Source organism: Phascolarctos cinereus, unplaced genomic scaffold (genome assembly GCF_003287225.1).
Source record: "Phascolarctos cinereus isolate Bilbo 61053 unplaced genomic scaffold, phaCin_HiC Scaffold_9;HRSCAF=440, whole genome shotgun sequence".
NCBI lineage: Eukaryota > Metazoa > Chordata > Mammalia > Diprotodontia > Phascolarctidae > Phascolarctos > Phascolarctos cinereus.
Window position 1 is genome coordinate 225,195,833 of NW_027556402.1, and position 144,179 is coordinate 225,340,011.

Sequence of the window (144,179 nt, forward strand, 5' to 3'; positions counted from 1 at the left end):
TCCTGGCAAAAGGCCCTGGCTTGTGATTGATACTATGCTGACTTTGCTTTTTCTCTGGTATTTCCCTCCCCATGATTCCTGTGGGTGAACTTCTTGGTTGCACCATGCCTAGGACTAGAGGTGCTTTAACCAAGACCCTAGTTTAATAGTCAATAAGAGTCAACAAGAGTTTCTGGGCTTGGCCATGACAATGTACCAGGAAAGAGCTAGAGTCAGTGAGGAGGAGAAAGCATGGTGCCCAAGACTTGGTGGTATTCAATGCTGGGAATTTCTACCACAGTGCTTCTCTGAGAAATCTAAAAGGGGATGCGTGGATGTCAGAGTGTAACCTTCTTGAGGGCAAAAACTATTTGTTTTTGTACCCCCAGCGATTAGCACACAGTGTCTGGCACATAGTAAGTGTTTAATAACTGCTTGTTATTTGATTGGATTTCAGTCCATCTCTGGCTTCATCAGTCATTCTAAATCTGATTACATCACTCTTCTCAAAAATATACAGTGGCTCCCCATGCAAAAGGTATTGTGGTATCACAGAGAGAGTGTCACATATAGAGCCAGGATTGGCTTGAGTTTTTTCTTTGACTCTTAGTGGTTGTGAGACCTTGGGCAAGTCACTTAAACTCTCTCTAAGCAACAGTTTCCTTATCTGTATAATAGAGATAATAATAGCTATAATATCTGCCTCACAAAAGTGTCGTGAGGCCCAAGCGATAATGTAAAAATGTTTATGTAAACAGTTTTAAGTTTACATTTAAATCTTTAAAATGCTATATAAATATCTGTATCTATACATACATATATCTATATCCATCTATCTATATAGCAATGAATACTGTGAAGTACATCTAATCTTCCACTATTCAAAGTTATAATTATGTCAAATATGGTCATTTGCTTCAGCCCAATGGAAACATGGAGTGTGGATTCAAATGATGTGACTCCTTGCATTTATTATGCTTACTAATTGAGGCCTGACTATTTTTCTCTATTCATTTTCCTAAATCTCATCTCTGATCTTATTCTTATCTATTTATCTATCTACAGGTGAGAAGACTGGGGCCCATACGGGTGAAGTTAAGGACTTACCCATGATCTCATGGTTATATGAGTCAGAAGTACAACCTGAACCCAGCAATATTTCCATTGTGCCATACCTCTCTTTTCCAAAAGAGCTGACCCCTGATGGCTCCCGTTCCAGATACTCTAGGAAATAGCAAGCTTTTAGAAGCATCAGAATCAGAGCCAGGATTAAGGGGTAAGCAAGATGGACGGTGGCTTAGAGTGCCCAGTGAGAGTCCCTTATGGGCTGTGCCCTAGATACAAGGCTAACCCTGCATCTCTAGATCTAGCTCTGATCTAATTTTAACATTGGTTATCTTTTGTTTTTACATTACATTCATTTCCTAATATATCTCTCCCTGATCCCCTACCAGCAAGCTATCCCTTATAAGAAAGAATAAAGAGTAAACGTGGGGGAAGAAATAGTTTAGTAAAACAAACCAGTGCAACAACTGAGTTTAATGGATATGCAATGTTCCCCACCCATAGTCCTCCACCTCTGGAAAGAAAGGAGGGAGGTGCCTTTTTTTAATTCGATCCATTTTTTAAAATAAGGTTTTTTCTAAGCAGACATTTTTAACCTCAGAAAATCCTGCTCTTCTTCCTAGGAATGTATTTTGTGGTCAGTCAAGTTTCATGTGACAGTAAAGGTTCTAAACCTTTAATGAGCAGTGTCATCCCAAGATGTGGGTTGCAAACCTTGCCTAGGGCACTCTGGTTTTAGCTGTTACATATGCCTTTAGTTGCATCAGAATGGAAAACCTTCCTTCAGAACTCTTCCTCCCACTGAGGAGAGTTGACACCATGGCGCTCCTCCCTATTGGAATCTTACAAAAATGAGACACCTTGAAAACACAAAGGGCTGAGAGGGATCATGGTGGGTTGTAGAGATGCAGAAGAGGCTGAAAAATGAATCCTGTATCCAATTTTGCATTATTCAAAATTATAATTATGTAAAATATGGTCATTTGCTTCAGCCCAATGGAAATACAGAGTGTTGATTCAAATGCTGTGACCACCTGTATTTGTTATTCACACTAATTAAGACCTGACTATTTTTCTTTAGCCATCTTCCTACATCCCATTTCTGATCTTATTCTTTTTCTCCTTAAAGCCAGCTTCAGTACAAAGACTGGATAGAGAGTCAGGAAGACCTGGCCTTGAATCCTGCCTCACATAGAGGAGAAGAAAAATTTAATTAGGAGTCAAATGAACTGGATTTGAACCTTGGCTCTGCTGTTTGTCAGCCATGGCACAATGGATGGCTCCTGTCACCACTCTGGGCCTCAGTTTCTCCACGTGTGAAGTAAAGGGATAGCAGAAACTCTTCACCTTTTTATTGTTATGGCAGTCTAGTCATGCCTATGGACTTCTTCTCAGAGTTAATGTGTTTAAATACATAAAATAAATTACCTAGGATTATAAAGAAAACCGATCTTATTGCAATAAAGATTTATAATTTTGCGTCTCCAAGTTCATGGAATTCCTGAAATCTAGCCATGGCTCCCTTAGGGGTCTATGGACCCCAGGTTAAGATCTCCGGGACTACATGTTCTCTAAAGTGCCTTCCAAGTCTAAATTCTTTGAAGCTCAGAGGAGAGAGTGCTTAGCACAGTGTCTGACCCATATGGTGGGCATTTAGTAAGTGTTAATTGGTTCTAGAGCATTCTCTTGCCCTCAAAGATTCTGGAATCCTTTCCAGTTTCAGAGGGCTGCCAAGAATGAGGTATCAGAATTAACCCTTGGAAGGAGCAGACTTTTCAGACTCATGGCCACAAAGTACATCGGTTTGAGTTTCCTTTCTCATTGGGAAATAAATAGAAGATCTGTTAGATGCTACATCCTGAATGTAAACACCTATGTACACATGGATGGAGGACTAATCTTATCAATCTCCTCATTTTCAGAAACCAGTCTCTGGGTTTGGAAAGAGGCTTATGGAGAGGGTAAGAAAAGCTAGTTTCTATTTTGAGACTCTAGGTACTTTCTGGGTTGAAAATTTCAGACCTCAGCTGGACTTTAATAGCTACTCCAGGGCATTAATTCAGGAAGCCTATTTAATTTGTGACCAATATAGTTCCATTTCATAGGTAGAAGAACATGGTTGGCAAGTATAGGGACATGGAATAATCTTCCCCTTATTAATTTGCTGCATATTGCATCCTATTTTTCTAGCCCATTTCAGCTGTGTTACAATTGATTACGCTATCTGTGCCCTGAATTTACGAAAGCTGTGCAGGAACTTTGGAAAGAAAAAATAATAATTTAGCTTCACATTTCTATAGTGCTTTTCAGTTCAGACAAAGCCCTCTCTTCTCAGCCTTGCCTATCTGATGGTGCAGGTATTATTTTCCCTATTTTAGAGATTAGGTGAAGTGACTGTTATGGTTCCAAGTGTTAGATCTGAGAGTTAAACTCCAGTCTTCTGATGCTGGGGTCAGGGACTCTTTCCACTATAGCCCTCATTGGATGAACAGAGTGGAGGACGTAGAGTCACGAAGACCCAAGTTCAAATGTGTTTGCTTTAGATGCATTAGCTATGGGACTCTGGGAAGGGGCTGTCCTTCTCCCAGATTGCCCTCTCAGCTTCATTTTTCTCATCTATAAAATGAAGATAATAGCACCTATCACATGGTGTTGTCATGGGGATCAAATGGGAGACGATACCTATCAAGCACTATAGAAGTATCAGCAATTATTATTATTTTTATGTTCCCTACCCCACAACAAAAACCCATCAAGCTTCCTTACTCCTATTGAACATCTCTCAATTCTTTTATTCACCCAGGTTCACAATCTTGGAGATATCCAGTGGAGTATATAGGCAGCTAGGTGGTACAATCAATAGAGTCAGGAAGTCAGAAAGACCTGATTTCAAATCTAGCCTTAGTCACTAACTGTGTGATCTTGGGCACATAACTTTACCTCTCTTTGCCTCAGTTTTCTCCCCTGCAAAATGAAGATCACAATAGCATCTGCCTTGCAGGGTTGTCGTGAGTATCAGATGACGTATATCGGTGTTATATAAATGTATTATTATATGGTAAGCTGCTTTGCATGATTGAAGATGTATAGCCTTTATCAAAATGCTTACTGTCTCAGGGAGGGGAGGTGAGGGGGAAGGAAGAAAATTTGGAACTCACAATTTTAAAAAAATTGAATGTTAAAAATTATCTTTACATGTAATTGGGGGAAAATTAAATATTTTAAAAATGCATTATTGTTATTATTATTACTAGCGGTAGTGGTAGTGGTGGTGGTGGTGGTAGTAGTAGTAGCAGTAGTAGTACTACTACTAGTAGTAGCAGCAGTAGCAGCAGCAGCAGCAGCAGCAGCAGCAGCAGCAGCAGTAGTAGTAGTAGTAGTAGTAGCAGTAGTAGTAGTAGTAGTAGTAGTAGTAGTAGTAGTAGTAGTAGTAGTAGAATACAATGGAAAGACAGAGTAGATTTGGCATCAGACTTGGGTTCAAATCCCAGCTCTGCCTGTCATTTACCCTCTTTGGGCCTCAGTTTTGTCATCTGTAAAATGAGGGGGTTGGCAGTGATGACTTTGAAGGTCTCTCCTTGTTCTAGGTCCATGATTCATGATTCTTTCCTCTCCTTCATCTCCAGATCCAAACAGGTGATAAGACTTGTCACCTCTTATACCTATTTCTTTCCCTTCATCACAGTCTCTGCATAGGTCATCCTTGCCTTGGTTTCCACCTGGACTATTGCAATAGCTTTTTTTTTTTTCTTTTTGGCGAGGCAATCAGGGTTAAGTGAACTGCCTAGGGTCACACAGTTAGTGTCAAGTGTCTGAGGCCAAATTTGAACTCAGGTCCTCCTGACTCCAAGGCCAGTGCTCTATCCACTGCACCACCTAGCTGCCCTACCCATGCAATGGCTTTCTAAATGGTGTCTTAGCTTTCAGTCTTTCCCCTGAGTTCAGACCTTCACACAGCTGCAGTACCAATGCTTCAACAAACACATCTCTGATGATGTTACTCTCCCACTCAGAAATCGTCAGCGGCTCCCTGTTGCTTCCAGAATAAAATGCGCCATCCTCTTCCTCCTGTCACCAGCAGCTCTCCACAGTCTAGCTCCTGACTATCTTTGCAGTCTTGGGTCTTATGGATCCCCCTTCACACATTCTCTGTTTTGGTCAAACTGGTCTCCTGGCTACTTCCCACCCCTGTCCCTGAAGCCTTGAGGCTGGGATGGTCTCCTTCCTCAGTGCAAAATCTCTAGCTTCCTTCAAGGTACAGCTGAGGTGCCCCCTCCTAGGTTAGGCTTTTCCTGACTAACTGCACACTCCCCCCCTTTCCCCGCCATGTCCCCATCATTAATGTTCTCTCTCTTTTGAAGTTACTGTAAGATATTTTGTGTTTATTTACCTGTGGGCATGTTGTTGTCCATACTTCCCCTCCTTTAGAGGCAGCTAGGTGGTGCAGCGGATGGCTCACTGGGCCTGGAGTCAAATCTAGGCTCCCAATACTTACCACCTGTTTGACTCTGGGCAAGTCACTTGAGCACTGTTTGCCTCAATTTCTTCAACTGTAAAATGGGGATGATAATAATAGGATCTACCTCCCAAGATTGTTTCAAGGATGAAATGAGATGATATTTGTAAAGCACTTAGCTCAGTTGCTGGTGCTTAATAAATGCGTGTTCCCTTCTTGCCTCCCTCATTCCCAGTGCAAAGCAGAAGCCCAGAGAAAGCCAGGACTCTTTGGTTTGGGTCTTTGCACCCCTGGCCCCTAACACAGTGCCTGGCACCTAACGAAGGCTGGTTACTGCATTGAATCCCATGTTGCCTTTGCCATAATGAAAAGCCAGGACTCACTATGCTACTTTTAGGGATAACCTCTTACATCTTAGTTCAGTCGACTAAAACGAACCATAATTGGGGGGCAGGTAGGGGGAGAGAGAAGTGCTGTTCTTAGATGGAAAACTAAATATTTTTATCAACAAGTCAACAAGCATTTATTAAGCAGTCACTGTGCTCCAGGCTCTCTGTTAAGTGCTGGGGATACAAAGAAAGGCAAAAACCTGGTCCCTGTTCATACTGGAGGAAATAATACACAAACCAATGCACATACAAGATAGAGACAGGGGAAATGGAGGTAAGGCATGAACATTAAGGGAGACAGAGAAGGGCTTCTTGGAGAAGGCAGGATTGGAGGTAAGATTTAAGGCCAGAATGTGAGAATGGAGAGTATTCCAGGCATGGGGGCTGGTCAATGGAAAGCCGTGAAATTGGGGTGGAGGGTTGTGTTGGCAAACAGAGGATTTTCTATCTGATTATGGGGGTAATAGGGAGCCACCCCAGCTTACTGAATCAGGAGGTAGCATGTTCAGACCTGTGTTTTAATCGTTTTCTTGGTGTGCTTAAGGCTTTGCCTGGACTGAATTCTGAACAAAAGATCTTGGCTTGGTGAGGTGGTGACTGAGCCATAATCTAAATTCTCAGTTCCAAAGTTTTAAGTGCTAGTGACTTTCTACTTACTGGAACATAGCACGGATTGATTTATTTATTCAAGAGCATCTCCTTGTACTAGCTAGAGGAGAGCTTGGAACTACAGTCATGGAAAAATGGATTTGCTTATTACTCAAGGAGTCATGGGTCATTGGCCTTGGAGGAGACCTAATCTAGTCCAATCTCTTCATTTTATCTTTTCCAATCTCTCCATTGTACATATACGGAAACTGAGGCCTTGGGAGGTTAAAATACAGAGCTAGTAAGGAGCCCAATGAAGACTCCAGCCCAAATTTCTAGAAGCCTAGTCATAGCAATGCGTAGACCATGTGCTAGGTGTGCAAAGGCGCTCTGGGGAAACGTTCTTATACGTCCTTTCCCTATGGGAATACTCTCCCAAAATGTGGCAGGTATGTCCCTGCTCTAAGCATGCCTGGTTTCCCAATGGTCCAATGATCTCCCATTCTCCTGCACTGCTGCCTGGTGATGCTGTCCATAAATAAATCCTTTTTGGTACCCACTGGAGCCATTTTTTGTAGTATAGTGATTTTTTTTCCTGCTCTGTAAGAGTCCCTACTCTGAGGCTTATTTTAATTCAACTTTGGCTGTTCATTGAAAAGTATAGCTTGACTAAATAGACTTGAACTTGAGTAGGAATGCTTGACGTGGAATTTTAAAAAATGACCCCTTGAGATACACCAATATGGAAATCAGATTAAAGTCTCCCATGGATTCTGCAACTCAACAGTGAGTTTCCACTCAGTGGTTTCTTAGGAATCCATCAAAGTGTGACAGGTATCAAAACCAGTGCTGAACAAATCTCTTTGTGCCTTTTTTTAATTGGAGAAAATACATCTCAAGCTCAGCATTTTAACGGGAACTCTTGGGCTGTTATAGGCTTAAGGCATGCCCTATAATTATCTGAACAAGCGTTTGTAGTGGGGAGGAGGGGTGATCCAAATAGAAAGGGGCTTATTTTACAAAAAAAAAAACCCTTCCAATTTTAGCCAATGTGAAAAGATTAGCAGCTCACCATTAATGGGTCTATTGAACTGCAAAGCTTCTAGCTTTTGTGAGACTTATCCCTCTCTAATAAGAAGAGTAACCTTTCCAATTCCACTGTCACCATACAATACAGCACAGAAGGCATTGGTGGCCTCAGACAACCATCAGGTTGGACGTTCTTACCTGGCATTTTACTCTCTCCCTTTCTCTCTGGAGTCTCTAGGATTTGGGGGCCTTCCTGAACTCCCACATGACTTCAGGCTTCTTTTTAAACTTAGAAAGGCAATATGCCATGTTAAATGCCAGTGTTCTCACCCTCCTCATCTCTGCCTCTTGGAATCCTGGGCTTCCTTCAAGATTCAGCTTGGACTTCACCTTCTGCAGGAGGCCTTTCCCAGTTCCACCAGCTGCCTGCCCCTCCCCCTCCCAGACTACCTTTTACCAATTTTTGTACATTTTGTCTGCCCCATTATAACATAAGTTCCTAGAAAATACAGACTTTTATTTTTTTTAAATTCTAAGCATTTAGCACTGTGGCTCATATGCAGTAGGAGCTTAATAAATGCTTGTTGTGTGTTCAATTCTATAAATAGAACTGACTTCCTTTACTACAACCCCTGGCTGCTATCTTAAATTCCCACCTAGTAATTTTTAAAAATGAGAGCTGTCACCAAGGACAAGAGATGAAGATAGTCACTAGTGTGCTTTTCCCAAACTTGAAAAATTAGGAGAGGCTTGCTGAACTGTATATAAGCCAATGATTCATTAACACAACTGCTGAACATTTCCTGATCTTGGCATTTCATTTGGAGAATTTACAAAACCAATTGCCTACTCACCATCCATATAACTTAAGTTTCCCTGAGTGCTGCCCAAAGGCTTTTTTTTTAAAGGCAAATTTTCTTTAAAAAACAAAACAAAACAAAAAATGGCTGAACTGACTTTGTCTATCCTTCCTTTGGGATTTGGTCGAATGGATGAAAAAATTTTTCAGCTTGAGTCTGGCTAAAAGAATATTGTCTCTAGTTGTCATAACCGACCCTCTCCTCTGGTCTACTAATTATTAACAATTAGTTTTGACACATCACTAGCTCCCACTGAATTGGTGGGGAAAAGGACCTGCAACTGATGATTCAGCAGAAGGAGAAATGTTACTGCATTTGAGCAGGTCCAGGAGACCTGGGTGCTAGCACTGTCTTTTAAAGTAACCAGCTTTGTGGGGCAAATCACTAAAAGTCTCTAGGCCTCAGAGTGCTCATCTGAAAAATAAGAGGGTTGGGCTATATATATATTCTAAGATCCTTCCAGTGCTAAGAGTCAGTGTAAATAATAATGTTTCATATGTACATAGCTCTTCAGAATATAGCATAAAGATGCTTTTTCCTCCAATAATCCTATGAAGTAGGTAGTGCTGATAAGGTTCTACTCATTGTATAGATGAAGGAATTACAGGTAGGGGAGGGAGATTAAAGTAGCTTGCTCAAGGTCATAGGGATTGTAAGTGTTGGAGCAGAGGCCCAGACCCCCTTCCTGGTTCTAACTCTAAGCCCAGTGCCTTTTCTTATTAAAGTAGTAGCATTAGCATTAGTAGAGTTAAAAATGGAAGACTTTTCCCCCTACCAGGCATGCATTTCAAAGAATAGAAACAAACCCTCTAACTCCAGGGTTTACTGGAGCATAGAAACCACTAGTGGACACACTCACTCATACAGGAAGGGTACAAGGCGGCATATGCATCTACCTCATTGCGACCCTCTGGCTTCATGTTTTTCTCTGGCTTAGGGAAATAAAGCTTTATGTACAAAGATTCTGAGGAAGTCAACTTTATCTTGTCATTGCTGACCCTTAGATGGGCTGAAGATATTAGAAGCTATGAGGTTTTATATTGAACAGTCAAAAGAAGATAGAGTCTTTTGAAAATGCACCAGTGTAAGGCAGGCATCCTCCAAATACTTTGGAAAAAACCAATCATGAGTAAATGAGGGAAGGCTAAACACAGGAGTCGGTAGACTCATTTGGAGAGAAGGGGTCTTGATGCATATTTATGAGTCACTTTAGCCATCTTTAGCTACATTTGCTCCTTCCTCGCTCTGGGATTGGGGGAAAGGGCCCAGCCTAACCCACCTGCATTACCAGGCATACATGGCTCTAAACTCAACCTTGTACCTTTGGAATATTTGCTTCAGGTTCTCTATCCAAACTAAATTATTGGTCCAAGTGTCTCTCTCTAGTTATACACTTCATTGAATCAGTCTACCTACTTCTAAAACGACAGGTTAAAAACCAACCTGACTTTAGTAGACTACTCTGAAATGGACAATAGCCATAGGGACCATATATTATCATGACAAAACCCACCAGATTCAAACAGAGGTCTAGGCACTGTTAGATTGATGGCAGAACTCAGAAATAATGCAGAAATTGATCATGAAAGGTGGCCCCACATTGAATTAAGTGTCTACTTGAAAACACTTTTCTCTCTCTGACTTCATCTTCTGAAGAAAACTTCCTTGGATACCTCCCAAGCATTCTCAGTCTCAACAAATTTGGACATCACGTTTCATTCTTTCTCCTTACTTCATTCTTTCAAAATACTTGTCTTCCTCTGCTATGAGAAATAATCAACCTTGGCAAAAGTTTAGTAAAGATGTGATTCACAGCCTGGGCTAATATTATGATCCACTACTTGGAGACTTTTCTCTTCGTTTATAATACTTGGTAAATTTCTCATGTGGATTAGAACCTAATGATTAATCTCTCTACTCTTCCATCTACATAACAACACAATCTCAATGTTTGTTTTGACTTTCTCTATCCTTATTTATAAGATGATACAAGAGGGAACCATGTGTCTCTATTTGAAGTAGAAATGATACATTCAACAGATATCATTCACCGTATTCTAGGAAGAGATGGTTGGTATTCTAATGGGAAGCCCAAAGAGCAGGAACAAATTACTTTTTTTTTTAATGGCCCTTTCTCTAATTTAAAACACTTCCATTTATTTCTCTGAGATTTAGTGATAACTGTAAACACTCACTAATTGCCCAGAGGCTTGGCAGTACTCACAGGGGTCCATCTTTTTAGAAATACTAGCAGTCTGTTAGATCATGGCTACTCCAGACTTGGAGGCTTGTGCCATAGAACACAAATTAAATCACCATAATGGATATAAATAAATAAAGTCAATGGCACCACTTCCAAATGAAGGGCTCATGACCTGGTTCTAAATATTGAATTTGCGTCTCCATCTTTTAGCTATAGATTCTCCAAATACGCTGCAATTTACTCTCATTACCTTCAAGTAAACCGACTTCGATTTTAACAGTTACTTTCTAATTGAATCAAGCCAGCCATGTTTGATTCATGGGTCCCGTTGTTGCTAGGATACATGGTTTAGAATTAGATGAAAAGTCCTCACTCCAAAGGGGAAACTTTCAAAGCATCAGTGGAAAATGACACTTGGTCTTCCACTCTTGATGACAGGCTTGATCTGAGGTCCTTACTGCAACCCTAAAGCTGAATGACTTTCTCCACTGCCCTCCCCTTGAAACAAAGCAGCTTTTTCTGGGAGGGATATTTTACCACTGAAACAAGTCAGATTGGTCTTAAAGCAATGGATACACCTCTTTATGTAAAATGTTTTCATGTTTGCTTTACAGTGAAGAGAAAAAAACCCAGAACCCCCAGATTTTATGTATTTTGAAAATATATTTAAAAACATTAAAAATTTCTATATTTAAACATATATTATATGTTAATTAGTACACTTAAATAGAACTTGTATTTACAATAGGATTCTGATGCTTTTAAGTTTTAATGCCAATTTTTTTCAATAACAGAATTATATAAATAGACTAAAAATACAATAAATATTTATGTTTTACATGGTGAATAATATCTCTTTACCATAGAGAGAACAAGGCCACAGACATTTACTTACATTTTCAATGAGTATCACCATAACAAAGCTTTAGGCCCACTGCCTGCCATGCATGAAACACTTCTGCCACAAAGACCACGCAAGACTTCAAAAAACAAAAGCAAAAACAAAATGAAGAACACAGAGAGATCTTTTGGGTTTTTTTTTTCCCTTTTAAAACAAAAGTCTTTAACCAATTAAGACCACCAAGCCTGTGAGTAGGATGCTTTAGCTTGGGGATGGTGAGAGCCAGTGTGAAGAAGGGTGGAATTTCTCCTGGTACTTTTCAGACAGGGTCAGTATCAACATGTTGAGAAATCCCAGGGGACTCTGCTGCCAAATATAAAGTGTGTTCTTTTGTTCTCCCCAAGAGGAATTAGGAGGGAATTTCATGTACATCAGAAAGTCTGGATGCTCACTACCGTGTTAGGAGACCATGACAATGATGTATTAAAAGGAAACCCAAGAAACAAACCTATAATAAATGGGGTCTTGCAGAGACTTTGGAAGACCGTTAACTTTCTTCTTTGAGGGCAGGTGTTTAGAAATATTATTCTTTATGACAGGTTATATTGAGATGAATGAGAAAATGTATGTATGTATGAAAGGATGGATGGGTGAATAGGTAAACAGATAGATGAAAGAAAGGAAGGATGGATGGATGGATGGATGAATGGATGGATAGATGGACAGACATTTTCTTTGCAGGTATTCTTTCCATCTTTGAATTTGGACCTTAATTCCCAGTGTCAGGGTGCAGCTCCCTTCTTGTCTGTTTCTCACCACTACTAAAACAGAATAACACTTAGGGTTTTCTTGCACGCAAGGATATAATTTACACTATTATCCTCCTCCAGGTCAGAGAATAGGATCTAGGGTCAGAAGACAGAAGTAGATCCTAGCATTAAGTTTTGTAGGATTTGGTTATTTAAAGGGCTAATGAAACACCAGCCCAAGTTCCCCGTTCCTGTATTGGCTGTTGTATTAACTCACGTTGAGTTAAGTAGGCTGAGTAGGCAGTGCTGATCTAGGGAATCCTCACTATGAACAGGAAAGTAGTAGGAGCTGAGGAAGAGGAGCAGCATTAGTAGAGTAGAGCTCTGAGAACCTATTTGAACCACTAGGAAGTATCAAAGTGTCCAAGTAACGTCAAAGTCTCTTTGGCTTCCTTTTTGAGGAGGCAGTGTTGTACAATGGGAAAAGCACTGAACTTGGGGTCAGAGGAGCTAGATGTGAGGTCCTAGCTCTGCAATTTATTATCTGTATAACCTTGGGCAAGACGGTTTACCTTCTGAACCTCTGGTTCTTCATCTAAAGAATGGAGAAGGGGTGAGGTTGAATAATAACATGTGTACTCCTCACAGAGCTGTTTTAAGAATCAGATGAGTAGTGCAGTGAATTCGGTAAACCCGAATCTGCTACAGAAATTGAGAGCCAAGCCCTTGGGCATTGTCATTATTTGGGTCCCTGATAGTTCTGCCTGAGTCTTCATTGAGAAATCACGTTGGAGGGTTTTGATAAATATGGACTAGGGGTTTTGCTGAATGAACCTAATTATTAGAGGTGATCAACCTTTTCTAATAGCAAGACATTGTGTCTCTCTTTGCATCTAGTAAATGATAATGCTACAACCAGATCTCAGAGTGAATGCCAGGCTATCCAGGTTTTCCCAGAATAAAATTGATATTTGAGTGGTGGGGTGGGGGTGGGGAAGGAAGGGAGTGAAACTGCCTGAGCAAGGTCCTGTTGAGTGAGGACCTCTTAAGCATAGTTAGATAATGTAGGCACTTGAAGCGTGAGGTACAAACAGCTCTGCCCATTTTGTTCTAGAGGCATTCCTGGGGAGTTCTTCTGGTCCTGCTCTTTTCTGAATGTCTCAAATGCCTCATCTCCACCCTTGCCTAAATCCAAGTGACTGCTGCGGCGTGCAGTTTGGGAATTCTTTCCTTACCAGACATCAACAACCTACCTGTTGGATCTAGTCTCCATAGGGGAGATCATTCCCTTTATGGGGAACCTGTGATTTGACTGTCTCTGGGATTCATATATCTCAGGAAGTATACTCCTTCTTTGGACATCTTCTACTCCTACAACTGATCCTGTAAAAGTCTCACTGTGTCCCACACATATAAATCTTAGATTCCATTAATTAGTTGTTTTTGTTGGAAAAGTTGTGGTTCTCCTTGCTTTGTGTGATGGACTTGGTCTAACAAGACACTGTCATTTACTTACAGGTTTAATGCTTGCAGCAGAGTTTTCTTCCTTGGGAGGAAAAACCAAGAGGAAGTCCAAAAACTGGACAGGGGTGGTAGGAAGGTAACTAGGAAACCAGAAGTAAAAATGAATGTGCTATAAGCAAACAGGTCTTTTGGAATGAACCAGGCCCAGAAGGATTTCCCAGAGACCCTGAGATAAGGGGAAAATGAATATTCTTTTGCTGGGTTTTTTTCCAATAGGGGTGGTCTCTATAGCAAATACCTTTACAACATAATACGCAGGGTGGGGATTGCTCCTCTCCCCATTCCCTCCCCCAGTTCCCTCTGTGAGAACTTTAAAAAACAAAAGAAACCCAATCCCTTCCCCCCCCCAACCCAGCCACCCTCCCACCCCCCTCCCCAAAGCCAGGAAAGCTATGACAAACAGCACCTTGACATTGTTTTAATTCCAACGCTATCAGAAGTCAAAAGCATTAAAACAGAGAGGCTACTAACAGGACTGAAGATACTTTACTGTCTAAAATGGAAACGGAATGTTCGGGTTCAAATCTGTTGTGTGTGTGTGTGTGTGTGTGTGTGTGTGTGTGTGTGTGTGTGTGTGCTGTGTGTGTGTGTTTTTCTGAAAGAGGACAGTTTATTATCAATTCACAATGAAAGCAGCATGCAATTTATTTATTTTTTTTTCAACTTTTTTTTTTTAACGTTTTCAATTCTTGGCAACGGCAACAAACCACAATGTTATCAAGGAATGTAATGCAGACTTTTTTTTTCAGTTGTGCGCAAATGACTTTGTTTCCTTTCAGGTCATGGATATGTTCAATAAATAGATTGTAGAACCACTGTACTGTATAAACTTCATTTATACATGCAGTCCATAAAATTATTTTTTTTTCTTACTGAATAATTTACCCTGTTATGTATATATACAAATAGATAATTTTTTGTCTCAATATAATCTATACAACATAAATCCACTATCTTCCCCTTTTAATGGTCAGTGTACACACACAAGAAGTGTCTATTCTGATGAACCTCCAACCAACTCTCTTTTTATTATCCATGGTGAGCGCCCGCACGTAAGACTGGGTAGTTCGACACTGGGAGTTCCAATGCCTTTTGTCTATGCCTCTGCAGCCCTCTTTCGTATAACCCATGGGATTACACTTGGTCTCGTAGAAGTACTGCTTCAGTTGGCCTTTCGGGACCGGGACCTTTTCGAGGACGGTGACCGTCCCACCCGACATGTCCACCGCGGTCTTTTTATCCGCCGCCGTGACCCATTCGCTAATACTGTCACAGACGCTCAGCTCCCCCCGACGGGCGGGGTCGGAGTGGCGACGGACCCTCATGGACATGTTTGCCGCATCCAGGTAATTTTTGTATTCCTCAAGGAGGAAGAGCAGGGGGGGTTCCAAAGGCACTTGACTGCTAAGCATGACCCTAGACGTGTACAAGTCGGCGTCTTTATTCTCTTCCCTCGGCTGAACATGCTGGTCCTCATCCAGAAGCTCTTCTATCACATGCTCAAAAGTATCAGCCAAAGACGTCAGTCCCCTCGAAGCTGCCTTGGGAACATTCAGATTCTCCAGAGTTCCGTGGGGCCGCATACCTGGGTAGGCCAAGCTGCCTTGTCCTCGGACACTGGTTTCTTTCATGGGGGCAGCTTTCATGCAACCGAAGTATGAAATAACCATAGTAAGGAAAAGGATGGTCATCACTCTTCTCACCTGGTGGAACTGTGGGAAGGAGACAGAAGAGAAAAGGAAACGAGACGAGTTAAGGTTTTTGCTAGGACCCAACGCGGACGCGTGGCCCTCGGCTGGCTCAAGATTCAGTGATGCTCTGCAGGGTCAGGGTTTATTTACGTGTTGGCGACAAACGCCTAGCTGCTCACAGACACAAATTAATGTCAGTGGCCCATTATATTTAGTTTAATATAAAACAGAAACATGCAGTGTTTTCCCCAGGATTAGATCCTTGGCTGAAAGATAAACTCAAGATTAAATGGCTGCTAAGTAAGTAAAAAAATTGGGCAAATGATAGTTCCTCCTTTCCCACTCTCTTATCCAGGGAGTGCCACTTTGTAGGCTCAAAATTTAATGATACCTCCTGGTGTTCCCACTGTAATAGTGATGTCGGATAAGTTACTAAGCAACGATTGCAAGCATATTAGCAATGTTTTCCTGTCTCTTGCTTTAAAGTCAGTGACGTGCTGCTATCCTGGGGATATGAGATAGAAATAGCAGTGAGCCTCAGGGTCTTTCTGAGGACTCTTCTGGAGACAATTCAGGCAGGCACAACAGGCAATGGAGAGCTATGAGTTGGCTTCCCTGTTCCCAAACTTCCTCTCCCATGTGCCAGTTACCTTCAATTAGAGTCATTTAGCACTGGAAAACAAAACACAAGAAAACTTTTAAAGACCTCCTAGTCCATCCCCTTCATTTTAAGAGGTGAGAAAACTGGGATCCAAAGGTAAGTGACACAGCCAGGGTCACACAGCAGAACTGGGGCTAGAACCCACATCCCCCAACTCCTCGTCCAAGGCTCTTCAGAGGTAATACTAATTGGCATTTATGGGGTGCTCTCCATGCACGATCTCATTTGATCCTCACATCAGTCTCCTTGGGTAACCATTTTACAGAAGGAAACTGAGGCTTAGACAGCATAAGAGACCAGCCCAGGGTTTCACCCCCAATAGGTGTCAGAAGAGCGATTTGAAGCTAGGGTCTTCCCGACTCTTAAGTCCAGCACTCTGCTGTCTCTACCACCACATGCTTTTTCTCAAAGGGTTACCTTGGTCATGATTATGAATGTTGTGATGCTCCCTACCCTTGGATTCTGATGAGACCTCCCTTCCACAAACTGACATAACAATAGCAGTGTGTCTGTGTCAGAGTAAACCTGGAAGGACCAGGATTCAGGAGAAACGTGGTCATTTCGGACGGATGCGATGGTCACTGAATCACAGAATCTGTGAGTTAGGAGGGATGTTGCCTACTCCAGCTCCCTGCCTGATGTAGGAATCTTTTCTGTAAACAATGGGTGACCCAGGCTCTACTTGGCATCCTCTCGGGACCTGCTACCCATGGGAACTTGGGCCAGAAAGGGGGTTTCCTGTCTCTTGCTCTAAGCTACGGCCTCTCTGGGTCTTAGTTTTCTTGTCTGTAAAGTGAGGGGTTGGACTGGGGGACCCCTTCCAGCTCTGTGATCCTATTATGTCAAACTTAGTGCCTTCTGAGGCAGCTCATTCACATTGTGGTTAGCTAAAATGAGTAAGTTGTCCCCTAGACTAAGCTGAAATCTGCCTCTCTGAAGCTTCTAATCGTTGCTTCCACCGAGTCAAGAAGAATAAGTAAAGCTTGCTCCGTTGCAATATGAAAGCCCTTCTGATATTGGGACAAATGTCCATTACTAAGTCTTCTGAAGTTCTACATTTAGAGTTCAAGAATCTGAGTTCCACTCCCACCTCTCCTACTTACTGGCTGTGCTGTGTACTATGACCCTGCACCTTTACATTTCCTAGGTCTTAGTTCTCTCACTTGTAAAATGAGGGGGTAAAGAAAGAAACAAGCATTTAATTAAGCACCTACTCTGCTACGTGCTCGAACCTCGTAACAACCCTAGCTGTTCTTGTTAGGTTGCATCTGACTCTCTGTGACCCCATTTGGGGTTTTCTTGGCAAAGACACTGGAGTGGTTTGCCATTTCCTTCTCCAGCTCATTTTACAGATAAGGAAACTGAGGCAATTGGGGTTAAGTGACTTGCCTAAGGTCACACAGTTAAGTAAGTATCTGAAGTCACATTTGAACTCAGGTCCTCCTGACTCCAGGCCCAGCACTCTATCCACTGTGCCACCTCAGCACTGGTAGATAGGTGCTCTTATTATCATCCCCATTTTATAGTTTAGGAAACTGAGGTAAGTGACAATTAGCCAGGAACATATAACTAACAAATGTCTGAAGCCAGATTTGAACCCAGGTCTTCCTGACTACAGGCCCAGTGTCCTGTCCACTGTACCAGGTCTTAGACTATTTGACTCCTGAGATCCTTCCAACTTTTAGATCTAGATCCCTTCTAGATTTATGATTCTGAGATAATCTTCCTCAAGGCTGAATCTCCCAGGACCTTCTACCACTTTTCATGTGGTATGCCCTCCAAAAAGCCTCACCATTCTGGTCATACTCATTTTGGAGTGGGTCTAGCTTGTCAAGGTATCTCCTACAATGTAGGACCCAAAACTTGACTCAGTGCTTCACACAGAACTGGTATAAAAAGCAGAGGGCCTACCAACTGTCTTGCTCCAGACACCAGATGAATGTTAATACAGCTAGTTGCATTAGCTGCATAGGCAACCTTAATACACCATCGATGAACATTGAACCCGATACCCACAAAAAGTAGTCATTTTCATATATACTATTGAGCCGTGGTTCCCTCATCATCAACTACTTCCTAATACTTTGCACCAATAAAGACAAAACAAAACAAAACAAAAACCATCAACACCTTGGCAATTGGGCTTTTTTGGTTTGTAACTGATTTAATTAGGAAATCATAGGATCGTGGATTCAGAGCTCCACAGGAGCTCCAAGGTCATCTAGTCCATCCCTGACTGCCATTTTGTAGAGGGAGGGGACTTTGGAGTTTTGGTTTGTAACTGATTTAATTAGGAAATCATAGGATCGTGGATTCAGAGCTCCACAGGAGCTCCAAGGTCATCTAGTCCATCCCTGACTGCCATTTTATAGAGGGAGGGGACTTTGGAGTTTTGGTTTGTAACTGATTTAATTAGGAAATCATAGGATCGTGGATTCAGAGCTCCACAGGAGCTCCAAGGTCATCTAGTCCATCCCTGACTGCCATTTTGTAGAGGGAGGGGATTTTGGAACCTGTCCAGTCCAACTCTGCCCTTTTACAGATGAGGAAATTGAAGCCCAGAGGCTTGGAATGAATGACCTGTGCAATGCCTCCCACAGATGGTGAAAGGGGAAGGATTTGAACCTGTTTTCTCTGACTCCAAAGGCAGTACCACCCTGTGTGGATTTCTACATTTCAAACACAGCTTCTAAAAAGCAGCAACATTTTGCTCATTTCTGCACAGCCAGCTGAGGTTTATTTATATGCCTTTGAAGTTTTTGGGGAAGTCCCTTAGCAGCACACAACATTGCTTGTCCTTTCCCAGCTTGCCAGAGGGCTGCTCTAAGTACTCTGGGAAGCCAATTAGAGAAAAAAGAGTGAGTGAAGAGGAAATCATTCTGCAAGACGGATACCAGACAAGCATCCTGCAGGGGAGGACATCAGACTTGCTGACCTGAAACGCTGCGTCCATTAGTCATATTTAGAAGAGGCTTCCCCGGGTCCCGCCCTCTAACAGGATCATTCCTGCTTTTCACATCCACTGATAGATGACTTGAATAAAGATGCATCCCAAGCATTCATGGTAGCATAGGTCTGGAACTAAATGGGATCTTTAAGGCCACCTAGGGCAAGCTTCTCTTTCTTGCCGGTGAGAAAGCTAAGATTCCCACACAGGATGAGTGATTTGCCTAAGAATTATATAGCTTTATCAGAGATAATATCTGAACCCAGGTCTGCCACTTCCAGAGCCAGAAGAATCCTTTGAACTATGACCATGCTGCCTCCTTAGCGTCTCAAAAACGGATAGGAAATAGGATATAATATGAGGATAATTCATAGGACGCTGTCATTGGTAAAGACCTTGGACATCATTCTATCCAACCTCTTCATTGAACAGAAAGGGACGTAAGGCCTTATTTATTTAACTTCGTAGAGAAAATTAGTGGCAAAGCAGAGACTAGAACCCAGGTTTCCTGACTCTTAGTCACTTCTCACCCCAGTTATAATAATAACCTATTCACTGGTCTCCCCATTTCCACTCTCTTCACTTTCCAATGCGTATCCTCCACATAGCAGCCAAACTGATGTCCTTACAGCACCATTACTCCCAGCTCAAGAAACTCCAATGGCTTTTGCTCACCTTTAGGGTCAAAATCAAACTACTCTGTTTGGCACTGAATGCCCCATGCCAGAAGTTGGCAAACAATGGCCTGCCACTTAATTTTCTTATGGGCCATGAGCTAAAACCATTCTAAGCTCAGGTACCATATGAAAATAGGTGGTGGGCTGAATTTGGCCCATTAACTGTGGTTTGCTGATCCCTGGTACATAGTAAGCACTTGAATACTTGCTGATTTTCTAACTGATACAGCTGGTAATGGTGGGGCTTCAACCTCACCATTACTGTAATAATGACTCTAAGGCTCTAATAAAATCTTTACAAGCTTGTTGAATAGGACTCTCTTTCATGGATTCTGTTTCAGCAAAATCAGGCCTTTTTGGTTTTCTCTACATGCAAAATTCTGTCTCCTGTCTCCATGGACCTTTGCATGAGCTGTGATGTACTCCCTTCTCATCTCTGCCTTGAAGAATTCCCAAATTCTTCCAAGGTTGGGTTAGAGTGCCACCTCCTACAGAAAGCCTATCCTTCTCCTGGAAATTACTTTCTTTTGATTTTATATTTAATTTTCAGCATGTAAACTGTTTCCTTTCCTCACCTGTATCCCCTAAAAAATATAAGCTTCTTGTGGGCAGGGATTATTTCATTTTTTGACTTTGGCTTCACAGTGCCTGGCACACAGTCTGCAATTAAAGAATGTTTGCTGAATTGAACTGAATTGAATTAATGCAGTTCTCTTTCCATCAGATCTGCCATCCCATTCCTGAAAACTCATGGACTAACATGGTATACTACCTCTAGTCAGTAGGTGATGACAAAAAGTGGGGGAATCAGGCTAAGGGTTGCTCTTCCCACTTTTGTAAGTGATGATATTGTGTCTTCCACCATTAGGAAAACCTCCTTATCATTACTGAGCACACACCCATCTTCCAGCACATGTCGGTCTAACCTTGTACTGAGAATATGCTTGCACAGATTCCCTTGGTTTTCACAATGGCCCAGTCTTGCCATGTCCCTGGGAGGGGTGAACAGGTTTGGACGAAACAAGTAATCCCGTATTTTGAGGGTCAGCCTTTAGGAAGGTTCTGTTACAGCTTGGGAACAACAGATTTTTTTAATTTTTGGTCAAGGAGGATGGAGGAAAATAAGGTACATGATTTTTCTTCAGTTTTCTCAGCCTAAGGGGGCTAATTCACATTCAGATTGGTGTTGGGTATGAGAACATTTGGATGAAGCGATGGCTATGTTTCCCAGTTAGTTCCCATTGGAGAACCTCACATTGATTGGGAGTCCTTCTTTTGTTTGCTTTCCATTCATTCTATCTGACAATTTAGGTGTCTCCTTCTTTTATACCTCCCTCAAGGTATCAGTAAATACCCGATTAGGGATTTCTTCATCAGCTGCAATGGTTTAATCCAATCTGACATATGTCTCTCAAGTACCTTTTATTTCCTTGAAAGTCAGTTTGGACAGAGAGCCCAGCCTTCCAGTTGAAGCCCACCATTATAGTTGTATCTGTCAGCCAGTCCACAAGTATTACTAAGTGCTTACTTTGTGCCAAGCACTGAGCTTGCAAGGCATATAAAGAAAGGCAAACCCTCCCCCCCACAATCTGTATCCTCAAGAAGTGTAACAGGAGAGACTACATAGTAATAATTAGGTGCATATATAATATATTCAGAGGAGACAGAAGTAATCTAGGAGAAGCCATTAGCAGTTGGTGGGTTGGAAAGGGCCACCTGGAGAAGGGGGAATTTGAGCTGATCTTTGAAGGAAGCCAGGAAGCCTAAGAGGAAGAGGTGAGGGGGCAGAGCAATCTGGATTTTGAGAAAAACCAGTGCAAAGTCAAGGAGGTGGCAAAGGAAGTGTTTAATTTAAGAAACTGAATGTAGGCCAGTGCAGAGTGTATGGAAGGGGCCAGGTTGGAAGAGGACTAGAAAGGTAGGTAGGGGCCAGGTTATGAAAACTTTACATGCCAAATAAAGGACTTTTGATTTTGGATATTTGATGTTGGAGAAGACACCAGAGCTTATTGAGTGGGAAGGGGTGTGTGCATATGTGTGTGTGTGTGTGTGTGTGTGTGTGTGTCAGTGTCCCAGGCAACTATTTTAAAACTATAAGTTGCAAAACAATTGCTGATTTGCGTTGCAGGGAGTTTCTTCACTAAGAATTCTCCTCACTGATGACATCACAGGTCTGCACCAAAATACGGAGAGTCCTGAGCACAACAGCTCTCAGCCTTAGTCTGTTAACTTTACACTTTGTCAGATCTGAGGGTTCTCTTTGTGGGTACCTTTCACACCTTCTTATCCAGTGTGATTCTCTCCCATGTCTTTCCATAAACATTCCCTGGACAGCCTTCCTCTCAGTCTTTCAATATCCTGGGTCATACCAACATAGCAACCGGCCTATCCATGTAGAGTCTCTAGCTCTCAATAGATGATTGGCCTGAACCCTTTTCAAGTCGTACATATCTTTTACATGACTTCTCACACAATGTCATTGCAGGTAACATGCCACAGCCTGTGTCTGCTCACCACAAGTCTTTCCTTTGCCTGTCATTTTAATTCTTCTAGCTGCTCCGTGATTCATAACTGGAGAGTATAACCAGAGGGCAAAAAGTTGTATTAAAGAAATGATAGAGAACAGTTTGGGATCACCAAAATCACTGTCTACTTTTCCCCAATATATACCCCAATCTCTTCTTCCTGCTCAAATCTGGCCACACTTTATTGTCCATTTGTAGTGCCCCTGCACTGGTTAAAAAATACTAGATAAGTTGCCCATTCAGAGATGTCATAGTCTAGGCTAGGGGTTGGACAAATTGGGCCCATCTCTTATTTTTGTTTTTCAGCTTGTCTTGAGCTAAGAATGGTTTAACTTCTGGGCCATACAAAAACAGGCCCTGGGCCCAATCTGACCCATCAGCCATAACTGCCGATCCCTGGTCTAAGCAATATATGTTTCATCTACTTTGATTTTCTGGCATGGATCATTACAGCAGTCTTTTGCACATTTCTGTGGATTTCATGGAGGAGTTTTTAAAGCGTTCTGGGATGGGGACCAGACCCGTGATTTCACTAGTTTGTGGCTCGCCATCTTCCAAAGTAGGCCAACAGTTTCTCTGTATCTTTTAGTCCTTGCCTAGAACACTGAGGAATTAAGTGACCTGTCAGGATCAACTAGTATATATCAGAAGTAGGATTTGAATACAGGTCTTCCTGGTTCTGAAGATGACTGTCTATCCACAATGCCACACTTGCTCTCATTTTTCTGGGGCTGGATTTAAATATTGTGAACAGAAGCATTTGTGGAATTTTGCCATCCACCAGAAAGCCCTTCCTTTCATTTGGATTCTACCTTTTATATCTTCTATAACACTGGTGAGCATGTTAGCTTTCTTTCTGTTTTACACATTTCTTAAAGATAATACTCAAAGAAGCAATAAATAATATTATTTCCATGGTTATATTTGACATAGAGTCTTACATAATTTTAATGTATGTGTTGAAGATACTTTGAGGAAGAATCTTTGAGGCTCCATTTCATTGTGCCAAATCAAATGATTTTCAAAAATAAATAACACACATGGGGGCTTTTTCTCTTTACCTCTTAGTTGGACTATGGTTATAAAGATGTGGTCTGCTGTGGAAAATTGTCTGTGAAATCCTGACTCTTCTCAAGTTTTCATCAAAGACACTATCAAAGTGTACATAGATTCTTTTTCGAGTCCAGCTATAGAGATAAAAAAGCAGGCATCTGGGGCTTGTAGATGTTGATGCCTTGAAGCATATGCTAGTCAATTCTTTCTGGTAAATACATTTTGCAATCTTTTCCATTTTGGAGAATCTTTTCTTCAAAATAAATTGAACATTAGATTCCTGAGTATCTTTAAAATTCTGTTTGCCTCTGGCGTAGATTTTCTCCTTTGGCAATTGGCTTCAAATCCAGTTAGTTTTTTGCATGTTGCAGGGATGGGGAACCTGTGACCTCGAGGCCACATGTGGCCTTCTAGGTCCTCAAGTATGGCTCTTTGACTGAATCCAAACTTAACGGAACAAATCCTTTTATTAAGGATCTTATTAAGGAACCACTAATAGTGGGTCGAACTCTGTCCCTGGTGTCAAAAGACCCCAGTTCAGTTCCTTATTACCTATGCTAACTTATACAAGTCAACTAACCTCTTGGATCTCAGTGTCATCATCATCTATAAAAGAAGGGGGCTGTATTAGATGATCTCTGAAGTCCCTTCCATCTCTAAATACCATGACCCTATGGTTCCTGACATCTTCTTCTTAAGTACTAGGGCTATTTCCTCACATAATGAATCAGGTTCTGAGGTTTACCAGGAAGGTTTTAAGTGATGTAGAAATCTAGATTAAACATGGCATCCAAATGTAATTTGCATTTTGTGCTACTTTCTTCCCACCTCTCACCCCCAAATGTGGCTATTCTATAAGGCTTTCTGCTTTTCTCTTTTTGAACACTCTCTGCTAGAGACCTCATCCATTTTCATAATTTTGGCAATCTATTCTGTGTTGATAATTCCCAGTTTTACAGCTCCAGTCCTGGCCTGCCTCCCTCCCAAGTTCCAGTTCTGAATCTCTAATTGCCTACGAAACGTTTCTAACTGAATGGTTTGTAGTCACCTTAGACTCAACATGTCTAAAATTAAGCTTATCATATTTCCCCAGAACTGCTCCTCCTCTCAGTTCTCCCATCTTTGCCAATGGAACTACCCAGTAACTAGCTGAGAACCTCTGACTCATTTCTGTCCTGTATCTTTGAGTCACTTCCTCTCCTCTTTCCATCCTTCTGTTACTGACCTTGTTCAGGCCCTCCTTTAGTCTAGGCATCTAACAAATGCTCGTTGACTGACTGATGCTTGGTTCTTTCAAACCATTTAGTAAGCACTTAATACGGTATAAAACACTGAGCTAAAAGTTGGGATAAAAAAAAGTCCTTTGAGCCTCTTAAAAGGTATAGTTTTTTTAAATCTTAGTTTAGAAAAGGACCGAAAAAAAAAAAAAACAACAAAACTCCTGCAGACACACAACACTCCTAGGCCTTCATGAATCCACCTTCTGTATAGAAGCTGTCTTCATGACACAGAACAGTAACTGCTCACAGCAACCCAATGGGAGTCTCAGACAGTCACTGGGAATCATGCTTGCAGCCAAATGTGAAATTTCAAATCCTCTGACTTCCTTTTCCTTCCTTCCCTACTCTCTTCAATTAGTAAGCTGCCAGTTCCCAAGAAAGTATGACCAATTAACTAACAGCCTCCATGACTACAACCCTCATTTTCCCAAGTCCTACTGCAGGATTCTTTGGCCTTCTGGATGACCTATTTCACTGCATCAAAAGAGATGTAAAAGATAAAGGAGAAAAGCAGTATTGCTAAATATATTGTGAGTTAATGGTATTCATCTATATCCATATATTTATAATGCTTTTATGCACCTATAACTATCATTATATACATGTAAGCGCATAATTGACTATTGAATTCCTTTAAAGCTGAAGGTGGTGAAGTAGATAGAACCCTGGGCCTGGTGTCAGGAAGACTCATCTTCATGAGTTAGAATCCAGCCTCAGACACTCACTAGCTTTGTGACCCTGGGCAAGTCATTCAACCCTGTTTGCCTCAGTTTTCTCATCTGCAAAATGAGTTGGAGAAGGAAATGGCAAACCACTCCAATATCTTTGCCGAGAAGACCCCAAACGGGGTCATGAAGAGTTGGACGTGATTGAACAAGTGCCATCTCCTCCATGAAGCCCTCCTTATCCCTGTGGTTGGTAATTAATGATCTTCCCCTCCCTGCCACGTGGCACTTTGGTCTGCCACTCTCAAATGTACTTCCCCTGTAATGTCATGTGTTGTATAGTTCTGTGTTTATGTCCTACCTTCCTACTAGACTGTGAGTTCACTCCATTAGGGATTATTGGCTTATTTTAACTTATTATCCCTCTGATTCAGTAAGCACTTGTTAAGCACCTACTAGGTGTAAGGCTTATACTGTGTCAGGTGCTGGGGATGCAAAGACAGAGAACAAAAGTGTTCCTGCTCTCGGGAGCTGTGGTTTTACTGTAAGGCCTCACACACAAAGCTCTGAGCACAGTTGGAACCTTGGCTTAATACAGTCATTCAATGGATGAGAGGCAGTATGGATGGAAAGCTGGCCTGAGGCCAGGAAGACCTGGGTTCAAGTCCTGGCTGTGCGGCTCTGGCTAAATCACTTAACCTTTCAATGCCTTAGTCAACTCTCTAAGACTCTTCAGGAACAGAGAGGGTATCAACCTGCATTAGAGAGGAAGTTTCCTCCTCTGGGAGGTCCCTATATCAATGAAATTGCAGATGCAATCCAGAGAGTCACAGAATTTCAGGGAGGTGGATGAGAGCTGAGAAGTCATCTAATTTAACTTGATCATTAATTCTCCTTCATTCTGCTCTACAAATAAAGAGACAACATAACCACGACCATTATATCCTATGGAGGTTTCCATCCTTGGCCTATCCTACACTAAAATGAAAACCCAATGAAAGCTCCAAGAAGAGCTTAGCAGGAGACATCTGCACACCTCAGAGAACTCCTCAAGGTGTTGTCCTGAAGACCTCCACTTGCTAAGCAATCTACCAGATGTATGTGTCCAAGCTCTGGTGCCTTAGTAAGGCTCCCTTCCATTCACGCAGCACAGAATGGATTCCCACCGTTTTGTGGCCACCTGATTCTCCCAATCACCCTAGGAGGTTGTAAGGGTAGGGATTCTTTTCTTCAAGATGAGGAAAAGGCAAAGGTATGAAGGAATCTGCCACCTACATGAGCACGTGAGCTCATATGTGAAGGGACAATATGACTTTAAGAGGCAGTTTGGGATAGTGGGTAGGGTGCTGGACTCATGGTTGGGAAGACTTCTCTTTCACACTTAGGAATGGTGTGACTTTGGACATGACTTAACTGCTCCATGCCTCAATTTCTTCACATCTGAAATGGGGGTGATAACCCTAGTGTTACCTTTACAGGGTTGTCATGGGATTCAGGTTAAGTAATGCATGTCAAGTGTTATAAATATTAAACCATTAAATATAGTTAGTATCATCATCATCATCATCATTAACTAGTCAGAGGACTGGGTTCAAATCCTGCCATTTACTACTGTCTCTCTGGGCTAGTTTTCTCATCTATAAAGTGAAGGTTTTGGAATAGAGAAGCATTACGGTCCTTGGTATAACGAAAAGGCCATTACTTTAACGTTCAAGAATCTTACCTCTGATGCTTATTATCTGTATGACCTTGGGTAATAAGTCAGTTAAACTTGTTCAATCTCAGTTTCCTTATCTGTAAAGGAGGGCTCTGAGATCCTTAATCCATAAGTCACATGGGGTAGTGGTCAGGGAAGAGGCTCAAATTAACTTGTCTTCCAGGACTGAGACAGGGACTAGAACTGATTACATTAACACAGAGAACTAAATGAGAAAATTCTCTACCAATTCAGGTTGGCACGTTTTCTGGAGCGTGAAGTCTCAGTGAGTTGTCTTGAGCAGTGACTTAATTTGGTCAAGGTCAGATATCTCAACTTAAGATCTTCTTAGAGCTTTCTTTGGGTTTTCATTTTAGCTCTATGTAATATACATACATATATAATATTATGTGTTTATATTATATATACATACATATAGAAATATATATATATATACATACATATATGTGTGTATACACACACACACACACATATATATATATATATATATATATATATATATATATATATATATATGTATATGTATATACACACACACACATACATATATATGTATATATTTAGTGTGGGGTAGACCAAAGATGGAAACCTCCATAGAGCTAGTATAGCCAGGTAGGATTTGAACCCAGGTATTTTTGAATCATAGGCCTCCTCTCTATCTACTACTTCCAGTAATAAATGACTACAACAAACAAACAAGAAATTTGGAGAGCCCCCAAGTGATCCTATCTCTCAAATGAAGCACACCATGTAAAAGTACCATTTAATGCAAGAAAATTAGAGACTCTTACTCAAAATAGGTAGATAAATAGATAGATGGACAGATAGATATACACACATATATTTGCTATTTACAAAGCCAGGTCCCCAATTAGTGAGAATGATGAGTCCCTGAAATGGTAAGATTATTCGAATCTATCCTATATATTTCCATCAAGCTAGAACCAATTACTACATTTTACATAATTACAACTTTGGATTGTGAAAATTTGAATACATATAACCACTTCATGGGGATTTAGACCTAGCTGTACCGTCATTATAGTCAGGTATTATCCTGCAAGTAGGCTACCGGGGCCCCTTCCAGAGACCTAAGCTCCTATGGCCTAGGTTACAATTCTAGCTATGCCATTCACTGGTTGTATGACCTCAGCCAAGCAACGGCTTCTCTGGGAAGCAACTTATTCATCTGCAAAGAACAGGTGGAGGGGAGGGTTTGAACTGGATGACATCTTTGGTCCTTTTGACCTCTAAATTTATGATATGCTTCTCCCATTGTCCTAAAGCCCTTTATCTGGAATTCTCCTTTGCCCCTATCACAGTTTATCTTGTGTCTTGCTTACTTATACATGCCATAGTTGACTTATTCAACCATGAGCCCCTTGTGGGCAGCGCCAGCACTGAGCATTAATAAGTATTGGTTCAATGATATATTTAACCATGAGCAAGTCACCTAACCTGTCTCAGTCTCAATTTTCTTATCTATGAATTGGACTTGATGTCTTCTAAGGTCTCTTCTAGCTCTTGATCTGTGATCCTAAGAAAGAATAAACAAATGAAACAGAAGGGACTCAGCTGAAATAAATGATGATCATACTATCCCCAAAGCTTTATGAAGAAGCAAATATTAAAAACAACAATAAAGACCCTGGGTTGTTTTTTTTTTTTAAGGGCCAGGATTCCTTTTCCCCATTCCCAACCTCTTTTGCCATTTAAAAAAATATTTTCAAAACAAACAGATTCTTTAGGAAGTTGTGTGTGCTAGGGGTAACTTCCCCTGAGTGAAGAAGGAGGGACCACAAACTCTCATTCCAATTATAGCTGCAAGTGAACTTTGATTCCACCGTTCAGCACTTTTCTTTCAAAGATCTCTAAATGCTTAACAAATATTAAGTAATTAAGACTCACAGAACCCTGGAGAGGCAGGTAACTATAATTATCCCTGTTCCACACAGGAGGAAGGAGAGGCCTAGAGTTTTTAATCAACTTACCCCCCTGCCGAGGCTCCCCTGATAGCACAAGGTCAAAACCCCAAATTCCATGGCACAATCATCCTTTTAGCTACCATTTCCCTCTATATCTCTGTGCACTGGCCAACACTGGTCATTTCTGGTAAACACCTTGCAGCCTACGTGGCTTGGACAGCCAAGATTTTTCCTTTTCCTTTCCTTTTCCCTTTATTTATTTTTTAATCTTACATTCTACTTAAAGTACAAAGAAATTGAGGCATTTTTCATGCTGAATTGGATTCACATTAGGGAAAACAATGTAGTTAGTTGCCTTTAGACTTGTATGATCATTTCAATGCCCATTCAACCAGAACTAATGGCTCTGGTGACTAACAGCACCTCACAATGGGAAAGCCACATGGCTTTGAAGGGAGTGTTTTAAAAAGCTACTTTTTGAAAATAGTGCTGTTTGCAGATCCAGAATGGACATAGATGTGCTTCCTAAAAAGTACAGTGCTTTAACAAAGAAGACCATTAAAAATACTCATAATTCTACCAGGCATGTGTTGTTATTGCCATCCATTTGGGTGCAGGACCAAAGAAGGACCCTAGGAAGAGAAATTCAGCTTTGTGTGTTGAGTGGAAGTCTAGGCAATCTGAGGTACTGGAATCTGAGAGAAGAACCAGGCACTGTGTTAAGTGCTAGGGATGTAAATACAAGCAGAAGGAGGAGGAGGGGGAGGTGGAGGAGAAAGAGGAGACAGAGGAGGAAGAGGAGAAGGAGGAGGTGGGGGAGAAGAAAGAAGGAGAAGAAGACAACGATGACAGTCCCTGCTGTCAAGGAACTTTCATTCTAATGGAGAGACAAGATGTAAACAGATAAATTGCTTTTCTTACAATGGTCCTGTAAGAGAAGAAGTAGAAATATCACCATCCCTGTTTTAAAGATGAAGAAGCAGGCTCAGAGAAGATAAGGAATTTGCCCAGGATGCCACACATATTAAGTGGCAGGGCTAGGACTCAAATCCAGGTCTTCTGACTCTCACGCCCAACACTCTTTCCATGACATCAAACGTTAGGGTTCATTTAAATGTTCTTTCCCTACAATTTTCGAATTCTGTATTCCTTAAAGCTGATTGATTGGATCTTTAGTGGTTCAACTTCTGAATTGCATTTACACTAACCTGCTAAACCTGGCATATTGTCTAGTAGAGAAGAGGCTGATGCCAAGGCGACAGCTACATTATCTGATTTTTCCCAGGAAATTTCTCTTACTGAGATCAAGGAAGGAACAAGCAAATAGCTCAAGATAAACAGCCTCTTGCAATGAAAATTATAGAAGCATTAGGCATTGGTCTGAGTGTGACCATCTAGCATCTTTAGAGTTCATTTTGGGGAAAAACTCACTTTTTTCCTTCTACATTCCCCTTTCTGAGCTCCAAAGCTATCCATCCGCTTATAGGATATTAACCTGAATCTAAGGGATACAAACACAGGCATTCTCTTATCTTAGGACAGATATAATGTATGTATTTTTGAATTTACAGACACCAGATAGGGCTTTTTTTCCCTCTAATCAAAAGCTTCAAACTTCAGCAATTTTCTGGCTGAAGTAAATTATTCATTAAACTGTGACACTAATTGGCTGAGGGATACTGCACCTAAGCTCAGTTCATTACTGTAAAACCTGAGATAAAGGGAGTGGGGGAGGGGCAAGCAAAGTTCCCAGAGCTATAGCTACAGTCTGGAAAAATTCCCCTGGTCCAAGGGCTCAAGGCAACATGATGAGCTAAGAGAAGAAGGGAAGGTCTTTCATAGGGTGCAAAGTCCAAAGAGTATTAGAGTACTTTGAGCATGCACATTGCTGCTGAAGGAGGTAGGGCTCTACAGCTTAGCTTCTTGGTTCAATGTGGTTTATAGGAGATTTGTTTTAGGGGAACCTCTCCTCGATTTTATCATGGCAGTCAAGGAGACAATAGTATTCATTTTATACAAACCAGTTTACCACCAACTTAGCTAAATGTACATGTCCCGTAGCAGACCTGCACAAATGATTGTTTCATTAGACTAAAATGAAATACTTCTTCAATTTTGGATTTCCGTTCATTTATTTAACTCTCTGCCTAGTGCTGGAAGGCATTTAAACAAGTTGTTGAGATAACATATATAAAGCATTTTGTAAACTTTAAGGCATTATAGAAATGTCAATTATAACTTCTATTCTTCCCCTTTACATACTTTATTGTTAAAAGCAGCTGCTACTGCTATCATATCTCACATACAGCAGGTATTTAATAAATGTTTGTTGAATTGAATTAAAAACATAGGTAATAAAAACACAAGTAATAGTAGGGGTAGCTAAGTGGCTAGGGCACTGGGCCTGGAGTCAGGAAGATTCGAATTTAAATCCGGCCTCAGACATTTACTAGCTGAGTAACCCTGGGCAACTCACTTAACCCTGTTTGCCTCATTTCCTCCTCTGTAAAATGAACCAAAGAAGGAAATGGTAAAATACTTCAATATCTTTGCCAAGAAAACTCCAAATGGGCTAACAAAGAGTCAGATGCAACAACAAATAAATAATGGTAACCACTATAAATCAGTAATAATAACCATTTCATAAAGGTTTTCAAAGGGCCAAAATGTAAATGACCAGCTATAAATGGTGGGTTTACCTTCCCAGGTAAAGAAACATTACTTTATCTTTTTTTTTTTCCTGGACCAGACTTCATTGGTATAAGGGATTCCCTGATGAGAAAATATCCCCTTCCAAAAGTAACAAACGATCTGCAACTTAAGGTAGTTGAGAGTTTCCTGGGGCAGTGTGAGGTTAAGTGACTCTTCCAGGGTGACAAAGCCAGTCTGCCTAAGGGGTGGGGGGTGGAGCTTGGACCCAAGCCTGCCTCTCCATCCACTAAACCTCACTGCCTCCTTTGGTGTTTCTCTAGCACTTCTTCAGCCAAGTATCTCTAGTCTTTTCATGAGCTCATTATATCCTGAGATGGCAAAGCTGATAGACACAGGGGAAAGTGACTCACTTGCTCAGTGACCAATACAGTTCTAATGTCTGTCCCTCTCCTGAACCCAGTAGATGCATCTGCCCTTACTCATTTTAATAAAAAAAATTAAAAATAGAAACAACTTTTGGGAGCAGCATGGGCACATTTAAAAAATCAATTCATTCTACATTGTGGCAGATGGAATCCAACAAATCTGCCTTTCCAAGAGCATCTAAGATCGGGTTAATGGAACATCAAAGGACCCCCAAAGGATTAAAATGAATTATAGTTCCATGAAAAAAAGGAATAAAAATCTGCAGATGTGATGAAGGTGGTAACGGTTGGGAGGGTAGTGTTAATTTAATGCATGCATTGAGCACCCTATACATACTTGTGATGTTGAATAGGCAGAAAGGGCCAGGTAACAAACATTATTTGGCCAATGGTGCCAGAAACTCTTTCTTCATTGACTTCCTATCGCCTAGCAAGTAAAGTTAAAACTCATTTGCCCAGCATTCAAGGCCCTCTGCAATGTTACCTTCTGAGGTCTTATCTCTCATTACCTTCCATCATACACTCTGCTCCAGATAAGACGGGTTACTTCTTGCTCCCTGAAAACATCCAGATGTGACAGCTTCTTTGCCTTTGCTTAGACTGTTTCCTGTCCCTGAAATCTCCTATCTCCCTTTCCTTTGCCATTTGAATACCTTTGTGTCTTTGCATAAACTGCTTTAGTATTACAGACTGTCCCAGGTGGCTGGAGAGGGAGGACACTTGCTTTCTTTTCCTTTTCAAATCCTAAACTAGTCCTTTTTGAGTCTCCCGTGTGTTTGGCTCCCTGAATCATCTCTTCTTTTCTTAGGAGATTATCCTGGACACTTTTTGATAGGAATAGGAATAGAGATAGGGATAGGCACTGGACTTTAGTAGAGAGGACATCTCGATAAGGAACCTCCCTATATCAGTGCAGAGCAGCATCCTGTCTGAAGCTTCTAGTCTTAAAGGGTTGCACATTTTACATTTTAATATCCAATTCAAATGCTACTTTCTCCATGAAGTCTTTCCTGAGCCCCCATCAGTAATGTCCTCCCACTTCAGGCCAAATATAGCACTTGGTTTGATACTTCACTAATGAATCAATCAGTAAAAATGTATTAAGCATTTACTGCATGCCAGGCACTGTGCAAAACACTAGACATACAAAGAAAAGGGAAAGCAGTCTCTGCCCTCAAGGAATTTCCATTCCAGTGGAAGAAATAACATGTAAATTAATGGGCCCATGCAAGACATATGTGGAATAAATGGAAAGGCATCTCATATGGGAAGGCTCTAATAGCTGTCATATACTATTCTTTATTCTAGTCTTATTGGTTTCTTATCACCTTAATACACTCTTAAGATTCTTGGGTTTTTTGTTTGTTTATTTTGTTTTGGTTTTTTTTGCTTTTTGGTGAAGCAATCAGGGTTAAGTGACTTGTCCAAGGTCACACAGCTAAGTAAATGTCAAGTGTCTGATTCTGGATTTGAACTCAGGTCTTCCTGCACTCTTAAGATTCTTAAGGAAAGAGACTATACTTTAGTTTTGCATCTTTCTGAGGGCCTATCCTAGTTCTCTTCTTATAGTAAGTATGACATACGTTTTTTAGTTGTTGTTGCCAATTTGATTCTGTCTTCTTCATTAAAACAGATAAAGAGGAATTGGAAAACCCCAAGGAGATTGTGATACCATAGCTGGGGCCTACTGCCAGCACCAAATTGTTGCATTACACTTCTGTTGGCATAATGCAACATACAGCCACGTGTGCTCTTTTTCTACCTGCATTTGACCTTCTGGAAGGTACTCCTTTTCCTGGGCTATAGCATTCCTCTATCCCAGTCCAGAAAAGAGGGGATTATGGCAGTGTCAAGGAACCAAAAAAGCCTTCAGTAAGGTAGAGGTTTGCTGATGGAGATAGGGGAAGGTTCTGGGACACAGTGGAGTCTTGGCATTATGGAATTCTAAGGAGTCATTAAGTCATCCAGTAAGGGAAACAATATAATAATAGTAATAGTAATAATTGAATTTTTAAAGCATTCTACAATTTGCATACTTATGTATATAAATGTGTGTGTTATCTTCCCCCAAGAATGTCCTTTTCCTGAGGGCAGACATTATTTCATTTTTCATTTTGTATGCCCAGGGTCTGTCACACAACAGGCAGATAATAACTACTTGCTGAGTAATTGATTTACAAAGAGCTTTATTGACCTTATCTCATTTCAGCTTCATAACAAGCCTGTGAGGTAGGCCCTATGGGTATTTTTTTTAAAGGTCCTATTTTAAAATTAAAAAAAAAATAGAGGTGCAGAAGATTTAAGCAACTTGCCTTGGATCACACAGCTAACACCTTGTCTGAGAAAGGATAAGAACCCAGGGGTTTTTTTTTTTGCCCCCAGGTTCAGTAAACTATTAATTTTGATTCCTTGAAAGTATTATTGTTAAATCACAGGACAATAAATTCACAGATCTCCAGCTGGAATGAACTGCAGAGGCCATCTATTTTCCAACTTCTTCATTTTCAGATGAGGAAACTGAGACTTGGGGAGGTTTTTAACCAGAGGTGAGATTAAAATCCTGCCCTACCTCTATCTAGAATCAATGCTCTCCCCACTGAACCATATAGATGAGATTCAGAAGGCCTCAATCTACATCTCCTCCTCCTCATCCCAAGCAATATTACTCCTTCTTGCCCCACCCCGCCCTTCCCCATAGGCCAGCACCTGTACTATCCCTAGGTAGAATGGAAAATAAGACACACCCCTTTAATGGATCTATTTTGAAAGTCTTCCCGATCACCATCTTCAAAGAACCAGAACCCTCCAACAAACACGTTTTGAGCCTAAAAATGTAAGGCTGATTCACCCTTAAGGGGAAGGCACAGGGTACTCTATTAGGCAGCAATCTGCATAGCTGGGTTAGACCTAGGTTATAATGAGAATCCCCTTCAGGAAAGGAAGTTTGCCATTAGGTGGGGCTTGGGAGAGTGCCAAGCCAGCTACAAGTTAAAAAAAAAAAAGTTAAGATCAGAGCGTCATGTTTCGCTCCTCTCCAGAGCCGGCTTCTTTCTGTCAACAGCTTGTCCTGACATTGGTACTGGAGGTTTTTAGGAGGTTCTGATGAGGTGGGCAGTGCTGGCCCCATTGGGGGAGTGCATTCCCTATTCCACACCAGGATGTTAAACCATGCTCACCACAGAAACACCTTCTCTCAATGGATAACAGAGCCACTTGAAAAGGCATGGCCTTCCCAATTTTTCCAGAGGCTGGCCCCTCCAGGTTTCCATAGCCAATTTGCTCCTGCGGTTAATTAGTTATCTCTGACAATTTCCATTGTAGAAAATGTATCTGAACACAATTAGACCAACTAAGGCGCAGACTGGCATGTCTCAACTTTATTTGACCAGAAAATAGCTAAATGATGGAATGGATTTTCCCTCACATGCCTACCAAAGAATGCACAAGATTATAATTCCAAAAGATAGGACAGGAACATTGTCAAGGAAGCCAATAGGAGAGAGGGAGAGAGGGAGAGAGAGGGAGGAGGGAGGGAGAGAGAGAGAGGAGAGAAGAGAGAGAGAGAGAGAGAGAGAGAGAGAGAGAGAGAGAGAGAGAGAGAGAGAGAGTTGAAGGAGAATTGGAATAGGACTTTCATTTCTATGAAACAGACCATAGAGGAATTTCAGGGGGGAAAAATGAGTATGGAAGGGTATTAGCTCCCATCGCTCAACTTTACGAGACCATTTTCTGGGATCTGTTTGCTCAATTTTACTGAAACAAAAACACATGCATGCACCACGGCTGGCCAGGTCCTGATATACTATCTTATACAAGTGCGTGGGTAGATTCCAAAACATGTGTAGACATGCAAGCCTTGTTTGCAGAGACCTAATGTTCCCTGAGCTAACGAGGATTAACCTTGTGAACACATGGAGGAAGCTGGTGGTTCAACGCATCCATCAGTTGTCCTTGAGGTTATTTTTACATCCAATGCTATAATTTCTCTTAATTACTATAAAGCCCAGGGAAGCGCTCATTATTTGTAGCTTAATGCAGGAGTTTGAACAATTGAGTGATCTCCCCAGCCTTCCCCTCGCCTATAGTTTGCTTGAAGTTCTTCTGGGAAGCACAACTAAGTTTCCTGCCCTGTGGGTAATGAGCCATGGGGATCTTACTGACAAAACTGAGCTCCCACCCAGAACCACCTTGAGATGCAAGAAAAATGTTAACATCTCGGGTGATGGAAGGCAGCATATTAGATAACATCCATGTGGTTTCAGCCATTAGGATTTACCTGGGTAGAAAGACAGGGAAATAGGCTTGCAGGTCCCCAAACACAACCTTCCATTTCTTGACTCCGTGCCTTTGTATGGACTATTCTTCAAGCCTGAGCTACCTTCCCTTTGCCCCTCAGCTTCTCACAATCTAGAGCTTCCTTCAAAGTTCAGTTCAAGACCTCCTTCCCACAATGAAGCCTCTTCTGATCCCTCCAGGAACCATTGCCTCTCCCCACCCAAATTACTTTGTATTTACTATTTATGTATTCTTTACATACAAAGAGGCAGTGTGGGAGAGTGGATAGAGAGCTGCTCTTAAGAGTCTTTCTAGACCAGAGTTTAAATCCCTTAAACACATACTGGCTATGTGACCCTGGTCAAGTTATTTCACCACTCAGTGTCTCAGTCAACTCTCTAAACTTATTAATTGCAGAGTAAGTATTGATCTACATTATTATAGAGAATTTTCTCACAGGAAGGTACTTATACCAATGAAATCATAGGTCCAGTCCAAATATCAACATAGACATTAAAATGTATATGTATAGAGAGATAAGAAGAATGAAAGAAAAAAGAAAAAGAAAGGAAGTAAGATAGATGGGTAGATGGATAGATAGTAAGATCGATCAATAGATGATAAAAAGGTAAAGAAAGATAGATGATAGATGGCTGGATAGATGAGTAGATGAGTGGATGGCTGGATAGATAGATGATAGATGAGATAGATGAAGAAAGATAACAGGTGGATAGATGGATAAATGAGTGGGTGGGTGGGTGGATGGATGGATAGGTAGATGATAAAGAAAGATGATAGCTAGAAAGAAAGAAATGGAGAATGAGATAAAGGGAGGAAGAGAGAGTTTCTGAGAAAGGGAGGAAAGGAGAGACAAAGACAGGGAGGAAGGAAGAGAAAGATATGGAGAAGGAAGAAGAGGGAGAGAGAATTTACTTATATATGTACCTATTATTACCCCCAGTAAAATGGAAGCTCCTTAGCCTAAGGGGCTGCTTAATTTTTATCTTTTCATCTCCAATGCCAAACATATAGGAAGTACTTAATAAATACTTATTGAAAGATAGAAATCCCCAACCAGAGGCAGTCATGGACTCTAGATGCATCTGATAATAGCCAAGTGCCTTTTTAAAAAAATATCAATTCTTCTAGATGGTACACTATTCTCTTGACCAACAACTTTATTTTGCAGTAAGGGCCATTCTTGGTGCTGGGAAAGACTTGAGTTCAAATCCTGTCCATGACATACCACCTGAGCATGCTACTTCAGGTCTTAGTGTCTCAGGCAACTTTCTTGGCCTGAAAGTTAGAGAGTGAGCTGCTAATCTGAATTAGTGGAGGTCATTTTCCACACTGGGAGCTCTTGTCCCCAGATGAAATCACAGTTCTGGACAAAAACAAAAACAAGAAGCCTTCAAAGATACTTCGAATATGAGAGAAAGGAATAATAACCAGTTTCTCCCCTTTGTGGCTGTTACACTGTAAATTTGTTGCGGCGTCCCAACCAAGATACTTCTCCCTGGCCACCATACTCTTATACAGAGTTAGCTTCCCCCATTAGAATGGTCCTTGAGGGTGGGGACTGTCTTGCTTATGTATGTGTATCCCTAGTACTTAGCCATAATGACAGACAAATACAAGTGCTAAATGAACATTCTGCCCTCCTTCCCTTTCTTCCTTCCTCCCTCCCTCCCTTTCTTCCTTCCTCCCTCCCTCCCTTCCTTCCTTCTTTCCTTCCTCCTATTCCTTCCTTCTTTCCATTCCTCCTTCCTTCCTTCCTTCCTTCCTTCCTTCCTTCCTTCCTTCCTTCCTTCCTTCCTTCCTTCCTTCCTTCCTTCCTTCCTTCCTTCCTTCCTTCCTTCCTTCCTTCCTTCCTTCCATATGTTAGAACTTCAAGCTTCCTAGCTCATCTCTCACAGTCCATACCTACCCAAATATTTTGGGTGTGCACACACATTATTCTCACGTTACTTCACTGGAGATACACTCATCATTATGCCTTTATTATAGTCATGTCTTTAAAACTTTCCTTTGCACACAAGCTCAGCTGCCCTTGGCCAGGATAACTGGGTTCCTGGGCCACCCTCCCTGTGACCCATCTTATTGGTCTTTTTATAAAAACAGAAGTCTGCATGGCTGAGTTCTGACCACCAAAGAAATCAGGGACACCACTAATTGCTCCTTGGAGCCCCACATTTTATCCCAAGGAGCATTTCAGTTGATTCAAGAGTAAGTAGCCTGGCTTGGAAGAGTAGACTGGCAAACAAACCTTAGAAAGAATGCTAATGAGACAAAGCTTTCAAAAGCACAACAACAGTAAGGTGTAGACTTCAAGAAGCAGGATTTCCCCTTAACTGGATGCTTGACCATTCACCCACCTGGTCTTTTAGGACCACAGTATCATAGATCTGGAGCTCTAACAAACATGAGAGGCCATCGAGCCCACTCCCCGCATTTTATAGATGGGAGAAAGAGATCAAGGTCACATGGCTACTGAGCATATTACACCACGCTTCTCTAGGAAGACCATTCCCCAAAAGCCAAACTCAGTTGACATGGAAAAAAAATACCTTTGCTGAGATTTTGGTCATGTGCATCTGGTGAGGAGACATCCACACAAATGGGAAAACACTTTGCTGGCACCCATGGCTGGCCTTTCAGGGGAAGCAGGCTCCCAGGGCAGCAGCTGCTGGGGTGATCATGAGGAAGAAACTGGAAATGCCTGTTATGAAGGCCTTCACGGTTATTAACAAAAGAGAATGTCTATCTGTCAATGGTGTGTCATGTCAGGCACCCTCTGGCAGTCTGTCTTGCGTGCATGCTCAATTCAGGAAGGCTGTCCTGGACAAGGGAGGAGAAGGAGGAGGAGGAGGAGGAGGAGGAGTAGGAGGAGGAAGAGGAGGAGGAGGAAGGTGGGGGTATGATGATGATGATGAGGATGAGGAGGAGCAGCTCCTCAGGATATAAAAGCCCAGAGAGGAAAATAAAGGCAGGGAGGTTGGGTAACCCTCAGGCCTGACCCAGAAGGTCATGTTTTTCTTGGCAAGATGGAATTTTTCCTGAACAGGGCCCACTGGCTTTCACTTGGCAAGACTGAGATCCTGGGCTCGGCCTCCCAAAGTGGAATCACCAGAGTTATCTGAGGAACGCCCAAAATATGGTTTTGGACATGCCAAGATCCTATCATGGTCATAAATCCTCTGGTTGGCCCATGATAACCAACCTTACCATAATTACCCAGAAAACTTGTGGGCAGCTCACAAAGGAGAAGAAACATTAACTTGACAATGTCACCACTCAAAGCCTAAATTGCATAATGGGCTGATGAGTTTATCTTGTAAAGCAGAGCCCTAATTAAATAATTACAAATCATGGAAAGAACAAAAAGTCATAGACAGCAGAGCACAGCCCCAACAATCCAGGATGCAATTCCCAATTACGCTGTGATTTTTTTGTTAAATCCCTTAATCTCAGGCCCTGGGAACAATGTTAATTGCTCAAGAAGAATTTTGCAGACCCCCATACCCTAAGGATTTCCCTTCTGTTCAGATGAATGCTGGTCTCTCCTCAGCTCCAGGGCTGATGGTTCTGTGAATAATGGATGCATTTTCAACTTTCCATTTCAGGTAATTCTACAAGTGGCAACTCGGGTTCATTTCATACATGTCACCAGATCCAGGGAAAGGCCATGCATTATTTCCATCAGAACTAATGTCTGGACTGGCTTTTGGAATTGTCCCCATATTCCTAGTGCAAGACCCAAGAGCAGCCTAGAGTGAGCTGCCATCATTGGGGCATTACCCCAAGGGCACCATTGCACTGGCCCTGTCTATGTGTAGCCCCGACTGTTGCCTAAGCTTCTAGGAAATAATGAGACCCCTCGTTCCCCTTCCCCTCACTTCCCATCCTTGTGATTTGATACGAGAGAGATCAGTTTTTGTACTAAATTTGTTTGTGATGTGGAAAATCATAGGATATGCCACCTTTGAGACCACCTTACACCTCCCCCTCCTCATTTTACATACCTTATTTTGAAGCAACTAGACGGTGTAATGGATAGAGCACCAGACTTTAAGTCAGGAAAACCTGAATTCCAACGTATGGCCTCAGACACTTACTATGTGACCCTGGGTAAGTAAGTCATCTCACCTCTCTCCACCTCAGTTTTTTCATCTATAAAATGGGGATAATAATAGCATTGACTCCGGCAGGATTGTTGGGAAGATCAAAGGAGATAATATATTATGAGCCTTTGAAAATCTTAAAGTGCTACATAAATGCTCGATATTGTCATTATCTCACTGAAAAGATCTTGCATGATCTTTATCTCCTCTGACCCTCTGCAGTAAGGAAAGGCAGACTGTGTCACCAGTAGAGGTGGAAACCAAAGCCCAAAGAGATTACAGGACTCCCCATAGACTCACAGCTAGTTCATGGCAAAGGAAAACCTGAGTTTGAATCCTGCCTCAGATAAGGCCTAGCTGTGTAAATCTGGGTAAGTGGCTTAACCTCTCTGAGACTCAGTTATCTCATCTGTAAGATAGAGATAATAACAGTATCTACCTCACAAAGTCATGAGGGTCAAATGGAACTTTGTATATAGCGACAGATAGATAGCTGGATACACTGACACGTCCAGATCTAGACCTAGATAACAGATGTCCATATCTTTATCTGGATGTAGATATCGATATCTATCTATCTGACTGTGTTCCACTGTTTCAGTTGTGTCTGACTCTGTGACCCCTTTTTGGGGTTTTCTTGGCAGAGATACTGGAGTGGTTTGCCATTCACCAGCCCATTTTACAGATGGGTAAACTGAGGCAAATAGGGTGAAGTGACTTGTCCGGGGTCACACAGCTAGTGAGTATCTGAGGTCAAATTTGAATTCAGGAAGATGAGTCTTCCTGACTCCAGGCCCAGCACCTCTATGCGCTATGGTGCCCCCTCGCTGCCTATTTATATCTAGCTATATTTGTATACAAGTATGTATAGATAGATACATCTATCTATTTCTATATATGTGTTTTTATGTTTAGATAAAGATGTATATAGATAGACATAGACACACAATACATATGAGGATATATGTGTATATATAGGGGTGTATATATGTGTGTGTACATATATATAGAGAGAGACATGTGCATGTATGTGCACTTACACAGTACTTGGCACATATAGGTGCTTAACATTGATATGCACATATACATCATATATGTATACATGCATGTACATGTAGGCATAGGAATATATATATATGTATGTACATACACATGCTTATATATACGCGTATGCTTAGCACGGTACCTGGCACATAGTAGGTGCTTTATATTGATCTGCACATACATATCATATATGTATACACACATGTGTATATATAGACATAGGGACACATGTATATGTATGTATACACATGCCCATGCATATATGTGCACTTGGCAGGGTACCTGGCATGCAGTAGGGGCTTTATATTAATATGCACATGCATATTATAAATATATACACATATGTATATGTAGGCATAGGGATATATGTGTGTGTATATATATATGTGTGTACACACACACACATAGTATTTTGCAGCCCTTAAAGCACTATATAAATGCTAGTTATTTTTATTCCAGATGCAGAAACTGAAGCCTACAGAGGTGAAATTATTCGCCTAAGCCGCTCTGCTATTTAATAGCAGAGGCAGAATCTGAACTCAGGTCATCTGTACTGGCTCCACCATCCTGTAGGTGCCTCTTAAAAACAACCAGCCAGGGGGCAGCTAGGTGGCGCAGTGGATAGAGCACCCGCCCTGAAGCCAGGAGGACCTGAGTTCAAATGTGGCCTCAGACCAAACACTTGACACTTACTAGCTGTGTGACCCTGGGCAAGTCACTTAACCCCAATTGCCTAAAAAACAACAAAAACAAAGAAACAACCAGCCACCACAAAGGCAGGGTGGGGAAGAGGCCCTCTTCTGGAGAGCAGCGGGTAGCGCCACCTTTTGGAGTGGGGTACACAGCCATTGGCGGATGGGGGGCAGCCAGAGCTCAGTGAGTGGTATCCCTCTTTCCCATCAGGATGAGGGTGGGGGGGAAAGCCAGGAGAATGGGGCTGAAAGCAGAGGAGGCAGGGTAGGGGAGTGTAGCCAATAAAACCATGCCTGGATCTTTTCCCCTCTAAGTCAGGAGGGCATGACTGTGCCCACTGCCCCCTTAAGGGCCCGTGGACCACGGGCTCTGGGGTGGGGAGGCTGGCCATCCCTGTGCCCTTCCCCACATGCCTTCAGGCACATCTGAAACACAGCTCGGTACCAAGTTTCCCTCATGAGGGCATTCCCCCAGAAGGAGACAGAAGAGGACTCTGAGGGAAGACCCCAGCCCCTTCCTCTAACAGCCAGGAGGCTTGGCAGCCACTTCAGGATTGGAGGGGGAGGGGAAATCTGCCTGGGAAACAGAAGGAGCCTGCCGGACCAAGCAGGAGGATTTGCACTGGATTCCCGACCCTGAGCTCAGGCTCCACACAGAGCCATCTGTGGCTTTAAGGGGGTGGCCCATGAACCAGAGCATGATCTGGGGGGCTCACCCTCAAAGGCCCCCATCAGCCATGGAGATAGGGGTGCTGGGGGGCCGAGGCCAAAGAGGACCTCAAATGTGGAATGTCTTTATTGGTGCCTGGGGGTCCCTGCACACCCCCACCTGCTTTACTGGCTTGTCTTCCTGTCACAAGGGAAGCTTGGAAACCCTTTGGGAAAAGCCTCTTTTATCATCTCCCCTCTGCCCCAGAGGTGCACAGGTTCAGAATTAGCCAACAAAGAGGCATGGCCAGCCCTGTGCGAGCCATTGTAGGGAGGCCAGAGGGGTCTCCCCCAAATCACTCTGGGGCTTGGTTGGACACCAGAAGACACGAAGGCCACCATCCCTTCTGGCACGCATCATGGCTGTGTCCAGAGGGGTGACTTTGGGGGCAGGGACACGCTTGGCTGAGGGGCTCCATCTTGGCAGGGGCCCTAAGGGTTACCCATCTAGAAGCCTCACCAGAAAACCAGAGAACTTGGTGAAGATGAAAGTGACCAAGGCAGGGAGGCCGGAGGAGCTCAGGGAACCATCCATGGCCCTACCTGGAGCAAAGCATGCTGGGACCTGGGAGCACCTCCTCTGGAAAGATGAGCCCAGCCGCTGGACCATAGGGAAAGGGCCCTGGGGGGACCGACCAGACTCCAGAGTCCAGATCCTTCCTAGGCCACTAGACCCAGGATAAGCTGCTTCCCCTTCTCTGGGCCTCATTCCCCATATCTGTAAAAATGAGAGGCCTGGATCTGATAGCCTCCAAGAACCCTTCTATACATACATACATACATACATACATACATACATACATACATACATACATACATATATACATATATACATATATATAAACATACATATATACATATATATACATACATACATATATATATATATATGATACACACACATTCCTATGTGTCCTTGTATTCAATTTAATATTACATATCTATATCTATATTGATATATCTACTTATCTATATTGCCATGCGTCCTTGTATTCAATTTAATTCAATTCAGCAAACCATCTATTAAATGCCTACTATGTTCCAGGGATGGTACTAGGTACCAGAGACACAAATAAAAAATGCTATAGCTTTAGCCATGAAGATTATGCTCTAGTGGGGGGAACCTCACACACACAGATAAATAAATCCAAATTATATACAAAGTAATATTTTTGGTGGGTGAGTTGGAGAAAGGCAGGATTTTGTAAAAATAGCAATCAGGAAAGGCCTTGTGGAAGAGGAGGGGTATCTGAATGGGGGTGGTTTTTTAAATTAAATTTTCTTTTTCATTATGAACTTAATTATTAACAAAGTTTTTAATAGACAAAAAAGGAGGATGGCATATGAACCTGGGAACTTTTATTACATATCATTTGAAGTTTTAAAACTGCTTATTAAATTTAGAAAGAAGTCTTGAAGGGAGCTAGGGATCCCAAGGGCAAACAAAGGTTGAAGACAGAAAGCATTCCAGTATTGGGGGTGGGGGTGGGGAACAGCCTGTTAAAGGCATAGAGATGAAAGATGGAAGGTCACATTCAAGGCATGAAGAGGCCATTGTGGCCAGAATATATTCCACAGACATAGAGATGGAAAGGACCTGTAGTTCCAACCCCCTTATTTTACAGATGAAGAAACTAAGACTCAGAAAAGTTAAGTGGCTTGTCCCAGGTCACACAGGAAGTAACGGGCAGAGCCAGGATTTGAACCCAGGCCTTGGGACTTTAAATCAGCATGCTTCCCAAAGTCATCTTCCACCCCCATCCCCACTCCTGCCTCCCAAGGAATGATTTATATGGAATATGGCAGACCATTTTAAAGGCTTTCCCCGTTTACAGAAGCACAATAATACATTCATGGGGAAAGCTTTTAAATGTGTTTCCATATCAAAGACATCTTAATTATAACTATTCACTGTAATCCTTTGGCATTACAAGAAAACTACAGGATTCGGCTCTGGAAAGAACGAATACCCTCAACTTTCCATCAATGACTTTCATGGGAAAACAGTTCTCTGCCCAGATGCCCATCAGGGGCATACGACCAGGAGACTCTGCAGTCTGTTTTCTAGAGGCTGAGGATTCAGATTAGCCAAGCTGCTTCCTACATGAAAGATCTAATATCTCTTTTTTAAAAATAGAACACTTTTTTTTTCAGTGACCATAGAGTGAAGGGACTGAAATAATTGGCTTTGGATGGTATAGCAGGGAGGAAGGTGTGATAGAACTTATTTTATCATTATAAAGTCAAGCTGAAGGTTATGACTAGCAGTGTTTTTGCTCTTTGTGGACTGGGTGAAAGGGAGCCCTGGCTATTTTCTCCTTTGCTACTGGGAAACCCTAACTCCAAATGCTATCTGGAAATTATTTCTGCACTCATAAAGTCATGAGATTATAGATTTAGAGCAAGAAGAGATCTTAGAGGTCATGTAGTCTAACCATCTCATTTTACATAAGAGGAAACTGAGGCCCAGTTTGAATGGTTTAATGACTTGTCCAAGAGGTAGTAAGGGGCCACACCTAGAATTCATAGGCTCTAAATTACCATCCCCAAGAGGTACTATGTAAAACTAAAAAGTGCTATATGGGTTAATTTTAAAGGAAGGCCAAGGAGAGGCAGCTATGATCTCACCAAATGGGGAGTAAATTACATGTCCATCTGCTCCACTCATCTGTTGGCACCTATGATCCAGAATGCTCTTTGAACAATTTATGAGGAGTACAGTATCAGCCAGTGGCTGGCTCTTGTACAATGGCAGCCAAGCAATCCATCTACATTTACCTAGAACCCAGCCTCATTTCTAACTGGGGACCTTTAACCAGGTATAATCAACTTGCTGCTGGCTAAGGTGATGCCCTTATCTGCAGTATCCTTCTCATAAAGGAAATAAGGAACTAAAAATCAACCAAGTATTAATTGAGCATTCATTATTCATCCAGGACATTGTAGGGTGTGTAGTGGGGAGAGACCTGAATTTAGAACTGGCTGACCTCCACTATTTACTGGCCGTGTGACCTTTAGGAGAATTATTTTATCTCAGTTTCATCTGTAAAAATTGGGCTAACTCTCTAAGATCTCTTTCCATCTCTAAGTCCTGTGATCTTATGATATGGTTTCTGCCCTCAAGGAGCCTACGAGCTAGTGGGGGGGGTGGCTAACATATGGCAAAAGCTAATGATACAAATTGAACTGCACTGAGTTGCGTGATAGAAAAATCTTAGTGTGTAGAGGTCAAGAAGTGGAGATTGGGGGGGGGGTCCTAAATGGTCATGAAAGGATTTTTGGAGGAAGCAGACCCTGAAAGATGGGTAGGATCTGGGGAAATGGACAGACAAGGGAATGTTATGAACAAACAAAACCAGGGAAGAGGTCACCTTCCAAGGGATCTAATGAAGCTGTATTCTGGTATTGCCCACAAGGGTGTAAACATGAACTGAGAACATTCTGATAGGATCATAGAATCTTAAAGGGTATCCAATCCAGCCCACCCCTGAACTGGCATATTCCCTACAAAATCCTAAAGATGAGGTTACCTAGAATCTGCTTGAATAATTGCTCTAATTTTGAGGAAAATTTTCCTGACACCAAGTCTAAATCTCTCTCTCTTTAACTTGTACTCTCATTCTCTCTGGGGCCAAGCAGAATAAGTCCAATCTTGTCCACAGGGAAGCCTATGGATACTTGAAGATGGCTATCATGGAGGCCTAAGTCTTCTCTTCTCTACACTCCATGTTCCAGAGCAGAATGGACTTTGCTTATTGTCCCCATGAGCAGGAGTGACTTGTAGGGATCCTTGCTTCTATAGAAAGTATCAAGAAACCAGGTCATTCAGGTAGAGGAGGATTATTGTTCCTATATACGTTTATAAACAGGAAACTTCCTTTAGCCAAAGCCTGCTTTAGAAAGAAGGCAACAGGCTGAGATAACCATAATATTCTATATCTGGTATCCAGGGTTGGCGAATAGAGAGAAATCCCATTCCTTAATCCTTCCTGTGAAAAGTTAAAGCCCTGCCTGTAGACAGGATGGCTTGATAGAAAGGCTTTAGGACCAGGTGACCTATTTATGCCCCTAACTAGCTGGGGTGGTCCACAGCTAGACCTCTCTGGGCCTTAGTGTCCTCATCTACAAAATGGGAATAGTGTCTACTCTTATCTATCCAGTTTACTCAGAGGGTCAGATAAGATAATGAATATGAAAGCTTTTTCCAATGAGATTATAACAATCATAATATAATAGCCAGCATTTATACAGAACTTTCACGTTTGCAAACATATGCTTTCTTATTTAACTCTCACAACAACTGTGTAAAGTAGGCATTACTGTTATCACCATTTTATAGATGAAGAAATTGAGACTTAAGTGACCATTTGTAGACAAGTCAAGAGCTGGTGATCAGGAAAAACTCACCAAGTTCTTTTAAAAAAAATTTTTTTTTTAATTTTTAGGCAATTGGGGTTAAGTGACTTGCCCAGGGTCACACAGCTAATAAGTGTCAAGTGTTTGGTCTGAGGCTGAATTTGAACTCAGGTCCTCCTGACTTCAGGGGCAGTGCACTACCTAGATGCCCCACCAAGTTCTTATAAGAGCAAAGTGCCTCTTAGGAAAATGACACTATTTAGTAGCTGATTGATAGAATGTTTTGAGTGGCTGAGCCTGGAGTGAGGAAGACTCATCTTTCCAAGCTCAAATCTGGCCTCAGACACTTACTAGCTGTGTGACCCGGGGCAAGTCACTTAACTTTGTCCCAGTTTCCTCATCTGTAAAATGAGCTGGAGAAAGAAATGGCAAATCACTCCAGTGTCTTTGCCAAGAAATGACCCCAAATGGGGTCACAGAGAATCGGATATGACTGAAAAATGGCTTAACAACAACGGAGACCCTCATTCCATTGCCTCAGCATGTGTTCTGTAAGTGAATTTTCTTTGAGAGTCAGACTATGAATGGGTATTGGGGTCTGTAAAGAGTAGTTAAGGAAGCACGAAATCTTATGGAATTAAGTGACTTGCCCAAGGCCAATCCAGCTAACAAGTACCAGAGAGGTAGGATTTGAATTCAGGTCTTCCAGACTCTAGCAGGGTCCATAACCATATTTAAATGTAATTGGGAAATGTTTAACAAAATAAATCAGAACACAATACAACATAAAAAAGTTAATTTGTGGTTTTCTAAGTCCATATGTGGGCCCCAGGGAGCCATTTCTCTTTGAGTTTGACACCACCCCATCTAAAGCCAAGATTCTCTCTATAGAGCCACTCAGCTGGGTCCACTATGCAGCATGCTTCGCTGACCTTAAAGTGCCATTTATGAAGGCTAGCTGTTGTTATGGTCATCACTGTTGTTTGAATGGGACAAAACATGCCACCAATGTAAAGCTTCCTTCCCTTACATACAGGACATTAATGGGCAGGATTTCATAGGGATCTTAGCACAGGAGAAAGCTACTTGACCTTATGCCTAAATTCAAGGCCTAGTAGTGCAGGCACACCTGTGAAGAAGAATCACCAACTATTTGTAGGGGGCTTTCTATGTGCCAGGCACTGTGCTAAGTACAAAGAAAGACAAAAACATGGTCCCGGCCCTCAAGGAACTCTCCTGGGTCAATGTGTTCACAGAATCACAGAAATGTTTAAAGTTGGAGGAGCCTTCAGCAGCCACTGCAGCCAACCTATAGCTGACAGAGGGGTCTGCTTGTGGGGCTGGCGTAAGGGAAAAAACACTGGCCTCAGTGTTGAGGCTTGATGAAGGGTGCAACCAGGAGTGGAAGTCACATCACCCAACCTCTTGATTTCCTTGACTGGTCATATTTCTACTACTTAGTTCACAGGGTTCTGAGCAAAGAGTTCTGCAAACCTTAAGCTACTATAGAAATGTGGAGCTTTAGTTAGGCAAGTGCTATACGGATTTAAACTTTTGAATATCTATACCCAACCTCTCTGCCTCTAGCTGTGTGGTGTGTGTCTCCTCTAGGGTCTAGGAATGACCAAAAACACACTTAAAAAAACCCCAACAACCTACCGCACATCAATTTAAAAAAATCTGGTTTGGGTCAAGGTATAGACTTGATCTCATAGGATTATGTCTCATAAGATCATCTGGCAATCAATAAGTATTTATTGAGTGCTTCCTGTGTACTAGGCACTGTGCTAAGAAAAAGCAGAAACAGTCTCTGCCCTCAGGCTTGATGTCAGGTTCAACTACCTTGCATTACAACTATCCACAAGTGCACCCGGCTAGCTCCAGGAGGGAGTGAGTCCTCCCTGTTGGTTTTATTTCAAAGAATGGGCAACCATCTGTTGAGTATGTTGTAGAAGGGAACCTTGCTAGCATAAGGGTGAGGCGAAATAGCCAAAGAGATCCCTTGTGTCTCTGAAATTCTGTGATGAGTCAAAAATACCCCAGCAAAGAAAAAATGGCAAATAACTCTTGGAATTCTCTACTCTGGCAGCTCCTGCTCTAGGCACTTCTATAACGACGCGGTCAACACAAAGGGTTGCCCAATCAACATGCTCACGTAAGCCATCATGGCAAGCAAGTCCCCAAACTTCCAAAGCTTCCATTTGCAGACCAGGAAAAACCTGGAGATCAGGAAAAGCAGCCCCAACTCTTGGCAAGAGTGCCATGTCTTCTCCCAGAATGCCACTGGAGGCTGGCAGAGAGTTCTTATCACTAAGACCATTTGCTCAGCAGATTATTCTTTAAGCAAGCCTCTTTCAGAGTCAGAATATGAATGGATAATGGAATCCGTGTATAGAGTAATCAATGAAGCACTATGTTTTACCGTACTTAGAGGCAAATGAATCGAGAAAAGGGTTCATAAACTCATGCGATGACACCTCATCTTTTATTTCTTTATTTGAAAGCATTAAAATAGGAGAGGACGGAAAACATGCAAAGTGTACCAAATGTCTGAAATCTTACAGGAACCGGAGGAGATAGAATGTTGACTTTGTTGGCCCAGGACGCAGTGTTACATGAATGAGGCATGAGATTTCATAATGGATTACTGTAGGAAGATGGGCCTCCCATGACCTTAGTTTGCGTCTTAGTGACTCAGTGAAGTGGGATACTCTCCAAATAATGTATAGAAGAACAAAACAAGTTAGGAACCGTGTAAAGCTACTCATATTGCAATTTCTATTTTCAAGAAGGAGCAAGAAGAAAAGAATTCTGAGAATAAAATAATGACATTGCAGCCCATCGTAATACTCACTTGGAGAGGGGGTACAGTGTACTTAGAATATTTTCTAAAACAAAGAAACTTTTCAAGGAGAGGTCCACAGCTGAAGATCTGAGGGAGCTTGGAGGCATAAGGAACATTGCATCTTCCAGACTCAACTGCACAACTCTACAAAGATGCTAAAGTTCAAAAAGTGCACTTCTTCAGCAATCCCTGTACCTGAATCTGAACATTCAGCTTTTGTCAGCCTTTCCTTACTCAATGGTTCATTTAAAAAACAACTGCTTTTGAGAATTAATATGTATTTCCTTTTGCAAGTACAGAAGAAAGTACAGTAAATGACTTTACTAAGAAACAGGAAGAATTTTATCAGCCAGTTCATAACTACTTGGATCCAAGACTCAAGGAAGAGATGGACTGATGAATGATGATATTACTCCCACTTTTCAATGAATTATAAAACAAACACATTTATCATTACAGAATCTCAGAATCCTGGAAAGCACTTTACAGGCTGGATATTCCAACTCCTCACCTATGCAAGGAAGGAATCCTTTGCAAAACATTTGTAACCCAAAACTGACTACTTCCTAAGATAGTCTGTTTCAGTGTTGGACAGCCCTAACTATTGGAAAGTTCCTCTTTCCACTGATTCTATTTGACTCCTATCCATTAGGTCCAGTTCTTTGGAGCAATACAAGAAAAAGCCTGTTCCCCTTCCCAATGACAGCTGTTCAAATATTTGAAAGCAGTAATTACGGCCTCTGTTATTTTCCTCTAGATTAAACAACCATTCTAATATGAAACATGGTTTCCAGATCATTCACCATCTTGGTAACCTTTTTCTGGATATATTCCAGTTTTTCCATCTTAAAAATTTCCCTCTTGAAGCACAGAACCCCAAAACTTAACATAATTCTCTAGATGTGGTCTGGCCAGGGTAGCATATGAGGCATATCTGTGCCTTGCGCTAGGTTTGATGTATGTGCCCCATGTGTATTCTCGTCCAGTGGAGACTCTCAGCCTTCACTCTAACACGTTTGATGTGACTTATGTCCAATAAACACCTATATTCCTTACAGAGAAGAATTTTCAAATATAAGAATGGTACAAATTCCACCTCTGACATTTGTGAGCTGTGTCACCATGGGGCAGTCTACATTTAGCCTTTCTGAGCTTGAGTTTCTTCATCTGCAAAATTGGGATATTAATAGCACCCATCTTATGGTGGTTTGGGGAACAGGGAATGAGATGATTGAATTTAAGTTCCTTGCAGACTATGGTGGTTTCATTTTTGTCTTTGTATCACAGTGCCTGATAGATTATAAAACTGTTGATTGATTAATTAAAGTGCTTTGCAAATCTTAAATGGACATATGAATGCCACTAATATTTAATATTAAAGTATCCCTCATTCCAAATTTTCCCTAAGTGGCTATTTTTTCTGCCCTAATCAAATTTCTACTGGGCACTACACACACACACACACACACACACACACACACACACACATACATACACACATATATACATGTATGTATGTATGTATGGCCCAAGAATGTTTTGTGTGGTTTTGTTTGATCTATTTTTTTTTAGCAGCCAACTGAGCTTAGAGTAAACAAAAACTGCTCAACTGTTGTTAAACCATGTCTCTTCCATAACATATTTGAACAATTCATTTTTTGTACCTACATGTGGGAATTTACATGTATTACTGTTCAATTTCATCTTGCTGATTTTGGCCCAAGGTTTCCAAACTCTGTTTGTGAGTCCCGAGTCTGTCATCCAACATGTTAGCTATCCGTATGGCCTGGCTGCAAGTGTCACATTTTATATGAATAGCTGCACACTTTATAAGCATTCCAATTGTTGATTAAAAGGTTGGCATTGGAAAGGTACTTTTAGACATAGCCCAATAATCACAAATTCCCTCTCATCTACCTCTTCTATGCATTCCTGTAACTACCACCTTGGCTAAAGGTCCTCATTACTCTCTGGCCTGCGTTATAAGACTCATTTAAATGTTCTCCCTGTTTGTCAGTCTTTCCTTCCACCAAACCACCTTTCACATAGTGAACAAGATAATCTTCCTGACACAGAGGTCTGATGCTGTAAAGCCTAAAATCTCATCACCCTTGTCTTTTGAATAAAACTGGACTTCATTGGTCACCTCCAGCACCAAATCTGTGATACTACTTTTCTGATCTTATTTTATTCTGTGGCTCTTTATTTCGGCCAAAGGGGCCTACTCATTATTCCCACATCTGGTCCTACCTTCTCACACTTGCACACATTCCAATAAGCTGGTCCCCAAACCTGGAATGAACTTTTTGAATATTGCCTGGATTTCTCCTTTACTCTTATCATAGCATAAAATACCAGTTGGGAGTGGGGAGGGGGGTGGCCCCTATGGTATCATGGAAAGAGCCTTGAGTTTAAAACCAAAAGATCTGAGTTCAAATCGTGGCTCAGTTACTTATAGTATGTGTGGCCTTGGGTAAGCTGCCTTCCCTGTCTGGGTCTCAATACCCTTAACTGTAAATGAGGAGAGTGAATTAGTTGACTTCAACAGTCACTTCTAACTCAAAATCCTATGAACCTCTATGCAGTTCATATTCCATCCCACCCCCATTATACTGCAAAGATTGCTAGCTCTTTGGAGATGGGTATTCCATAACTCTTGGAGGGGAAGGAAGTGATCTAGATTTGTGATTTCATTATGGAACTCCCAGTGAGAAAAATCCCTCTTCCAACATAGTTCCATACATGATCAGCAATTTATAGTCTGAGGGAGTTGCCCAAGGCACATGGAGATTCAGTGATTTTTTTGGAGGGTTAAAGAACCAGCCTATGTCAGAGGAAGGAGCTGAGTCCAGGTGTTCCTGAAAGACTCCAGAGCTGATACCTATCCCCTGTTCTATGCTGCCTCTCATATGGAGCACAGACCATAGGAGGCAGTGGAATTGCTGCTGAAATTAATACAGAATCGTCTTTATGCTAGGACTATAATCTGATAGTCTGCCAATCATCCCCATCCCATTAACATAGTATCAATATCTTTGATTTTCTAATGTTTCAAATGCTTCTATCTTCTGTATAGTAAGGAAGTGATTGGTCTGTGTTTGGGAATTCACCAAATCAAGAAATTTGTTAGCAAGAAGATCATCTCATACATTGTAACAGCCACATTATTCGATGACTGACTTGGATAGACTTAGCTCTTGTCAGCAATGCAAGCATCTAAGACAACTCCAAAACACTCATGATGGAAAATACTATTCACACCCAGAAGAAGAATCATGCGGTCTGAATGCAGATGGAAGCATACTATTTGCTCTCCTTTTCTTTTATTGTTTTGTTTCATTTCTTCCTTCTCATGGTTTCTCCCATTAGTTCTAATTCTTCTTTACATCATGACTAAAGTGAAAACATATTTAATATGAATGTATAAGTAGAGCCTATATCAGATTGCATGCCATCTTGGGGAGGGGGAGAAAATTTAAAAATCAAAATCTTATGGAAGTGAATGTTGAAAACTAAAAATAAATTAATTAATTACGAAAAAATATCATCTCAATCTGGTCCCACTTTTAGGTCACAGGCTCACATTTCTAGACCTGGAAGGAACCTTATAGACCATCTTATCCAACCCCCTCATTGTATAAGGGCTTTAGAGCCAAGGACATTATGACTTGCCCTAAGGTCACACAGGTAGTTAGCACCAGAGCCAATATATTAAGTCATCCAGAAAATGGAACAGTACCTGGCTTGTAATTTAAAGAAAAAAAAACGAACAAAGACAATTACAAATGCTTGTTGATTAATTGATAATTGTATTTGTTTTATAATAATGTAAGTGACTGGCCTCCCCCCACCCCCACCTGCTCTTAAACTTACAAAAATGAAAAGATACTAGAAGCTGTAAAGTTCAGTAGCTCAGGTCCATTCACAACCAAAAAAAAAAACCTTTTAACTTTATTTCAAATAAAGCCTTTTAACTTTAACTTTATTTAAAAGCAAATTCTTTCTTTTTTTTTCTTCTTGTCTAGACCTGTGATTTCAACTCAGTAGGAAACTCCCAGTGTACAATCTCCTTCCACCAATGCAGAATGGAACCTTATCTCTAATTTAACCTTTCACTTTCCCCAGGAAATCCTCTAATGAAAAAAAGCATATGCAACACATCTTTGTAACTGATGTCTGAATAAAAGATATTTTAGAATTTCACATGCCAAGCATGTTTTTTTTTAAACAAAGAAAGTCACACGTGATACTTTTAAAAATCTCACTAAGCTAACAAAGTGACTTTATATTGTAAATGGGGCTGGGGAAAAAGTATTGTATTTATTTCAATTTCCCCTAAAACATATGGTTTTACCCCAACCCCCAAACACAGTTTGTTTGAATTTTTTCCTCTATGGTGTTAACATTTTCAGAAATGCCAGTCCCCTGTGTAACAGCACTAAATCTCTAACTCTGAATCAGAATTGCCTTTTTTTTAGACCAAATATCATTTTTGATGGGTGGGGAAGAGAAGCTGGGACAGGGAGAAAAGATCTTTGTTTAGTACATGGGAATGGGCATCTGAAACCATTTCTTTCTGGGCTATTAAATACCTATGACATGAGATTTTTAATTTTATCCTCTTATTTTGATCATGATCTATGATTTCACTGGTGTGGAAAACTCTTTGTGTGAAAATTCCTTCTACTACTGCAGACTGACAACCCTTCTGAATCTTATGGTGAGAGCATATGCTCAGAGAACAAGATCCCAGACCTACAACTGGAAGGAATCTTGCCTTTAGCACAGCTATTCCAACTCTCCCATTATAAAGATGAAGAAACTGAGGCCCAGAATGGTTAAACACAGGGAGTAACTTTCAGAGGTGAGATTTGAATCAGATTGATGCTTTTACCACAGTGCCCGATCCCCAGTTGCTAGTGCCTTCCCAACAAATCTTGTATTAATTATGTGTCTAGTTACACCAAAGGTCCAAAGTTGGAAGGGAACTCAGAGATCCCTTATTGATATGAGTAATTGATCTTTTTGTGGGTCACAGACCCCCTTTGGGGTCTGGTGAAGCCTATAGGTCCCTTTTCAGAATAAACTTTTTAAATAATTGGATAAGGAAATTCTCAATTCAATGAGAGTTAAGTGAAAATTAAGAGCTAATTCCCCTCTCCCCGTGGAAATTCGTGGAACCCACTGAAATCTGTCCATGGATCCCAGTTAAGAACCTCCTGACACAGCACAACTCCCACATTTTACAGATGAAAAAAATCAAGGGCCAGAGAAGTGACTTGTCTGAGGTCACACAGGGAGTAAGGTTTAGAGTCAGGATCTCTGTACCAGACTGTAAACTCCTAGAGGGAAGAGACTTTCATATTTGTCTTTGTATCTATGGCACCTAACACAGTGATAAGTGTATACAGTAGGTGCTGAATAAAGGCTGAATAATCTATTGTCTGAGACACTGAGATTGTGACTTGACTTCACATAGCTGGTATATGTCACAGGCAGGATTTGAACCCATGTCTTTCATTAGACTGTGATTTCCTTGAGAGGAGGAATTTGTTTTTTTTGTTCTTTTTGGTATCCCAGGACTTAACAAGGCCTGGCACATAGTAGACACTTGTTTAGTATGTGGCTATGGTCATCTGAAACCATTTCTTTATAACATATGCTTAATAAATGCTTGTTGACCTGATTTCCTGCCTGATTCCAAGGCACTCAGTAGTTCTTTATCCCATAGGCCACACTGTCTCTTTTATTTTCATCCTTAGATCTTCTCAAGTTAAAAGTAAATTTTTCTTTCTTTCTTTTTATTTTTTTTTTATTTCTCAAGTTAAAAGTAAATTGTGGGAGCACATAAATCTAGAAGTTTTCTCTCTTCCACTTACTTGGTATTCCTGTACCTTAGAAAGCATAAGAAAATGCCTGAGGCAAATAACTGAAAGCAAAACCTTTCACCTTGCGGTCTCCATATATTTCCTTGGAAATCATAAATGTAAAACTGAGGTCAGTCCATAGGTAGCTCGAGGTGCCTTTATGTTAAGTTAAGGGCTACATTTAAACCACTCCAAAAAGTTCTGCAGAGGGTTTACTGAGTTATAGGATCTCTCCTTCAACAGCAGTCTTGGCTCCAAATACTTGAGAACATTCCCACAACCCCTTGTTCCCCAACCGGGACAGACACACACTCTTCAATCCCGCAAATGATGCAAAGGGGAAAGCTTGAGGATATGGTGACCTTGAAGACCACTGGAGCCCTTGGCCTTGGCTGGGTAAGTTGGGGCTTTCCTCTCTAGGTGGCACTAGTGTTCCAGTTTCTGGGACGTTGGGCAGAGGGCTTCATTGATGAGGACTTGCTCCTTTCATTTTCCTAGAGGTTCCTTTCCCGCAAACCTTCATTTCACCCGTAAATAACTTTAATTAAATGACAGACTCTCTTCTAGGCTTTATGCTAATAAGCCCATTTGAAATTCAGGGCTGTTTCCATAATATTTCCAGGCACATCCCTACAGGAATCAGAAATCCTACCTTAACTGCCCCACAGTGAGAAGTCATGCCTAGAACCCACAGAAGGTAATCATAAAATTTCCATCAGCCCAGAGAAAGTAAGATGAAAGCACACTCCAGTTACTAGGTTCTAAGAGCTCTCAGATCAGGAGATGGCTACCATGACAACAGAGGAAGCGTTCTTTTAAAATTAACTTCTTGGAGAAGGGGAGCTCCATACCAATGCACATAGACTCTTTGGGGTCCCCAGCAAATAAACTTGTACTTTTCATAGCTGTCAAGGAACCTTGTAAATTAGCTTATTTTGCTCTTAGGAGAAAAAAAAGCCAACTTTAACAGAACACGCTCTCAAAATTTACCTAGGCTTTGAATGGGAGGCATCAGAACTGTGGTTTTATAATCTCACTTCTTCCTTCAGGACATGGATTCCAATCCCAGCTCTGACACTTCACTACCTTTGTGACCTGGGGCAAGTTGTTTATCTTTCCTGGGCCTCAGTTTCCTCATCTGTAAAATGAGGAGATTGAACAAGATGGCATCTGAGATGACTTAAAGCTTTAAATCTATGGTGCCATGATCTCTAAAGTCACTATGAGATTTAGGTTTGTGATCCTGTGATCTATCACGGACTCATTCTTAAATGGATCCATAATGAAGTGAGACTACCATGGGTTGAATTTAGAGATCAATCCCCGTTCTACAAATTGACTTCCAAGCCAACACATTCCTATTCATTAGTCAGTTGTTCATCTGTGATGGAATGATAATAATAACTGACCTGAAAAGCACTTTAAAGTTTGCAAATTACTTTATCTATAATCTCATTTGAGATTCAGGATGGAAAGAAGTAGGAACTATAGCTATTATCATCATCAACATTTTTACAGATGAGAAATTAAACCTCAAAGAAGGTAAGTAACTTTTTTCCATAACCATCCAGCCAGAAACAAAGGTTCTTGACCTTTTTATGTGTGTCAGGAGTTCCAGAATTATATCTGTTGCCTATATATATATATATGTATATGTATATATATATACATACACACACATACACACCACGTATAATTTCAGTTAAAGGTTAGTGAAAATAAATTTATAATTTCTTTTTTCCACATCCAAGTTTACAGACCTCTGGAAATCTATCCATGGATCCCTTGGGGGACATTCTATGGACCCTAGATTAGGAACCCCTGCCCTGGAGGGATTTACACCCAAGTTTCTCCAACTCTCAATTCTGCACTAGGTTAAAGGCTGATAACCATGGCATATATTCACTATCTGCTGTCCTAACTTTAATAATGACAATAGCTAGCATTTATATAGTGCTTTTAGGTTTGCAAAGTGCTTCATAAATATTATCTCATTTTATCCCCACAACAACCCTGGGAGGTAGGTGCTATTATTATCCTTATTTTACAGATGAGGAAACTAAGGCAAATGTTAGGGGACTTGAGCAGGGTTACACAGCTAATTAGTATATTTGATTTAAGCGTTTCAGAAAATGAGTGATGTATGTAACTTATAAAATTAGGTTTAGAATTCTTAAATTCTTGGTCATAAGTAGAAATTTAAAGGGGAGTTGATTACTTACACACTCAAAAAATACCCGTTTTTCTTTTCAGTTGCTGAATCTATTGTAGTTCAACCCCACATGGAAATGACATAAGGATTTAATTTATCAACATAATATATGGCTTAACTTTAGTCTGTGCAAACCAGAATGACTGAATGAATGGTGTAACCAATACGTCTGTTGGTTCACTTTTGAAGAACATCTGTGTGTTGTTCATCCTAATAAAGAAAATTTATTACAATGGAAGTTAATGTTATTTTTGTCATCCACGTGTTTTCCACCTCAACTGAAAGTCTTCCTTGAAGCACCCTAGTTGAAAAGCTAAAATTGCACTGAATTCTCTCCCTGCTTCCTGTTTAAAATGCACTTCACAGTTTGAGATCACAGAGCCTGCCAGGGTCTGAATTGCTGCACTAGATGATTGAGAGTCTTTCAATTAAGCAGCAATTTTGCAATTAGTGGAAACTGAGTGCTCATAACAATCGCTTGAAAACAAGTCTAGACAAGTTAGTAATTACCCTATTAAAGGGATATATCCGCTTACACTTGAGCCTGGGCTGCTTCATGAAAACTGAAATCTTCCATGCAGGGAGATCTAAGCTGAAAATTACATTTTAGCCATTAAAATAAATCAATAGTACAGCTGCCTAAAAGAGGGGAGTGACTTTCATTTTAAAAGGAATCCTAAGCTTGGCCACAGTGCCAAGCTCTACTATCACTGTTTACATACAGGAAGTCTGAATTTTTTCTTATTTCCTCTCTTGGTCTCCTAACAGCCTAAGCACTGAAATTTCAGTGTTATCATTATTATTATTTCTATGATACTTTAAAACTTTATATCTGTTGATCTTCTTGTTGACCCTGGAGAAATGGATATTCTCATGACAAAAGGTGAAGATTGTGTTCTCTTTCATAATTTTACTACCTGCACAAATGCAGGGTTTTTTTTAAAGAAGACAACCACAAAAAAGAATAAAATACATTTGTTTAAAGTTCTTGATATGAATGGAAGAAAACTGTAACCCTGCCCTTTAGTTTACTTCCAGGTGAGCATGCTCAGCTTGCCGAGGGGCTAACTGTAAATGAGGACTGCTTTGCCTTGGAAAGAAAAAAGAATTATCAATCATTTCATTTTGGTCACTGAAGAGCTCAGACGCTCAACTATTCCAGTAAGAAGAGAATAGAATAGCCTGCATCCTAATGGCGCCCCCTATTAAGCTGGAAATCCAATCACTCGTTGAAGGATTTCAGAAATGCACATTAGCCATAGTTAGTTCAAAAAGCAAAACAAAACAAGACGGGGAATGCAGACTTTCAGTGATGACATTTTAAAAATAAAAACTCTCTTTTCCTTTGTCATTATTAGATTTGCACAATTAACCTGCAGTAGCAAAACAACTTAAATGAATATTCGATCTCTCCATTCTCCGTTAATGACAATTTTCTGAATTATTTTTTACTTAAAAGTAAAGCTGTCCATGTGTACTATATTGAAAAGGGCATGTTAGGAGAGATTTCCTGAATACCTTAGCTGTCAGAGGTTAGGCTGTCCAATAACTATTGATTTTATAATGGTAACAATCACTGAACAAAAACAAAATTAAAACTATCTATTTTTTTGATGAGGAAAAAAGCTTTTGTAGTTGTATTTTGCTTTTTAAAAATGCAATACCTGAGGATGCATGCCACTATTACAGTGGTTCCCCCAAACATGCAATCATCTGGAAATAATTCTGATTTGCTTAATGTGCTTAGAAAGATAAAATGTTCTCTATAAAAATCTCAATCACCAGACAGCAATAATCTGGTATCTATTTTTTTTATTGCTGCATCTATCTTTTTTTCATTGAAAACAAAAGGAGAAAAGAAGTCTTTAAGGTGCTGGAATTCCAGTTACGATAACCAACATGTTTTAAATTCCACTCCAGGTTATGGTTACATTTCAACAAGTGTCTCTTTTTCCTTTTCGCTTACCTCTGCTGCTAGTTCAGGGGTAAGCAAGCTTCAAGCAACAGCAATTTTCCATTATTGCATTTGCAACATCAGACAATATGGTTTCAGTGAATGTTATACATAGACTCTAATGCACACCCTCTACATGATATATGAGCTATAATAGCTTGAAGCTGGCCATGTCACATCCAAGTAACCTTCAACCTAGGAAATTTTATGTTGCATAAAGCAAACAATGAGAAACTCCCATGTTTATACAAATTACTTCTTTTATTATGCAGCAATAACAGAGGATGGAAAACAGACAAGATCAAATTTTAGGGCCAAGGGGAAAAAAAAGAGGAAAGCTTTGACTCTACAAGTACAGATAGCATTTTGTTTTTTAGAAGAAAGGAAAAGAACATTTTAGAGGAGTTTCTGATTCTTGGGATATCCTTCAGCATCCCAGTCCCATTTTCAACCAAAACCAAAGTACCCAAATGTGTACAATACTGCTTTCCGGAAAGAGGTACAGTACTAGGTGGACTAAGCTTCTGAAATAAACACTTAGAAATATGCTTTCCCTAGCTCCCAGCCAAGAACATTCCTTCACTCTTGTCAGAAAATGTTCACTGGTTACTGTTGATACGGGGTGGGGTGGGGGGAAAGGGGGGGGCAGAGAAGCTCCTCCGACCCTCTTACAAGTCCAGTTAAAATAAGGCACAGGAGCTAACGCTGGCGAGCACCCTTTGAAGCCGTACAGTGATGGCGAGGCCAGGTTTTTAAATCAGTTCCAGACATCACCGTACACGCGTCAGAAGCCTTCCTGGGTGCACCATTGTTGGACCCAGCGGGACCACTCGGCGGATCCCACCTCCTCCTGGTTCTAGGGGTGGTCCCACCTTGTCGGAGGTGGATCGTAACGGGAAGAGACGCCTGGGAGCCCCGGCCAGCCTCCCCCTCCCCCGCTTCTCACGGCAGCCCCGGGGATGGGGAGAGCCCGGGCCAGCCTCCCTTCCTCCCTCTCTCCGTCGCAGCCCTGGGGGTGGGAGAGAAGCCCAGAAGTCCCTTCCTCCCTCCCCCGGCCTTGCAGTTGAGCTTCGAATCTTCCCCGGCAGAGGGCACCCTATACCTTCCCTAGCTCCTCTGTCCCCCGCCACCCCCATCCCTCAATCACCCCCCTCCCCCAGCTTTCCACCCCACCCACCCCCGCCAGCAAACACAAACCCAGCCGCCTGCGCTGCTCACTCCCCAGAGGCGCGCACGCAGTCTCCCCACTCGGATACCCTCTTCGCTTCTTCTCCCGCCGCCCCAACCACCCGTGGGACTCCCCCAATTCTAGTGGAGTCCTTCTCTTCACTCTTCCTTCTCCACTCTCATACATGAAGGCAGGAGTCTTTCCGAGCCCGGCCATATCCTCTCGTCCCGCGGTCCCCCCTCTCCAGGCTCCGCGCTCTACTTCTCCCGCTCACCCCCAAATACCAACCCTAAGCTAGCTCTCCTGCACCAAGTCGAAACTTTTGCGCCCCTTCCCTCTCCCCTCTCCCATACCAAGAAGACCAGACTGGGCCCTGGGGACTTGGAAGAGCTGGTACTGGACTTGTTAGCAAAGCCATCCTCGGAGGGAGCGGGGAGGGGGGGAGAAGAGAGAGGGGGTTAGGGAAGTTATTGCTGCTGGAATCCCGCATCCCGGGGCAGAGCCAGGTGTGGACTGCCAGGGAAAGCTAAGTTTTGAAAGATACTTTCTCCCCGGACCTGTCAGTTTTACTCGGGATTCAACTCTCGGGAAGCAGGTGACTGTAGCCCAGCTGGCCCCACCGGGATGGAACCAGGGGATGAGGTGGAGGCCTGGCAGTTGAATGGAGGGGATGGGGTTCGAGAACAGGGGCTAGTCCAGCTCTTAGCAAGGAAGGATCCCCTCCTCATCTCCCAATCCCTCATTTGGCCACGCCAACAAGCAGCTTCAGTCTTGGCCCCTCCAATTCGCCCTCGGTCCCTTTGCAGACTGTTAGTGGGATCCCCGACGTCCCTCATCCCCTCAAAGTAGCCAGAGACCTCCCAAAAGTCTCGCGCCCCTAATTTGCTCGCTTCTCCCCAGTTCCCTCCGTCCTCCAGCCCACACGCACGTCCCAGTTCCTCCAGATTCTCGTTGATTCTGTGCCCTCACTCGTCAGCCCCTTCTAGGGCGCACTCTTCAGTGCCCTTTCCCCGGGGCCAGGTCCCAGCAGCCAGCCTCCCTTTTTCCTTTGGGACACATGCTTCGTTTGTCTGGGACTAGAGGTCCCAGAACTTACTGCAACCCTCTAACCCTCCTCGGGGAGAGCCAGAGAGAAAAGCAAAGTCACCCCTTCCCCAATTTGGAGGCCCCTGAGCCCTGCGTTCGCGTCCTCCGACTCCGCGAACAACTTTCTCGGGGAAACAAGGGCTGATCCCCCACGGAACCCCGTCCTGCCCTCCCTGACACGGCTCGACTCCGAGGCTCTCCCCTACCTTAGAGTCCACACAAAGCTGGTTGGGTCCCCTGCTTCGGAGAGTCACATCCTCCTCTTCCTCCTCCTCCTCCTCCTCCTCCTTCTCCTTTTCCTTCTCCTCCGCGCCCCGGAGCCCAGTCCGCGCCCCAGTCCCAGCCGCCGCCGGCACGACCAGCAACAGCAGCAGCTCAAGTGTCTCATCAAAGCTTCATGAAGGGGGGGGGTAGCGGGGGAGGAGGGAGGGCGGGAGATGGGGGGGGCGAGCCAGGCTCCCTCACCCCCCAGGATCCCGCGGCTGCCTCAGCTTGTGTGTATCTGTGCGCGCGCGCGTGTGTGCGCGTATGTGTGTGCGCGCGTGTGTGTGCGTATGTGTGTGCGCGCGTGAATTTGTGTGTGTGTGTGTGTGTGTGTGTGTGTGTGTGTGTGTGTGTGTATAAGTGTGAAAGAGGGAAGGAGAGAGGGATAGCCAGACAAGCAATTGCCTTCTGCTTTTTGTAGGTCAGAAATTATTTAGATACCTCTTTGGTCTTCCATTGGTCAAACTAACCCCAGGAGTAGCAGCGCCGGAGACACCAGCGCTGGGCCGGAGGCTTAAAGGGAAAGCGGCGTCTTTTTTTCCTCCCCAGTCTCAACCCCAGCCTCGGCCCTTGGTGAATTTTAGGACTAGCTTTTTCCACCCGAGGATCTAGGCACCAAGCATCCCTCCCGAAGGCTTCGGGTCTGTCCTACTCAGGCCTCTAGTCCCTTGACCGTAGGTATTGTGGGTCCCAGGCAGTGCCAATCTCCTCCACCCCCACTGTGCCACCACTGACACTATCACTTGACACATTTGGCTGAAACGCAGAGACTGAGTCCTTTAGCGTTGCTCCCCGAGTCTGGGCAGCCCAAGAATGGGAGATGCGCCCGGGCACCCCCGGATGGTTAGCTATGGTGGGGGAGTGGGGAGAGGAGGTTTCAGGGCCAAGCAGAATCCCAGCCCAGTGGGTCTGAGAGACGCTGGACGTGGGTAACTCACAGTTAAGCCTAGTCTTCCTGTATATCCCTAATTCTGCAGCGCCTCGGGGGAGGGGGGAGAATGTGTGGAGAGAAGAGGTACAATGGGTGGGGGAAGAGAAAAACCAGGGAAGGAGGGGCATGGGAGCTTGAGCGGCGGCAGCTCTACTGACTGCTGAGACCCCCACTTTGCAACTTTGCTTCCCCTGTCCAGAGCAGACAAGCTGTGTGTGCGGACTCCCAGGGGAGGGGGGCCGTCAAATCTCCTGAGAAAGCCGCCCCTCCTAACCCCCACCGCCTTGCCCCCTGGCAGGAGGACCACTGGGGACGTCCCCGCGGGATGTCCACAATCACTTCTCCCAGAGCGTGCCTAAGAGTGGTTTACTCGTTGTCTTAAACACCCGCCCGCTTAAATACAGTGCGCTCGCTGACCTCTCCATCGTTTGCCTAATAGGAATTCAATCAAGATAATAACAGCATTTTTTATTAATGAATGCCCCAGATAACGTTACGCTAAGTTACTTTCTGGGGCCACGCAGCAGCCGGAGGCGTGACGGGCTCGGTCCTAAATCCACGCGCTGCGGAGCCCTCACGGAAGAAGGAAAGCAAAGCAACCCACCTTCTCAGTCACTACTTGTGAAAGTCAACATCGAGACAGCCACGCCTGGGGAGGGGGGAAACTCTGCCCGAAATTCCCAAATATCACTCCCTCCGGTTCCCCTCCGTCCAGATCAGTCTTTGGTGCCTGCCTGTGCTCCTTCTGTTCTGCCGTAAATCGATTAAATTATTGATAGTGGAAATTGAATGGTCCAGGTAATAATGGCATCCCCTGATTGAGTGACTCCATTTGATCTTGGTAGAGGCAGAGAGATTTCATGCTAGCTCGCTCACTAGGGTTAGAGAGAGAGCTGGATCAGACCTCTCAGGCTCTGAATGGGAATGTGGGTGGGAATCCACGAGAGGGCTTCTCAATTGCCTTGACGTGCAATGTCATATGATACCTCCGCTGCCTCTAAATAGACACTCTCCTGCACGAATTACCAGAATCCAAATTCAGTGCATTGGGAAGGATGCATCTTTTATTAAAAAGAGTTCCGTTCCAGAGCATTGCATGCTTTTGCAGATGCTCTTTTCTCCCCGCCGTCCTACCAAACATGCATCAGGCCAGCCCTTTAGAAAACCCAGGGTTGGAAGAGAGATGAGAATTCCTCTGGAACCTTGCTTTTAGCTAGCTAGTTTGGGGAGCTTTGTGACCCTCTTCCACCGAGAAAGCCATCGGTGCCGAGGTCAAAAGGGACCTAAGATGTCCAGATGTTCATTCAATTAAATCAACAAACATTTACTGAGTATCTACTATATTCTAGTCTCCATGCTAGGCTCTGGGGATGCGAAAACAATTGGAACAAACACTCAAAACAACAACAAAAAAGGCCAGATGCTGCCCTCAAGGAAGGTACCTTCATCTCTTTGGAAGAGCTAAAAATTCTTCTTTTAGCTGGCTTTTTAAAGCCAGATCATTTGAGCCATCAAAAGCTTTACAGGCTCGGTCTGTGCTGGAGGATTATGTTCAATCAACCGTTTGACAAACCTTTTCAACCCCCCTCCCCCCTCCTTGGGTTGTCCTTAAAGGCGATCCTGTTCCCAATAGTTAAAACAATCTAGAAGCACAGCAAAATGCTAGCTAGCTCTTCAGGGTGTTAGATAAAGAATAGTACTCTAATAATTTCCCCAGATTAGCCAACCTCAAATTGGTTAATGGTCAGCGAAGGGAAGGGCTTCCCAATGGATTCATTCCAAACCAGGAATCAATGCAAGGCCTTTGGCATTCCAATGATGGAGCCAAGAGGAAGGTGAACTGTCTCTACCCCTACACTGGATCAATGAACCTGCTCTACTCCTAGCTATTTTGTTCTCTGGGTGTGTGATAGATAATTCAATATGCCTCCGTGGTTAAGCTGGATTGAATGTGTGATTATTCAAATATATGCACAGATCCTCAGAGAGTGTGTATGGCACATTTAGCTAGGTACCTATATCAGTATGACTGATCATACAATCAATACAAACAACCCAAGGCACCTATGGGGAAGAGTTTATGTGGGCATACTGAATGTTATTTGTAGATGCTTGCTAACCAGAGTGCTATAGGACGATGGCACAAACCAGACGTTTTTCAAAGCACTCCTGGCATTGGGTCCTACTGAAGAATTTTAAATGCTATAGATTGTGAAGGTGATTTCATTGGCCATAGTTGTAGGATTTATACTGTGTAAGGTTTTAAAAGTCCATCTCATTTTGTTGGGGGATCAGGAATGGATAAATTCTGCTTCAGTACTTTAATAAAAAATTCATCAACATGATTTATCCTGACTTAAATGTTAGCTTCAAGCATGCTTATAAGTGAAGGCTGCTAATGATCTTTAAGTCTAAATAGCTCATTAGAAACCTATGAGATAGGTACTGGAGATTATTATCACCATCATTTTACAGAGGGGAAAACGGAAGCACAAATAATTTAAGTGACTTGCCTAAACTCACAGAACTAGTAAGTTTCATAGGGGATATTTGAACCAAGGTCTTCCTGATTGCAGGTCAAGTATGAAGAGTCAGACATGATTGAAATGAATGAACAAACCCTAATCACTTGGGTATACTGCCTTTCATATGAAGTAGGTGAATGTGGGCTAGCTGGAAAGCTCAGTGGAGGTTCTCAAATGCTAGTCATTGAAGTTATACCATCTATTCAAATCACTTTGTATAGGTCAGTATCTGTGCGTTAGAAATACCATGTTCATTTCCTGAGCCTATCATGGTGACTGGAGCCAGTCCTCTCTTTCCATCCCTCTCCTGACCTCATGGGGACCAATTTGCATCTGTACCACCCAGTGTATCCTGTGGTTTTACAAGAGGGCAAGGCAGAAACATACTTGTGATGAATATTTAACAAACAAATGGGAAGTGACTTCCAATTCAAGTAAGCATTACTCTGTGTCAGAAACTGTGAAATCCCTGCCACTTTCTCAAGGTCCTGACCAGAGTGTATCAAGCCAAGAAGACAATTTATTTCAAACTACTTCCCCCTGCCTATTTCCCCTTAATAGCAAATCTAAATTATATAAGGAGAACACAGGACTGCAAAGTTGGAAGGAATTTCAGTGGTCATCTGGACCACTCTTCTTAAAATAGGAATTCCCTGCATAGCATCTCATAAAAATTCAAAAGCCAAAGTTCTCTTTGAACACCTTGAGCAACAGGGAACTCATAACTACCTCATGAAGCAGTCCATTCCATTTTTGGATTGCACAGATTATTAGAAAGCTCTTCCTCATAAAGATCTGAAATGTGCTTCTTGCTATGGTGCTGTCCATGACCTGGCAATCACTGAGAGCAGTGAGACCATCTCCTCCTCGGTACTCTATTTAAGTGTATAGTGTAAACCCTATAATTCTCTCCAATTTCTGGTGTGAAAATTTTCTACACTGACGTATATAAAGAGCTGTCAAAATTAGAAAATGTCTAGGGTTATTGAGAGCTTAAGTGACTGGTCCGAGGTCAGCTAGTATACATCAATAATAAGACTTGAATACAGGTCTTTTCACTCTAAGGCCAGCTCATCTACCCACTGCACCCTGCTGGCATCTCTTGAACAGTAGCCTTCCTCTTATTATATTCCAAGACCACTTCTGGGTAGACAAAATTTAAAAGTCTGTATCTCAGGCTTCCCACAGATTATTGAATAAATATTCTTCCCCTTCCATTTTATCCTAGTGGCACCTGTGAATTATAGTTAAAGGTCCAAGATTAAGCTTCTGATTGTCTTTTTGACCTTGATGTCAAGAAAAAAAAGCACAAATTTCTGGGTCTGCCTCTTCCAGGACTAGGCACACGAATGCTGGATGATGGAAGCAAAGACTTAGGAGTTATATTCTGTAAGTTTATGGTCTCAACATTTCCCTCTCAGTCAAAAGAGGGAAAGTGGCATTTTAGTGTATTAAAGCAAACAGCTCTGAGAGAAGGGGAGTAGATTCTTAATCATCTATCAAGATCTTGTAAGTTAAACAAACAAACAAACAACTTTGCAGTTGAATCTTAAAATCTGATGCTTAATGTTCCTAACCTGGTTTTTCAGAAGAGCTAGAGTCAAGAAGAAACATTTTGGATTCTCACTCTTGCTTGTCAGGAAATAGAAACAAATCCACATTGCACAAGTGGGAATAGTGGCAGGAGGCACCAATCTGACACCAACATATATTTTTTTCTATTAATAATTTTAATTGGCTGAGGTCAGTCCCACTCTCACTACAAGCATTTGATGCTTAATTATGTTTATTCAAGTCGCCTAGTTACTCCTGCTCACAATCTCCCTTGTAGAAAAGGAAAAAAAAATTGTCCAGAATCAAATGGACTTGACTTCCAAAGATGCTGCAAAGCTGAGTAATTAACGTGGAAGAAGAAATGAGTAAAGAGAAATATTTTCACTCTACTTTAGGGTCTTTTCAAACTCTAGTTTCAAATTATCCGAAGTTAGAGTGTACCATCCCTACATACACCCAGGGGTGTATGTCTGTGTGTGTGTGGGGGGGGTAGGAGTAGGGGGTGCGGAACATGCTTGTGTGAAACCTATCAATGTCACAGAAGAAAGTGAATGGGAAAAATTCGTTAGTCTCTTCCCTAAGTTAGTTCATTGGTTCTCAAACTCTTTGGTCTTGGGTCTTCTTTTGACTCTTAAAATGATCAAGATCTCCTTCAAAGAGTTTTTGTTTACATAGGTTATATCTATTGATAATTAACATCTTAGAAATTATATCTTAGTAGTATTGGGAAAATAGTTTTGACTTTATGGGCCACTTGAAAGGATCCCTGGCCAACTCTTAGAGAATTGTTACTTTAGTTGATAGTATCACAGAGCTAGAGTTGGAAGGGGTCTTCAAGTCAGTTACCTAGTCCAACCTCCATTTTACAGATGAGGAAACTGAGGCCCAGGGTGGTCAAGTGACTTGCCCAAGGATAAACAGCTAGCAGGTGCCAAATCTGGGGTTTGAATTTTCATTATGTGACTACATCACAAGTGCCTGAAACCTAGAAGTGCTAGGTCCACCCATTTGATGTGTTAGCTGGTGCTGTCCAACAAGGTTAGTGTTTATGTTCTATTCTACTGCAACCGATTTTTCTCTATTCTTGTAACTGCAACTACAACTCTATTGCTGGATAGCACTGATGGCCGCCTGGCCTGGAGGGCAGCCTCAAGGTGGAACAAGGAAGCCAGAGTTCAGGATGTCCAAAAAAGAGAGGCAGAATAATGACAACCCTTGGGAATCCTATCACTCCAATCACAGGCTTTAAAACTGTATGGAACCATAGATATCATCTAGCTAGCCTGATCTCCTCATTCTACAGGTAAGGAAAGTTCCTCTAGTGATTTGTCCAAGGTTATACAAGTGAGTGTAAGTTAGTAATACCTAGCTAGTAAGTGGCAGAGCTAGCATTTAAAGCCAGGTCTTTTGATTCTAAATTGAGCATTCCAGACTGGCTCTGAGCCTTGAAGGTCTGAGAACCATGAGGATCTCACTCCATTGGGTAGTGGCCCAACTCTGTGCTGAGACTAAGAATTTCTCTGCTTAGCATCCAGTCTTATTCAAGAACCTCTTGGAGTCTTATGTGCTTTTATTATTTTTTTTGTCTTAGTCACTTTTAAGCCATCAAGTCACTTGTGTGGGTTTCTATAGCAGAAGAGAATTGTTTTGTTTTTATTTGTTTATTTTTTCTACACAATCTGATTCAAGAGAGATGAAGTCTGAGATGGGAATGGGTGGGGTGAAGGTCACTACCCCAAGTCACCAATAGGTGGCAGCGGGTCAAAGGAAAACAGCAGTTCTAAACTATTGAAAATCTGCCAAGAGGTGGCAGCTAGGTGGTGCAGTGGATAGAGCACTGGCACTGGATTCACGAGGACCTGAGTTCAAATCCGGCCTCAGACACATAACACTAGCTGTGTGACCCCGGGGCAAGTGACTGAACCCCATTGCCTAGCCAAAGAAAGAAAGGAAGAAACAAAGAAAAAGAAAACCTGCCAAGAAAATGAGATAAAGAGTTCTGGTAGTGAAAAACTGTGACACTAATGATCATCCCCGCTTTCTGCCCAAAGGTTTTCATCACTTGAATAAGACTTCACTTTCCCATAATCTTTTAAGGTTTATAAAGGGCTCTCTTCACAATTACCCCACTGTGTTTATCTTCGTTTTATAGATTTTCAAAGAATCATCCATCTTGAGTTGGAAGTGGCCCAGGATCCATACGCATTCAAAAACTTCTGAGACTCATCTCTCACATACTTTTATAGCTTTGTTTTGTCCACCTGGAGTTGGACCTCAGTGGTCATCTTGTCCAACTCCACCGTGATATTTTACAAACAAGGAAACTAAAGTCCAGGAAGCCCAAGTAAGATCATAGATGTCATTGTCAGAGGTGGAATTGGAACCCAGATCTTCTAATTCCAGAGCCAGTACTCTTTTCATGGTACCACTTTTCACCGAAATGCAGAGAAGTGGCTTGCCCAGGACCAACCAGATAGTAACTGACAGATCCAGGATTCAAATACAGGGCTTCCCACCCAATTGTCTTTCAAGAAAAACAAAGAGTATGAAAAAAAGATAAAACAAGGGGGAGGGGGAGGACTTACAGCCTAAGTAAATAAAATATCCCAGAATCACTGGGTAGAAATGTAGAATGATGGCCCTGAAAAGAATATCAAGATATGATGTGTAGATCATCTCCCTATTCTCAAGTCTACTGTACTAGACCAAAGAAGGAACCTTCATGAGCAGCACATTCTACAGTTGGCTAACCCCATAAAATAAATAAATGTGTGTATACATGTATGTATAGGTATACATACATATAACAACATACATGTATATAACACACATTTTTCTTGCTTAAAATTTGTGTCTATCTTATTTCATCTTGTTCTAGTAAGGATGAATAATTGGTTATTGACTTCCTCCTATACTTCAGGACCATTATGAAGTCATTTCTTGGTTGTCTCTTGGTGCCAGAGACCAGATCCCACAACCTTTGTTCATAACTTTCAACTTCCAACCCATTAATCATTTTCATGGTTGTTTCCTGAACTAACTCCAAGTTCTCCACAGTCTTCTGAAAACAGAGAGCCAAGAACTGGATGTGTTCATGAAATCACCCAAGCCTAAAGCAGTTTGAGGAATTGCAAATGATCTAAATACAACTGTGAGAAAAGTCAAAAGAGATTGATATCTCCAGAATAGTGATAATTATTCCTCTACCTAGGAACTTGAAATCTCACATTAAGAAAGTTGGAAGGGAAACCAGAAGTAGTTACTTAAAAAGGAAAAAAAAAAGGTATCCGAATGTCCTTGATGACAAAGTTTTGAGGATTTAGCCTAGTAGAGGAATGCCAGAATACCTGAACTGGAGTCAGAAGACTTGAGTTCAAGGACCCACTAGCTCTGCAACCCTGCGTAAGACATTTCACTTCTCTAGGTGAAAATTCCTCATCTAGTCCTTAGATTCCTCATCTGTAGAATGGGTTGATTGGTCTCAATGACCTCTAAGATTCCTTCCAACTTTCCCATTGTGAGATTTCAAATAATAATCCATTTCATGACACCAAATAAATATTGGTATTTTGGACATTTTTCTCAATGGGATGTAAAAAAAGTGACTGTGATCCTTTCAAGGATTTGTGTGTATTTGCATGTGGGTATTCCCTCTGTCCATACAGAATACAACCCGTCCTATGGAATTCTTTTTCATATCCTTCCCCTAATCTTTTGCAAGAGATCCATTCAACATGCAGTGGGCCTTCCTGTAGATTTCTTGAAATTGAATGGATAACAATGGAACACATGGTTTATTAATCTAATTTACTCACTCTTGATAAATGCCTAGCCTACCTCCTTTTCCAGGTACACATCTTGTGAAGTTATCTTTTATGCTACTTTTGATGTGCAGTTCTTTGCGAGTGATTGCTGCTGTCTATTGGTGCACACTACGTATTTTTCTACTGTGTTCTGGGTACCCCAAACTTTAGGTTTTAAGCAACCAAGGTATTCCATAGCATTACTAAAAGAATATTGGTTTTTAAAAGTGAGTCTTTGTTTTAAGGAGAAACTTGGGGTATTAAAAGCACTGTGTAATTTCCTAAGTGGATTCCAATCTAGTTTCTTCCTTCTATTAAATTTTGGGCCCATGTCATTTTCTATATTTAGTGTTCATCCAGTCTCTACTAGACTAGTTCTGTAAGTTGTCCATTCAACTATAGGCAATATTCTGGAAAATGAGCATTTTTCATCTGCTTGATTTTTCCTGGATGGATAGCTATGTTGAACTATTTAGGGTGATTATAGATGTCTTTAGCTTGTTCTACAATATTCTAGGGGGGCATTTTCATGTTTATGACTAGGAGAATCTGAAAGACATTACCTTCTAATGAGAACCCCTCTTCCATAGTGATGTGTGTGGACCAGACTCAATGATAGCAATGATAATAACTCATCTTTATTCAATGTTTCATAATTACAAAAGGTTTTGGATACACCAACTCATTTTGTCTTTACAATAATACTGTCAAGGTAGGGAGAACAAGTTGTGGCAAATATTATGTATTGTCTTCCCTCATTAAAGTATAAACTTCTTGAGAAGAACTGTCTTTCTTGCTCAATTTGTATCCCTAGCATTTAGCACAGTGCTTGGTACATAGCACTTAAATGCTCTCTCTCTCTCTCTCTCTCTCTCTCTCTCTCTCTCTCTCTCTCTGTCTGTCTCTCTCTCTCTCTCTCTCTCTCTCTCTCTCTCTCTCTGTGTCTCTCTCTCTCTCTCTCTCTCTCTCATTTACCCTCCTCCACCATCCTGTTCTTAACCCTTACGCTTTTCACATATAATCACTATTCAGAAACACAAACTGATTTGACTGAATTAAAGAATTAAAACAGTCATATTTAGGTCTATAGAATGTCAAATAATCACTTTGTCTAAATGGTCCACTTTCCAGTCATGTCTGTGTGATGACAGCAAAATCAGACATAAAGAAAAGATCTGGGCAGTCTAATTGGTTGAGACACACAACACTAACTAGCAGACCCTCAGAAAAACCATTCTCACTACTCAGGAGGCTACTCTAATGAACTTTTGCAAAACAGACCCATGTTAGCCAATGGGAAGCATTTGGAATGTCCAATGGGGCTATGGTTTTCTAGATGTGGTCAAACTACAAAAGCAGTGAATTCCGAGTTTGTCCGGGTCTAGTCAAAATCAAGTCAGACCTTAAAGAAAATCAGATGGTAGCCAGAAAAGAAAATGAAAAAAAAAAAAGAGAGAACAACAACTCATTAAGCAACCCACAGAATATAAGATTTGGAAGGGACCTTAGAGCTCATCTAGCCTAAGACATTCACTTGAAAAGTATGGAAAAGTTATCAACCTAAGGGAACAAGGCAAATGATCAAGAAAGGACAAGAACTCAAGGCTTCCGACTCAAAATCCCATGCTCTTTCCACTGTACAAACTTCCCACCTATATTTCTAAGTATATTTCTTGGAAGTCTTCAAGATATGTCACATTCAGAAGACCTCTGCAGGAGATTTGCAGCAGATACCTTCCAATGTCCTCGTCAATGCTGGGCATCATGGGCCAGGAATTTGAATATAGCTAGAAGTTCAAGGGGATAATCATGTTGGACCAGGTGGACAGGGTCAATGTGGTTTATATAGCCAGGGGGGGGTTATGAAAGTCTAGAGGAGTAGAAATTAAAATTTCAGGCCTCCTTCATGAAACATGTTGTAGGAGGATCATAAGAGTTACAGCTAGAAGGGACCTCAGAGGTCATCTAGTTTTAACTTTTCCATTTTATAGTATGAGGAAACTGAGGCACAGAGACACCATAGACTTATAGAATCATAGATTTTGAGTTAGAAGGGACCTCAGAGGTCATCTCATCCAGCCTCTTCATTTAAGAGACAAAGAAAATGAACCTCAGAGAATTAAGTGCCTTATTCAAGGTCACAAAGGTACTACTGGGGCAGATTCAGGGCTCAGTCTCAAGCCCTCCAGTTAGAAAACAATGTTCTTTTCACTGCCTCACACTGCCTTCTCTCTAGTCCAAAGGCTTTCTCCTCCTCACACACCCTGAGGAGCCCCCTTGTTTTGGCTGCTCTGGAAATAGCTCTGATGATAGAGAAGAGGCCCAAGGCTGGGCTTTCCCTTTTGGAATTTAGATGTTGTTGCTGTGACATTAATTAAACACAGTTCTAGAAGCCAAACCTAGACCACAGTCAGACCTCCACAATTCAATGTCCATGATTTGCAGCCAGCAAGACTTGCCAGAGTTAGATGAACTGAGATCCAACCCTTTTCTTAATAACAAGTTAAACAGAATGATCATGGGTTAGAATTATTATTAATAGATTGGCGAACACATAATTGCGTTTCCCTTAAGGCATGGGACCAATGAACCAAATAGTTTATTATCCACTGAAACTTTAAATGAATCACTGCCATTGCTGATATCCAAACCCAGTTTGGAATCTCCATTGTTTCATGTCTACTATAATAATAACAGGTGACACTAATTTAGCAGTTTACAGGGACAAAGTACTGTACATATGTCGTCTCATTTGGTCTTCATAAAAAAGTTGTTACAGTCCATGTATTATGAGACCTCATTTTATGAATGAGTAAATGAGGATCCAATTCACTAAGCAGCTTTCCCAGGGTCACTGGATAAACAAACAGCAGAGCTTAACTGGAATCCAGGTCTTCTGATTCCAAATCCTGTGTCCTTTCCACTATATACTACAGCTGCCTCTTATTAGCCTTCTTGTAACGAATGCTGAATTGAGCCATCAGCTTCATGTGTTAAACATTATTTTCCAGAGCCATTATTTTAAAGCCAATTTCTGAGACTTAGGAATCATAGGATGTTAGAACTGAAAGGGTTCTTAGAACTCACGTAATTCACATCACCTGTCGACATTTAACAGATGGGGAAATTAGGGCTATGCTAAGTTAAATGTCTTGCTCAAAGTCAGACAGGTAAATAGTTGGCACAAACAAGATTTAAACCCAGGCCTCTGTCTTCAAGTTAAAGCTAAAATTTTCATTACACTTATATGGGAGCCAGTTTCAAATGAAAAGGTGTTGAAGTAGGGTTCCAATGAATTATAATTGTCTTTTTCTGGACTGATCATGTATCATGGAATATTTATTTCTTAATTACTTTATGTCTTGTCGCATTTATCTTCTTTGCTCTTATTTCAGAGAAACATTTTAAAATGTTCAGTTTTCAATGGTTTTCCAGGTTTATATATCTATTTTCTCCAATTGGTTTATTGGTTCTCACAAGAACTGAGATTTAAAATATATAATAACTGTACCAAGGTGCTCTGACAGCACACCATGATGCCTGGCATGTTGGACAAGCTTAATAAATGCTTGTTTATTGATTAATACTGTGACTTTTCTTTTGGATCCAACCCATTATTTTATCAGCTTGGGGAACTTCCAGTGAGGTACTTTCTTTACCAAGGCAGATTAACATCTGCTTGGGAACTTGGAGTCTCAGAGGGTTTCCTGGGGGTACTGAGAGGTTGGGCCTCTCATATATATCAAGAGATAGTATATGTAAGAGACAGGACTTAAAGCCAGGTCATCCTGACTATGCTCTAGTCTTTACTTACTTAAAAATTCCTTTAAAAAGAAATTCCACACCCCCCCCCAGCTATAATACTTGTCTTTCTTCAGATAGCTTACAAACAGATCCTTCAGGACCCTCAGAAATTATGCTACCTCCAGCACAGCCCTCTCAGTGTATACTTGGTCTGACAAAATGCTTCCTCCCCACCAGCTACCCCCCCATCACATCTTTGTTTTATTTTAGTGAAATATTTATAGCTTTAACTCATGGAACGTGATGGTCACTCAAGAAGAGAAATCTCCCACTCTAAGGGTAATGGAGAAGGATGCGGTGGTGTGAGCATGGATGACAACACTTTTGAAACATGGAATTTTAAAGGAGGAGGAAAAGATAGCAGGAAAAGACAGATATAAGGACCAAAAACCAAAAAGGATATAGGTTTGTTACATGGCTAGAGCAAGAGATAAAAACTAACAGCCTGCCCTCTACATGGATGTCTTCACAATGGCAAACAAAAGCCAGGAAAGCCCTTAAAAATTGGGTAGATCCCCTATGGCAAATATGTAAAAAGCAATGGAATTTATGGAAGAACATGGACAGAAGTCATGCAGGTTAGATGGGCATGGATGGGTGGTGATCTGCATTACTGGGGGGAATACCACATCACAGGATTGCAAATTCATTAGAGTATTTGAGCACAAGTAAAAAGAATTAGGAATTATTTTTAAAAGGAAATAAAGGACAGTGAGGTTCTATAGTAGAAGGACCACTGGGTTTGGAATCAGAAAACCTGAGTTCAATGCTACAATTTAGGAGCTATGTGGCTTTAGGCAAGTTACTTTACCTTTGTGGGTCTCAGTTTCCTCATCTATAAAACTGGGAGAATAAGGCTTGTAATACCTATCTCATAGAACTATTAGGAAGATTGGCTTTATAATTAGGAAGTGTTATATAAATACAAACTATTTAGTATTTCTCCTTAAAATTTAAATGAAAAGACTTTTAAAGGAGAAACTTCATCTTGGGACTTTTTCTCTGATGTTTTGACAGGCACAGACTACTCAGTTCTAGTATTATTGTTGATTTTCCTCATTTTTATTGTTTTATTGTTCAGTCATGTCTGACTTTTTGTGATCCCAATTGGGATTTTCTTGGCAAAAAAAAATGTAGCAATTTACCATTTCCTTCTCTGGCTCATTTTACAGATGAGGAAACTGAGGTAAACAGGGTTAAGTGACTTGCTCAGGATCACACAGCTAATAAGTGTCTTAAAATTTGAACTCAGTAAGAAGAGTCTTCCTCACTTAAGGCCCAGCGCTCTATCAACTGCGCCACCTAGAAGTCCATGATTTTCCTTATAGGGATCATCTTATTCAAGAAAAGTAGCTTTTACGGCAGACTTAAGAAACTGGAACCAAATATGACACCCTTTCCCACCAACCAAAAGTATGCAATAGTATAAGAGGCAATGATAACTTCACTTAAAATTGCTTTTGCCTTTCAGCTAATTTCTTGGCATTCTTCCTAAAGTCTGTGGAGTATTTAAGAAGTTTATAGGGTAATTAGGTTTCTTCCCATTTCTTGGTACCTTTATTAATTGAGAAAGGGTTTATTTGCATGCTGTTTACAATCGGTTGATTTCAGTTAAGGGTAGTTTAATTTTTTTAATTTAAAAAGTGGGACTTAGAAGAGCTTAACTATCAAGATAAAGGGAATCTAGAACAAGGATGGCTTGAGTTAGAGAAAAATTTTCATTGCCTTTATTCACTTCTGTACTTAAAGGTGGTATAACCAAAGTATTTCCCACTGATGTCATTAATATGTAACTATCCCTGCACCAGACCCCACTGGAGCTCCAATATCCTTGTACCATTCATATTTCACACCATCACCTGCCACCATGATGCAGGACATGGTCAACCTTCCAGGTTGAAGGTACTGGAATGATGGCCAGCATTTATACAGTGATTTAAGATTTGTAAAGTAATTTGACAGGTTTACTCATTTGATCCTTGTGATCAAATAAATGTAGGTGCTGTTATTACCTACCCTTTTTAGATGAAGAAGCTGAGGCATAGACAAGTTAAGTGACTTACCACACAGCTAATAAGTATCTGGGATAGAATTTGAACTCAGATTTTCTTGACCTTAAGTCCCTTGCTCTATCTGCTAGCTACCTTCTGAGCAAAGAATAATCCAAGTAGCACTGTGGGTACAGTGAATGCATTTCTCCATAAATCAGTTATGTAAAAGAATCTCAACACATTGGATTTCTTATTTCATTCACTCAAGAGCCATTTATTAAGTGTCTACTGCATGCTGAGCTCTGTGCTAGTCACTGGGGGAGACATTTTGGACAGAGCCCTATTTTCAGTGAGGTGGGTATTCATTCCAACAAAGCAGAGTGCAGCTCATCCACACCCCCTTATCCAGTGAGTCTGTTCATAAGGGAGTCTACTCAATATGCTAAGGGGTATCCTCTAGAATAGAAGTTTGTAACCATTTTTGTGTGATCCCTTCAGGCAGTCTGGTAATACCTATGGACCCCTTCTCACATTAATGGTTTTAAGGTATAAAATAAAATACATAGGCTCACAAAGGAAACCAATTATATTGAAATATAATTTTATATATGTTTTTTAAAATTCAAGCATTAATTGCTGCTCTAAAAGACCTCTTAACATCATGGAGAAAACAAAGGCGCACACAGGCTCTCTATCACTTATTTCTTGCTCTTTCCACATGATCAGTCCGCCTTCTCTTCTGGGTATTCATATTACATCTTCCCTTACCTAGCTCTCCTAGTAAGGTACAGCCATCAGCACAGTGTCCATGGGCCAACAGTAACATACAAAGGCCACCACTTAGGGAATCTCTTTTCCATTTGGACTCTCAGCTGGACAACTCCTACATGGGCCAAAGCATATGACTCCTTGTTTTATGCCTAGCTTGACAGTAATAATCCAAGAGCTTTTTTTTCCCCTCCTGTATATCTTTCAAGGAATTTTATATGACTTTTACAGATGCATGGGATGCATTGTTCTGGGAAAGTGTCTTTATGGTAGCACATTGCTCTAATTCGTTAAATGCTTCCTCCCCCCCCCCATGCAACACACCATAAGCATAGTGAGATTGGGCATTCTCTATGCCTTCCAATCAACTGTACGGGTATAAAAATGTGATTTTCTAAAGAATTGGGGAAAGGAATGAGATCTATGATTTCACTGCTAGAAGAAGTTAGCAGAGTGAAGAAATTCCCTCAGCCAATGCAGGTTGGTATCTTCTTTGCAACATAGAGACTTAGAGAACCAGATCTTCCTGGCTTCAAAGTCAGCTCTGTCCATTACATCTTACTGATCTAGAATATCACTTGAAAAAAACCCCCTGCCTATCTTCTTCTTGTGGAATAAGATCCTTTCTTCAAAAACATCTTATTTCAAGGGTTCTTAACCTGGCTTCCATGAACTTGTTCCCCTCTTACCAATATTTTGATAATTGCATTTCAATACAATTGTTTTTTTTTAAAATAATCCCGTGTGTTTTATTTTATACCTTTACAAACATTATTCTGAAAAGGGGTCCATAGGCTTTACCTGATTGCCAAAGGGGCATCCATGGCACAAAAAAGATTAAGAACTCCTGCCTTACGTGTATATGTAGATTATTTTCATTAAAACATTTTGTGTAGGTGGGAAAGTGGACACATATTCAAAGTTCTCGATATTCTCTTTGTGATACAATGCAAAAGATTAACTAAGACAGTCCCTGCTCTCATGGAGTTTACACTCAAATCAGGGAATACAAGAAAAAAATATAAAAAGAAATTCAATACAAAAGAAGCTCAATTAAAGCATGAGAGGGATAGAAAGTATATGTAGGAAAAATGAAAGATAATTCATAAGTTATGGAAAGATTTTTTTAGTTTATTAAATGAAAGACTTCAAGGCTATATCAAAGCCTGAATTCTGGAAAGGAGACAAAGACTGAATATCTGCATTCTTCACAGTTTAGATAATGACCTACACATTAGTGGTAGTGCCCAACTTCATGTGTGCCAGCACAAGATTATGGTCATATCTCTTTATGTGGGCATTGCCCTGATGAAGGGAGGAGAAGGATAATTCATGAAGAAAACCACCAACTTGGTGTACTTCCTTCCCTACCAATTAGTGCTCTACCAACTCTGTCATAGAGTAAGACTCCAGAGCTTCTCCGAGGTCTGAATTTGAGGAAAGGGATTAAGAATAGAATAAGAAACATCTATTCTTCAGGAGTCCCACCAAGAAAGAGCTGATATTCCAGAGAAATTCCAAATTTGGAGTAGGGCTTCAGAAATAAAGGTACTTTATTGAAAAAGGACTGCCAATAAACATTAGCGTTGGTATGTGTGTGTGTGTGTGTGTGTGTGTGTGTGTGTGTTGTTATACTTAGCCAAATACTTGAGTTGCAGATCAGCAAACAATATATTTCTACTGGATATATCTCCTGTGTGTATTTGGAAAGGCCCTTCCTCAGGTTAGAACCCTGAGTATTACAGTCAATAACAATTTGGAAAGGATAAACTTAACGAAATATTTCCAAACACATGAAACTCTAATTTAAACATTTTATAATATTTGTTATTCCATAATTCTCAGAAGTCAACCAAATCTGAACCTTCCTAAGCCAATCAAGAAAATGCCACATCATTTATTATGTTAATAAATTCAAGTAAGTGATGGAGGAGGGAACCGAAATCAAAAGGAATCCTGGTAGGAGAAATCTTCTGCATTACCGCCAGACTTTTCTTAGTTTATTATTATTTGTTATTGTCATTATATTGTTGTTATAATAATATATAATATTGTTATTATTATAATACTCTTTTAAGAATAAAGATAAAGGTGCTTGAAACATTTGAATTAATAAATGTTGATTTCTAAAACCTTTCAGCTCTAAGGGAGCTCAAAAGCACTTGAAAAGTTACTGTTTATAGTCTGTGAAAGCTGCTCCCAGGGTTTAGCTTCAGAATATTTGCATTGATTTCCTGAAGGGCAGGGACTGTTTGCATGGTTGCTTTTGGATTGCTAGCTTGCTTGATACATAGCTGATTGCTAAATTTTTGCCAATTAATTGGTAGGAAGGAAATGGTAAACTGAGGCTGAAGCAGGAAGAATGATTTTTATATATATATATATATGGAGTCACTGAACCATTGAATATGAGAATTGGAAAGGATCTTAGACACCACCTAGCCCAAATCCTACCTGAGCAGGAATCTCCTTTGGGTCGCATCCAAGGGTCATGCAGTCAATAGCTCCAGTGAGGAACACAATGCCTCCAAAATGAGCCCATTTCACTCTTTGACAGCTTTAGTGATTAGGACATTTCCTCTTATATCCCGCCTAAATTTGTATCTTTACAATTTATACCCATTATTGCTTCTAACTCTGCCTTTAAGCATAACATAATGCATAATAGCTTTTCTATATTTGAAGATAGCTATCATTCCTTGCCTAAAGCTACTCTTCTCCAGATTAAATGTCACTAGTTCCTTCAACTGACCTTTGCCATAGAACGGACACATGGCCTTTTCTGCAGCTTATAAATGTACTTTCTAAAATGTGGCCTTAGACCTGAACTCAGTCCTTCAGATGTATTATGAACAGGAAAGATTATTATAAAATCATCATCTCCTTATTTCTGAATATTATGCCTTACAAAATGCAGACTAACATCACATTAGCATTCATGACCAGCATATCACACTGTTGACTCATACAGAGATTGAGATTCACTGAAACCCTCAGATCATTTTCAGTTAATCATGTTTAGCCACATTTATTCTATCTTGTCCTTGTGAAACTGATGTTTTGGGCCTATGTGAAAGTTTACATTTATTCCAATTAAGTTTCAGTTCAACCCAGTACTCTTGACTGTTGAGATTTGTTTTTGCAAGGTATCATCAGTTAGCTAACCTTTTCGGATTTTTGTAATTGACATAGTTAATTAATGGGAAAACAGAGAGTCAAATTGGGTTGTTGTTTGTTTGTTTGTTTTGAGCATTATATACTGAACAAATGGCTGTTGATTGAATTTTTTAGTCAATCAAGAGATTGGAGCTAGAACAATCAACTTTAGGGCATCACCATTTCAAGGACAGACAAGTTCCATGATAACAATAAAGGTAGGAGAGAACAAGAGTACTATCCTCCTAATTCCTCTATCAATCAATCAATGCCCTTCTCCTTAGTAGCTGTTACAAAGATAAAGCATTTGGTTTCACAGGGACTCAGTTTTCAAGTTTCCTTTTATTTATGGATAGAACAGGAAGAGACACCTAATGGCTCTTATAAGAAAGGAACAGTACTTTAACACATTCTTCCCTAGGTTTTCTGTCCCATTATGTTTAGGAAAAAAGATTGGATATGTATTGTTTTGGAACTCTTCATGGCCACGGACCAGATGTTAAAGGCTGATCAAGTAGGTGTTTTTTTTTTTTCATTAAGCACCCACCCAGTGAGCTAATTCTGGCATGGATACTCATGACATATGTAATTTTGGGAGTATAAATGTTTCAGTTGGCGTAATGAATACAATTAGCTTTTGATTCTTTGCAGTTTTGGAGAACAAGGAGAACACAAAGGAAGGGAACACATAGACAATGGCCAGTGATGTGAGTTAAATGTTAGGATCTCAGGGGCCTTCAAGTCATATAGACATTTTTTGTGGTGGCAGCTTTGTCTATCAGAATATCTCCCAGTGGAAGAATCTAGGGGTAGTGAAAGGGTCCAAATACAGAGAGCAAAATAGGAGACTCTTGGTTTTGGAGGTGACTTCTGAACAAAAAAGCCCTTCTATGTCTTAAAGACTCACCATGGTGGAAACCTACCATCTCCTGACACAGCCCATTCCACATACGGACAGCTCTGACAGTTTTTCCCAACTTTAACTAGTCACCCTAAACTGGATTTTTTTTTTCCGTCTTCAACTCTCTGCTCCTAGCTCTAACTTCTGGTGCCAAACAGAATCAATCTAATGCTGCCCCACCAAATATCCCTTCTGTTGCTTGAAGACAGTTATCATGTCCTCCCAGTCTTCTTTTCTTCAGGTTACATTTTCATTTCCTTTCATTTGTCTTCGTATGACATGGACTCAAGGCTATTTAACATCCTAACTGCCCTCCTCTGAAGGGTCTCCAACTTATCAATACTTTTCTAAAGTTTTTGAAGGGCATAGATAATCAATAAACTGCATATTTTCCTGCCACTGAATAAATGAAAAAATACTGACAAAGCCCTTAGGGAGGATATTGTCATCTAGATTAACCCATAATGACTTCAGAGAATCAAGTTGGAAGGGATCTTGGAAATCACCTAGTCTAATTCTTTAAGTTTACTGAATAGGAAACTGAGACTCATACCTGGAAGGGAATATAATGCCAAGAATGAATATTCCAAAACATGGAACTCCAAGTTGATTGCAGAGATCCAGGGTCTGACCACTTTGAAGGAATGATAATAGTAGCAGAAAATTTCAAGGGATAGTTAAAACACCAGGGGACAGAGTCAGGACCCAAAAGAACTTTGGCAGGCTAGAACATTGGGTTGAATCTAGTAAGATGAAATCCAATAGGGATAAATGTAAAGACTTATACTTACGTAGAAAATATGAACATAAGTATAAGTTGGGGAAAGCATGGATAGATAGCAGTTACTTTGAAAAAAATCTAGGGGGCTTGGTGGATTGAAAGTTCAATATGTCAGCAGTGTGATGTAGAAACCTCAAAGCCAATATGATCTTGGGCTACACTAAGAGGGGCCAAGCTTTCAGGAATAGAGAGGTAATAATCGTACTATATTCTGTCCTGATTAGAGTTCATCTGTAATATTATTTCAGTTCTGTGAACCATAGCTCAAGATAGTATCAAGACACTGATAAGCTGAAAGGGAGGTATGATTATCCATTCAGAGGAGAAAAGGAACCTGAAGTTCAGAGAAGTTAAATGATCTGATAGACAAGCTATTAAAAGAAAGAGTAATCTAGGAGAAGGCAACAACATGGTGAAGGGTCTTGAGTGTATTTAATAAAAGGATTGGTTAAAGAAAGCAGGCATGCTTAGCTTGCAAAAGAGAAGACCTGGAAGTGAGATGGGGCCAGGAACCATGATAACTCTCTTCAAGTATCTGAAGGGCTGTCTTGTGGAGGAAAGATTAGATATGCTCTGTCAGATCCCACAGGGCAGAACTGGGAACAGTGGGACAGAGGAATTAAGAGGATGGTACTCTTAGCAGTGGCTAAGAGGTCAATTTAGGCTGATTCTAATTTACCAGTTAGAACTATCCCAAAGTGGAATGGGTTACCTTGAGAGGTGATGGGGCTCCCACCTTGGCAGTAGGAAAGCAGAGGTAGTGGGGCTGAGTAAGGTAAGTTCTAGTAGGCATTACTTTAGGTGTATGGAGTGGACTAGATGACTATTGAGATACTTTCCAAGATCCCTTCTCATATATCCCTACTTCTCTTTATCCATTTATATTCAGAATACCCCACCATACTTAAAAACCAAACTTGTTAGCAATGGTTTCATATTTTGGAAATCTCCTCTGCAGGCAGGAAAGGGGACCCGAGACAGCTGACTATAGGAGAGTAGCAAATTTGCTATGATTTATTATTTTGAAGTATTAATGAATCTTTGGTTAGAATCACAGATTCATAGAAACTGAGAATTGGAAAGAACTTCCAAGAGTCATTTTGTTCTACTTTGTACCTGAAGCAGGAATTCCCTCTACAAAAGCAATCACTAATGATGATGATAATAATAATGAGAAGTGCTTTGCACATATTATCTCATTTGAACCTCACAATAGCTGGACAAGTGGTCATCCATTCCCCATCTGAAGACTTCAGACAAAGGGAATCTATTATCTCCTTAGGTAGATCATTCAACTTCTGAGAATCCCAATGGTTCAGAAAGTTTTTCCTTCTATGCATCTAAAATCTGCCCCAATGCATCCTTTCCCACTGGTCCTACTTTTGCCCTCTAGGATCAAGTAGAACACCTCAAATTTCATGTCCATATAGAATTTTCTAAGCCTTGAGAGACAAGATGGGGTTATGGATGGGTAGAGGGCTTAGCCTGGATTCAGGAGAAATATGGATACTCCTTCTGATGTTTATTAGCTTGATTTAGCAGGTCATTTAACTTTCCTGAACTTTAGATTCCCCATTTGTTTCAAAGGGATAACTAAACCTACCTCAAATGGTTCCTATGAGGGCTCAAAGAGACACTGTATATGTAAAGTACTTTGCAAAATCTGAAGCACTAAATAAGGTGTTGGCTCTTATCATTTTTGACTTGGACCCTAGGGCAGTCACTCTGGCCTCTACCAGAATGATATTCCTATATGGTTATGGCTTATAGGTTTCCTAAATTTTCAGAAATCAATTCCATTGTGAGTATCTTCTAAATACAAGAAAAGGAGCATCAGTGAAGCATTAATTGCCTCCTGTTTGCAGAGCACTCAGCTAGGATATGATAGAGGGCCTACAGAACTTCAGTTAGGTTGGCCACTACTCTTGTGTGTTCACTGTGGAGTTAGTAAGCACTATGAGAGAGAGGTAACAAGATGGTGTAGCCAAAAGAGCACCCAACATGGAACTGGAAATTTTGGGTTCTAGTCCCAATTCTGCCACTTATAAACTATGAGATTTGAGGCAACCTATCTGAACTGAGTCTCAACTTCTTCATCTGCAAAATAGGGGATTGATATGACTACTAATTACTCATCTCTTAGGGACTAAATCAGATATAGAATACTAAGTGATATATAAATGGGAGCTATTATGACTTTGGCCTTCAAATTTTTTGCCCCAGGAGAAGAAAAGCCCAATCATCCAATTGGGCAACATGTTTCTCAAGAGGTCTTCAAGTGTCCCTGGCTTCATCCCAATGGGGCTAAATAAAGGGGACACTTGCTGTTAAGCTGAGAAATAGCCTTTAAAGTTTTGGGAACATTTTAGTCTATATTTTGACATTTGTCTTAATTATAGAATTGAGAAAAGAAGGCTGTCATCCCCCTGGCTTCAGAAGTTATTTTAAAGATGGCATCTTTATAAAAGTCAATAGCTTCCTCTTGAAAGGGCATTCATGTCCCAAGTGGGTGGATGTGTCGATTGTTTTGGAACCCCTGCAGTAAATCTAACCAGTCCTGGTGAATGGCTTGCAGGCTTTCTATACACACATTTCTTCTTAATTACCTCCACCAGGCTGAGTTAGTTAAGGACAGATCTATAGCATTTCCTGGATGTCAAAATGCCCACACACCTTCTGCAGTCCTTGGGCTACCAGCCCCTCTTTCATGTTCCTCTTAGTTGGTACATCTAATTATCTATTATCATGTCAAGTTCATGCATTATTCATGAATCCCAGGGAATTTCCAGATGCAGTACCTTGGGATTTAAAAGGAAACCTGTTCAATTAGAACTTCTGCCTGACACGAAGGAAATAAACATGGAATGGGATCACGTGACTCCCATTCCCATTTCCCCATCAACAATGAACTAGGTCATTCTGACATCATGGTGAAAGTTGAGCCTCTCCAAATCATCATTTCTCAGTAGACAAGAGATTTAGCCTCTGAGTGTTGGTCTCTTTTAGGGGGTGAAGCGACTATTTTTCTTCTCTGCTATGTGCTACTCAAAGCAATAACAGGCAAGTGAAAAAGTTATAGTGCAGGGAATTGTGACTCATCCAGTGCTGCCATCAAAGGTCAAGGTGAATCAGGCCTTCCATGGCAATCAGGAATTCTTTATCATGTATGTTTTTTTTTAAATAATTTTAAGCAGTAGACAGCCTCTATCTTAGTTCAGGGTCTCATCAAAAGTGTCCTTATTGGTTTTCTTGTTTCCATCATCTCCTTTCTCTGATCCATCCTTCACACAGCTGTCACACTGATATTGCTAAAATATAAATCTGGCTTTATCACTCCCCAACATCTTCAATGGCTCCCTGTTAACTCTAGGAGAAAATAAAAAAAAATCCTCAGCCTGGTATTTAAAGCTCTCCACAGTCTAGCTCCTATTCACTTTACCAAGTCTTATTTCAAATTATTCCTCTTCATGTACTCATTGTTTTATTCAAACTGGTCTGTTAGCCATTGCATATTCTATTTCCCACCTTCTTGCCTTTGTAAAGGTCCTCCTATGTGGAATGTATTCCCTCCTCACTATCTCAGGTTCCTCTCTCTTTTCTCTTTTCTTCTTCTGTCATCCCCCTAGCCATTAGTTCCATAAGTCCTGTGAGTTACTTAGTATGTATTTTGGATTTACTTATTTATATTCATGTTACATCTTGCTAGTACAATGTAACCTTCCCGAGGGCAAGGACTACTTTGTTTTTGTCATTGTATTAGCTAAACATCTTAATGCCATCTAAGTTCTAGGTATTTTCAAATGATTCAATATCAGAGATAGATATAGTTTTATCAATAGAGATGAAATCAAAGAAGACGCATTATCATCTGTTTCACAGATGCCTTCTAAGGACCACTGGACATTTACATCTGACTTACAGATGAAACCTCTTATATATGTTATTTCCCTTGGTTAGAATGTGAATTCCTTGAGAACAGAGTCTGTCTTGTCTTTATCTTTAAATCCCTACCACTCAGTGCAGTGCTTCATACAGTGTTTAATAAATGTTCTTTAATCCATCCATCCATCCATCCATCCATCCATCCATCCATTCATGTTTATTGAATGGAATTGAAGTGAATTCCAAAGGCTCTCTCCCCAGGAGAGAATATGGAGAATGAAATAATTAGGTGAATATATCTAACCATTTAAAGCATGTTCTTCATAATAATCCTGGTGGATCCCCCTTTATGAAACTAACATAGGGCATAGACAAAAGGGCAGGCAGGTACAGATTTATGATCTACAAGCCACTATCTACATTATTGGAGGAAATGCCAAATCTATGAGGTAACAGATTCATTGGCATGTTAGAATTATCCTGTTAACAAAGGTAGTGAAAACATCACCAAACTGTCAGATGGAGAAACTGAGGATTGGAGAGGTGAAGTAGTATTTCCAAGATCACATAGCTAGTTAGTAAGTTGTAAAGGCAGAATTTACAAATTTAGGAAAGACCAAATTCTGTTTGTTTGTTTTCATTATGCCATCGTACTTCAGCACCATTTTCTACCAGTCACTGAGTTTAGTAAATCTTGGAAACATGTGGCCTCTGGAAGAATCACAATTATTTCAAAGATAAGCAAATGTCTAGGGGCTAAGAGCCATAGAGAAAGCAGGTTGAGGAAGCAGAATGAAAACACTTTTGATAGGCACTTTCCTACATTCTTATTCTTTAGCTTATAGGAATGGGTGTTGGAGTTCAGGAAGACACAAAATGCGTCAACCTTGGTCAGATTCCTGGTTTCTCCTAGCCTCTAGCAACTAGAAGCAATGTGAAAAAGAAATGTTGACTAGGAAGGAGGAAGAAGATAGAAGACATTGATAAATGTTGGCTCCTTCTTTCTGGGTTCAGGATGATCTTTGTAGGTTCATAGTGTCTTAGAACTTATTTACAGCTTGTGTTTCAAAAGAATTTAAATGAGGACAAGAGTCTGGAGATGTGTGTGTGTGTGTGTGTGTGTGTGTGTAATTATATTCAGATGTTAGTGATCATGGCATTATTCTTTATAATTTCTTCAAGCACTCAATTTAAAAGACTCATAACAGACTTTCAGAACTTCCAGGGTGGGGGTGGGGGTGGGGGACAGAGAGTTCAAGCTTTCCTTGTCTATTTCATAGTTCTAAGGGCACAAATCTACACTGGATTACAGAATGTCAGAGCTGGAAAAAAAACTTTAGAGATGATCTGATCCATCTTCACCATTATATAGATTCCAAAACTGAGGGTTACATGAAAATATCACCATTTTTTGCCAGGCCCCAAGACCCAAACTAGTTTAAGTATCATACATATAGAAAGCGTGGTACAATGGAAAGCCTAATAGATTTTTCTTCAGTAGTCCTGAATTCAAGTTCTAACTCTGATATTTATCAACTGTGACCTTTCACCTCTTTGAGTCTCAGCTTTCTCATCCAGAAATCATCCATAATATCACTTGCACCATCTACTCAGAGGGTTTTGTCCAAAGCAAAGTGCTTTGTCCAGTCCTAGATCTATGACAGCAAATATTAGTAAAGAGCAAGAAGAGATTCCACATTCTTAGAAATCTGGCCAGTCTTAGGCCAGTGAAAGAAAGCCATTTCTTTTTCATTATGATTCTAGGAATTTAGCATTTCTTCTTCTAAAGACTCTCCATGCACATTGCACACAGAGGTTAAAAGTCTCAATGCTTATTAAACTCAAAAAGAAAAAAAGTATTAGGCAGCAGCTGAACAGAAGAGCAGAAAAGAATCTGGCAAAAGAAAGACCATTTGGGAGAGAGAAATCTGAGGTAGCAGTTGTAAAATTAAAATAGGCAAGTCACTAAATTATCCATAGTGGGAAAAAAGCTATAAAAATAGATATTTCTTGGCAAGTCAGCACTGAACAGAAACAAATTTAGTTACGGAAGAAGCTAAGTTTTTAGTCAGATCAATTCAGTTCATATTTATCAGAATAATATTCAGGGTTGGATCAGTTAGTTTTAAATAAAAACAAATATATCTTTATTGGTTTTTGATAGAAACCTATTTGAAAAGAAATATGCTCACTTAAAATATTTTTAACTGACAGCATATGAGCACATAAAAATTGGTATCAGCAGAGAATTTAGAACCAAAAGAGACCTTAGACATCAGCTGGTCCATCCCACTCATTCATTTTACAGGTGAAGAAACTGAGACTCTAAGAAGTCATCAGATTTGCCTAACATCACACAGATGGCAAATAACAGTGTCTAGATTTGAACCCATAACATCCGATTCCAAATCCATTGATATCTCCACCACACAAAACCCCTAAACTGGTTAGTCTGTCTGTGAATTTTTACTACCAAGCTAATTAGTATCGTAAACTTTCCCATTAATTACAGGCAAACTATTCAGTTTGTGTAATAGTTGGAATTCCCCCCTCTCCCCCCACAACCCTTTCCCTAACCTGCTACTGGATTAAAGCTTTCATTGGAGGAGAGCTAGGGGAAAGGAAATCAGTTGATCAACCTCTCTCCTTTTCAACCCTTCTGGATGTGAGAGAGGAAGGTGAATCCATGAGATGGAAAATGAAGGCTGTGCTTACCTGTGGATTTCACTTCTGATTTATGTAGATGCATAATAAACACTCTCTAATTTATGTAGACATCTGACAAAATCTCGTTTAACTACCCCCCCACTGCTATGTATAGTCATTCACTTTCCATTCACTATTTGTACGTGATAAGAAGGTCCTTGATTACCAGTGTTCTGTTTAGATTACATGGAGAATGTGGACCTCTAAAGATTATCTATATATGCTTGAAGTGGCAGGGGCCAAGTTAAAGAAGTGGGGTAGATACAAATACTCGAATCAAAACGGGTATATGCCAGTGGGGGCGCTAGACCAAACTAGCATACATATGAAAATATTATCCGGATTTAAAGAGGACTCTTTATTACTGCCGAAAGAGGGGAAAATCACTTTTCTCCAAGCCCCTCCAAATCCCCAAACCACAACCTTCTCCTCTACCCTTTCTGGTTTATTCCAACCAGAGTAACGAATATCTGTCTCTCTTCAGGGGAGCTGCGTATGATTCTAAAGGAAACAGTCAATGTGTTAAGTGCACCATCCCTAAAGTCCTATTCGTCTCTGGTGAGACTTTTTCACGAAACCCTTGTTATCGCACCCGTCCAGAGGTGCGCGCCTGCAAGAGGGTGACATGACACTTTTGAGGTTTATTTAAGTTGTTAAATATCTGGAGGTTCCAAGAATCAGGCTGTTCGGAAATTTCCCCTCCCTCCCAGGGACGGGAAGATCTCTACAATTTCTCGGCTCAATTGTCAGATAAATTGGCAACTCTGCTAAAAGGGTAGTACACCCTTAATGATGCATTCATTTGAAACCCTAGCAACTGTATTAGGCAGAGGCTACGATTCGCTAACAGGGCAACAACGCACGCACCGGGAAGGGGAATTCTACAATTTAGAGTGACAGCTTTTCTCCCCCCTCCCCTCCATCAAGTCGGCTGGAAATGTCACAATATTTACACCTCTTCCTCCGTGAATTAGAACGTGGGGGTGGGGAGGGGTGGGGAAGGAGAAGGAAAAATCCTACAGATTTCTGCCAGACAGCAAAGTGGGCTTTGCGCCTTTAAATTCTGCTCCCCACTTCAAGCCTCCCCCGAGCCCCCTCCCCCACAACAATGAGTTGTGGTTTTTTTTTTTTTCCTTTCTGTATTTCTTTCTGCAATAAATCTCCTGGTTCAGCGTTCAGCCCTGCAGATCCGTATTTAAAACAGCACCATCTGGAAAGGGTGGGTGGCGATGGTGATGGTGATGCGGGCGCCTCGGAGTTCCTTTGCAGCACGCTTGGAATTGCATCAGACTGATCAGAAGCCCTCCCTCTCCCTCCCCTCCTCCTCCTCCCCTTCCCCCTCCCCCTCTCTCCTCTCCTCTCTCCTCCTCTCTCTCCCTTCCTCGTCCTCCTCGTCCTCCTCCTACTCCTGCTCCCCCTCCCTCCCTCTCGCTCTCCCGCTCCCACTGCCCTCTCCTCCCTCCCTTTTCCCTGCCGTGGATGAGACAGAGAACCCGCCTGGGTCTCCGAACCATCCCGGCTCCGTTCGCCGCGGGCTTGCTCCTCTGTGAAACCTTACTTGGCTTTTCCTTTGTGTGTGTGGCGAGTAGCCTATGACTGTCATCTGATCCTGACACTTGATGTTTTTTTCTTTCTTTTTAATAAATCATTTCCACACTAGCCTGGCTCGCCCAGCAGATCCCTCCCTTTGGCAGGCGGGCAGGCGGGCAGCTGGGTTGGCTTGCTTTCTTCTCTCTCTCTCTCTCTCTCTCTCTCTCTCTCTCTCTCTCTCTCTCTCTCTCTCTCTCTCTCTCCCTCTCTCTCTCCCACACACACCTCCCCTTCACCCCAGAGCCCCCAGGCCTGGGAGTCTCGAAAATAGATTTTCTTCTCCTCACCATTCCGCGGTCTCTCGGTGGCCCAGCTCCCCTCCCCCTAGTCCCCTTTCCGTTAATTAAAGGGAGCAGTTCCAAGAAGGCGAGGTGGCGAAGCTGGAGAGAGCAGTAAGGGAGAGAAGTAGCTTTGACATAGGAAGGCAGTGCTGCGGCCGGCCGGCCGGAGCTCAGAACAAAGGCGTGGGGGTGGGGAAGGAAGCCCCTGGGGCTCCGGGCTAGAGAGAGGTGGAGAAGTGCCGGCGCCCCGGCTTCAGGAGGAGGAGCGGGGGACCTACCCTACAACTACTAGTTGTGGCCGCCTGACTTAGAGGCGACCCGGAGCTGCAGGAGAAGAGAAGGAGGAGGAGGTGTGGGGGTCAGCAGGAGAAAGAAGTGGGTGGGCCAGGCCAGGCCGAGGGGCCCCAGCCTCGGGCGGGGGCGGACAGCGGCGGCCTAAGCGCTCCTGGCTTTCTGCAGCCCCGCGCCTGCCGTGCCAGAGGAGAGGTTGCCATCAGGACGCAATCTCGCCAGTTCAAAGCGACTGGAGTGCCCAGCTGATTGGTAGCTCCAAGGTTTGCCAGCTCCGGAGCCACCCAAGTCCTCTCCTCCTCCTCTTCCTCCTACCCCAGCGGCCACACAGACAACCTTCCTGCCTCTTCCTCCCTCAACCAGACCCACCCCCGCCTCCCGTGATCGCTGCCTTCCAGTCCGGGAATTTACCTTCTCCTCTTAAATGGAGCCCCCCTTTCCCTGAGGTACACGAATTAATTCGGACCTGGGTTAAAGAGGACTCGCTCGGGAGGAGACATCCGGCAAGGCAGAGGAGGCAAGCTCTGTATCCGTGGCTCCCGTTTCTTTCGGGCAACCGCAAGCGCTCTAATTAAGTGATAGGAACTTAAAAGGAAAGGAAAAAACACCCAGAGAAGCAAGAGAGAAGCGATGGAGAGGAAGAGATTGCGGGATGTGTTGCGGTGTGGGGGGGGAATAGGGAAGGGAGGGGCAGAGGAAGGGGGAGAGAGAGAGAGAGAGAGAGAGAGAGAAGAGAGAAGAGAGAGAGAGAGAGAGAGAGAGAGAGGAGAGAGAGAGAGAGAGATTCCTATCCAAGAAATATCTCCTTTAAGAAGCTGGAGACCCCAAACCGAAAATACCTGTGAGGAGCGAAGCCTTAAACTGCTGACTTCCCAGAGCTTATTTTTAGCTCCGAGACTAAATATTATTAGCTACATTTCTACGTAGGAAGAATCGAAGTAGAGGGAGAAAGGGAGAGAAAGAAAGGGAGAGAGAGAGAGAGAGAGAGAGAGAGAGAGAGAGAGAGAGAGAGAGAGAGAGAGAGAGAGAGAGAGAATCGAAATTACCTTGATTCGATTTTTGTGTAGCGATTTAAGGTTGACACAACCCCCTCCCCCACCACTACCCTCCTTTCACTACAATACACACCCTTTTTTTCTCCTTAATGACACCAAAGTCGGATTTTAGGAAACTGAGTGCAGGGCAAAATACTAACATTCAGTAATAAATCTACTGTACACACACACACACACACACACACACACACACAGGCACACATATACATATACACACACCGACGGAGAGAAAGGAAAGCTAGAGGGAGGTGAAGGAGAGAAAAAAAAATCTTACATTCGAATCAGACATCTGCAGCTCCAAGTTAACCAAACTCATTAAATCCGCAGAAAAAACCATGCATTTTTGCCTCCCTTCCCGCACAAGGACTGACACTCAGGGTAATCTGAACTCGACAAATAGCGAGGAACAACCCCCACCCACGCTCTCCTTTTACCGCCCCAACCCTCCGCCCCCCATGACCCCTCCTTTCCGGAAGAATGAGTGAATAGCTTCAAATTTTGGACGCAGGGGGTTATCCCCCCCGCCTCCCCACTCGCACCTCCTTGCTTACCTTATTCGCGGGAACACCACAGTCAGTGGCTAGATCCTCTTGATAAACACTCGCATTTCCCAAAGTTAATACAGTATACCAACCCGGAGCTTGCAAAGAATCTATTCCAGCCCACACCGCTAGGAATTCAACTTCAGCGAGCTCAAGAGGGGCGACCAAAACTGGGGCTCGGTTTCGAAAGGCTCCAGCTCCCAAATCTAACTCTCTCCTCCAGCCCTGATCTCTGTGTGAGTCGAGTCTCAGAAAAGACGCTTTTTAAAGGGCGACAGTTGGGCAGGCTTTACTCCGGGGTCGAGGCAACTACCTGGGGCACTTCCACCTCCAGCAAACCCATAGCCTCTGTCCAAGGTGCTGAAACGCTCATTTCTCAACGCTCCCAAAGACACACCCGGAGCAGTGAGAGGAAAGGCTCAAATCTATACTTTAATTAAATGATACTTGATATGGCTCCAGCCGATCTCTTTCACTTCCTCACGCTTTGTCACGTGAAGATTGCCCTGCCAAAACCATCCTGTTAATAGCTGATCACATGTTGACGAGACCCTTTTCTCTGTGAGAGGATCAATGGTTTCATTACACTTCTGACTTATTTCTCCCACCCCCACCCCTTCTCCCCCAAACTCCCACCTTCCACCTCATCCTTACCTTACTCCACTCTACCACACGCTCTAACCCCAACATCTAAAGGAGCTATCATTTCTGATATGGGAATTAACCCCCCTCGCAAATGTCAACTCTATGCCTACATATAAGTCATACAGTATGCTATCTCACACACATACACCAACACACTCCGTACAAAAAGAACTGAATGGTAGCAGACCGTAAGAGAAGCATCACCATTGAACAGTCAATATGCCCCCCCTCCATCTCCAGCTCCAAGTTTGTTCCACGCAGTTCTACGCTGCAGTGTTAAATCACAAATGATTTCAATTTAAGTTGCACTGTCTAAAACCCCATTCAACTGGCTGGAGTGCCTTCTATTCTTTGGTGTGTGGAGTGCTAGAAAGAGGAGCGTGATATGAGATCCTGTTGTTAAGCAACATGTCAGGATTTTGCAATTATCAGGCAGGGTTTTATTGGTACTCACCATTTTTCTTTGCTGTCCTGGAGACACAAGTGTCTTAAAATCCCGTCTCCCCAACAGATGCAGGAAGGTAATGTGTCTTGTTTGAAGTCATCATGTGAGAACTTCGGCTTTGCTCAGTGGATCGCCCACCACTTGGTGTGACTTATGAATCTAATAACCCTTTGCAATATCCGCAAGCTCAAACTCTTAACCACCTTGGTGCCTACAGAAGACAAAGCAACTGCCAGCGATTTTTAAAAACCTATAGATTTACGCAAACGCCTTAGCTCAGAGACACGTTTTCCTTTGAGTCCTTACGTGATTCTAATGAATGAGAGAGGTTACCAATGATTGTCCAACTGTCCTGGTATAAAGCAGGGCATCAGGTTCTGCCTACCCACCTCCAATAAATAGACATTGGAACAGAAAGTTCCGAGGGAAAGTGAGTAGTTTCAGGACACTACACAAAATAAACTCAGGCTTAACATCACTTCCTTTCCCACCTCTCGATTCACACCTGGGTTTCTGGCAAGCTGAGCTCCGCTTGGGGAGATTTCACGTTGCCAGGTAAGGAAACATTCGCCTTTTAAAAAATGATGTGCTCTCTGGCTAAGGCAGGAAGACACTGGGGAACTTGTTGCATATGAAGGACAGCAGGCTATTGCTTAAAAGAAAGAGATGTAGGGGGAAAGGTGGGGGAGGGGCAGAAAAGGGGAGGGGCCGGGGGACAACGATGGTCGGTGAGTCTTCATGACCAATTCACTCTGAATCCCTTGGCAAAAAAGAAACTTCTTAGAAAAGTTCATCCTCCTCCCCCTCCCTTCCCCCAAATGACTAAGGCTCTATTTGTCGAAAGCCCTGTTGTGTTAGTGATAGATGAGCAAGTTGGGAGTGTGTGTGTGTGTAGGGGGGTGGTAAGTGAATTCCTTCTTAATCACTGCGGGTTAACCGGATCACAGCAGCAGCGAATGGGGCCAGGTAACTTTTCGCCACTCATCTTAAGGGACTTGGGACTTTATGACAGAGAGAAAGCCACTAGTTGCAAACGGGAGCCTGTGTGAGCCGAGCTCTCTAGCGGCTAAGTTGAATGAAGTTATGACTGCGTATGCGCTAATGGGCTATTGCTTCTCAAATGTGAGTAACAACTCCCGTGTAGCCAATTCGGCGTCGTGCGCCCGCCCGGGGTGGGAACAAGCAGAGCGGAGCAGAGCGCAGGAGAGGGGAGGGAAACCAACTCGGCGGCGCTCGGTATTAGCATCACCCAGAGAAGCGTTCCTGCATCACTCTGTGTCTCCCCTGCTGCTGGGCTGAGGAGACACGCGCTGCTGGGAAGAAGGAGCCGTCGGCATGCAGACATGGAGCTGAGATTTACCGGCGACGCCTGTACGCCCTCCCTCCGGAAACCCAGCTGGTGCCTAGCGCGAGAGCGCGTCCTTGCGCCCAGCCAGGGAGAGGATGCGCAAGCGGAAAAGTTGACAGATCACGTGTTGGGAAAAAAGTAACTTAAAAGTGATAAAGTAAGCAGCTATAGAGGGGGGAAAACCCGTCGTGTTTGAAATAAAGCCGAACCCTGAGGGTGTGTATGTGTGTGTGTGTGTGTGTGTGTGTGAGAGAGAGAGAGAAAGAGACACAGAGAGAGAGAGACAGAGAGACAGAGAGACAGAGAGACAGACACAGAGAGAAAGGTAGGGAGAGAAAGCTGGGAACTCGATGCTGGGGAATTCAAGGAACCGAAAGGCAGGAAATCAAGTCAAGAGGAAGGAGCTCAGCAGTTGTCTGTTTCGTCGAACTTAGTAGGGAGCCAACCTACAGAATCCCAATATATAAAACCTGTATAAACTCTATAAAGGATAGCCGCTTTCCCCACCCTGGGGACTGCAGACTTTACTAAACGCATCCTTGATTAATGCAAACGTTGTTATGGAGATACAGTGAGGCCGATGTAAGGAACTGGAACGTCCAGCGCTGTCCCTATGCACGCTCCAGCCATCAATACCATTCTCTCTGTCGACTCAGAGCTCCCAGGGGGGCAATAGCTACTGCCATAGTAACTGCCCAGTGTAGAACTAACGCAGACGTCGATTCTGTGGCGAATGTTGCTTATCCAGCTGTGATGTTAGAGACCACCTAGCTAATCCCGATTTATTTTTCTGGTCAAAAAAGGTTTAACACTAGTGTGTGCACATATATCTATGCAAACAAATATATTATCTGCAGGATCGGATTATTGTCACAACAGATTCCATTAATACCTGAAGGGTAGTGGGATCTCCTTGCACCACCCCCTTTCCAACCGCAATACCACAACCAGAGCTGTCTGCTAGCTTGTTTCATCATAGCATCAATAATTTGTTTTTTATTGTCATCAGTGATAGAAGCATACCCCATAGGGCATGCCCCACTCAAATTGTTTCTAGAGTGAGTTCTCAGTTTATCTTCAGCTCCAACCAAAATGTGTAGAACTCCTCCCCCACCCCACCCCCACTCCAATTACATTTCCACCCTTCCAGGTAAGCTGGGCATGTTAGGGTCGTTCAGTGGTTCACTATGAAGAGATATTTCATTCTGCATCACTTCTTCCATACTTCTCTGAAACCACCCTGGCATTCACTGGTGCACCAGTTACTTATGCCTGGAGGGGCCAGACACCACCAGAAATGACACTTTTGTCGATCCATGTATTAGCCAGCAGATGCTGCCCTAAGACTAGTACAGCTGGCACCTTCCTTGTTCTAAGGTCTTGGGGCACAACCATTGTGGGAAAATCTGATTTCCTGTTAATGCAACCCATAGCACTGTTACCAAGATACTGACAGATTCAGTGACTGCAAAGGAGTCCTATGAGGTAGAGCTGACACAAGGACAGAACTAATTTATGAACATACCTCTCTACTCATTTGTCACATAAGACACACACACGACACACACCTGACTCATGTGCCAGATATATGTCCCATATATAGTCTATCAGATTTTCCTCTAGTTTCCTTTCTCCTTTTTCCAGAAAATTCTCATCCTATTTTAAAGCTTAATGCTCTAAATCACTGACCAGGGCACCTGAGGATTCAGAACACAAGTGATTGATTACTCTGATCTAATTTAGATAAGTTATAATTGCACTGAAAATATTTCCTGAGGAATATCTTTGGCTATGACATCTTTCCCAGTGCTGCTATAAAAGTCAGCACCAAAGGCCCAAAAGAAGGAAATTACTAATTATCTGGAAAGAAAAGGTGCTTAAGATCCACTGGTTCTTCCTTAATTCTCAGTGTTCTTGGAAAGTATCCTCTTCCATTGATGCATTATCACTTTTCACAGTCCCTTATTCTCATCCACTAACTTTCATGTTGTCTCTCCCCTCTACAGAAACCCAGCATCTAATTGAGGCAAAGACTCTGGTTGGTTCATTTGTAAAGATAGATTCTAAGCACTGTTACCTACCATAATTTTGTTCCTACTTCGCTCTTGTTTCTGAGGTCATTTTATCTCCTTACAGTAATCATTCTGTCCTAATATGAATATCACACTTTATTAGGTTCATCTTACCCTCACTGTTCTTGGTGACCTTAATGTGAGAAGCTTCCAAACAAACAAAGCTTTCTCATTTAGTAACATCACCCAGTGCTACAACTTACAAGCCTAATTAAAAAAAAAAGTGTGTGTGTGTGTGTGTGTGTGTGTGTGTGTGTGTGTACGTACGTGTGTATATACAGATGAGTTAATGGAAACATATACATGGTTCCACCCTCAAATCTCACTTTAAATACCTCCCAATTGCTGCCTTTTCTGTGATGGATTCCATACAATATGACAATAGTTATTTTGGTCTAGACCCATAAATTTGTTGATGTGGGAAGTTCCTTGGTAAGCAAAGGACTTTATCAACTACTTGGCAATTTAAAGCCCTTAGAGAGTTACCTGAGGATACTGATGGGTTAAATGTTGTTCCCAGGGTCATGATGCCAGGATATTTCAGAGGCAGAACTTGAACCGAGGTTTTCATAATCTGGAGGCCAGGTGGCTCTTTATCCACTATACCGTGTTGCTCTCAGTAGAAATAACAATGGTAATAGTAATAGCAATAGTAAGAGTAACAATAAGCATACGAGATATAGAGCTAACCTTAGAGCCATGAAGACTTGGGTTCAAATTCTACCTTTGTTATATAGTGACATCATGATTGTGGACAAGTCATTTAATCTAAGTGCTCTGGGCAACTCTCTAAGAGTATAAATTACAGAGAAGCTGCACTATAAGGGCAGCTAGATAGTACAGTGGATAGCCCATTGGGCTTGAAGTCAGGAGGACCTGAGTTCAAATCCAGAGTTGCATGCTTACTAGAAGTGTGACCCTGGGAGAGTCACTGAACCTCAATGTTCTCATCTGTAAAATGGGGATAATAATAGCACCTATCCCTCAGGTTTGTTGTAAAGATCAAAATGAGATAATAATTGTAAAGTGCTTAGCCTAGTGCCTGGCACATAGTAGGTGCTATATAAATGCTATTATTATTATTATTATTATTATTATTGTTATTGCTATTTGAATTGGTAGAGAGTTTCCTTATCTGGGAATTCCCTATATTAGTGAAACCACAGATCAAGCCTGTGTTCCCATCCCTTTACAAGTGAAGAACTGGATAAATCTCTAAGACTAAGTTGTAGAGAAGGTGCCAACCTGAATTGGTATGGGAAGTTTCCTCATACAAGAAATTTTCAATACCAATGAAATCACAGGTCCTGTTTCCAAATATGTGAAAGTAGTAGCTATAGTAATAAGTAAAACTACACATCTCAAATATAGATTGTACTACAAATATAGACTTCAAAATATGCTAGAGAAATTCAACAAGTGAACTGGACTGGAACCAGAAAATTAAACAAAACTGTTGACCCACAATCTCTCAGACATAATATTGATCCATAAAAATTAAGGACAACATTTCAAATAGATGTTCCTATTCCAACTACTCATAATTTCCAAACTATATGGAATGAAAAGCTTTCAAAATGTAGAGATATAAATTGTATGAGGAATAAAAATTGTGTGGGAATGTGATGGGATGGCTATCATCTCTGTCAGCTTGACCACTACTGTGATTATTTATCTTCAAGATGCTTGCAGTGAGCCTATAGAAGATAAGCTGGCATCCTGATACTTATTTTTGATTGCAAAAAGTAGGTATTTTTTCATGTGAGCAATAATCATCCAAACAATAAAAATAAAAAGAACAATGGAATAATGACATGTTCCAGGAACATCTCTATCTGAACTTTACTGAAAAGAGGAGATAGGCCGAACAAGTTGTGGTATATGAATGTGATGGAATCTGAGACCAAGGATCTTAGGAAAACGTGGATAGACTTGCAGGAAATAATGGAGAACAAAATGAGCAGAACTAAGAGATACATAGTAACAGCAATGTATATATACGTATATAGTAGCAGCAATATTGTTTTAAAAACAACTTTGAGTGAATAAGTAATTTTGACTATTATAAATACCCAAATTAACTACAAAGAACATATGAAGGAAGAAACTATCTGCATCTAGAGAAAGAACTGATAAATAGAAATATGTATAGAATGATTTTACATACATATACATATTTATGTCTAATGGCACCTCTCTCTAGGGTAGGGGAGAAGGGGAAAAAAAGGAAAAAAAGACATTTGCATGATAACTATTATATATTTAGAAGGAATACAAAGTTGTACATAATAGATGTGAAGTTTCATGAGCAATCATCTTTTTTTTTAACTATACCATATCATGTAAATGCTTGTTTTATTCCATACATTTAAAAACAAAAGAAAAAAAAGAAATGATGAATGAAGAAGATAACGAGTACAATAATGAGATGCAGCAGTTGTGCAAGGTAGTGGTTCTCAAATATATGGATCTCAGAAGCCTTTTACATTCTTAAAAACTATTGAGGATCCCCTCGAGGAACTTTTGTTTATGTGGGTTATATTTACTGACATTAATCATGTTGGAAATGAAAATATATCAACATGAATGTGAAAATGGTTTTGACCTTGAGAACTTCCTGAAAGGGTTTCAGGAATCCCATTGGGTCCTGAGACCACATTTTGAGAAACATTGGTGTAATTGATAGAGATATGGTCTTGGAATAAAGAAAAAATTCAAATCTTGCATCTGATACGTACTGGTTGTGTGAGTCTAGCCAAGTGACTTAACCTTTCAGTGTCATAGAAAAAAGTCTCTAAGACCATAAATTACAAAGCAAGTCCTGTTTTTTTTTTAAGTACAGCACTTTTTTTTAAAACTAGGAATCCTGTGAGACAATGAAATTACAGATTTAGTAAATACAAAGTTGTGTTTATATAGTAGCTCAAGGTTTATAAAACACTTTCAATTCATCATTACATTGAGTCCTCAAACCACGTTCTATTATTCTCATTTATTATTTTCCCCCATGGAATAAGGAGGGGAAGATAGGAAGAGAATATTAAAAAATCAAGGAAAAGCAAAGATTACCTCTTAGAATTCACAAAGAAGGGATGCTTTAATAACCAAAATTGAAACCAAAGTCAGATATCAGAAGTGAAAGATGCACTTATGGTCCCAAGAAATCCAAAATAAGCTAAAGGAATAAACCCTAAAGATGGAAATTGGTTTTTTAACACTTGTCAAATAAATTCAGAATGTAACCCAGGTCACATCAAAGCAGGTATCTTTATTGTAAAATGTTAGTTGTTAAAGTTGGAAGATCTGAACCTTCAACATAATTCAAACAGCAGCAATGATATGGAATTTACCTGGAGGAATTCAGGCTGGATTGTATTTCTTTATTCTCTTCATTCCCTTCATCGTAATTCCTGAGTCCATCACCAGATATTCTCCTTAACTTTTGTGTAGATTTGCCCACTGTTGCATCTGAGAGTCAGTGGATGATTTTACTGAATACTGCATAAATCTGGAGATAGCTGCTTCATTCAGGGGGAAATTTCAGAAATACAGGGAGAATGTCTTTTTTCCACTCAGGTTTATTTACTTTAATAGATTCAGATAGGAGATCCATAAATGTCTTGTAATGGTGAACTCAAGCATTTGAAAGAGCTGTTGAAGACCTCTTCAGTATTTTAAGGGCTCATGATTTAATCAATGTAGGCATCTTTTCCACCCACATTGATTACATGCCCTCTGTGGAATGCCTTCAAGAGCTGCTGTGGTCCAAAGACTCATGAGTCTGAGGCCAACCCTGATGATGAACTTATCTGAGCTTAGGTTGGTCTCTGAACAAAAGACATATAGTCTTTTACCAGGTCTATACTTAAAACTTTTCCAGACTGGAAAGAAGCAGGGTTTGTACTCTGCTGATTTGGTCTTTGAGAATCCGGAGACACCTCCATATTTATCCAATCCAATCCAATCCAATCCAATCAGTTGATAGATCAACAACCATTTGTTGCTATCATGAAGCACTGGAGGAGGATATCAGTGAAGGATCAAAGAAAACACAACATGAAAAGGACTTTGTAGACTTTGAAAACTAGTAATTCCAAAATTCTGTCAGTGACATAAGGAATGATTTTGGCCAGGAGTAAGGGCACCTGGATCATAGGCAGCTAGGTGGCATAAGTGGATAGAGTTAGATTTGAAGTGTGGAAGACTTGAGTTGGAATCCATCCTTAGACACTGCCAGTTCTGTGACCTTGGGCAAGTCACTTAATTTCTGTCAGTCTCAGTTTCCTCATATGTAAAATGGTGAGAATAATAGCATTTCCCAGGGTTGTTGTGAGGATCTAATGAGGTAACATACGCAAAGCATTTTGCAAACCTTAAAGTGCTCTATAAATGCTAGCCATTATCATCATCATTATCAACATCATTATCATCTCATCATCATTGGAAATGGAAGGTGAGATAGGCAACCAGGAAAAGGAGTTTGGAAAGCTTTCTGACAATCATCATGGTCAGGATGGCTGAAGCTTACTTAAGAATTTGTAAACATGTCGTAAGATGACCTAAAGATTCTTCTTTCTACATGCTTAGCCACACCAGTAAAGGATGCCAGCTTATCTTCTATAGAGTACCGGCCCTGGAGTCAGGAGGACCTGAGTTCAAATCCAGCTTCAGACCCATAACACTTACTAGCTGTGTGACCTTGGACAAGTCACTTAACTCCATTGCCTAGCCAAAAATAAAATTAAAAAAAGAAAATTCTAAAAGCACTGATCAGAAACAAGCTAGTGGGGGTACTTGGAAAAGTAAAAATTTGATTTCTGATAAGCTGGTCACATTCCTAAAGCTTTAACTCCATTTCTTGAAAATCAGAAAAGCACATAATAAGGATGAAGCAAGATCATGCACACATTGTATTGACTGTGAATTGTGTGAACGCTGCCCAACTTTGTTATAAAAGAAAAATAGCAAATGTTTATTAATTCATTTAACAAATACTGATTGCCTACCATATTCTTTTAAAGATTATTTAAAAAATTTTCAGTCATGTCTTACTATATACCCTACATACACATGGGTGCCTTCTTTGTGAAAACAAGCACACACACACACACACACACACACACACACAGAGAGCAAGATTGACCAACAAAGCAGACAGCTCATGTACCAATCTATACCTATAGTCCCCTGCCTTTCTACCATGAGGACAGAAATGTATTTGTTCATCCATTCTCTGCAACCATTATTAATTTTTACAATTGATCTGTGTACCTACCTTTAAAGCATTGTTTTCATTTATGTTTTTGTAATCATTGGAAATATTCTTCTCCTGGTTCTGCTTTCTTCACTTTACATCAGTTCATACGATTCTTCCTGCACTTCTCTGCACTCATATCTGTTGTAGCTCATGGCACAACAATATTCCATCACATACATATACTGAAATTTGTTCAAGGAGTACTGACCTCGTTTCCAGGTTTTCATTTATTTATTTATATATTTGTTTGTTTGTTTATTTTTTACCAATTTGGTGTCTGCTATTTTTGAGGAACAGTGCAAGAGGAACCAAAGGGGATATGCAATTTTTAAAGGGAAAGGAATGTTTACTTGAGGGAGGTAGATAGGGTAACATAGTGGAAAGAGCTTTGGACATTGGGTCATAAGACCTCATACCAAATAATTTTTGTTCTGTTACTTATTAGCTGGGTAATCTCAGACAAGTAGCTTCACTTTTTTGAATTTCAGTATTCTTACCTGTAAAATGAAGCTAATTATGCTTATCCTGATCATCTCAGAGTCTTGGGAAGAATGCTTTGTAAATAGTAAAATGCTATACAAATGTTATTACTCTTATAATTAACCAGCAAAATACAAACATAGTTAAATATAACCCAATACTTGTAGAAGGCACAAAGTTGAAGGAGACAGAAAATAAAATTATCTGTGATGTATGTAGCATAGGATAATGGAAAGATAAGTGAAGTGACACAGGCAAAGTAAAATGGAAGGAAACAAGCATTTTTAAAGCACCTACTGTGTGTTAGGCATTGTACTAAGCCCCTAAAAATATTATCTCATTTGATCTTCACAATAACCCTGTTATATAAGTGCTATTATCATCACAATTTTACAGTTGAGGAAGCTGAGGGAGGCAGAAGTCAAGTATCTTGCCTAGGGTCACATAGCTAGTAACTGTCTGAGGCTGAATTTGACCTCAGGTATTCCTGATTCCAGGCCAAGCCCTCTATCCACTGTGCCACCTAGCTGCCCCTAGGTAGAGAGAAAATAGTGTTATGGAATAGGATGTAATCTTGGAACCTCATATACCCATAAAATCTGCAGAAGAATAATTTGACCAGAACTACTGTTTTGTTTTTTCATGTTTGCGCTTATTTGCTTTCGTGCTAGTGTTTTGCCTGCATTATAGTTACATCAGTCAATTCACTATGTATAATTTTGTCATTAGTTATTTGCATACACATTCTGCATATTTTGTTATTTTGTAGTCCTAATGATATTATTATTGCTTTAATTTTGCTTGCTTTTATGCACATTTGCTTGTGTTCCATGGTATGTGTACTGTTGTGATATGTGTATATATTATGTCCTACATGGAATTTAGACCTGTAGTGACTGGAACTGTCTCTCATTGTTGTGCATTTGTTGTGAGTAGTACTCTAAGGTGAGTATCTGGTTCTGTTAAGTTCTGATATTTATTTTGTTTCTGTGAAGTGTAATTCTCAGTGCCACATAAGTGTCAGATGATTTTGCAAGGGACTGCAAAATTCCACACTCTGGGGATCAATGTTACTGGATATTAGACTTTATCTGTGGGCTGGGAAAGGCTCTGAAACCTAATTCTATAAAGTATGGGAGAGGTAGTCCTGGACAGAAATAAATTATTTTTCTCCATTCCATGGAGGAGGTCATATATATATGTGTGTGTGTGTGTGTGTGTGTGTGTGTGTGTGTGTGTGTGTGTGTGTGTATGTGTGTGTGTGTAACACCAAAAAAACCTCTTTTATTTATTTTATTAACATTCATTTTTATAAAATCTTGAGTTCCAAATTTTCTTCCTTCCTCCAACCCTTCCTTCATTCATTGAGCAATATGATATACATGTGAAGTCATGCAAAACATATTTCTCTATTAGCCATGTTGCAAAAAAAAGTAAGAAAAGTAAAGCGAAAAAAAGTATGCTTCGATCTGCACTGAGTCCATTAGTTCTCTTTCCAAAGGTGGATAACATTTTTCATCATGAGTCCTTTGAAATTGTCTTAGATCAGTGTATTAATCAGAGTAGCTAAGACTTTCACAATTAATCATTGTTACAATACTGATACAATGCTGTTGTTGTATACAATGTTCTCCTGGTTCTGCTCACTTCACTTTGCGTCAATTCATATAAGTCTTCCCAGGCATAGGGGAGATATTCTTGAAGGAGTTTGTTCTCATACAGTGGATTGAGAGGGAACTGAACATAAGTGCCTACACATGAAGTTCAATTGGAGTTCATATTTGGAGAGGAGCACATGTGATCGGAGTGGCGTAAAATTGGTCAGAGACCAAGATAGAAGCCCTTGTCAGCTTTTTGTGACGTAAGCTCAGAGACTAAAGTCTGAGTGTTGTAGCCTTGGCTGTAGTAGCCAAAACTTCTGCTTATTATGAAAAAAACAAACTCTGATGGGGAGGCTGGAATGGACTGAGGCTTCTGGCTATTGTCATTCCTTTAAGATCAGTTTAAGGACACTGGAAGATCTAACTCTCCTTTCCTCTCTCATTTTTTTTTTGCTTGCAACTAGCAGGCATTTTTCTACACGATTTCTCTATTTATTTAAGCTGTTTCTAATTTCCCATTTGCTTCATATAAAACTATGATCAGTCATTACTTCTTTGTTATTTGTTATGTATTTAATTGTTAACATGAGGGCTACAAGGGAGGAACTTATGCCTAGCTTGTGGTAGAAAAATAAAGAAAGAGGATGTACTTTGTCTGTCTGACTGTCAAGGCATCAGGGAAAGGAAGGTTCTCAAAGGAGCATCACAGATTCATCTGAAAATGGATAATCTCAACGTTAGCCAAAATGAACAAATAACAACTGAAATGATTCTTGGAAAAGATTTGCTTCTAACACTAAGTCTAATCTGAAAAATATGTAACCTAGACATAAATCCATTTTCCACCCTGATGATCTCTTGGACTTCATTATTGTCTCTAGGAACTCCTTTTCTCAAGATTGCATCAACTTTCAAACTCATACTTCCTCAGTACCCCACCCTAGCCCTGGGCCCCTTACTTCCTTTAGCTGGAGAGAGCTCCTCCAAGATCCTCATTTAAGGAGAGGGTCCAGTATAGTCACCTCATTATTTACCACCAACCGCTGGTCTTATATCCCCTCCACCTGTTCAGCTTCTTTTCATGTGTCATCTTCCCAATGGGGAATATGAAATGAACAATTTTAGAGGGAAATCAGACCTTGATGAGCTGGTACAGAGTGAAATGAGGAGGAATAGGAGAACAATTTATACGATGACAACATTATATAGAAAAACAATCTTGTAATACTTTAGAACTTGGACTAAGCAATGATATACCATGAGTCCAAAGAATAAAGACCAAAAAGGCCACTCATCTCCTGAAAGAGAGGTGGTGAATTTAAAATCCAGAAAGTGACATATTTTAGGACATTGCTAATGTGAGAACTTGTTTTGGCAGACTATGTAGGTCTATATAGAGGATTTTATTTTTCAGTTATCTATCTATCTATCTATCTATCTATCTATCTATCTATCTATCTATCATCTATCTCATCTTTGTTTTTTCAGTGGAGGAATAGATTAGAATAGATTAATTTTAATGCTTGTTCATTAAAAATATTTTAAAACAATAGCTATAGTTGACATGTATTTTGTGCTTTAAATTTTGCAGAGCCCTTTACATTTATTATCTCATTTAATCTTCATGACAACCCTCTAGGATAAGTACTATAGATACAACCAAATACTTCCTGACATTTGTGGGGCAAAGTGTCAGAGAGGTACCATAGCACCCATATAAACCTAGGTCATCCCAGGAATGCCTTATCCTTGAGGACTTACCTAATAGTGGAAGATTGATCTCTAGCCAAAGGAAAGTACTCAGTTAAGTGATAGCATGGTGCCTGGGAGAGGAAAACACAGATGCACAGTTCTCCAAAGTCAGCCTTCCCAGGGGTTAGTGCCACCCTTTGGGTTCCCAACAATTCAGCCATGCCCTTTCTGGATTTAGAGGCTTAACCTGGTCCCATTCTTTCTCCAAAAGGGATCAAAATTGCACAATAATATTCCATTGTATTCATAGACCACAATTTGTTTAGCCATTCTCCAATAGGGTACTTCTGTAGTTTACAAGCAGCAATTATTTTTTATCAAAATGACCCCAAGCTTCTCACTACCACAAAATACTCTTATTTTGAATACCATTATTCTCCTGGTATTTTGGTATGAATTATGGAATACCACCACACATACACATGCACACACAGAATCACACATTTAGAGCCAGAAGAGACTTTAAAAGCTGTGGAGTCCAACCTCATCCTTTCCTTGCAGATAAGGAAAACTGAAGCACAGAAGGAAGTTGTGTCTTGCCCAAGGTAAAAAAAAAAAAACCAAAAAAACCTAGTTAAGTGTCTTAAGTAAAACTTGAACTCAGGTCCTCCTGACTTCAAGTCCAGAGCCCTATCCATTACATAGAGCCCTAAGGTCAATAGAAAGGTGCATGGTAGGCATAAGGAGCCTAAAGCATATTGCCAGTGATGATTTACATGTAAAAAGTAGCTTAAAAGAGAAGAATGATGAGAAAAGAAAGTGGGCCAGCCATGTAGAGAATTACTATGAGGCTGCATAATAGTAGCTGTCCTGTGAACGTTGATAGCAAGTCTCATTTTTCCTTGTCTCTGTGTTTTGCTATGTCATATCATATAATGGTGGAATAGGATAGAAGATAGGGACTGAACTTGGGATTTCATCGATACACATAGGATACTACCAGATAAGGAAACTACCACTACTAGTATAGGTTGCCATTTTCTCTTCAACTTATAGTCTTAGAGGGTTATTGAGAGAATTGAGTAGTTGAGTGACTTACCCAAGGTCATATAGTCAGTATGTATCAGAGGCGGGATTTGAATCCAGGTAATCCTCTCTTCACTATATTATACATTGACTTTCAGTGGTATAATTCAGCTTCATTATGGGTGGCTGGACACTACGCCTTGCCAAAATGCTTAGTCAGCTCACAGTTCTAACTTTCTTGCCACTTCTGTTCAGGATGCTGACACATTGAAAGAATTTTGTGATTGCTCAATTGAGATCTATCCTGATCTCCCACTTAGTTCTGATTTGAGTTTGTTGTTTATCTATAACAATGATGAATAATCATTGATTATTGAGGAACATCTATGTGTCCAAGATACCACAGTAAGGATTAACTGAATGAATTACCTATCCCAGTACATATTATAATCTGGGCACCATATTACTAGGTCATAATCATATTGATTGGGTAAATCTCTTTTAAAGAACTATGGAATTCATTGGGGATACTTTTTAGTGTCCCTAAAATTACTAACTGCATATCCTTTGACCCAGCAATAAGCTTATATACAAGAGTAATTTTTAAAATGATCCAAGGGAACCATATATTCAAAAATATTTCTAGGGGCAGCTAAGTGGTACAGTGGATAGAGTCAGGAGGACTTGAGTTCAAATCCGACCTCAGACACATGATATTCACTAGCTGTGTGACCCTAGGCAAGTCACTTAACCCCAATTACCTCACCAAAAAACAAAAAATATTTCTAGCAACTCTTTTTGTGGTGGCAAAGAACTGGAAACTGAAGAGGTATCTATCAGTGGGGCAAGGGTTGAACAAATAGTAGTATATGAATATAATAGGATTTTTGTTGTTGTTCAGTCATGTCTGGCTTTTTGTGACTCCATATGGGGTTTTCTTAGCAAAGATACTGGAGTGATTTGCCATTTCTTCCTTCAGCTCATTTTACAGATGGGGAAACTGAGGCAAACAGGGTTAAGTGACTTGCCCAGGGTTACATAGCTAGTAAGCGTCTGAGGCCAGATTTGAACTCAGGAAGATGAGTCTTCCTGACTCTAGGCCCGAAACTTTATCCACTACACCAGCTAGCTGCCCCATATAGTAGAATACTATTGTGCTATAAGAAATGATGAAATTAACAGTTTCAGAGAAACCTTAGAAGATTTTACAAATTGTTACAGAATAAAAAGAGGAAAACCTAGAGGATAATTTATAATATAAAAACAATCTTGTAAAAACAAACAACTGCAAAAGAATTAAGAATTTTGATCAACTTGATAATCAACCATATTTCCAGAGGAAAAGTGACGAAGAATATTATCCAGACAAGAGAGGTGGTATCCTAAATATTTGGAATGAGACACACAATTTTGGACATAGGCAAAGAGGGAATTTATTTTGCTTGATTATGCATATTTGCTACAAGGATTTTGTTTTATTGATTTTTTTTTTCAGTGAAAGCAGGGAGAGGGGAGGAATAAAGAATAAATGCTTGTTAATTGGAAAAAAGGAAGTTATTCACAACTTGAAAAAAATAGAAGAGAGAAGACTGAAAAAAAATATAGTTAACATCAGATTGTTGTGGTGTTGTTTGTTACTTGTAATGTTCATCAGTTTTTAATTCTCTTCTTGAAGAAAGAGTTCATGAACTAGAGTCATGAGTCTTTTAGTAGTCTAAAATTAGCTTTTGGCCCCTTTCATTTTATTTCATTTTTTTTTTTGCATAGAACCAACTTTTCCAATGTAGTTTTTCTTTTCTTCCCTGATTCCCATCTTTGCTTTCAAGTCCCCAGCTATATGTTGACTTTATTTAGAGGCCCCTGTCATATTCATCATAGATTCATCATTTTCCACTTCTGCATCCATGAATCAAGCAGATGCTGATGCATAAATTGCCATGACTTTCATGCCTATTTGCTCTTCCTCATCACGAGCACTGCAAGATGAGGAGACCATGTAGCTTGAAATAGTGTGTCTTGTTATCTTCGATAGATAATGAAATCAATTCCATCAACTTCTTTGTTCAGCTCTCCAAGGAGGACTTGTGAACTGTCTTGCTAATTAGTTGTAACTTCCTCATGTCCTGTGGTTTCATTCATGGCAAACATGTCAAAATATGGTTTTGTTCCTTCATCAGTGTGTCAACTCAGTGGCTCTTGGACAAAAATCTCAGGTCAAAAGCACCAACATGTTTGTAGACAGTTGAATACCTGTATGTTTTTATTAGTCCCCTCTGCCTCCTTTCTCATTATTTTATTTCATCTATGATTCAGCAGAAGAGGTCCACACAAGACCAAGTGCTGTTTTATATTTTTGCATCATGGGTAACCATTGCCAAAACAGTTCATTACCTACTGATAAGACTTCTGCTTTTTCATCATTGTCTAGGCTGATCCTTGGACAGAAGACATTGCTTTTCACTAGGCCTTATACTTGGTCATAACATATACACTGGAAAAAGAGAAAAATCATTCTAGGATGTATTGGCTACAGAGCGAAACTGAACAGAAATCAGGAGAAATTATTCTAGTAATATAAAAAGGACTGGTTAAGTCATAGTATGATATAAGTACTGAGCTCATTCTCGGTTCCTTTCTATAAATAGGATATTGTTGAGATAGAAAAGGCACAGCAGAAGGAAAGCAGAATGACAGAGGGATTTGGGGAATTTGCTTATGCTGAAAGGTTAAAGAAACTAGGTCTGTTTTCTTTTGTAAGAAGCAGAAAAGATGGGACTTTACTGAGATGACATAATTCCAAAAGGAATGGAAATAATGGGATATGGCAGGACTACCTGAGCTCATGTCACAGTCAGCAACAAAAGGAGACTTGTGTTAAGGAATGGGAACCACAAAGTTTGCTGTCTTTTTTCCTGCAGTGCCTCAGTCCTCTAATGCTCCCATTTGCAAAATTCCATTGATTGCAAGAGCGTGGATCCCGCAGAAGAAATGAGAGAAAGCAACAGGGACCTTACTTCTTCCTTTGCATCTTCATTTAGAAAGTTTCCAAGTAGAATTTTATTAATCTTCTGCATTCAGTCAAAGCATGAGATGAACATTACCAAGAGTCCCAAGACTGAGGCCAAATGTCTGCAGCTCTGATTCTATTACATGGTATCACAATCTTCATTTTAGGCAAAGTGATGTTTTCATCAGCAGAATTCATTTCTAATCACCTCCTACTACTTCTAATGAAGCGTCCCCAAACAAGCAAGGTTCTGACAATGTGTAGTAATGGGAAGAGTTTTGAACTTTGAGTCAGGAAGGCTTGATTTCAAATTCTTCCATAGACAGTTACAAGATGTGTGACATAAACTTTCCCAGCCTCAGTTTCTTTATCTGTAAAGGGACAGAGAGAAGGGCTGGATCTGTAATTTCATTGAAACAAGGAATTTCCAGATGAGGAACCTTTCTGTACCGATGCATGTCAACAGCTTCCCTGCAACTCATGGTCTTAGAAAGTTGCCTAGAGGTTAAGCAACTTGCCCAGGGTCATACATGTCAGAGGTAGAACTTGAACCCAGGTGGTTTTGGTTCTTTTGCCTTGATTCTATTCTCTTGCTTCCTTGTAAAACTGAATAAGAGCATCTGCTTCACAAGACTGTTATGAGGATCAAATAACATAGAATATATAGTCCTTTGAAAACCCCAACGTGTTATATAAATGTTGGCTATTCTTATTATTGGAAAATCATTTAAACTCTCTGAGCCTCAGTTTTCTCATCTACAAATGGAGATAAAATAGCTGTAGTAAATGTCTCACATAGTTGTTATGAATATCAAATGAGATCATGAATGGACAAAATTTTATAAATCTTGTAATGCTATATAAGTGCCAGCTACCATCATCGTCATCATCTTCCTCATCTTCATTGTCATCATCATTAGCATCATCATCGTCATCCTCATCCTCATCTTCATCTCCTCCTCCTCTTCATCATCATCATTGTCATCATCATCATCATCTTCATCCTCATCCTCATCAGTCAACCTCCCCTTACTTGTTACACTTATAACCCCAGTCTTTGCCACAGTGCCTGGTACATAATAAGTGCTTAATATATGCTTTTCACTCTTTCTTCCACACTGGGTAGACCCCTGGTGGAGGATTTATGGAAAGAAATAGTATGGGAAGGCATCACTGGAGGGAGTCTCCAAATCATTGAGATCACTAATCCAAGGAATCATTGAAGTATTATTTCATGTGCAGGCCTTTTCTCTTCCAAATAGAAGTAACATAGCTCAACAATTTCATCATTTTCTGAAAGCCTCATTTCATTTTGGGTCAGGCTTACATTTTAACTTCATTAATGTCTGGAACACAGAGCAGGTTTGGAGCCGGGATCATTGAACATCCTACATGAAAAGGATGCTGGGAGAAGTTAATTGTTGTGTCACTCTGGAGAATGCCTACCTCTTTCCTGTGAGTCTTGCTGCCTGGGACAAGAGAACAGCTGATTCATTGTAGAATGGAATCCTATTTAGAAAAAAAAGCCCACCTGTGTTCAGGCTCTCCTTGGGACCCCAGGAGCCACAAATCAAAGATGGGGTGAACACTTCAAATTAGGGCATGTTAACATGATGACTCAGAATCTCTGAATGGTTCTGAGGTTACAAATCATTGAGGAGATGTTCCCAAAGTCCTGACAGTTCTACGTGAAAGAAGAAACAAGGAAATTGCAGTCTTCAGTATTACTGTGGTTCAGAGTCTAAATAGTGACCCAAACATCAGAAATGTCAGCCAAGAAATGGGGAAGGAAAGGAGCAGGCTGAAGAGGGAGACTTGGATAAACACTAGCCAGCAAAACCACTCCAAATGGGAGATTGCCAAGAGCCTGAAAAAAGAAAGAAAAGAACGAAGGAGGGGGTGGTGAGAATGGGAGTGGGGGGCCTGAGAGACAACTTCATTTCCTGGAAATCAATTCTCATTTCTATTGCATTTTGAATACAATAATCAAATTAATGGGATATTAAATGTTTCAGAAACTGTTAAGCAAATACCTATGGTCATGTTAATACCACCTTAAACTATATTCTTATTTCAACTCACATTGCAACTGAGCCATTTTGTAACAAGAGAAGGCTAGAGCTTATGGGTGAAATCTGCCTTCATTTGTATGGTACACTTCATTCAGGAAGCATTGTCAAAAAAGGATCTTGTTCCCACAAGGGACGACTACATTGACCTGCTAAGATTCCTAATACTTCATCATTAGAGATTCTTTCCTCTGGAGTGGGGCCTTTTAAACAACACATATGCATACAAGAGGAATGGTGGCTAATAATAATAATTGAAAATTTGCTAACTCTTTGTGGTTACTGTAGGTGAGGCAGAGGGGACAGTAGAAAGAACACTAGCTTTGAAGTAAGAGGGCCTGGAGTGGATTCACACTCTTCTGCTTACTACCTTTGTGACCGCTAGGATGGCCTCAGTTTTTACATCTGTAAAATGGGGGAATTGGACTTGATGGCCTGTAAGGTCCCTTCCATATCTGAGTCTATGATCCTATAACTGTAAGAAATTATGTCGTTGAATGTTAGAGGTCGAAGGGACTTTGGTGAGCACCTCATCCAATCCACTCATTTTGTAAAGGAGACTGATGGTCAGAGAAGGGAGGTAATCTGCTCAGGGGTTCAAAGGGAGAGTTAAAGACAACCTAGCCTCCTTGTAATGCCCTGAGATAAAAGAGAAAGGGGGTAGATAGGTTTTGAGGGTCGTTCAGGATGGGGAAAAGTTCAGAGCAGAAACTTTGTTTGTGAGCACAATCTGCACATGAAGAGAAAACTAGGGAGTCCTAGGAGGGTGCCATGAGGGGTGTTGGTACCTAAATAGGGTGGGTTGAAAGAAGGCTCCAAATGGGGGTAGGAGGCCTTTAAAGGAAAACCTGGCCTCTTTTGAAGTTTTATCGAGGGAACATTTTGAAGCTAGGAGAAAACCACCACACCTTCATACAGACACCATGTGAAAAGAGCACTGGACCAGGGGCCAGGAAGCCTAACTAGCCCCATCTCTGTAACTGACTTGCTGCATGACCTTTGATAAGCAAGCCCCTATCTGGGCCTCTGTTTCCTTATCTGTCCAATAGGAGGGTAGGACCTGATGATCTTTAAGGGCTCTTCCAGCCCCATGAGTCTATGTCCACTGGTCCAATGAACTAATTAACAACTCTGGACCCTGTTCTCCCAGGCTGGGCTCTAGAGTTAGAATAAGAGGCGGAATCTAATCTGGAGACGTTGCATTCATTAATGAAGCTTGTGGCATTTTCTGGAAGTGTCAGATATTAGCTTGACCAAATTCCAGCACAGATAATTGCATTCTGCCAACTTAAATTCCCCTTGGAGTTTCAACTGGATGCGTGAGGTAGGTCATCCTTCCTCTCCCAAATTGCTTTGCCGAGCTATTCTGTGTGATTTCACAAAAGCAGCTCAGCCTTGGGGAAGGTATGGCGTCTTTCTTGTAAGTGGGTGTGGGCTTTTTCTGCTGGATGGAAATAATTATGTTTAATGGTTAGAATGCTGAAGATCCATCACTCCCCTTCTTGGGTTCCATGTACCATCTGAAGAGATTTATTTGCATATTCTCACCAGGGTGGTGGGCCTTGACGTTTCATGTCCCACCTCCATGTCTTTGTGAAAGCTGTCCTTCATTCCTGAAAGGCACTTCCTCCTCCCCAAATCTTTGCTTTTCTTCTGAATACCCACTTACAGGAAGCCTTCCCAGATCTCCTTAGTTCAGAGTGTTCTCTCCCTTCCCAAATAACCATGTTTATGGTTTACCTATTGCCACATTATATTTTTCCAGTAGAATGTGAACAAAGGAAATAGCTATCTTTAACTTTGCCTTTGCACCTCCAATGCCTAACACAAGGCCTTGCATGCAGTAGGTGCTTAAGAAGTGTTTGTTGGATTGGGTTGTCACCCTGGGTGAGTTGACACTATTAAAAATGGCCCACAAAACCTACTGTTTGCAAAAGAAAAATAAATACTGAAAGGATAGCATTGAGTAAAAGGAAAGTTTCCCAGCCACTGTAGTCATCCTTATCATGTGATCAGAGGCAGGTTGTAGTATAGTGGATTAGAGCAAAAGTCTTGGCATTATAAAGAGCTGGGTTCAAGAATGGCATTTGACCCATATTGGCTGTGTGACCCTGAGCAAGTCACTTAACCTCTGTTTGCTTCAATTGCCTTAACTGTAAGAGGAAAATAATAATAGCAGGTTGTAGTAAGGATCAGATGAGATAATAATTATAAGGTGCTTAGCACAGTGCTTGGGACATAGTAAGCGCTATATAAATGTTAGCTATTATCATTATTATTATTGTTGTTGTTGTTGTTATTATTATACTTCTCAGGACTGCAGGCAACTCTCAGAAAGTACAAATAACAGACCAATTCTTGATAGAATGTAAGCTCCTCTAGGGCAGGGACCATTTCCTTTATGTCTTGTATCTCCAGGGCCTGGCATAGTGCCAGGCATACAGCAGATGCTTAATATATGCTTCTTCACTGGTTGATTGCTGTGTATTGGTAGATAGGGTTTCCTACATCAACGAAACCACAGTCCAGAACTAACTCCTTTTTCCCAAACCCAAGGTTATTGTATAAGGATAAAAATCCTTTTTTGATTAAAAGAATATTAAAAGTGACATAAAAATCTAATCTATAGGAGGAAAAGTTGGAAGGATGGCTCGCCTGGGAGTTGGGCAATTTGACATGCAGTTACCTAGAGGAGTGACCTTGGCAAGACAGTTTTCTCTCTAAGACTCAGTTTCTTTATTTGTAAAGTGAGGGGGTTGGTTGGCCTTGGGTTACTATTTTTTTAATGTCATGGACCCCTGTAGTAGGCTGATGAAACCTCCAATATGTTTTTAAATACATTACATTTAATGCATTACAAAGGAAGCTAATTAGATTGAAATTGAGATATCAATTTTTTTTAAAAAAGTTCACAGACTCTCAGATGAGGATCTGGTCTAGATAATCTCTAAGGTTCCTTCTTGCTCAGACACTTTATGATATCTTTTCATTCCCATGTTCTATGTTCTAATCTTTATTCTCAGATTCCTTCCAAATAAAATATTCTGTGATTCAGTTATGAAGAGTGGACAAGTTCTGCTTTGAGCAATTGCCTGGAGCGACCATTTAATCACAGCTATGGCTTATTAGGCCCTTCACGCCATGGCAATGCCTTTCAAACTGGAAGAGAGTCACCCATGTAGGGAAGGGTTTTAGAAATAAGAGTACCATGTCAAAATTGGGATCATAATTATTATGACTCTCTGTTTTTTTTTCTATCTTTGTCACTGTGCTCAGTCAGAGTAGGACTGATGGCTTGCAACTGGCTGTTACATTAGGTTGCCGCGAGAAATTTCTGAAATTCCATTTGCTTAATATCTAGAAGGTAATTTAACCCATTTTATGAGGCTTTATTTCATTAGAGGTTTCTATAATGGGCTTGCAGATGACTGCCTTTCCCTGGCTATCACAGCATCCCTTTCCTAATAATGATGAAATTTACTCCATTCCTTTGATGTTTGTGTTAATTGCTGTCTATTGTAATATTTAAAGTCAGAATGAGAATGAGCTCCTTCCTTGGAACTGTTTTTAAAAAGGAGATAAGTTATGTACTTTTCAGCCTTAGTCATAAAAATACAAAAAAATTAAAAAAAAAACCCAATCTTAATCAAGAATCCAGGTCTGCAAAGCTCTGGAATGGTTTATTAACTTCTCTATTTTAAAACAATTTTTATTGGTATCTTTTGTTCTTACAGCACCTATATTTCCCCCACTATTCCTCCCTCCCTTTATTATTACATCACCTAAATTTCTCCCCTGATTCCTCTCCCTTTCCACTAAACAATAAAAGCATTGGAAAAAATTGTAAAATATGTGTGTTGTTTGGCAACCAGTCCTCCCACCTCTTCGAAGCAGTGGGGGAAGTTGTCTGCTCATGGCTCTTCTTGGAGGTCACACCTGTTCTTGGTGATTCTGCAACAGTCCCTTTCAAGTGTTTTTCTTATGGTTGTTCTTTCCATTTCCATTGTAGTAGTCAATGTGTACTTTGTGTTCTTGGCTCTGATTGCTTCATGTTTCTCTGTAGTTACCCTATTTATCATTTCTTAGAGCAGAAGAATATTTGTTATGTTTGTGGACCACAACTTGTTCAGCCATTCCCTAATCAAGAGACATGTTTGTTTTCAATTCTTTGTATAAACATTTTGGAGTATATGGAGGCTTTCTTCTTATCAATGACATTCTTGAGGGTATATGCCTACTAATGCAATCTCTGGGTCAAAAAGTATGGATGTTGTAGCCACTTTGCTTTCATAATTCCAGATTGCTTTCCAAAATACAGCTCCACCAACAATGCACTGAGATGCCTTCTCACAACCTCTCCCAGATTAACTCTTCCCTTCTTTTGTCCTCTTTTCCAGTTTGCTAGGTATGAGGTAAAGCCTCAGGGTTATTATGAACTGCTCTCTAATTGATAGATTATATATATTTCTTGTAGAGAAACAGGTTGGCTTAGTCAATAGAGAGTGGACCTTACAATCAGGAAGACCTGGGTTCAAGACTTGCCTCTGACATTCACTATCTGTATGACCAGAAGTCACTTAACATCTCAGTACCACTCTCTAAGACTCCATGATTACAAAGGCATTGTAGATTTGCATGGAGTGGGAGAAGCCCAACACTGGGAGCTTTCTGTGTTCTAGAACTCAGCATTCTAGAACACAGAAAAGGTTTCTAGATGTAGCAACTATTTCCCCCTAAAACAGGAGGACTGAAACTCCTGGGGCAAAAAGACATTACTTGAAAGACATTCATGAGGGTCATTTCCAGTAGAAAGAGCATTGCCCCAAAGTCAGATCTCACTTTTACTGTCTGTATGACCTTGAGAAGTGACTTAATTTCTCTGGTCCCCAGATTCTTCATCTGTAAAATTAGAAGGGGAGGGAATAAGCATTCATATAGCACCTATTGTGTGCCAAGTACTTTATAAGTATTATCTCATTTGATTCTCACAACTATACTTCAAGGTAGGAGTCAAACAGAGGTTGAATGACTTGCCCAGGGTCACAGAACTAGTGTCTGACCAGATTTGAACTCAGGTCTTCCTGATTTCATACCCAGGGTTCTATTACTAGAGACTTCTACAAAGTAAGAGGGTTGGATTAGCTGGCTCCTGGGGCTCTAGGTTTGTGATCCTATGACCCAGTACTAGGGTTCTGGATTTTGGTCCATTGAATCAGCCAAGACTTGGGGGTTTCTGCTCAAATAAATTGCAGGAAATCACTTTAGAGCCTTAAATTAATGATTGCAATTATTTATGATGGGAGCAACATAGAACAGTGGTGTCAAACTCAAATAGAAATGGGGGCCACTAAACCATTCATAAGGGTCCTTGTGGGCTGTATATTGATTCAGAAAACTACAGATCAACATTATCTATGTTTTAATGCATTTTTGCTTATTTAGTTAAATATCTTGGAATTACATTTTAATCTGGTTCAGGTTACTGAAGAGTTCAGCGCGTGCGTTTGACACATCTGACACAAAAGACCCATTCACTCATTTAATGATGGGCAGCTTTTTGTGGTGCTTGTGTTCACCTCTGACAAGGATTTTGTTCCATGGCTCAGTGGATGAAGTGTCTATATTTAATTCTGGGGCTACGAATGATAGGGATCCCTGCCATTGCTTAGGGACAGTTAGGTGGCATGGTGGATAGAGCACTGAGCTTGGAATCAAGAAGACTCATCTTCATGAGTTCAAATCTGGCCTTTGACACTTACTAGCTGGATGACCCCGGACAAGTCATTTAACCCTCTTTGCCTCAGTCTCCTCATTTGTAAAATGACCTGGAGAAGGAGATGGGAAACTGCTCCAGTATCTTTGCCAAGAAAGGCCCAAATGGGGTCATAAGGAGTCAGATGTGACTGAAAATGATTGGAAGAAAAAGACAGCACTTAATTCATCAGCATAGAATCAAGTGAATGTACCACCTAATTAGCAAGAATAAGGAAACTATCAAATGGTGGGCTTCTTCCCACTGAGAAAGTGCTCCAGTTAGGATAAGTCTAGAGTTGGAGTCATCACTGGATAAGATACTTCTGACTCTGTGCTTGAGTATGTGTGCCATTCAAAAAAGCACAGTGGGAATTGATGCAACCTAGCAGGACCTCAAAGATGAAGAATGGAGGATGATGGTGGAAGAGGTTGATGGTTCCAGCAGAGAGAAATTCATTGGTCACTCAAATCTGTAGCTTAAAAAGAAGTATCACACAAATATATAGGCCCAAGAGCCATTCCCCCAGTAGATGCAAGTACATCCATCCACCTATCCATCTATCTACCCACACACACACACACACACACACACACACACACACACACACATAAATACATACATATGCATATACATGTGCATGTATGTGTATATACACATGCATACACACACATATATATGTGTGTATAACACAAATAGTTCTCAAAGCAAGAATTGAAAACTATTTCAACCATAGGAAAGAATGCTTCAAATCCCTAATAATAAAAACAATGCAAATCAAAACAGCTCTAAGGCTTCACCTCCCACCCAGCAAGTTGCAAGAATGGCCAAAGATGGAAAAAGTCAATGTCAGAGGAGCTGTGGAAAGACAGGTACACCAATACATTATTGATGAAGCTGTGAATTGGTTCAATCATTCTGGAAAACAATTTGAAATCATGCTTAAAAAAAGTGACTAAAATCCTAAACTCTTAATCTAGAGGTCCCATTGCTAGGTATATACCCCAAGTAGATCAAAGAAAGAAAGATCCCATGTGCCAAAGTATTCATAGCTATGCTTTTTTTGTAGTAGTAAAGAATGGGAAACAAAGTAGGTGCCCATCAACTAAGGAATGGGTAAATAAATTGTGAGAGTCCATCATATAAATACAATGCTATATCTCTGAATATAAAGGTCTCAGAGAAACATGGGAAAACTTATAGGAGCTGATACAGAATTAAGTGAGCAGAACAACATATGTCATGACTACAGCAGTGTAAAAAGAAGAACAAAAATGTCCCAAACCGAGCACTGTGTAATGATAATGACTAAGGTTGGCCCTGCAGAAGAACTTTCTTTACAGAGGGGTGGAATTGTGTAGGGACAGCTAAAGAAACCATCAGGCACAGGGGATATGTTGTTTGGTTTTGTTGACATACTTTTTTTCTCTCTTTTCTAATCTTTGTCACAAGGTGTGGTCCAATAGGAAGAGGAAGAGGAGAGAACATATTATTTTTTAAAATGATATGGGTGGAAGTGGCTAGGTGGTACAGAGGTTAAAGCACTGACTCTGGAGTCAGAAGGACATGAGTTCAAATCCAACCTCAGATACTCATTAGCTGTGTGACCCTGGGCAATCACTTAATCCCAACTGCCTCAAAAAGTATATAGGGATTGATTTTCACTTTTGTCTATTTTTCATTTTCCAGAACAACTTTTTAAAACAATTAAAAAATAAAATGATAGGGATAGGGCCTGGACATGTGATTTCACTGGTAGAGGGAACTCCAAGGTGAGGATTATCCCTCTACCAAAGCAGATCAACATTTTCTCTGCAACCTGTTGACTAGACGTGTATATATGTGTACACACATATGTGTGTGTATATACACACATGAACGTATACATATATGTGTATGTATACCCATATGTTCAAAGCCTGACAACAGATGTTTTGTCCCTGAACCACTTTCTCTTTGGTGGTCTTCTAAGGTTGTAGAGGAATTGAGAGTGGCCCTCTATCTAAATACTTCATGGAACCTACATAGTTCCTTGGTATGAAGGTAGGAAGAATGGTCTTGCTGAGCCCAAATTGGTTCTTTGGCCTGTCTCCCTTAGCATCTGACCATAGATTTCTTCACCCACGTTCTGCTGACCTCCCTTCGTAGCTTCCATTCACCTGTTTCCTAGATGTCACTCACCATTCCTCCTGGAATGAGATATTTGTCAAGTACTTTTATAAAATGTAAAACCATGTAAATATCACCTATTATCATTATGTCCTTCTTTGGTTGTTTGTCTTCTTCGTATATCCATCCCCTTACCTTCCCTCTGTCCAAAGTGAGCTTGGTGTTGGCCTGGTTCACCCATGACTTCCTGTCTAGATTCTGCAGCCTTTTATCTTTGGCAGTAGCCATAATTCATAATTCTTACTCATTGTCTTCTTGTCCCTCTTTCCTCCTTTAGTCGAACCCAAATAATTAGCTTTCAATCCTTAGAATGTAGCTGCATTTCCCCCAAGCAAAGACTGAGGATGGAATAGACTAGAAACCTTCCCAGCTTCCCTTAAGCCACTAGGTGCTTTATCTGATTCTGTTTCCTTGGACATGAGAGCATTATTTCCCAGACCCAGATTACTCCACATGTTAGCTAGTTTAATGCTTTGGCCACCATAATGAGAGGCAGGGAGTTGGAAACACTTCATAGGTAATCCAGTTAAAGGACAGTCTATTTTTTTTTTAAGAAAAGAAAGAGTGTCTCTATAGAGAGGCATTAAAGAATAATAGAAAGACTGCTAAATTTGGAGTCACAAACCCTGGGTTCATATCCCAGCTCTGCTTCTTATTACTTGTGTGGCCTTGGGCAAATTATCTCTCTGTGCCTCAATCTGCAAAATGAAGGAGTTGGACAAGATGACCTCTATAGTTTCTTCCAGCTCTGTTTCTAAGCATTAGGAAGAGGTATTGATGGTGAGGTGGAGGACATTGAGGAAGAATTCCAATGGAAAACAAGACTTAGGTCTTGTGGAAGTGATTCAGGTTGAGTTCTCCTGCAGTAGAAAAGTTTGGAAATGGCCAGGAAGGGATGTGGAAGCAAGATAAGGTCCAAACTCACCTATCACACAGCCTAATCTTAATTCAGGCTAAATTTATATTAGCCTGAATTCTATTTAATTTAAATTTTACAAAAAGCCCAGTTCCACCTCCCCCCTCCCTGCTTTCTAGCTAAACTTTCCCCATCTTGTATTTGTGAAATAGACTTTTTGGACTCAAGTTTAAGACTTTACATTTATCCCTATTTGGACAATCCCCAAACAAAAATACTTTAGAAATATGAAGATACATAAAGCCAAAATGAAGGAAGTGTGGGGCATGCCTCAAATCAACGATCACTGAGGATGTGGATCAAAGAAATTCAGGCACAAAAGATAATAAAATTTATACCTATGTGGATGGGGACAAATACAGCAAAACTAGATAATTTTACTCTACATTCACTTAGATTGACACTTGCTGAGTTCTTCAACACTAATGAAAGAGAAAAGGCATTATTCTATAACTGGAGGATGTACTATTAAGAATAAAATATGGCACTTGGTTTTGAAATGTAAATAGTGCAATACCAAATAAATACAATTGTGCAAAAGAAATATAGAAGCCACCTGGAGCTATTTTTCTCCTCAGATGATCATTTGACCTGCCAGAAACAAATTCAAGAGGGAGGAAGGAATGTGTCTTTGAAATGATTATGAATAGTAACTATCAGCAAAAATAAACATTCATGATGTTCGGGAGCACATGGTGTTAGAAAATTGTTCTGTGGGATAGGGGAAGTGCACTGAACAATACATAGTGAGAGATGTGTCTCAATTATCCCAGTTAAAAGCATCATTTGAAAAAGATACAGATTCATGGAAAATTCAGAGCTGGAAAAGGCTTTAGGGCTCAACTTGCCTGACTCCATTCTTCTATTGATGAAGAAAAAGTCTAAGGAGACAAATTTAATTTACTATGTACTTGGTATAATAACCTTCACTACAATTCCACTTGAATACTTCATCTAGTTGTGGAAGTGACCCTGGGTTATTGAGGGTTGTGAACATTACAAAAGGTCTAGAAGGTTCTACCATCCTGGAAAGGCTTTGAAAATGGACCCAGAGATGGACTGAATGCTCATACACTGCCTCTTGTAGAAGACCTTTACCAATCCTTCTACCTTTTGGTTCTTTCCCATCTAAAGTTACCTTATAGCTGTTTGGTTAGGTATCTAGCCTATCTATCTATTTCTGTATCCATTTTAACTATTTATGCACACTATGTCATCTTCTCTGTTAGAACGCAAGCCCCTTGAGGGCAGGGACTATTTTTGCCTTTTCTTTGTATCTTCAGTGCTTAGCCCAGTGCCTGTCACATAGTAAATGCTTAGACTTCTCACAATCTCAGTTTCCTCATCTGTAAGATGTGGATTATAATAGCATCTACCTCACAGAGTTGTTGTAGGGATCAAGCTAGGTAACATGCAAAAAATAGTTTGCAGACCTTAAAGTGCCATATAAATGCTAGCTATTTATGATTGAGTGAGTGTTGTCGATTCACCAGCCTGGCTAAATTCAACAAGGCTGGATTGTAGGGGAATGAATTTTTCAGGCACAGATCTCAAAGCTCATCCACGAAGTTATAGAGAGGTGGCAATCCACGTTCAAGGAGAGAACACTTGGTATCAACATGCATGTGCTCGGCAAAACAGACCAGCATTCTGCCTGCATGAAAATTCAGGATTCGAGCTCTATTCATTTCATAGGTTGATGCTATTTCCTCTGCCACTCTGCAAATCAAAACAGAGAGCAGAGAGAATCTCCTCTGTCTGCAGCCAGAGATCCCTTTGCCTTTCTTCTTATGTTTCTCCAATGCCCTGTCACTCAGTAACCTTCAAAACAGCAAGCTGGGGGAACTTGCCTCATCCAGAAGAGCAAATACAATTGAGGCAGAGCAGGGAAAGGTGTTTTTGCTTTAAAAGGTAGTTCCAAAGGGCAGCAGACTAGAGTATGAGTCAGATGTTTGGACAGGACTTCAGGCTGTCTATGAGTTGGCAAAAGGTCTAGTCAACTCAGTCTATCAAGTCATTCCGATGCAAAGTTACACAATCTTCATTCTGATACTAGCCCTTTTGCCAACCCACCATGGTAAGGCACTTAATTTCTCTGGACCCTATGTTTTGTTGATGTTCTTACTGTTGAGTTGTCTCAGTCATCTCTAATTCTTTGTGAACCCATTTGGGGTTTTCTTGGCAAAGATACTGAAGCGGTTTGCTATTTCCTTCTCCACCTCATTTTACAGATGAGGAACTGAGGCAAACAGGGTTAAGTGACTTGCCTGGGGTTACCCAGCTAATAAGTATCTGAGACTGGGTTTGAACTCATGGCTTCCTGATTCTAGGGCCAGTGCTCTATCCATGAACTGCCTCTGGACCCTTGCATATTCTTCTATAAAATGGGGATAATGGGGGGAGAGGAGCCAAGATGGCAGAGTGAAAGCAGTGACTTGCTTGAGCTCTCCCCCAAACCCCTCCAAATACCTATAAAAAACGGCTCTAAACAAATTCTAAAGCAGCAGAACCCACAAAAAGACAGAGTGAAACAAATTTCCAGCCCAAGACAACCTGGATGATTGATCAGAAAGGTATATCATGCCGGGCTGGGAGTGCAGCGCAGCACAGCGTGGGCGCACAGGCTGTAGCAAACCTGGAGCAAGCCTCAGAGGACTGAATTGAGAGCAGCTGTGGAGGTTTCCAGAAGCCTCAATCCAGGAATGCCAAAGACAACTTAGAAGGTCAGTGGGAAAAGTCTGTTTCTGTGGTGCTGAGAGAGGAATGAGGGGTCTTAGCTCCATTCCCCAAGAGCGTGGCCCTGGGGGGGGGGGCAGCTGCCTCCTGAGCTTCTGGCCCATAGACTGAGAGGGAATCCAGTGGCTGATCAGAAAGGGATTGCAGGGATCTGTTTGCCAGTGCTGAGGCAGGAATCTCTTGCTTTGGATCTGGGGTCACAGTTCTGGGTGGTGGTCCTGGGGTGAGGAGGAGCTCTGGCCTGGTGGAATCGTAGTGGCTGTGGAGAGGAACCCCTCCTCACAGTTAGGGGACAGAAAGGAGTAAACACCTCACCCCTTATCATACCACCTTGGAAGAACTGAAAATTTACAGGTCCCTATGACTATCTCTGAAAACAGCTGTACAAACCCCTGAAGCTTGGGACAGTACATTCTCCACATTGGAAGCAGACTCTTATCTTAACAAAGAGTTTAAAACTCAAGTAATTGACCAAGATCATGAGCAAGCAGTGCAAAAAGAGTCAGACTATATTATCTTACTTTGGTGAGAAAGAAGACCAAAATATACAACTAGAAGAAGACAACAAAATCAAAGCTTCTACATCCAAAGCCTCCAAGAAAAATATGAATCAGTCCAAGGCCTTGGAAGAGCTCAAAAGGGATTTTGAGAAGCAAGTAAGGGAAGTAGAGGAAAAACTGGGAAGAGAAATGAGAATGATGCAAGAAAATCATGAAAAACAAGTCAACAGCTTGCTAAAGGAGACCCAAAAAAATACTGAAGAAAAGAACACCTTAAAAAATAGCCTAACCCAAATGGCAAAAGAGGTCCAAAAAGCCAGTAAGGAGAAAAATGCCCTAAAAAGAAAAATTGGCCAAATGGAAAAGGAGTTGCTTGCCTTTTCAATGAGGGTGGGTTGGGAGGGAGGAAGGGAGAAAATTTGAAACCTAAAGTTTTAAAAACATATGTTTAAAAAAAAAGTTTTCACATGCTACTGGGAAATAAGAAATACAGGAAATGGGGTACAGAAGTATATCCTACCCTACAGGAAAATAGAAGGGAAGGGGATAAGAGAAGAGGGGAGAGATAGAAGAGAGGGCAGACTAGGGGAAGGGATATTCAGAGTGCGTGCCATCTTGGGGTGGGGGAAGGGGTGAGATGGGGTGAAAATTTGGAACTCAGAATCTTGTGGAAGTAAATATTGAAAACTAAAAATAAATGAATTTGTACTTAAAAAAATAAAATGGGGATAATAATGTGTTTTCACAAATTATTTAACAGAGTTCTTGTGAGAAAAGCAGTTTATAAGTTGAAAAAAACTATAGAAATGAGAGCTATTATAATCATGGTTATTATAATAGCTGTTATTCTTGTTATTTTTTAATTTTTAAAAATTTATTTTTAGTTTTCAACATTAGCTTTTATAATATTTTGAGTTACAAATTTCCCCCTCCATTTCTACTCTTCCCCATCCTCAAGATGGCATGCAATCAGACATAGGCTATACTTGTACAATCATATATAATATCTGTTATTGAAAGACTATTCTCAACTAGATTGTAAGCTCCTTTTTTTTCCTTTTGGCTGCAGGGAAATGATTTGTCTATTTTTCTTTCTATCCTTCCCATAGAGTGCAGAACAGTGCTGTACACATACTAAGTGCTCAATAAATATATGTTGGTAAAGATATTTATAAAAGCACTTCCCCTGGCACATAGCAGGCACTACACAAGTGCTTATTACCTTCCTCTTCCCTCCATATTTACATCAAGCAAGACATAAAACAAGAAGACATATATTTGCTTCTATCATGAAGTTAATCTAGTATACACCCCAAGTTACAAAGGGATATCTTATAGATGGTAAGGTCTTCCACAAGCTCCTGCTTGCAGATGACTTTATGCCAATTGCATCAAGCCTCCTAAATGGTGCCTAAATCCTTGAGAGTTCAGCCATTAAACTATATAGGAAAAACCAAGCAGATAAAGAATACTATTGTCCAGGCTATGATAAGCTACTGGTTGGACAACCTATAGAGCTCATCTATCAGTACATATATTCTGGACAGATGTGGCCAATGGAAAATGAGGGGACCTCCAAATGGAATGAAAGGACCTCAAGGGGTTGGATTATTTTATGAGAGTGACAAAGTTCTTTTAATGACTGAAAGGTGCTTCCTGAAACAAAGGGCCACATTTTTACCACCAGAATTCTCTTGATGATTCGGAATGACTATGAGTCATGGAATAACACTACACTCTTGGAAGAACTGAAGTTGAGGATCATACAAAAGGCCATGCATCTTACAAATTTAGAGCTGAGAAGAACCTCATGGGTCATCGAGTCCAGCCCCCTCCTTTTAAAGATGAGGAAATTCAGGAATGAACAAGAAGTAGCTGAGGAAACTTAGGTTCTCTGACTCAAAGACCAGCAATCTTTCCACAGCAGTCACAGAGAGAGGTTTGTAAGTGGGAGTAAATAGGAAGTAATACATTGTGAAGTAGGAGCTTCTCAGGAGAATCAGTGAAATGTATGATGTAAGTATATGGCACTTAGTGAAGGGCCTGGTACATAGTAAGTACTTAAGGAATGCTTGTTGCCTTGACTATAAAAGATTGGCTTGTGTGTTCCATTGGTGTGTTTGGAATGTCAAGAGTAATCAAAGAAGACCCCCAACATTGAGTGGACACCCCATGGGGAGAACATGATCTGTACAGAACGAGCAGGCATGGACAGCTGGTGATCTGCACTGTTGGAAGTAATGACCACATTGATGAGATCGTGGAATCTCATTGGTGTGTTAGAATAAGAGATTGATTCAGGTGGAGTCACTTTACAATATGCCTAGTTATGTTAAGGAAAAGAGGCCTAGGCAGAAAAGAGGACCAACAGGGCAACCTCGCGGCACAAAATATGTGGTCTAGAAGACCTGTGTGGATGAACACTTACCGTTCATCTACCATGTGCTAAATCCAATTCTGATAAGTTGAATCCCATTTTCATTGCATTATGAAAGAGGGCTATTTAAAAGGTTTATAGGATTGTTTGAAAAAGTAAAGAGTCATATTGTATGCAGAAATATTGGGCTTTCTTTGAGCAAGGCCCACCTGTATAGGAAAATCAGGTCTAAATTCAGATGCCTTTATTACACGGAGAAATATAAGATGGTAGAGGGGGAGGGGGTGTATGTAATTTTTATATAGGAGAAAGGTTTCAGTTTGTTAACTCTTATTAGCAGTAATTTTTAGGGATCTGGAAAGATCTTTATAAAAGTGCCCACAGTAAAACTATCCACGTGGTATTGAATAACTAGACATGGAAGAATATTGTATGTGTGTGTGTGTGTGTGTGTGTGTGTGTGTGTGTGTGTTTGGTGAGGGGAATTCAGAGAACAGTGCAACTCTGGGTCCCACCACAGAAGAGGGGTGATCCAACCTTTACTCCTCCAAAAAAAGGGATCAGGGAGATGGTGGGTCCAGGAGAGGGGTATCATGGCAACTAGATCCTGTAGCTTGGCAGCTACAGATAGGAATGTTTGTACTCCGGGTGCATCCAGACTCGGAAAGGGGAAGTATAACCCTTGTTCATGTTGTGGGTGAAAGAGAAGCTGTATCAGGGAAAGGGAATTCACATGATGAGACCCAGCTCTCTCTCTCTCTCTCTCTCTCTCTCTCTCTCTCTCTCTCTCTCTCTCTCTCTCTCTCTCTCTCATTCTGTATGTGTGTGTGCGTGTGTGTATGTGTGTGTGTGAGTGTGTGTGTGTATAGGGAGGTTAATGGCAGTTGCATCATTCAGTGCCAAGGAGGACCTGAAGGGAAGGAGTGGAATGGTAGTCACTGTAGGGAGAAAGAATGCCTTCATGGGGAGTATATATGTCATAATGAGTAGGAAATGTATTTCTCCATCTAAGAAATCCTGCTTGCCTCAGTTTAGTTATAGCTCCTTGGAAAACTATTAGTACTAAAAATGGACTCATAGAAAATAACAGGTATACTGACCATATGGTGTTGAGATTACATCCATGGAAAGGCATGATTATGTAGCATTTTATAGCAGATGTCCTTGTCCAGGTTGATGGGCTTTTTCTTGGATAGTTTTCAGCTAAGGAATTCCTGAGAAGTTCCCAGACTCAGGTGCCACTTTTCATGTGATTTCATTTCCCCCACCCCATTATTTTGTATGTGTCTTTATGAACCTTGTATATGCACTTATGTAATGAGGGCAGGGCAGCCACTTCAACTCCCCCCAAGATCTCTCTCTTCCTGGACTGAGGCTAGCTTCATCACCACCACCTGTATCTTATGTATTAGGCTGGAGTAATTCCCCAGAGGGGTGGCCGTGCAGCTACTACTCTATAATGCTCTGTGAATGTTCATAGCAATGTTCTAGCTCATGGGACCCCACCAGTATATTTCCTATTAACACGTTAGCCTCCAATACTCAAACTTAACCAAAATGTTTACTGAAAATGTAAAACAAGTACATAATGTTTACATAATATTGCCCCCCAAACTGAGTTACATTCTCCCACCGAAGTACACAGGGTCCATGAGGAGAGTGGGCACATAACTGAAGACTCATGTGGTCAGAGCAGCTCACAGTTCTGAAACTGTGGACTTTGGTGTCTTTTTCTATCCATAAACGTTCCTTGATGAACAATAATAGTAGCTAATTTTTATTTAGCACTTATTATGAGATATCTAAAATCCACCGTGCTAACCACTTTATGATGATTATTTCATTTGATCCTCACAATAACCCTGGGAGGTGGGTGGAAAATATTATCCCCATTTTACAGTTGAGGAAATTGAGGCAAACAGAGCTTAAATGATTTGCCCAGATCACAGAGCTAGTAAGTGTCTGAGTTCAGATTTGAACTCAGAGCTTCCTGACTCCAGACCAAGTGCCCTATCCACTGCACCACCAGCTGCCTAAGAATGAGTGTATCTTCTGTGTTAAATACTGTTTCCACTGCTAAGCTGAGCTGATTCACATTGCCACCAGAAGAGATCATGGGATCATAGAAATAAAGCTGGGAGGTACGCTTGAGAACATATTGCCCAACCCCTGCATTTTACAGATAAGAAAACTGAGACCCAGAGAAAGGAAACTCGAGTAGATAGTTACAGAGGTGGAATTCAAACCCACATTCTCTGAATCTAAATCAAGCATTCTTTCAATTGTATCACCTTATCTCTTAGGATTTAAGGCCTAGCATTGTACAGGCCGGTGGCTGATTGGCTTTGCCACACCCCATCAAGCTGAATATTTATAGTTTTCCTCCAGGCTGTTGAATCAACCAATTTATCCTTTCAAACATGGCCCTTGATCAATTTGCTAACACAATTTATCCTGTGTAGAAAATCATTACTAGGAAAAAATTCAGTCAGTTGCATGAACTTAGGCTAGGGTAAACAAGTAGAGATGAGACAGAAATGCCCCGGGGGAATTCTTCTATTGGCCAACTACAATATTTGATTATTGCTAGCGTTACAGCAATAGGATGTATATGATATGTATTGGCTATATTGGAAACCTGTAACTTTACCCAATGAACCCTGCTGCTCCCCTTTTCTATTGCCCTAGAGCACCTCATCAACACATAGGACTGAATTATGCCCTGGGGAGCAGAGGGGAAGTATAAAATGAAAGAAAAGGTACAATTAAAAAAAGCAACAGTGATTCAATTCTTTTCTTTTTTGAGGATTCAGGGGAAGAGACAGAGAAAGAGTTACAGAAAAATGAACATTCTCTGTACACTCAACTCTTGGGAAACTAGAATAAAATCACCTCCCCCCAACAAACACACACCAATTCTAATTAGATTGACTTAAAAGAAAATATTGGGAAGCAGTCTGGTGTAATGGCAAATGAATTGGCTTTTGGCAAGTCACGGAAATTCCACGTTCCTCAGTTTCTTCATTTATACAATTAGGGAGTTGAAATGGATTATCTCTGAGGTCCCTCCGGGCTCTGAATCGATGATCTTATCATTAGATCAGTAGTCTACTCATTTGAACCTAAGAACCCTGCTCAATGAATGAATAATTGTAGCTTAGCAAGGGCTCCTACAAGGGTAGTGTGATTATTTTAATAAAGTGCTGTTGGTTGATTGATCTCCAAGGCACTTTCTAGCTCTAAATTGGACATTTATAGGGCATGCTTCAAGGTTTGCAAGGCACTTTACAAACATTATCTCATTTGGTTCTCACAATAAATGTGTGAAGTGCATACTACCAGTAGCATTATCAAAACCATCTCTGCTCAGGGAAAAAGGGGCAAAGGGGTATTTGCTAACTCCATTGGCTCAAAGATAAGGAAAACAGGAAGCTTTCAAAATAGAAAATCCAGTACTTATTTGGAATTTTCCCAAATATCAGTTTCTGTTTCCATCCTTTCTCAAAGTCTCCAGTTTCTTCAAAGGAATGAGAAGAGAGGCTTCATTACAAGAAACAAGACAAAAAACTTGCTGAGACAAGAGAAGGAAAGGGAAGGACATAATATCGCACCTACTATGTGTCAGTACAAGAATGTTCCTTAAAGATCAATCACAATCAATTGATAAGCGTTTATTAAGTGCTTACTATATGCTAGGAACTGGGAATGCAAAGACAGAAGTGTTAATAGGCCCTGCTCTCAAGGAGATTCCATTCTAACACTGGAGACACATATGTAGATATACAGACAGATGTATGTTAGATCCATACAAAAGAGACACACAGTAATCTTGCCCAGGGTTGCCCTAGTAGTGGGGAGAGCAAGGAAAGTTTCCCTGTGGAGATGAAGGTGCTTGGGCTGATGGTTGAAGGAAAGGGGGATCCTCTCAGGTGGAGGTAAGGAGAAGAAGTATTCTAGACCTCTTATTTTGGAGGACAGGGTCAAGAGCAAGAACGCCAATTTGCTAATTCATGGGTATGGGGTCTTTCTATTTCTTGAGCCTAAAGCCAGAGACTGGGGCAGGCTTAAACCTGCAGGTGAGATTGAAGTGGCCCAGTTTATGAGGACTAGAAGGCAGTGGTGCTGGTGTGTTATTATAAAAGTTCATTTGTGGTAGTGCCAAAAATTAAATAAAATATACTCCACTATTAGAAGGAATGGGGACCTCTTTAAATTGAGATCTTATTAAGTTTCTATCTGTTCCTAAAACATTTTGAAAGCAACATCAGAAAAACATGATAGGGTACAGCTATTTCATCGGGTTTAACAATTCTCTCTCATTTCAGGTTTGGAACCCATTTTCAATTCTTCATATGTAGAAAACCCCACCCTGAGAATCCTCATGGGCACGTGATCAATGAAGGAGAGCATGGAGCGAGGAGAGACCTGAGTTCAAATCACATTATTGATACTAGCTACCTGACCATGAACAAATAATTTCTTTTTTTTTGAGTCCTGGTTTCCTGAAGTTCAAATCTAGCCTCAGGCAGTTACTAGCAGTGTGATCCTGGACAAGTCACTTAACCTCTGTTTTCCTCAGTTTCCTTAATTGCAAAATGGGAGCAGCAACAGCAGTAATAGCTTCCTAGAGTTGCTATGAGGATCAAATGAGATAATATTTGTAAAGCACTTAGCACAGTGCTTGACACATAGTAGGTACCACATATATGTGAGTTATTATTATGATAATAAATATCATTATTATTTTTAAAATGGGTTTGACAATAATGCCCATAGTACCTACCCCACAGGTTTGTTGTGAAGATCAAATGAGATAGGGCTTGCAAAGTGCTTGGCAAGCTTTAAAGGGTGTCATATAAATGGTGGCTGTTATTACCAGTTCAGAAATTTATGCACTGTCCTACACATTCTACTAGGTGTACAAATAACAATAAGCTTGTATTTAGGTAGGCTTTATAATTTACAGAGCACTTTCTTCACAGCAGCTTTGTGAAACACATTGGAAAGTCTCTTGACTCTACAAAATCCTGAATTTTTCTCCTTGTTGGAAGCCCCTTACAGAGCAGTATTATAAAGTACTTTATAGGAGCTTGACGGGGAGGGAAAGGCCCATCAGAAAGGGGAAAGGATTTCCTGACAAATTATGGATTCAGGTTCAAGTCCTTTCTGTGTTCTTTACTCTGTAAAGAAAAATGTACTTTATGTTTGATATTTTGTGAGCCTGAGTGCTTGTAAGGAGAGCTTATGGCCAGCCACCTTTTTGGGAATGCTATATATTGACAATCCCGGGATTTAGTTGGGTGGAGGTAGATGAATCGCAGAGATTTAGGGTTGTGTAGAATACAGCTGGCTTGGGAAAGTCCATTGTGAAATTTTTGATGTGAGCAGATGCTCTAAAGCAGAGTTTGATGTATTATTTTGTTGATCATCTAGACTTAAGAAAGTGACAGAGAAAATGTTAATAATGCAGATTCATCTTCAAACTATGTTCTGTACACATTCTCTCTCCCCCCTCCCCCCCGACACCCCGAGAGTCAGCTGTTAAACATTTACCAGCATACTCTCATGTACATAGCATACCCTACACCTTCTTTGGCAGAAAGGATTCTGACACATGCTAACTTTAAAAAACAATGAAGACATTATGGTTCTGGGAGTTTAAGTGACTTACCCAGGGTCACATAGATAGAAAGGAGTAAAGTCAGAATCTGAATAATCCAGAATTTCTACTGCTCTTATCATTATACTATGACGCTTCTCCAAACAGGAGACCCCATCTTACTAAAAATCCTTAGGCCCAGAAATTTGGTCAGTCCGTTACTGATTTCTCTTCTTTTCTTTCTAGCAAGTTCGTTTGGAAATGACGGATTTTCCTTCTTTCCTCTACTGACAATTCCTCTGCTAATGAGATATGTAAAAAGTCATGACTAGCCACAATAAAACTTGATAACAGTGCAAAATGGGGTGACTCCTGACCATTGAATCCTTCATTATTTATTCATGTTAGAAGCCTGTGTCTTAGGGAACTTATTCGGTTTGCAGATCCCATAAAGAAACTTTAGCCTTCTGTCTCTTTACTTCCAATTATGCCATATGTGGTTGTGTGTGTGTGGTTTGCCCTTCGTTCTTGAAGAGGGCCATGACATCAGGAAGATGATGCCATGACTTGCAAGTGAATTGGATTTAAGTGAAGGAGGGCTGTGTTTGTATAAGTGTCTCAGAGAAAGGCAATATGGGACGGGGGAAAGAATGCCGGCATGGGAATCAGAAGACCTAGGTTCAAATCCTACCTCTGACACTTTACTCCTACATGAGTCATTTCCTCTCCAGTGTCCTCAGTTTACTCATGGCTATCTCCAATACTCCTTACCTAAAAAGCAGGAAGAACAGATTTTACAGAGACAGAAGCAAGTCCTCCCTTCCTCCCTTGAACACGGCCATCAGGAATAAGGATTAGAAAGGCTTTTTTGCATGCTTCCCAAATTCAGCTCAGCAGCCAATCCAGAGCCTGTCTCTTTAGTCCATAGTTAGAAGACTGGAGCCAGGTACAGGGTAGCTGTGTGCCCCAAATTGAGGAGCAGGATCTTTCTGTTACATATCATTTCACTGTTCTAAAAGAGGACTCACCAGTCTCTTTTGCATGGTGTGCCATCAGTCTGCCATGCTCTGGGGATGGACCTCCATTGGCCAGGTCCCTTTTACACTTAGGTTCATCATTCTAAAGTCGGAAGGAATCTCAGAAGTCATCCTCCTCATACAGATGAGAAAACCGAGACTCCAGGAGTTTAATGTCACATAGGTAGGAAGCATCAGAAGGGACATTTGAATCCCTAGAGGCAGAATCGCATCCTCTTCCACAAGTAGCTTCCTTTCTGCAAGTGTCTTCACATCAACCATGCCTCCCTACTGGATTGTTTTGTGGGGCAGAGGGTTTGGACTCATGATTTCATCTTTGTTGGGGAAACTCCCTTCATAATTCAGATCAATATCTCTGTAGGTAAAGTCATGAAGAGTTGCCTGAAGCACTTTAAGGCTAATTGATTTGTCTAGGGTCACTTAGCTAGTATATGTCATAGGCAGGACTTGAATCCAGATCTTTCTCACTCCCCAGGTGGCCCTCCCTCCAGGTCACCAAGGTGCCTCTCATGACTGTCTCCATCAGATCCTATTCTTCAGCCTTGCAACTCTGATTCAATATCATCTTAGCAGTAAAGACAGAAGGAATGTGTTAAGCATTAAGATATCTCATTGTCTCCCACTCCCACTTTCAGGAAATAAAACCTTTGGGAGGCATGTTTTTAAATATGTCACAGGTGAACTAGACAGCTAAGCTCTGTCTTCCATCCTCCTTTTATGATACTGCCTTCCTCTGGCAATTGTTTCTGGTAACTTTTGTTGGTGACAGAAGCTGCCTTTCATTTACATTTGAATTAAGGTCTCCACTAGTGTTATAAAGAATGAACAATACCTGTAGCTCTAACTCCATGTTTCTCCCCACTCCCCATCCCCACCTCCTCCTTATTCATTAGCAAAACCTTTTAATATTTTAATGAAATAAAGATCTCTTTTAGAAATTGCTGCTGGGTCTGTGAAGTTTATGATGCGTTTTTACATTCATTTCCTCGATTAAATTTCAATATTTCCCCCTTGCATCCTCAAGCCGCTTAATACACTGCTGGGAACACTTACCCTTGATGATGAAAACAATATTTTTAAGGTAAGTGGGGCGTTTAGCTTAAGTAGATCCAGGAGGCCCATTAAAGAACAAGTACAATGCCCTGGTACCTGGATTCTCACCGCTTAACAACTTGTATTATATGGCCACAGTTTAAAAAACTATTATTGGATTATTTCTGGAAATAAGAGGAAGATCTGTAAGCAAGAACCATCTCAGAGAACGTATCCTCTAGCCACCTAGTTGTATAAGAACTACTACCTCCACTACAGTCATCCACTGATGCTTTGTTGTGGGATGGAAGTGACCCAAGATTGTCTAGGGCTACATGGCAGAATATAAGTCTGGCAGATCTGACCAAGCTGGAAAGGCTTTGAATATGATCTTGGTCATAGAATGTATATTTTTCCTCTGAGGAGTAGTTTAAATAAGTCTAAAGAAGTTTAGTCACCAAGGGGTAAATGTTGGAGGTTATGATATATGTAGAGGGAGGACGGTTGCTGTAGGATCAAGAGAGATCATGAAGGTCATGCCCCTTATGAACCTTAAGTGTGTTATATGAACAACCAGCTATTGTTGTTATTATTAATTATAAAAATAATAATTATTATTATGCTCTAATCTACCAGAATTTGGCACATGGTGATAGCCATGTAATTATGGAGGTTCTTAATTCCCCCACCCAAGGGATCCATGGTTAGATTTCAGAGTGTCCTTGAATTTGAATGGGAAAAAAAAATTACATCTTTCCTTGAATATGATTGTTTTCCTTTGTAATCATCTGTATTTCATCTTGTGCATTTAAACACACGAGTCTGAGACGGGGTCTGTAGGCTTCATCGGACTGTCACCCAAAGGGTTCAAGACACACAAAAAAGGCCAAGAGCCCTTGAGTGATAGAAAGAGAACTCAAGGAAGACCTTCAATTTGTTGGGTGGATCCCCTGTGAGAAACTAATGGAAGGACCTGGGCAGGAGTCACCAAGGAAGATGAGTAGGCATGGATGGGTCCAAGTTTGCCTCTTTGGAGGGAATACCCCACTTATGAGATCACAGATCTAGAGGGGTATATTTAAATAATCTAGTTGAAAGTGGTAAAAGCTTCCCCTGCTACGTAACACCACCTCTATCTAATCAGTATTTTGTCTTAGTCTCTATTCATGGCCCAGTGCCATGATGCCTTAGGAGAAGTCCCACAGGATTTCTCCTCTACAGGGTACTTTCCAGTGGGTGCCTTTTCCAGTAAGTATTTACAGGCATAATTGGTCTTCAATATGAGCAAGGCTCTATCCACCAACAATTCAATTCAATTCAATTCAATGTAGTAATACAATAAATATTTATTAGTAAGAGAAAGGTAATTTCCTTTCAATCTCTCATCTGGAATATGCAGAAATATGATGAAGTAACATTATTATTCTGGCTGAAGAACTAGATACATTAATTTTGTTGGATGTGACATAATCAGTGGAATAAAAATCACACTGATTAAATTCTGGGTATTATTTCATCCAAAGAGAGAGCCCAATAAAAGGGTTTTACTTTTTATATTCCTTCTACAGTGATCTTTTTATGTATCCTTTAGTAATAACGATTCAGAGTGGGATAATGGATAGCAAGCCAGTCTTGGAGTCAGGAAGAGCCGAGTTCAAATTTCCTGACACTTACCAGCTATGTGACTGGGGCAGGTCAGTCAACTTCTCAATGCCCCGGGCAACACATTAAAACCATAAGTACAGAGGACCGCTCAACAAGGTTTTACTAAGCACCTGTCATGTGCCAGAAACTGTGCTGGTGATACAAAGCAAGGCAAAACCAGTCCTTGCTTTCAAGGGGCTCACAGTATAATGGAAGAAGCAACACACAAATCACAACGTACTAACAAAATACATACAGGAGGAAATGGAGACAATCTCAGAGGGAAAAGGCACTAAGATTAAAGATGACTTATTTGAAGGAAAGAGTTTTCTCTCTGGGAGTTCCTTATCCTAATGAAACCACAGGTCTGGTCTAATAATATTTCACATTTATATAGCCACTTTTTGTTGCAAAATGCTCATCTGATCCTTACAAAAAACCCAATGAAGTGGGTCCTACTATCACACACATACCCTTTTACTGTTGAGGAAACTGAGATTCAGAGAACTGGCTTGCCCAGGGCCACCCAACTGGTAAGTGTCAGAAGTGAGACTTACTGATTCCAAGGCTGGTACTCTAGCCACTAAGCCCTGCTCCCTCTCCCAGTTATTCCCATCCCCAATATGGACATTCATGATATTAACAATTGCGTGTGTGTGTGTGTGTGTGTGTGTGTGTGTGTGTGTGTGTGTATATGTGTATATATATATATATATATATATATATATATATATATATATATATATATATATATACAGAGAGAGAGAGAGAGAGAGAGAGAGAGAGAGAGAGAGAGATCAGTGACATGCTCTAGATCACCAAAGAAATAAGAGATTGGGGTTTGAATTTGAGTCCTCTAGTTACAAATACAGTGATCTTTCCACTAGATGGTGGATGACCAGCTGGTCATGAGTCATCAGTTGTTACAACTCATGTATAAAACTTGTCCATTCTGTCCCTCAGTAAAGGGATTGATAGATCTCATCAACTATGAGCCTTAATGGGATATTCAGAACTTAATGGTTTTGAATGGGAATGTTTAATTTCATATCAGAAAGACAAGATCCTGTCTTGGCTGAGGAAGGGTCTTGATGTCTTTCTTTGTTTTTTTTTTTTCCTTCTAAATTATCAATGGCCAAGTCCTCCAATTCATAATTCACACAAGTACCATCTCATGGTGACCATTATTTAGATGACTGCTTATCAGAACATTGGTAATTTCCTTACTGAGACCTCTTTTAAAGAGTTTGACATTCCACTGGAATAGTCCTTGTGCTTAGGCAGCACTGACTAGCTCATATGAAAATTGCTGTATTTATCTTCAACAGGATGGATCCATTGATTCATTCATTCACTTGCTCATTCACTGATTTGTTCGAAGGATGCTGAGCCATCAAAGAGGCAAAATATGGGTAAGAGATGTCTGAACTCTGTTCAGTAATGAGAAGAGAAAGGAAAGCAAGAAGTGCCTAGAAACTCAGTTGTAGAAGATCTTGTAGGCGACAGCTCAGGGCAGTTTCCATTTGTGTTGTTTGAGCATAGATTCTGCTAATTGAGAATCACACAGCTGAGCAAGGGGGCCAAAAAGTATGCTGTCATGTCAGGAGAAAAGATGGTGAAAGCCCGAGGAAAAGGAGAGAATGCCTATTATAGCATAAAGTCTTACTATTCAAGTGCTTTTAGTGGGCCCAAGTCACTGGTGCAGCAAATGGGTGCCCTAACCAGCAGTTAGCAATGACATTTTCTCGAGGACTTGCCCGCTGAAGCTAATAGCAAGAATGACAGGCAATGAAATATCTCTACTTCAGCAACTCTGGAGAGAAATTTTCTGTAAGTCATGTTTGTATTTCTGTTGGTGCCAAGTAATAGTTAAATGTGCACAGTTCTAGCTGGTTTCCCTACTAGAGGAGAAGGTAAGAAGGCTGGAGGAATGCTTATCACCTCTCCAAGTTAGCAGGCCGAATGAAGTGTTCCTTCAAAATGGCGATGATGATGATGATAATTAATAGTAGTAGCTAACATTTATATAGCGGTTTAAGGTTTGCAAAGAGATATGTGCATATTTATTACATGTATGTATGCATGCTTGCATGCATGTTTGTATGTATGTATCATCATTTGATCCTCAAAACAACCCAGTGAGGTAGGTACCATTAATCATCCCCATGTTATAGGTGAAGAAGCGGTGGCTGAGAGATGTAAGGTCACTTGCTCAGGATCAAACAGCTAGTAAGTGTCTGAAGCAGAATTTGCACTCAGGTCACCCTGACTCCAAGTCCATCATTCTATCCACTGCCCCACTTAGAAGAACTACTTCAAAAGGCAAAAAGGAAGGTTAATCTGATGAGACACAGAGGGTCTCTAACTTGTTCTAGGAGGTTGGAAAGCAGAAGAATGTGACAAAGAGAAAAGGGAAAAAAAGGACCGAGGAATCCTGGAGCTATGTACAAAGTTCAAGTCTCTCCTTATAAAGGATGGGGTGGATCTGCTAAGGATGAGAGTTTCTCATGTTCCAAGTAGTAGTGTGAGCATCCACGGGTGATCCCAGGAGAAAGGTCTTCCAATACTGGTGATTGGAATAAGATTCCTGGCCATCCTGTTGATTTGGATGGAATACATTAAGTAAGGATCAATAAAAATATATTTACTTGGAGACTTGCAAATCTGATTAAGAGGGCTTTAAACTGAAACTGTAGGAAGAAGGAAGTTGCCCATATTATCTGTTCAACAAGATACATAAATCATAACAAGTATAATATGGGAAGGAGATGTCCACGGAGAGGACCAGTAATCAATGGATAATATCTAAGGAAAGAGGCAGTAGCAAAAGGCCTACCTTCATATGTCTGTATATAAATGCACCACATATGAACAATCAACAAGGTGAACTACAAAAAATATGATCTTACAGGTATCCCTGAGACTTGGTGGTTGTAATGCTTGTCTAGACCATAACTATGGAAAAATATAACATATTCAAAAGAAGATTAGCTATAAAAGCAGTGAAATCTCATTGTACGCTTACACGGTATATATGCTTATGAGCAATTGAGTTAGCCTAAATGGAGGGAGAAATAGAAGAGAAATTTTGGCGGAATTATGTTATAGACCACTTGGACAGAAGTAGAAAATGGTTGATGAGTTTGGAACACAGATCACAAACCTGGTAAAAACAGAGACATGATGTAGTGGTGATAGGGGACTCTGACTCTCAAGGCATCTGTTATCTCTTTCTTTCTACCAAAAGCAGAATAGCTGGTAAATTGATTTAATTTGATGACACTTTCATTCTTCAAACATGAAGAGAGAAATGAGGGAAATTGGTATTCTGGTATCTAATCAGACCAGTAAAAAAACAAACAAACAACAAACAACTGAATGGAAATGAAGAGAACCTTGGGAGGAAATGATAACTACATCTTAGATTTAATAAAAATAATAAACATACTAGCTTGCATTTACATATCACTTTAAGGTTACAAAGCATTTTACAAATATCTCATTTTATTCTCACAATAACCTTGGAAGGTAGGTGCTACATTGTTATTCTCATCTTACAGATAAGGGGAGTGAAGCAAATAGCGTCTAAATGACTTAGCACAGTGCCTGGCACACAGCAGGCAGTACATTTTTATTGACTGATTGACTTGCCCAGGGTCACGTGTCTAGCAAGTGTCTGAAACTGAATTTAAACTCAGGTCTTCCCCATTCTAAGTCCTGTACTCTATCCGCTTCAGTACCTAGCAGAAGGATGCAAGCACTAGATATATCTGATATTCACCAGCATTTCGGGAGAGTGATTTCAAAGAGTCCATTGAAAGCATAGGAATTATTCAGTGGCTTAAAATTCTACAGAGGAATCCATCTGGAGAGGGATGGGATTCTCTTAAAGATGAAATTCTATTGATGCAATCAAAATAATTCTGATCAGGAAGAAAAAAGATAATGGAAAGATAACAATGTCATTAGATGGGATGTGGGACTCATTGATATAGTCATTTTTTAAGCTGTATAGAGGACATAATGGCAGGGGAAGGTAACTGAGCATGTGTTCAAAAGAGTAGTGTGGTCCTCTGTGAATAGTATACCAAGAATGATTAAGCTCAGAATGAAACAAGGCTAGTGATAAATGTCAAAGACAATGAAAGAGGCCTTTTTTTGTTTTTAGTTATGTGGAGACAATAAAAGGTTCAAGGAGTAATAGGGTCACTCTCCAAGATGGATGGGATGATGATAATCAATAGTGAAGAAGACATAGAACTGGTCAATTCTCATTTTTCTTCTGCTCTCTCTAGCAAAGAAAATGATTTTCAGACTGGGAAGAGTAGAAAAAAATGGCTAACATGAGTTAAAACCCCAAAGAAATGAAGAAATGGTGATTCGATTCAATTCAATTCAATAGACATTTATTGAGTACCTGCTATGTGCAAAGCACACACACACACACACACACACACACACACAGAGAGAGAGAGAGAGAGAGAGAGAGAGAGAGAGAGAGAGAGGAGAGGGAGAGGGAGAGGGAGAGAGAATGAATGTCTAGGTGTAAGAAAGGAGAGTGAATGTGCTGAACACTTGAGTTAGGACAGAAAAGATTTCAAACCTACTTCATTAGCCTAGTTTAAAAATGAAATTTAATAGAAATAAATTGTTTCCATTTGGGATCAAGAAATAAATAGCATAGGTTAAAGAAAGTGACAAAAATGTGCTGAATGAATAAAGGCTTGATGTCTGATATGTTGGGTAGTGACAGTGTCTTTGTACTCTTCCCTGGTCAGAACACATGCGTTCACTCCTGGGCATCATATTACCAGAAAAGCTCCATAAACTAGAGTGAATGAAGCAAAATTGGGTACAGAATAGTGAGAGGCTTGGAAATCATGCCATATGAGGATCATTAGAAAGAACTAGGGCCCTTAAGCCCATAGAAGAGAAGACTTCAGGTGTTATTGTATGAGAATTCTCTTTAATTATTTGAAGATCTACTGTTTAAGATGGATTAAACTTGTTCTGTTTGATGCAAGAAGGAAGGAGCAGGACCAGTGGGTAGATGCTACAACAAAGGTAGAAAGATAGGTTTCATCTAGAAATAAAGGAAAACCTCCTGATAATTAGAGGCATCAGAATGGGCTGGTGTAGGAGTTAGTGGGAGACCGGGTTTGGCCATTTGTTGGGAATGTTACAGAGAGGATTTCTAGCTAGGGATTTCTGACATCCCTTCTAAATTCTGAGGCTCTGTCATTTGTTACTCCATCTTGAAAACACATTTGAACACCTACTACACGCATTGTACTTTGGTCCTCTCCATCATGCCCTCCTTCCTCAGGAAACTCATCACTAGGAAATCCCATTATCCTGTAGGATTGAATCTGCCTGCTACTCACTTCTCAGTACCCCCCTGCCCACTGATTGGACCCTCTGGCTGGAGGGCAGGGCCATCGGCTCCAGGGCCTCTATTTAAGCAGGGAGCTCAGCACAGGCTTCTCCTCATTTCCCACCAGCTAAGCTGATTTTGGACCAGTTGACCTTCGCCATGCCTCCATACAGGGTACCTTCCTTTCCCTCAGTTTTCTTTTGTGTACTGTCCTTACCCAACAGTGTGTAACCTCCATAAGGGCAGGGATGGTCTTTGTTTTCATTTGTATTTGTAGCCCCAGTGCTTAGCATAGTGTCTGGTACATAGTAGGTACTTAATGAGTGTTTATTGATTGACTGTGTGCATCATAGTTTCTGCATACTGGATATCACAAATAATTTCTCTCTGTCTCTGTCTGTCTCTCTGTCTCTGTCTCTCTCTCTTTCACACACACACACACACACACACACACACACACACACACACCAACACACAGAGCCTGAGACAAGTGTATGATCAGAGTATAGAATGTGAGATATCTGCATGTATTCCCATTACCCTCAGCGCTTGCTTGTTATTGGCTGGGACAAGATGGCCCTTTCTGGACTCAGGTAGAGCTTTAAAGGGATTCAAAGAAGTACCAAAAGTTGAGAAAGAAAACTTATAAGAAGTTATGGGAACTGGAGTTTTATAGCCTGGAAAAGAAAAATGACTTGGGGTAGTGGTGGAAAGGGGTCTGGGTGTTGGTATCTTTAATTATTTTGAAGAAAATATAATCAGCTGCTTCTCTTATCCATTGAGGGCAAAAATGAGAAGACATGGTTTTAACTTGTAGTATTAGGGTTTCAAGTTAAAGGCCAAAAACCTTTTCTGATAGTTGCTGTTAACTATGCCAGCACATGAATGTGGGAAATTGGGGAAACCTTTTCCTAAATTTCTTTTTAAACAAATGTCTGCCGTGGCACCATCCTCTGGGCCAGCCTAGCTCAAAGGAGCTCAAAGTTATCTTGGATTTCTCTCTTCACCTTCACATCCCATCTGTCACTAAGGCCTGTCAGCTCTATCTCCAAAATGTCTCTTCTGCTTATCTGTCCCTTCATTCCATTCCCAGGGCCTCCGCCCTCAACTAGACCCTCATTAATTCACATCTGGTCCAAGCAATAGCCTCCCAATGATCCCCTACCTCTAGGCTTTCCCACCCCCACCCCTCTCCAATTCATCCTGCTCACTGCCACCAGATTAGTCTTTCTAAAACATTATTTACATCATTCTACTGCCCCAGACAAGAAAAAAAAAGGCGCCTCACTGCTCTTAACTGAGAGTCCACATTCCTCAGGCTGTCTGGCTTTCAGCACATCGCAGCCCCCATAATCCAGCCCCAAACTATTTAGGCAATCTTATCTTCTACTTTGCGTTGGGAATCCCCTCGCTCCAGCCCAGCCCAAATCACCCTTACTCTCTCGTGAACATATCGTCTCTTGCTTTTACCTCTTCTGGGAATGCCCTCCTGCTTTTCCATGTCCATCCAAAATCCTAGCCCTCTTTCAAGGTATAAGTCAAGTCTTCCACCCTCCAGACCTGTTTCACTGTGGTTTCTTCTTCCCCTAATGTGATAGCACTTTGCAATTTATAAAGAGCTTTTCTCACAACAACCCTGTCAGGCAGGAAGGGTAAGAATTCTAATCCCCATTTGGCCAGATGAAGAAACCGAGGTACCAGATAATTGGAGAGAATTACCCATGGCTACAGAACTAGTAAAGGTCACACCTGCATCTTTTAGTTCCAGGTCTAGTGTGTTACACGTATCCAGTGCTGTTAGCATTCTCTTTCTGCCTCCCTTACTCCTCATCCCCTGCTTTTCCCCCCACACCTAGAATTTCAGTTTTCTAGGTGTAGGGAGTGCCTGGTGAGGGTCTCCCTCTGTCAATGTGGGTCAGCACCGCCTCAGCAGGTTATAGTCTTAGAGAGTGGCCTTCAAGGGTGAAATGACTTGTACGTGGGTCATTCACTTGGAATGCGTCAGAGGCAGGGCCAGAAGTTTGTTCAGCCCAGCTCTCTTTCCATTATACCAGACTGCCTAAATCCAGGAACCTCTCTTTCTATGCTCTTTCTCATGAGCACATCTCTCCCCACTGTATAGAACAGTGCCTGCATGTATCCCTTCCATGTACCTAGTGCAACTCAATAGTCCTGGGAATGTGCCTGTGTCTTCTGCTCTCACTTGCCTTACTTATCCCTGGCAGTAGCAATACCATCCAAAGGGAACCTTCCTTGTGTTATGTACAGCCCACTTGCGCTTTCTTCTACCTCTAGCTCCTTAGGACCTCTTCTAATAATAGTAATAATAATAATAATAATAATAACT

General features: G+C 41.0%; 1 protein-coding gene across 5 annotated transcripts; it reads right to left on the bottom strand.

The window, feature by feature from the left end:
• Positions 1-14,085: 14,085 nt before the first annotated feature.
• Positions 14,086-94,610, bottom strand: BDNF (brain derived neurotrophic factor). Of its 5 annotated transcripts, none has more exons than XM_020977977.2 (2): positions 94,154-94,610; positions 14,086-15,395 (listed from the first exon to the last, which is right to left on the bottom strand). In XM_020977977.2, exons 1-2 carry the CDS (start codon positions 94,154-94,156, stop codon positions 14,634-14,636), a joined length of 765 nt encoding a protein of 254 aa, XP_020833636.1. In that variant the 5' UTR covers positions 94,157-94,610; the 3' UTR covers positions 14,086-14,633. The 5 variants fall into 5 exon arrangements, with proteins under 5 accessions (XP_020833636.1, XP_020833638.1, XP_020833635.1 ...); XM_020977979.2 differs by lacking the exon at positions 94,154-94,610 and adding an exon at positions 93,064-93,277; XM_020977976.2 differs by lacking the exon at positions 94,154-94,610 and adding an exon at positions 92,787-92,885.
• Positions 94,611-144,179: the final 49,569 nt, after the last annotated feature.

Bases quoted from the DNA above. Each gene is read 5' to 3' on its own strand.
- BDNF (XM_020977976.2), bottom strand. From the start codon at position 92,849: ATGGTTTTTTCTGCGGATTTAATGAGTTTGGTTAACTTGGAGCTGCAG. The intron at 15,396-92,786 runs GTAAGATTTTTT...TCCTTCCCACAG, and splicing joins TGCAGATGTCTGATTCGAAT to TTCCACCAGGTGAGAAGAGT.